At 27.4% G+C, this 144,179-nt stretch overlaps 8 protein-coding genes across 9 annotated transcripts in view; 3 read left to right on the top strand and 5 right to left on the bottom strand.

Annotated features, from left to right (window-relative positions):
- Positions 1 to 7,341, bottom strand: part of LOC100202185 (SWI/SNF-related matrix-associated actin-dependent regulator of chromatin subfamily E member 1) — a 57,682-nt gene extending 50,341 nt beyond the window's left edge. The window contains exons 1-3 of the mRNA XM_065809877.1: positions 7,224 to 7,341; positions 7,059 to 7,094; positions 99 to 173 (exon numbers count right to left, since the gene is read on the bottom strand). Of these exons, the coding sequence (XP_065665949.1) occupies positions 99 to 173; positions 7,059 to 7,094; positions 7,224 to 7,226 (114 nt within the window). The 5' untranslated portion in view covers positions 7,227 to 7,341. The remainder of the gene's footprint in view (positions 1 to 98; positions 174 to 7,058; positions 7,095 to 7,223) is intronic.
- Positions 7,342 to 11,064: 3,723 nt separating this feature from the next.
- On the bottom strand, positions 11,065 to 12,426 carry LOC105843989 (retinol dehydrogenase 13). Its single transcript, XM_065809876.1, has one exon. The coding sequence runs from the start codon at positions 12,358 to 12,360 to the stop codon at positions 11,146 to 11,148; it is 1,215 nt and encodes a 404-aa protein (XP_065665948.1). The 5' UTR covers positions 12,361 to 12,426; the 3' UTR covers positions 11,065 to 11,145.
- Positions 12,427 to 23,764: 11,338 nt separating this feature from the next.
- Positions 23,765 to 77,249, bottom strand: LOC100205449 (box C/D snoRNA protein 1). Of its 2 annotated transcripts, XM_065809873.1 has the most exons (10): positions 77,014 to 77,249; positions 76,855 to 76,926; positions 52,441 to 52,547; positions 52,140 to 52,228; positions 51,048 to 51,151; positions 39,224 to 39,289; positions 35,660 to 35,740; positions 34,848 to 34,934; positions 34,564 to 34,694; positions 23,765 to 23,987 (listed from the first exon to the last, which is right to left on the bottom strand). In XM_065809873.1, exons 1-10 carry the CDS (start codon positions 77,175 to 77,177, stop codon positions 23,842 to 23,844), a joined length of 1,047 nt encoding a protein of 348 aa, XP_065665945.1. In that variant the 5' UTR covers positions 77,178 to 77,249; the 3' UTR covers positions 23,765 to 23,841. The 2 variants fall into 2 exon arrangements, with proteins under 2 accessions (XP_065665945.1, XP_065665946.1); XM_065809874.1 differs by lacking the exon at positions 35,660 to 35,740.
- Positions 77,250 to 77,447: 198 nt separating this feature from the next.
- Positions 77,448 to 78,575, bottom strand: LOC100197055 (uncharacterized). Its single transcript, XM_065809875.1, has one exon. The coding sequence runs from the start codon at positions 78,510 to 78,512 to the stop codon at positions 77,541 to 77,543; it is 972 nt and encodes a 323-aa protein (XP_065665947.1). The 5' UTR covers positions 78,513 to 78,575; the 3' UTR covers positions 77,448 to 77,540.
- Positions 78,576 to 86,499: 7,924 nt separating this feature from the next.
- LOC136086800 (general transcription factor II-I repeat domain-containing protein 2-like) lies at positions 86,500 to 87,859 on the top strand. Its single transcript, XM_065809290.1, has 3 exons — positions 86,500 to 86,591; positions 86,799 to 87,089; positions 87,340 to 87,859. The coding sequence occupies exons 1-3, from the start codon at positions 86,500 to 86,502 to the stop codon at positions 87,857 to 87,859; spliced, it is 903 nt and encodes a 300-aa protein (XP_065665362.1).
- Positions 87,860 to 95,329: 7,470 nt separating this feature from the next.
- LOC100200586 (tubulin alpha chain) lies at positions 95,330 to 100,338 on the bottom strand. Its single transcript, XM_065809872.1, has 4 exons — positions 100,207 to 100,338; positions 96,985 to 97,201; positions 96,428 to 96,668; positions 95,330 to 96,302 (listed from the first exon to the last, which is right to left on the bottom strand). The coding sequence occupies exons 1-4, from the start codon at positions 100,207 to 100,209 to the stop codon at positions 95,414 to 95,416; spliced, it is 1,350 nt and encodes a 449-aa protein (XP_065665944.1). The 5' UTR covers positions 100,210 to 100,338; the 3' UTR covers positions 95,330 to 95,413.
- Positions 100,339 to 108,473: 8,135 nt separating this feature from the next.
- LOC100208960 (E3 ubiquitin-protein ligase rnf146) lies at positions 108,474 to 124,619 on the top strand. The gene is made up of 3 exons (XM_065809871.1): positions 108,474 to 108,498; positions 123,545 to 123,738; positions 123,893 to 124,619. The coding sequence occupies exons 2-3, from the start codon at positions 123,550 to 123,552 to the stop codon at positions 124,418 to 124,420; spliced, it is 717 nt and encodes a 238-aa protein (XP_065665943.1). The 5' UTR covers positions 108,474 to 108,498; positions 123,545 to 123,549; the 3' UTR covers positions 124,421 to 124,619.
- A 2,520-nt stretch (positions 124,620 to 127,139) lies between these two features.
- LOC100214814 (MATH and LRR domain-containing protein PFE0570w) lies at positions 127,140 to 141,981 on the top strand. The gene is made up of 8 exons (XM_065809870.1): positions 127,140 to 128,761; positions 129,281 to 132,792; positions 133,191 to 134,841; positions 134,979 to 135,104; positions 135,202 to 135,394; positions 140,604 to 140,866; positions 141,310 to 141,487; positions 141,601 to 141,981. Exons 1-8 carry the CDS (start codon positions 127,514 to 127,516, stop codon positions 141,822 to 141,824), a joined length of 7,395 nt encoding a protein of 2,464 aa, XP_065665942.1. The 5' UTR covers positions 127,140 to 127,513; the 3' UTR covers positions 141,825 to 141,981.
- Positions 141,982 to 144,179: the final 2,198 nt, after the last annotated feature.

The following is a 144,179-nucleotide window of genomic DNA, read 5'->3' as shown; positions in this document are numbered from 1 at the left end:
AATACCAAATAGTTATTGATAATAATTTATGGTGATTTTTTACAATAATATTTTCAAATTATATGCAGTAAAAATCATTTTTTTAAAAATAAATTTACCTTTCTGCTATACCTCATGTACGCAGGTAATGGTTTATCAGGCTGTTTAGGAGGCTTCGGAATTTTGATCTCATTCTAAGAATTATTTCTATAACTATTTGAAACAGTTTTAACTATATTATTATCTTCTAAGTATCATTTTAACAATTGAATCAGCGTTTTTATAAAGGGCTGATTTGCTCAAAACCTGTTTTTGAGAAAACTAAAAAAACCTTTATATCTTTTAATATTAAATATACAGAATTTGTGAAATATATTTTAAAAAAATATATGCAAGAGTAACATCTTAGTACATTTTGATGATTCTTATAAAATTTTGTTTGTAATTAATGTATGAAATTTTGAAAAATTCGCCTTTTTAAAAAAAAAATCAAATATTTAAGGAAGGAAAACAAACTAAAACTCCATAAGAACTACAACTATTTACTTTAAAACAATGTTTTAACATCCCAATAATAAATACAATACATACATACATACATACATATATATATATATATATATATATATATATATATATATATATATATATATATATATATATATATATATATATATATATATATATATATATATATATATATATATATATTAGGGTGGTGCTAAAAACAACTTATTTAAAAAATGACAGCTGACAACCCCTAAATGTGTTTTATATAATAAAATAATACTGGATTTAAAAAATTTTTGAATCAAAAATATTTTTACGGGTGCCACAAGACATACATCAAACAGGTTCCTAATATTATAAAAAAAAAAGTTTTTTAAAAGTATGTCATGTTGGGTCTCAAAAGACGCAAAATTTTATAAAAATTTCAAAAATAACAATTATTTAAAAAAAAAATTGTTATTTTATAGTTTATTGCAAAAAAAATGACCTTTTAAACTAAAAATGAAAAAAGTTTTTTTTTTTTTAATTATAATTTCAAAAAAATCTTAAATAATAGTTTTTTTTATAAAATAATTGTTATTTTTAGAATTTTTATAAAATTTTGCTTCTTTTGAGACCCAACATGATATACTTTTGAAAAACTTTTTTTTTATAATATTAGGAACCTGTTTGATGTATAAGGGCCTTGTGGCACCCGTAAAAATATTTTTTATTCAAAAATATTTTAAATCCAGTATTATTTTATTATATAAAACACATTTAGGGGTTGTCAGCTGACATTTTAAAAATAAGTTGTTTTTACCACCACCCTAATATATATATATATATATATATATATATATATATATATATATATATATATATATATGTATATATATATATATATATATATATATATATATATATATATATATATATATATGTATATATATATATATATATATATATATATATATACATATATATATATATATATATATATATATATATATATATATATATATATATATATATATATATATATAAACAACTTTAAAAAGTATTCTACACAATAGAACATTGAGCATGTTCTTAAAAGAACAGAGCAATTTTATATTAGTAGAAAATCACTTAACAGTTTCTCCTAAAAAACTATAAAAATAAATGAGTTCAAATAATATTTACATTAACTACCCTTTTTAAAAAAACATTTAAAAAAATAGCATAAGTAATCATTTCTAAAGAATTCTTTTTATAATAGTGTCAGCAAATTCCACAAATGTGTGAAAATTTACAGTAGTTAAGACATTTGCAACTTCCTGTAATTTAATTTTTGGTATAAATTGAAGTTTTATTAATTTGATCATCCATTTCTGATGAATCTTTGTTGATGAAACACAGTGTTAAATGGAAAAAAAAAAAAAAAAAATTTTTGTTAAGTGATTTTCTACTATAATATATATATATATATATATATATATATATATATATATATATAATATATATATATATATATATATATATATAACGCAAATTTATTTGACCAGAATGTTTTAAAAACATTCTGAATGTTTTTAACAATATAAACAATGTTTTTATTTTTTTTAATAAAATGTTTTTATTTTCAATTTTTTTAATAAAATGTTTTTATTTTTTTTTACTGTAAATCATGCGCAGAGTGTTGCTACATCAACGATCTTATAGCCTGACTCGCAAGGGAGTGCTGCTACATCGACTGACAAATAGCCTGACCCGCAAGGGAGTGCTGCTACATCTACTATCTTTTAGCCTGACCCGCAAGGGAGTGTTGCTACATCGACTGAGGGTTTGGTTGGGGCAGGCAGTCTATCAATTAATAAAAAAAAATAATTCGGGTCTTGCATTTTAATTTTTACTTTTTGTCAACAAAATATGGAAAAAACTTTCGGACAACATCTACGGGTTGTATATATATATATATATATACATATATATATATATATATATATATATATATATATATATATATATATATATATATATATATATATGTATATATATATGTATGTATTGTATTTATTACTATATATATATATATAATATATATATATACATATATATATATATATATATATATATATATATATATATATATATATATATATATATATATATATATATGTATATATATATGTATGTATTGTATTTATTACTATATATATATATATATATATATATATATATATATATATATATATATATATATATATATATATATATATCAGGGTGTTAGCTAGCCCAATGGTGCCGCGTATAACGCAGAATTCCCAATGGGCTTAAAATTCCCAAAAGTCAACGACCTTTTTTTTTTTTGAGTGTTTTTTGAGTTTTTTAGGACCTTTTCTACAAAATTCCCAACATTTTCTAAAACAACAACAATAAAAATTCCCAATACGGCAAAAACGCGGTATAAAATTTATTTCTGGCTAACACCCTATATATATATATATATATATATATATATATATATATATATATATATATATATATATATATATACATACATGCATATAGTAATAAATACATATATATATATATACATATAGTAATAAATAAAATACATATATATATATATATATATATATATATATATATATATATATATATATACATACATATAGTAATAAATACATATATATATATACATATAGTAATAAATAAAATACATATATATATATATATATATATATATATATATATATATATATATATATATATATATATTTATATATATATATATATATATATATATGAATTAATAGCTAAAATAGTTATCAGTATTAAGTCTCAGCATATTATTCTAGTTCCTCCTCAAAGTCACTATCAGGGAGATTCTCACATTCATTAGTTGGCCAGGAGTACAGCTCATTATAAAACTCATTGAATTCATCAGGAATGAATTCTTTTAATTTGTTAAAGTCCTCCACCTTCACTTTTTTCAGTGTAACTTTGCCACTTGGATAAGCTAAACTATCCACCTGTGGTACAGTGCTCATATGTTTGGACATAAAAAAAGTATGACAGACCAAATTATCAATATTGGTGAATGCCTTAATGTAGCCTTTTTTATCATGCTTATGTAAAAATGAAACAAGTTACTAATTGAAAAGTGAACCTTCTTTTCTTTTGGGGTATTTTTACCCTTGGTTTTTGAAGAAATGCAAGACTTTTTGTAATGATTTGGGTTCCAAGCTTTAAAATCAAAAAATTCAGTTGCATCTACAATTTCTTTTACCGTAAACTTTTGTGATCTGGAGTTGCTAATAATAAGCTCGGTGAATTGATGCATGTGATAAAGACAGTCATGTGTTTTTAAAACATTTAAAATTATGAAATTATTGAAGTCCCTATCGCAAGGGATTTTGGCAAGCTTATCATCTTCATATAGTCATTTTTCACTAATACTTAAGTCAGATAAAAGTGCACTGCAACATATCCACCTATGTTATACTCTCAAGAACTATATAGGCCTAGGCTTACCATAACAAGATTTAACTACTCAGTGTATGTTAACTATCTGAAAAAATAAATAATAATAAAACTCAGGCAACAGCATATCAAACTACTATGCAAAAAAGGTTTAATATGCAAAACCTATAAATTATTTACTTTAAAGTCATTTTACTCATAATACCTGTATATAACAGGTATACCCATATCTAAGTACTATAGCTGGTTTAGACTTAGCGCTAGGTTTTAGAGTTAAAATATTTTGAAGTATGTTATTCTATAAATTTTAGACATATAAACATATAATATATTTAAATTATTTTAAACTTATGCTTTCATGAAATTTGTTTGTTTCAAAATTTTATAGTATAGTATATTTTATAATTTTAGTATAATTTCATGTAAACATAAGACTTATGTAAACACTAAACTTATGATAAGTTTAAAATGGCTTAAATATACTATATGTAAATGTATATATATATATATATATATATATATATATATATATATATATATATATATATATATATATATATATATATATATATATATATATATATATATATATATATATATATATATATATATATATATATATATATATATATATATATATACAGTGTGTGTATATATATATATACATATACATACATATATATATATATATATTATATATATATATATATATAATATATATATATATATATATATATATATATATATTATATATATATATATATATATATATATTATTGGATGTTTGAAACTTACCTGCAAGTAAACTTGGGGTACTTTAGTGGAACTTCATTTCCTTTATTGTTTATGTATGACTGTCCCATTAAATGTGCTTGTTTTATTTTGTTATGTTTGTATGCACAAGGATAACTTTCTTTCCTCTTTCTAGGACTTGGAATTACGAGTTCCATTAAAAATTTTATAATAATAACAACATACAAGAAACTATTTATATTTTCCACCTATTGCGCCTAAAAATACGAATCAGCTGGAGAGTGATTTTTTTAAAAAGGGCGTATTTGAAGCAAATTCGCCTTTTTAAAAAAAATCAAAAACTTTCAGGTGGCTTTATTTGTGTAAGAAGATAAACACATTTTTTACATAAACTGATGAAGCTCATAGATCATAGAACACAAAACACACAAAAAGTGAATTTCAAAAAAAATGTCAAATCAGCACTTTTAAAAAACACTGATTCAGTTATTGTCATTACAACATTTACCATTTTCATTACAATATAACAAAAAGGGGTGCTTAGTTTATTACTTTCTTTAAAAAATGTTATCAGAGCTTAATATGTTTGTTTAACAAGATATGGCAAAAAAAATAAATGCATAATGTTTACTACTAAAAGTTTTATGCATAAGAAAACATCAAGTAAAAAATACGTGTTTTTTCTTCAAAATATTTCATTTTTATAATACAAAAAAAATGTGCAAAAACATATATACATACATCCTTACATACATACATACATAAATAAATACTGTTGTGAATGACAACTCCCATGCGTCTAGAAAACAATTAGCGGTTATCTTTGAATATTAAATTTAATGAATTTATAACGATGTTATGCAACAAAAAAAACAAAAAAAAACAATTAAGAAATTATTCGATGAAAATCCTAAAAAGTGACAACCATGTAAATAAATTTTAAAACTAATTTGTCAAACGTTATTACTTTTTATATATAGCTGTCAGGCTAGCTTAATCTATAGAGCGACTTGGTCGCTTTATCGGACTCATATTTTAATTTTAATTGATTTTATTTTATTTATTTATCGTATAATCAGAATCCATTTTGAACTTATTTGAATTTTTAAAAGTATTGATATGAATAGCATAAAATAAATAACAATGATTTTAAACAACAAAAGGTATGAGTTTCGCGAAAACCATTTGCACAAAAACTCACATTACATAACTCAATTGTTGTTATGTTGCATAATAGAAAGTACTGGTTTCTATTATTATTTTTACAGTGAACTTTTGCTTTTTATTAAATCAATAAATAAACAAAAACAACAGATAATTAGTTTTCACTGTAAACATTTATTATTTTAACAACTATTACGAACTATAGGGCAACAACTATTCATATGCCAAGGAGCACAGTAGCCACAAATGCGGCACTGCTTATTTTATGCATGAAAACTCTAAATAAAGTATTGTGTAGCAAAAAAATCATTCATCAGAACATAAAAGTTTTATTTTCTTGCTTAAAAGACTTTTATGCTTAAAAAAATAGGCATGCATGACACTAACAATAATATTATTAAACTTTGAAACCATTGATAGGTTTGTTAAGAAAATATTGTTTTGTTATGTTGTTTAATCTGCAATGTATTTTTAATTATAACTTAAATTATAATACAGATTTGAATCAAATATAGATAGTACTTGAAACTCTAAACAATAAACTACAAAGTTGTAAGAATAAACTCTTTATGCGGTCTTGACAATACACGCTATAAGTATTAAGAGGAAAATGTGCATCATAACAGTATTTTTTAGATAATAATAAAATTTGTCTCTCTAAGGGTTACCAAGAGGTTCGAAAAAGCTTGATATTAGCCAGCCTCCAAACTATTGAACTAATTTTTTATATAAAGAGTTACAATATTTTCATTTTGAGATAATCAATGTTTAAGTTTTAAACAGTTATAGTTTATAAACTATTTATCAATCTACTTTTGGTAAAAAAAAAAAATGAAAGAAAGATGGACTAGTATTATTTTTGTAGTACATAGAGAGATCGACATAAGTTAAATAAAATTATGAAAAAAGTGCAAATAACAAAAAAATGGACTAGTACAATTCTTCTCACCTCAAAATAATATAAATGAAATACTACTGTATTTATATGTATTTTGCACATACTAATATATAAAAACATACAATAATATTAAAGTAATATATGTATATAACATCCACATAACAATTTGCAGCCATTTTTTTATAATTAGTTTTTTTTTGCAATGCATATAGCATTTTTTAATACTAATTAAAGTGTTAAGGCCTTTATGAAAAATGTTTGAAAATATAATTGCTCATAAAAATATATTTAAAGAAATGTTTCATACTGGCATAAATGTAACAGCTTTTTCTTTCATACGACTCTAGAAAACAAAAAAGCAATTTATTGGTATGAAAACATATTTGCAATAAATACCTTTGTTTAGTGTCTAAAACTACTCTATTTTTTTTTAATACAGATTGAAAATACAATATTATTATATATTTTATACCATTTACAAATTTTATTCCAGTATGGTGCTAATTTTTCTTGACGCTTTCGTTTGAGCTTTTATTTATTTCATACCTTAAATGATAAGAGATTTAGTTATATATAATTTTAACTATTTATTTTTGTTATTTAGTTTTTTATTGTTCTTTTAATATCATAAAATTCATATATATATATATATACATATATATATATATATATATATATATATATATATATATATATATATATATATATATATATATATATATATATATATATATATATATATATATATATGTAAATTATGTTAGTGTATTTTACAAATAGAGTGCTCAATGTTCTTAAAGAACAGAGCAATAATTAATTAGTAAAAAACACTTATCTAACTTTTATCTATAAAAGTTAGATAAGTGTTTTTTACTAATTAATTTATATATATATATATATATATATATATATATATATATATATATATATATATATATATATATATATATATATATATATCCAACTAATCTAACTAATCCATTTATTTAACCATAAAATATGAAAATTTACAATAATATTTATAAACTCACATAAATAAGGTTAGGTGTCACTCATATAGTTAAAAACTAGTCAATGGAGTGACACCTGAAAAAAAAAACATGTAAAATAAAATAGTATATATATATATATATATATATATATATATATATATATATATATATTATATATATATATATAATATATATATATATATATATATATATATATATATTATATATATATATATATATATATATATATATATATATATATATATATATATAATATATATATATATATATATATATTATATATATATATATATATATATTATATATATATATATAATATATATATATATATATATATATATTTATATATATATATATATATATATATATATATATATATATATATATATATATATATATATATATATATATATATAAACTAAATCTTTAATAACTTTATTTACTTTTCTAGTTTATGACCTTTAAAAGTAAATTACGATAGCCGCCAAATCGTTACGGTACTTAATCTTAAATAACGGTTATAGATGCAGTAGCGATATTTCATCTCCGATTTGATTTTTTGTTTGTTTTTATGTTTGTTTGTTTGTTTTTTGTTTTATTGCTTTGGTTTTAGTTACGGTAGAAAATGATAGAAGAAAAAAGAATGAAAAAAAATTATAACCTCATATGCTTTCTCATAAGATTTGAAAAAAAATGACGTTGATTTTTGGATTAATTGTGCACAATTTATGAAAACTTGCTTGCTGAACAATACCTTATTTTGGATTTTCATAATTTTGAGAGAAAACTTTTTTGTGTCAACAGAAAAGTCAAGTAAACTCACTAGTGATAGGTTTAACGATTTGAATAATATTTTTCAACTACATCAACATGAAAATGAATCTCTTTACAGAGAATGCATGTTGACATGTACTAACTAAAAACAAAGCTTTGTTGTGTGGGAAAACCTGCAACTTCTATTTCAGAAAGAGCAAAATTGGTGGTATAATTAAACGAAAATTAAACTAAAGGTCTTATAGCAGTCATTGTAACGTTATTGAAACGAGGGTACCTTTTTTGTGGAACAAACTAGCATTTCGGTGTTTTAGATCATTGGAATTATTTGCTAGAATTTGAGGCTCAGTTTAACCCATTTTTATAAAATGACATTGCAACATATGCAGATAAAGAAAATTGATCTTACTAATTAAAAATAATCTCGTGATTAGTTGTTGATTAATATAATGGGAGAAAAAAAGCATTCTCACATTAAAAAAGTTATTTTATTTATTTAATTGTAGAGGTCAGTCATTTGACAATGCGTATTGAGGAGCAATTTTTTAAATAGTTTTAGATCAAAAAGTTTTTCAGTTAAAATAAATTGATCTCAAAACTGCCACTTTGATGTTCTTATAGTTGAAAAATATGTTAGATAAAATTTGAAAACAAAGCAAAATCAATCATGCTAGGTATTGATTACGTTACAACGTGTTTTCTTCTTCAAAGAAAAATTTCTAACGAAGAGTATATCCGCAAGTAATGTTACTTGTTTGAGATAATTTTTGTATTAACGGTCTTATAGTAGATATTGATAGGTTAAAGAGAAGGATTAAGAAGCAAAAGAGAAAGAGAGGGATTAACGAGCAAATTGAAACATTGCTTAGAGGTTGCTGAGGTATTTTCTTTTTTTTTGGCTAACTTTGAACTTTTGGAAAATTGCTGTCGAAAAGAAGTTTCTAATTTGGTTGATTTTTATTCTGAAGGCTTCAGACTTCAGAATAAAAATCGTGATATTGCTTATAATATCACGATTTTTTGCTTATATATTCCCAGCTAGCACACATACATTGATAAAACGTTAGAACAATGTTGTGCGTTGCGTTAGCCCAACATCGACCGCCAACGTTGTTTTTATAGCATTTTGGTTACAAATGCGACGTCGCCAACAACCAAAAAACAACGTTGGTTCAATGTTGTATTTTAAGTCGGTATTGGGTAATGTTTTACTTTGATTCAACGTTGTACTTTACGTTGGCACAACGTTGTATTTTACGTTGGCAAAGCGTTGTATTTTACGTTGGTAAAACGTTGTATTTTACGTTGGTAAAACGTTGTATTTTAAGTTGATTCAACGTTATATTTTACGTTTCCTCAACTTTATATTTACCTTTTATCGGAACCGAATTTATTTTTTTTCATGTTATGCATATACATTTAAACATAAAATATCATGTATTTATACGCGTGTATAATCGTATATATATGTATAGATGCATTTATATATACGAATTTCCATCATAAACTCCAACTATGTGCTCATTAACACCAACTTGTCTAACTGAAACGCAAGTGCAATTATTACCAATTGTCACTCTTATTTTAAATGCAGTATCTGAAGACACTTCTATTCTAAGTGCAAAAAAAAGCGTGAGCATTAGTTTAGTTTTAGGTTTGAATTAAGTGAAGACATTTTTATAATCACTATCTTCTTAGACCCTTGATTTAAATCGCTATCTTCTTAGACCCTTGATTTAAATCAGCTATGTTTACTTCGACAAATTGTGGAATCATACTTAATGGTATCTGAAAAAAAGCGCGATTTAAGTATTTCTATGATTCACAATAAAATTCAACTCGAGGAAACAAACCTTTTATCTGATGCAAATGGAATTTTAGATAAAACGTTTGAACATGTTTTTCAAAATTGTATCCTTCCTAAGAGAAAAACTTTAGATTAGCAATTAAAGTTTGAAATTACTGCGTACACTGAAGAGAAAACATTAGAATGTTCAGATTGTCCTATTCTCTACTGAAAGAATAAATGTAATATTTTTCCTTTATTATTCAAAGTTGCACTTAATCTTCTGTACAAGCAACAAACTTGTTATCAGAAAGAGTTAACACTGCGGGAGCATGTGTAATTGATAATAAACGCAATAGCCTTTCCTAGCAAAACGTGGAGCGGTTAAATTGGACTAAAAGTAACAAAAAGTTCTTATATATAGTATATAAGATTATTCAAATAACATTTTAATTCTGTAGTTGTATATAGTAAAAATATAACGATAAAAAAATACTTAAATTCGGATTTCTTTAAACTAGTGATTTGATTCGCGAATCAAGTGCTGCTTCTTTTCGAAATTCGATTAGAAACTGACATAACCAAAATTATTATTTATAATTATTATTATTAATATCTTAATAATTAAACTGTACATTAAGAGTGTAAAAAATATAAAAGATATTAATGTAAGCGCATTCGTTTGGATGGAATTTTGTAAACTGTCACTTATGGTGGAACAGTAAAAAAAAAAGTCACAGTTGAATGGATATAACAACACATTTTACACATTACATCTATTAATTCAAGTATTATAATTTATTTAACTATTTCTTTTTTATTTATAAAAAATTAGCTATTTTTTCAGGCGTTATTAACCTCTCGCTTTCATCCCATAACTTTTTTACTATGGTTTTATCATACTCTGGAACTACCGCCTCAGTGCATTCTTCTAGTAACTTTCCTGAAACTCCTTCTAAATTTTTTTCCAAACAACCATATAGTATTGTTTCTACAGCTTCGGATGGTGTCTTCCAGAATACGTAAGCATATAGTTCGGATAAAATGCGTAATATGCGCCAATTGTATGGGAAAATGTTCCTTCGCAACGACGTGGAAACTTTACCTGGGTTAACAGCGTTTACAGTTACAACTTTTTCGTTTAAATAAGCTGCCAACTCCTGAGTAAATAATAATAAAGCAAGCTTGGTGTTATTGTATGCAGTAATAGGTGAAAACTTGTTATTTGATTGCAAATCAGTCAAGATAAAATTGGCTCTTTTATAACTATCGCAAACAACATTTATAATTCTACCTTGGGCACTTAATCTAATTTTTTGTAACAATATCTTTGTTAACAAAAAATGAGACAAATAGTTTATTTGCCAAGTTGTTTCATTTTTATCAATTGTCTCTTGTCTTTTATTCCCAGAAACTATTGCTGCGTTGTTGACAAGTATATCGATGCATGGAAAGTCTTCGCAAATATCTTTTGAAAATTCACGTACCGACGCTAATGAAGCAAGATCTAATTTCCTAGCTTCAATGTACTGTTGACCTGTATAATCTCTCAACTGTTTTGCAATTTTCAAACCCTTTTTTAAATTAGAACAGCCTATTATTATTTTTGCGCCCTTTGATGCTAGACGAAATGCCGTTTCGTAACCGATTCCATTTGTGGCTCCAGTAATTACTACAACTTTACCTTTAAGATTACCCTTAGACTTGCAAACAACACATGTGCGATTCAATTTGATAAATGCAATAAGAATACCGAGAACTAATAACAAGCTCATGCAATATAAGACAGTGTGTGTATCTTCTATTCCACGTGTTATAACTTCATACAAGAAGTCGTCATTATTAGGTGCACAACGTTTACAACTTTTTCTGCACAATTTTTTAACTTCGGATTTGCCACAATCACCTTTTTCGAGCCATTCTTGACAACGGCGATCTTGATCAAAACACCGTGGTTTTTTTGCTATAACAAATGTTACTTGTACAAACATTGCTAAAAAGGCAGTACATAAAACCTTTCTAAAAAAATCGCCCATTTAAAGAGTTGTAAAAACTTTTCAAAGCTTTACCAGATAAAAATCTTTACGTCTTATTCTCGCTTTTTTAGTTTTTAAATTGTAAATTATTTATTTTTCTGAAGCTCGCTAATAAATAATTCTATAGTCATTCATCTTAAACTTTTTTTATTGGACATTTTGTGTTTCTTATTTTTAATTTCATTTGTGGTAAAACGATTCTATATGTAAACTCATTGATAGGTTGAGACTTTAAATTTGCAAACGGAGTTCTATAATTATTGCGCCAACTGAAATGCGCAATCAATTGTTTAAGAGTTTAATACCTATTTTTAGTTTTTTTTTTTTTAATAAATACGCTTTTAAATACAGAAGAGTAAACCTTTTTTTTTTTTTTAACTTTTCTTAACTAATTTAATATTCATCGACAAATTTTAAATTTCATAAAAATTCTTTTTGCGTTAAAAACGTGTAAAGTTTGAATCCCCCTTTGAGAGGATTTCAAACTTTTCACGCTTGAGGGGGTCGCAAATTTTTTGTGTTTATAATTTTTGAACGCTAAGAGATTATTTTATAAATTTTAAAATTTATAGATTTCAACAAGTTAATAATTTTTATTAACTTGTTGCTCTCACGTTTAGGGCATGGCCATTGCAAAGTTTTGAGCGTTTTTGTTCCCTGGTTCCAATTATCTCAATTTTTTTGCAAAGCATCCTTATTTGACATAAGTATAAACATATAAATGGTTAGAGTTTGCTACATTTTTTGGAGCTAAAACACCAAAAAATGCTAGATCACCCCTGAAATAAGTGCCATAATTTAACTGATTTAATAGATGACTTTCCGTGCAACATCACATCTTTTTGTAAACAACATGCGCGTGCATACTTATAGGCAGAAAACATTAGAACTTTATAAGAATACATTCATAAATTTATTATAACACACAAACAAGAGTTAATTGCATTTCTTTTTGTTAAATTTTAAGTTGCTCTTCTGCAAATTTTAAATTCAAATTGCTCTCGTAAAACGACAACAACATAATTCTTATAAGCTTTTTAAATTTTGCTTTTTGAAACTTAGTAAATAACATCAGTTAAATATATTATATTTTAAAATTGCTAATTGTAACCATAAGTAGGGACAAATTAAAAGAAATGTTAGGAAAGTTTACAGCATATTCAAAAGACCTAGTTTCGTAAAAATTATGCTATTATGAAAAATTTAAGTAATTAAAAAAATAAGACAAAATACAAGTTAAAACAAAATTACCCTCCTTTAAATACATTTAAATTTTTAATCTGTAAAAAATGCTTCTCTATAGATTACTTTAAGAAAAAGCAGATTGCTGGACATCCTGCAAAATTCAGAGGGTTAAATAAATTTTGCAAAAGTCAAAGAATTTTGATTGATTTCATCGGAAAATCAAATAATTTTTAAAAGAGTCAGGGAAAGTTCAAAGAAAATAAACATGAAAATTTGCTGGCCACCTTGATAATATACATTTACATTAATTAACTACACCCATATTAAACGAATAAATGCATTATTATATTACCCATAGTAATTTCTAATAAATTGATTGATCCACACAGTCATATAAATAATGGGAAACATTTTATACATCAAATTCCTCTATTCATATACTAGTAATAACAGTTTTGCCACAATACTATATAAACAATTTCTATTTTTTTTTGTTGCTATAATTGTAAACAATTAAAAAATTGTAATTTTAATTCTTAAAAAAAATTTTAATCTTCAAATTTAAGCTTTAATTAAAGAAGGTCTTATAAGTTCATTTTATTGTCTACACTTTTAATATCGCGCAGATAGCATCTTTAACATTGAATCCTCTACGTAGTGAATTAATAGTAGGAAATTAAAATTCAAGCTGGTATAGAAGACTTTGTTCAGCAAATTAAAAAATATGGTAGATACAGACAAATTATTTTACATTAAAGAACACAATAGTTATCAAATAACAAAAGATTTTTATTTATACCAGTTACAAATTTAATGGTATCAATATGTTTATAACTGAACCAAGTTTGCTATAAGGTCATAATTTTTTTCCTGCAATAAAAACTTCAGTACAATCAATAATACAAACAGTTTTTAAACTTTTTTTCAAAAACATTTTTGTAGGTTATTCTTTATTGCTCCAAAATTTGGCTAAAATTTAGATTAGCAACTCTAGAAGAAAATTGGTATTATTATTTTTAAGATACTACACTATTGCAGGTCTAATGCAGAAAAACAGTATCTTTATTTGATGGACTTTGTTTTAGCTTTTAAACACAATACTAAGATAGTCCTCCAACAACAATCCCAAGTGAACTAAGTTTTAATTCTTTTGTAGAGAGGCATTACCATTATTTAATATAAGACTGAAAAAAATTCTTTTATTCTTTGTTCGATTTTGGTATGAAATACGTGAACTTTGCTTAGGTAAAGCTTAGTCTTTCAATTTCAATAATTCAATTAAGTTTTGTGCTTTATTAATTGAAAGTAAAACTTTTAAAATTCTGCTTTATAAATATTGTGTTGATAATATTCAGAAATAGTAGACTTTAGGTGGTTTGGTGTCATAATGTATTTTCTCAGTATAGTTATCAAGATCCATATTGCAGATAATAGTATTGATACTCAAATGAATGTCGTTTTTTACATAAAGCTTCATAGGATACTTTCTTTTTTAGATTGAACTAGAAATTGGAATTATAAAATCAGATGGATTAGGCTAATTCATAAGCTTTATCCAGTTTCTACTTCTTCTACTTTTAATAGCGATTCCAGGGCGCAACAAAAAACATTTGATTTTTGATAAAAAAAAAACACGTAATTTTCATGAACTTTACTCTTTTATTTCTTTTTTTATAATAAAGCTTGAAGTTTTTTGCATCAACTTCTTTCCAAGAAGCTGAAGTTTTTTGAAGATTTTTAAAGTTTCTTGAAGTTTTTTGCATCAATTTCTTTCATTTTTTCTTTAGAAAGTACAATGTTTAATATGGCTTCTTTTCTATATTATTTATGTCTTAAAACCGTTCTTAATAAAAAAAATTTGCTGCGGGACACGCTTTTTCAAAACAAGTTTTTGAAGGTAAGACTTCCAAAGTACCAAAACACATCAAATTTGTTTGAAAATTTACATATAGATTATAAAAAGGATAAGGAATCTAATGGAATGGGGACCCTTTTTAACATTTATACATAGTTTTTAAGTTCTCAGCGTTTAAAAACTTTAGGGTTGGTTTATTTAAAAAAAAAATTTTTTCTAAAAAGGTTCCCTGCGAAAAAAACAAATATAGCCTTTCTACTATTCAAGTATTTATTTTTGTTTTCTTAAAAAATAGTGCTTAGGAATTTTGTTTAGAAACTATTTATATGTCTTTATTCCTTTGCCTATCGTTTGTTTTGATTTTTGCGCTTGATTTTTGATGTTTTTTTATATTATTTCGGTGCCATTTTGCGCCAAATTCATTTTACCCCAAATTTTCCATTCTTAAAGACAAGGTTTTTGTTGAAAAAATCATCAGTTTTTCCAGCACAAAAAAATGAAATAACTTTGGATCCAATTAACTACTAAAGTTGAAAGACACCTCATTTTTTAAGTAATGTTAAGCTCTACGCAGTGTTAAAAAATGGGTTCTAACCTTGACTTTCTGACCCGAGAAAACCCTTTTGTGGAATGATAGCCTACACTATGGGGATCACTTGGATATAAGTATTAAAATCAGATTACAACGTCCTGGCAAGTTATTGATGTTTAAATTTTCTGAATTTATTGATTACACACACATTCGAAATGACAGCTTGTTTTGCATTTTTACAGTAAGATATAATTTTAAATTCAAGTAAACAAACATACTGTAGCATAAAGAGCATTATGTTTTATGAAAACATAAAAAAAAGTTGAAAAATTAAAAGATATCAAGAAGATAAGCTTCCTTTATTTCCAAACAAATATAATATTTTTTTATTCTTCTGTTTTTCTGTTTAACTTTTCATAAAAATTATTTTCAACTGTGAAAATAAAACAGTTTTTGAATTTCGGGAAAATTTCGGGAAAATAAAAATTTCGGGAAAAGGCATGATTTATTTACTTTATTCACGAGAGCAAAACTGCGCACATCTAATTTTACAAAAAAATGCCGAATACAGCAAAAAACCGCCGAGACTGCAGGAAAACTGTCTGTTTTCTTTGCTTCAGTAAATGTCAGAGGGAACTGACACCTTTCCTAAAAGAAAAATGCCAAACAATACTCAATGAGAGGATCGATTTTAGTAATGACAAAGTTCCACTTGGAATTTGTGAAAAGTGTCGTTCTTGTTTAAGAAGAAAGGATTCTGAAGAACACATCAATCTCCCATCACTTTACAATTTTGAGACTATAAAAATTCGACCTCAAACTAGAGACACACAATGTGACTGTTTGATTTGTATTTTGGAAAACTGAGAAATAATGGTCAACACAAAACTCAGCTTTTGCAGAGCTCAGCACAAAATACTCCATCTTCAACTGTCCAAAAACGATGCTCTGACTGTTTTTCAATTATTGGAAGAGGATTACCTCATCATTGCACAAAGGGCACTTTGCGAAATAACCTTGTTGCTGTTGCAACCAAGGATCCTGTTGCATCTGAACGAGTTGCTGCTGTTGTTGTTTCAAGTAAGGATTCTTCTCCACATGACACTGTTCGATTGAGTCAACCACAAGGTGGAAGAATGCTTCCAATAATGCCAGGTAAAAGTTTAACTTTCATGAAAAGATATTTTAGAAGTTTCGAAATTAAACAATATCTGCATTTATTTTAGGTTCCTCATCAGCTAGAAAACTATTTCCTCCAAACCCATCAATTAGTATAAAAGAACTTGTTCAAGTTCAGGCAAACACAGGGCTTTCAAACAATGGCATCAAGAGACTAGCTGCTACAATTAATCAGTCAACTTCACAACATATTGTTGAGAAAAACTATGCTGTAAAATTTGATGCAGTTAGTAAGCAGCTTTCTCACCATTTCACGAGTTCATTGATTAAAGATCATGCTGGATGTGGAAGGACTGTCATTCATTGCAAGGACTTCAAAGAGCTTAAAAATGAACTCATTTCTATGAGAAGCACATCAAACAATCATATTGTGAAAGTTGGAATTGACGGTGGGGGAGGTTTCCTGAATGTAAGCCTTGGAATTATTGAATTAAATCGTGAACCTAACACTCCCCGAGCAAAACTCAAATGCAAAAACAAGTTTTTCAAGGACACTGGAGTTAAGCGGCAACTTATTATTGCTGTCTCTGAGGACCTGCAAGAAAACTACTCAAATGTGTTTCAAATTTTCGAATTGATCAATATGAGAGACCAAGATTTTGTTTTGTCCTGTGACCTAAAACTGGCAAATATAATTTGTGGTCTCCAAGCACACTCAAGTGCACAGCCCTGCACCTGGTGTGAGTAAAGTGCAAAGGACCTTTTAAATCAAGGAAAATTAAGAACTTTCCAATCTCTTGATCAGAATGTCTCACTTTTCAATGCAGCAGGATCAAACATCAAAAGAGCTCGTGATTACATGAATGTTGTTCATTCTCCTGTATTTGATCTTGCTGGTGGCACATTAGTTTTGGACTTCATACCGCCAATGGAGTTGCATCTCCTTATTGGTGTTTTCAATCATCTCTTTGCTGCCCTACTAAAAGTTTTCCCTCAAAGAACTCTTTGGACTGATTCACTGCACATTAAACAACAGCCTTATTATGGAGGGCATTTTGCAGGAAATGAGTGCAGGAAGCTGCTAAAAAATATTGATCTTCTTCAATCTATTGTCGAGAAACACTCATGCTATGCTGCAATACCATTAGTTGATGTATTTCAAAAATTCAATGCAGTAGTGTCTGCCTGTTTTGGATGCGTTCTTGATCCATGTTATGTACAAAAAAATTGAAGCTTTCAGAGTGGCTTATGTGGCACTGCAAAATGTTTCTGTAACACCCAAGGTTCATGCTGTATTTTTTCATGTGAAAGATTTCATTGACAAACACGGCCAAGCTCTCGGACTTTACTCAGAACAAGCAGCAGAGGCAATGCATCACAACTTTCAAGTGCATTGGCAAAGGTACAAACGACCTAACCATCATCCTGAATACAGTAAAAAGTTGCAATGCTGCCTTGTGGACTTTAATAGTAAACATTGCTTGTGAATAGAGCCATTTTAGAGTGATTTTTTCTTGTATTAGAATATTTATTTTAAGGCATAATTTTCATTTTAGATACACGATAAACTCTCAGAATATGTCTTTTTGTTTCCCTAGTTCATATTTATTGGAATAACCTATATTTTGTACTATATTCTGTCGGTTTTTGACAGAAAACTCGAAAATTATGGTTTATGTCGGTTAAAACTGAAATTTGGCTTCTAAAAAAAAAAAAAAATCTTGTTGGTAAAATTTGTTTTTTTCATTTTCACCCCCCCCCCCCACGTCTTTGTCGTTCGGTACGGCCCTGTCAATAACTTGCCAGGACGTTGTAATCTGATTTTAATACTTATATCCAAGTGATCCCCATAGTGTAGGCTATCATTCCACAAAAGGGTTTTCTCGGGTCAGAAAGTCAAGGTTAGAACCCATTTTATAACACTGTGTCTATACAACTATGTTTATTATATATTGAAAAAAACTGATTTTCCAAAAAAAAACTCTATAAACTTTAAATTCACATTACGTATCTTTTTGAGTAACAACCTACACAAAAACTTGTTTAAAAATTTTAATTCTTGTTAAAAAATAAAACAATAAATTTAAATCTCAAATAAATTTAATTCTCAAATAAATGTCTAAACAGAGCATACAAATCTCACAATGTTTTTACTGGAAAATTTCCAAATATTAGCTTTTTCTACAAGTATGCGCGCGCATCTTTTTTTAAAAACGAGAATGTAAACATTCGCAAGTCATCTATATTTTTGTAAATAAGTAAAAAATATTTATGTAAATAACTAAAAAGATTTTATGTAAATAAAAAAAAAATATTTATGTAAATAGGTAAAAAAGTTGAAAAATATTTTAAAGCATAATTTTTAAACAATAGATTGTTAGAAAAAAATTACGAATTTTAACATGAAAAAAGAGAAATGTGCAGAGATGTTTTTTTGCAAATTTTTATAAAATAAATTTGTATATAAAAAAAACTAAACAATTTGAGCTTTATTTAAATCTATAAAAATTTACATTCTGAACATTATGAGAAATCATAAATATATACAGAAGGAACAATGATTTTTTTTTCAGAAACTGTAAACAGAAAATCAGCCAATTAAAAGAAAGTTAAAGCACTTTAAAAAGGTGTTTACGAAGGTAGCACGAAAAAATCCACCGAGAAAAATTCCCTCCGGAAAAATAAAGCCCAAACGCTTTTTTTTTAGGGCAAAAAAATTACAATATATCAATATTTTTTTAAATTTTTTTTCTTCTTTTATATTAATTTTCCTCCCCTAGACCGAGAAGGCCACTGCAGTCGATAAAGCTATAATAATTGTGATTACAACCTCCTCGTAATTCAATAACTCCAGAACACGAACCTTGACGAACAAGGCCGCTGCACAGAGAAATAAGTTGAGCGCGGTACTACCAGGGACGTGGTGGGATCGAACTCCGTGCTTATGAGGCAAGTGCTTTACCATTACACCACTACCGCATACATCGACTGATAGGTAGAAAGCATACCAGGAGTGTTCATAAATTGACTGGCAAATAAGTAGAACACACAAGAAGTGCGCATACATTCACTGATAAATAGGTAGAAAACATACAAGGAGTGTACATACAGTGGCGAGCAAAATAATAGGTGCGAACCAAAAAATTAACAAATACGAGAATATCTTTGAAACAAATAAAATAAAAATTTGAATTTTTATTAGAACTTTTAGATCTTTAAAACAAATATAATAAAAATTTGAATTTTTATTAGAACTTTTATTTTATTACATAAATAAACAGAAATTAATAAAAATTAAGTTACTAAATATATATATAATATATTTTAATTTATAAAAAATAAATTCCACACCGAGCAAAATAATAGGTGTAAAATAAAAAATGAAGATGGCAGTCAATAGGGTTGCAAATTATTAATATTTTGTTGCATACCCTTTATTTTTTAATACTTCCGTGCATCTTGACGGCATTGAATCCACTAGTTTTCTGCAAACTTCTACAGGAATGCTGTACCAAAACTCCTGGAGCATCATCCACAGTTCATTTCTATTTTTTGGATTTTGTCCAAAAATTTTCAATAGGATTTAGATCCGGGGACTTAGGTGGCCATTCTAAAACTTTTACATTATTAGTCGTAAACCACTCTTTCGCAGCTTTGGATGTGTGTTTTGGGTCGCAGTCCTGTTGGAAATGCCAAATTATCGGCATATTTTCTTCGGCAAATGGCAACATGACATTATTTAGTATGTCTACGTATGTATATTGGGTCATAATATCTTTGATCCAAAAAAGTGGCCCCACACAGTACCAGGAAAAGCAACCCCACGCCATTATGTTTCCTCCGCCGTGTTTCACTGTTTTCCCAGTGAAAGTTCTTGTTTTGATGGTCTTCTTACATACTGTTTTCCATCAGAATTAAATAAATTAATCTTAGTTTCATCACTCCACAAAATATTACGCCATTTTTTGGTCATATCTGGTCCCCGCCAAGCAATATGATTTTTTGCAAAAATCTTTCTTTTCATAATGTTCTTTTTACCAAGTATTGGTACTTTCCTCGGAGTTCGAGCTGGCAACTTACTTTCTAAAAGCCTTCTTCTAACTGTCCAAACACTAAATTTTCATTAATTTCATTTAAAATTTTTGTTGCTGACTTGAATGGGTCTTTTTTTGAAATAATTGTAATGTGATCATCCGTACGCTGACACGTTTTGCGTGGTCTTCCTCTATTCTCACGTGATTTTTCTGGTTTTAAAGCATTTGTAACCTTATTTTGAGAACATCCCATCGTAACTGAAATTTCCTTGTAAGTTTTTCCTTGTTTTCTTAAATTTCTAATAAGTTTTCTTGCTATCGCTGTGCAATGTTTTCCTCGTCCCATTCATCTAATTCAATACAAATATGATGTTATTATTTTATATAAGTTGCATAAATATTGACCTTACCTTTATATCAACAACAAATAAAAATAATAAAATGTTTTTAATCCTACAGCAAACAGGTTAAAATAAACACACACCTATTATTTTGCTCCACCAAATTTGTAGGTTAAATATATAAATAGGGTATTCCCCTCATAAATTTGTAAGAATTGGAAATATACTGCTCTCTGTTATAATAAAATAAGCATAGTTTGTGTAGCAATCAGTTCCTAGATGCCACTTTATAAGATATACTGTAAAATGTCAATTTAAGTGAAATTTATTAATTACACCTATTATTTTGCTCGCCACTGTACATTGACTGACAAATAGATTTTTTCTTGAAGGACTATTTCGAGGGAGTTTTTCTTAGAATCATTTACGATGTAAAAGACGAGCTTTTTGAAAGCAAAGTATAGGGCTACTAATAAGATAATCGGCTGAAGTAACTGAAGTAACGAGGAAAAGTTATAACTGATAATACCAAACTTAAATCGAGAATTGATGTAAAAACAGCTGTTACAGCTGCCACTTTTGCAAATTCTGGTTGTGGTCAAATTAGCAATACTCGGGGCTGAAACATGTGCAGCTGCACTTGAGTCACAAAAACTTTTAACAAAAGTATCAAAGTAATCAAAAAAATTAAAAATATATAAAAAAAACCCGAGGTATTTTATTTACAGTTTTTTTAACAAAAATTTAGTAATTTAAAATGTTTTTTTTCTCACGTTTTTTAACGACTATTTTATGTGTGTATATATATATATATATATATATATATATATATATATATACATATATATATACATATATATATATACATACACACACACACACATATATATACATATATATAAAATATATATTAAACTATGCAGTTTATAGTTCAAAGTCCAACACATCTTCATACTTTTGATAACATGATCGTTTAAAAAAATAGGTACACCGATGTATGTAAATATTGCGATGCATTTTCGATTGAAAAGGATAAGAAAGGTTTTATATCAGGCTTGTAAAACCGCTAACCACTTGCAAAATTTTTTAGAAAAGTAAAAAGATAAATATTATATTACTACTATACAATGGCGTATTACGAGTTTTTGGGGTCTGGGGCTATTATAAAGCAGGAGGCTCTTTTCCATGTCATTAATCAATGATTTACTTAGAATTTTTTCTAAAAATTTATTTCTTTTGATTTAGGGCCTCCAAAACTTTGGGGCCAGGGGCTATAGCTACCATTGCCCCTTCCCTTTAATCCAACATTGCAACTACGGTACAACTGAATAAGCGCAAACTGGCATAAGTGCGAATTAGTTGCAAAAACGGGTATAAGTGCGCCGAAGAAATTAGCAAACGTTGGCATAAATGCGCTAACTTGTTAACTTTGGCATAAGTGCGAAATGCCAATTCGCACTTACGTTAATATTTGCAATTTTATTCGGCGCACTTATTCCAGTTTTTAACTGCTTCGTACTTACGCAAATGTTTGAATATTTATTCGGCGCACCTATGCCGATTTGCACGTATTCCAGTTTTTGCAACTGCTTCGCACTTATTCAGCCTCTCGCGCTACTACTATACACTAAAATTTACTAAGATTACATACAAACAATTCAGAAAAAATTTTCATAATTGTTGTTAGTAATTTGTATAAATTTTTGAAACGTTTTAAAAGCCAATAGTAGTTAGGTTCCAATCTAGCTAAAATAACTGGCTTGACGGCTCCAATTTTTCATATAATACTTTGTTTAAAGATTTATAAATAGAAATATATACACATGTATGTATGTATGTATGTATGTATGTATGTATGTATGTATGTATGTATGTATGTATGTATGTATGTATGTATGTATGTATGAATGTATGTATAATGTATGTATAATGTATGTATAAAACTTTGTTTAAAGATTTATAAATAGAAATATATATATACATGTATGCATGTATGTATGTATGTATGTATGTATGTATGTATGTATGTATGTATATATATATATATATATATATATACACACACACACATATATATATATACATACATACATGAATATATATGGATATATATATATATATATATATATATATATATATATATATATATATATATATATATATATATGTATATATATATATATATATATATATATATATATATATATATATATATATATATATATATGGATATATATATATATATATATATATGGATATATATATATATATATATACAATTATATAAATATAATAAATAATTATATAAATATCAATTATTCATTTACTTCATTCAATCTGAAACTAACTATTAGGCTTTTTTATCAAAATAAAAAATACTAACAATAATAAAAAAATGAATAAAAAAAAACTTTATTACAAAATATTTTCACTTTTAAGAAATAGTTTATTAGAGTTCATATCTCGAAGAACATCCTCCAGAGTTTTCTTAGAAATTTCTTCGTCACTCGATGAATCGCTGGACGACTCATCTGATTCTTTTTTCACGTTTAACAAATTATCTAAATATTTAATTTGTAAATATAAACACTTTCCTTTTTTTATTGTAAAAATAAAATTCAAATTTACTTATAAATATTAAAAAAAAAATTAATAGTTGGAAATAATTTATTTTTTATTAAACCTCAAATATATATATATATATAAATATATATATATATATATATATATATAAATATATATATATATATATATATATATATATATATATATATATATATATATACATATATACACACACACATATATATATGTATATATACATATATATATATATATATATATATATATACATATATATATATATACATATATATATATACATATATATATATATACATATATATATATATATATACATATATCTATATATATATATATATATATACATATATATATATATATATATATATATATATATATATATATATATATATATATATATATATATATATATATAAATTGGAGATTTAATATGAGATGCTAAATTATATATAATATATATTTGAACAAATAAAACTTTGTATTGAAACTTAAGGTTTGATACCTATCGGCAATCATCAGCAAATCATCTAGTTTTTAAAAACCAAGAAAAAACTGTTAAAAGTACAAAAAAACATTAGCAACGATTTCTGATGTCAAAACAAAACATCGCCTAATCACGCGCAGGGAGCACGAAATGAGGGGGGGGGATGTCCCTCTACCCCAAAGCTGTGGATTTGAGTCGGCACATTTTGAACTTTAAATGGCAAATATCAAACACCGAGGACCTTTTTGGTTACAAGAGAGACCTCTTCGGGATAACCCTGAATACCTGTGTCAAATTGGGTAAGAAGTATTTGTTTCTATGCTAAATAAATAGTTAATAATACTGAAGAAAAATTATATGAGAAATATTTTTTTCAAAAAATAAAATCATTTTTATTTAAATAAAAATTAAGCATAAAAAATAGGAGCCAATTTTTTTTTACTTGTCTTGTCACACCCTGTAAATATCCATGGCTAACATCACCCGAAAGGACCGAACAAATCCTTTTAGATGGGCATTATATAGACCTAGTGTGGACATTTAGAGCTGTTTTTGAAATCTTTTAACTACGTCCGAGCCATTTTTTTCATTTTTAAGTTATATAGTGAAAATAACCAAAATCCAAGATTTTCCAAAAAAATAAACAGCTCAAAATCAACACTTACAATGCAAAGCTTGTTAAATGTTCAGTTGAACACAGGACTATCCAACACGGGAATGCGACAACTTGCCTCAACACTTAACAAAGCAACAGAAACTCGACTAGTTGAGCCATTTTTCCAGCAAAAGTTTGCTGCTGTAGGAAAATCGTTGAATGATTTCTTTCAACTATCAGTTGTCAACATTTCAGCAGAAAAAGGAAAAGCTGAAGAGAAGAGAACAATCATTCACTGCAAAAATCTTGAGGACTTAACCAACAAGGTGTTGTTGTCAAGGGAATACGGCTCCAATCATTTTGTCAAGCTTGGCATTGATGGAGGAGGATCATTCTTGAAAATGAGCTTAGCAGTTATCAAGGTAACTGATGAAGATGATGAAACAAGAAGTCCTCAACAAAAAAGTCTTCGCTTGCTGACAAACTCATCTGCCCGAGACACAGGTGTCAAACGGCAGCTCATAGTTGCCATCGCTGAAAATATTTCTGAAACATATGAGAACGTCAAATTGATGATGAACATCATTCAATTAAATGATGTTTCTTTCTGCATTTCATGCGATCTCAAGATGGCCAACATCATTTGCGGAATTCAATCCCATTCAAGCAAACACCCTTGTTGCTGGTGCAACATTGATTCTGACAATCTCTCAGAATGTGGAACATCCAGAAGTTTCGGATCAATCAAGGAGAGATTTGAAGCCTATGTTGCAGCTGGATCGGATACAAAATCAGCAAAAAATTTTGACAATGTAATCCATCCACCACTGATTAAAATGGATGACTCAACACTCATTTTGGATGTGATTCCACCAATGGAACTCCATCTTCTTCTTGGAATTGTCAATCATCTTTTCAAGAATCTTTCTGATTTATGGCCTGGTGCCAAAGAATGGCCAACTTTGCTGCACATTCAGCTCCAGCCATACCATGGCGGACACAACCGAAGCAATGCATTCCAGGTTCAAGGTTCACTGGGAGCGGTACAAGCGCATCCCAACTCATCCAGAATATGGAAAACAACTCTTCAATTGCGTTGTTGACTATAACAGCAAGCATCTGTAACAAACAACACCTACAAACTCAACTTTTTCAGAAATATATGTTTTGGACTAAAAAAAATTAGAAATTGTAAATTTTAGAATTTTTTGAGAAATTTAAAAACTGTTTTTGGATTATGCATTTTGTGAAGAAAGCTTTTAATTCTAGTCTCAAATTTGCAATATGTAAGAATCTGTTTATTTTTTATCATAAATATTGTCCAGACCAAGCAAGTTGTGAAAATATACTTTATGGAATTTTACACTTTGTGGTTATTTTACCATAGAACGTTAAAATGAGAAAAATGGCTCTGACAAACTTTTGGATGTTTGAAATGACTTAAAATTATTTTATTATGATCTCTATATACCTACAACTTAAAAAAATCACTGTAATTTATGATTTTGAGCTGTTTATTTTTTTGGAAAATCTTGGATTTTGGTTATTTTCACTATATAACTTAAAAATGAAAAAAATGGCTTGGACGTAAAAAAAAGATTTCAAAAACAGCTCTAAATGTTCACACTAGGTCTATATAATGCCCATCTAAAAGGATTTGTTCGGTCCTTTCGGGTGATGTTAGCCATGGATATTTACAGGGTGTGTTGTATATACTTGTCTTGTATGGTGCTTTCAAATCCCGATTATAAAATTTTAGAAAATAATATACGTTCGTAAAAAAAAAATTTCTTTTACTTTATAGAAAACAATCAAATTTGGTGTCACACTTGAAAGAATTTGAACACATTTTGGACAAATTTGAACTTTCTTGATAAAATAATCTAAAACTCAAAACCTTTGAACTGACAGCAAAACTGAATCAATTGACACTATTAGTAATGCACAGTTGTAACTTTATTTTTTTAACAATTTAGATGCCTGTTTAAAAATTAACTTTTGTTTGATTATTTGTAGAGATTTGGTTCTTAAATACTATTACAATAATTGAGTCAATAGTAAGTGCAACATATAAATCTGACTTAGACAATTACCGTTAAAATTGTTCTATTGAAAGGAGTACTAAAATTTTGAATTTCTATTAGTCCAAACTCCTTTGCTTTGTATTAATGCACACAAAAAATTTTCTCTTCAGTCCTGATTAAACTGAGTTGTCAAACAAAATTTCCAATTTTAATATAATATAAAAAATTTTCACGCAGTATATACAGTCAAATCAGAAGAAACTTGATAGCTAAATATTTAAAAATATTGTGTTGCAAGTTTTAATTGCATAGCTAATATTGATTCTGAATATAATCCTGAAACAACAACCATTCAATTTAGGAGCAAATTGCACAGCATAAACCTTGACAGAACTAAAGAATTTTTGCAGATGCTTCCATGGGATTATTTTATCTTCCAAAAAAATATCATAAAAATATTGCATTCAAGTATTTTTAATTTTTTTTAGATGCAAATACCATTTATGCTACTGTAGTTCAGGGGTGGATCCAACATTTTTTGGTCTTTGAGATAGCTAACTTCCAGACATGGAGAAAACTCCAAACATATATATACTTAAACATATATTTATACTTATGTCAAATAGGATGCTTTGCAAAAAACTGCAATGATTGAAGCCTGAAAACAAAAAAGCTCAACCAAGCGTTAACTATCAAGACTCCACCAAGCATTAACTATCACAAAAAGTGCAAGTTTAAACCTAAACTGCTCGTCTCGCTGTTTCTGACAAAGGTATTTCCAATCCATTTTTCATCCTCAGTGGCCTTGCAGTCAGCAAAGCCATCTATAAAATGGATTATATTAGGGGAAGATTAGTACTGTTCATCAATGCTCATCATGCCGATGGTAATTATGTATATTAGCTGGACCTGGCCTCATCGCCTTATGCAAAAACCGTGACTGCCTGCTATGATATGGTCAAAAAGGTTGATAGACTGCCAGTCGTACTAGAGTGTCGCCCAATTGAAGACTTTTAGGCTATTTCGAAAGGCAAAGTGTATGAGGGTAACCGGCAAGCAAAGACATGAAGCAACTACAAACCAGTATAGAGTTTTGTCTGAAAAAATCGACCTTAACCATATATTTTTACTTTCTGGGTCAACTCATCTTAGAGTTGGCAGAATCCAAAGAAACAGACTGGTTGAAGACAAACTTAATTAAAATAATCAACTAAAAACTCTGTTTAATGATATTTCTATTTATCTCTACATAAAAAACTATGGGAGTAGTTGCCCTTGAAAGTAAGTCCAGATTTTTAGTAACCAACCGTTATATAAATATATATACTGTGTACACAGTATTTATTTTTATGGCAGCACTTTGACGCAAGCTTGGTTCCTTTATTGAGCCAATTTAATGGTAACGTAATAATGTGGTATTTTTCTGTCATAATATATATATATATATATATATATATATATATATATATATATATATATATATATATATATATATATATATATATATATATATATAAATTATATAATATATAACATTTAAATTATTAGAGAAAATATAAAAACCACCATAAAACTTAAGAATACTAACATTGTTAGAATTTTAAGGATCCACTTGGCTCTTGTTTTTAAATATTGTTCTACCTACTTTTTTATACTTATATATAAATAAAAGATAAAAAAATACGTTCAATTTTGAGTCCTGGAGAATGCAAATGCAAAATATAAAATTATTTGAAGCCATCGATGAACATTTTACTAATTACAAAACTTAGGTTTGAATGATCGAGACCTTTTGATCGAGAGTATTTCATTTCTAAACCTTTATTTTTGCATTCCCATACAAATTTTGAAAGTTGAATGGAGTTGAATGAAGTTGAATGAAGATGAATGAGTTGAATGAAGTTGAATGAAGTTGAATGAAGTTGAATGAAATTGAATGAGTTGAATGAAGTTGAATGAGTTGAATGAAGTTGAATGAAGTTGAAATTTTGAAAGTTCAATGGAGTCAAGGTGAACTTAAATAAAAGTTTCATAAACAAGTGAACTTTCATAAACAAAAGAATTTTTATGGTTATACCACCTGTCTTTGAAAGTTTTTTCAGTAAGCTTAATTAGTTTTTTTACAACTATTACTGCAGGCATTTTTCAAAACGCCTTAATATGCTTATTACATATTTCGAGAAAAACGCAATTAAAAAAAATTATTAGGAGAAACTCTTAGTAATATGTTTTTTGAAACTAATAATTTCTATGAATTTTTTCAGAACTCTTTCAAAATATGTATTCAATAACGTTTGTAGACATCTAAACTAGCTTATTTTGTAAAAAAGACAAAATTGATTTTTTTTTACCTTATAGCGCTTTAAAAAACGGCATACATTTTTGAATTTGACTAAAACTTGATTTAGGCGAAGCATGGGAGTAATTTATATTTTTGAAATAAACTGTAATAAAAATAATAAAGTAATTTATATTTGCTTCCTATTTTTTAATATCATATTATTTAAATAATAATGAAGGAGAAGAGTTGCTCTGAAAATGGGACAATCTTTTCCCAGACCCCAATTATTTAGGGATTGCCTTAAATACTTGCCATATGCAAAAAAAGTCATTACAATCATATTTACAATGTGATTGTAGAGATATTTAGATTTTGGAGCTTCACAACTTAATTTTGCCCCAGGGCCCGGAGCCAGGTTGGTATGACCCTGTATGAAATTATTTATGAAAATCACAAGCATTGAGTAAACAAAAGAAAAAAAAAATTAATAAATTACATAATCAAAAGTTTAATTAGGTATAAATAACAGTAACATGCTTTAAATAAAACTTTAAGAGAGTAAACAAAAAACTAGGTAGTAGTTATAATAGTACATACTTTTGTTATTAAATGAACAAACAAAAATTAAAAATTAAATAATAATAAGTTAAACCAAATGAAAAGTAGGAAGTTCATAGTCCATTAAACCGACTATTCGATTTCTCATAGTCAACTAATTTGTATTTCGACTAGTCAACTTTTAGTTTTTTAAGTCAAAGTCGATGACAACAATAAGCCTAATGTAATAATGCCTTATTCTTTTTTATGAGTTTTTACATTGCAAATATAAATAAGTTTTTTTGTAAGGCATTTTCCATTGAGTGGGTATTGGGTAATTTGTTGGCAATTGCATAATTGATTGGTATATTTATAAGAATTAAATAGTATATTTTTATTATGAGAAGTAATAATACTCTTGATGTTTGGAAAGCAGCTATAACTAACCTTTAAGTTGTTCCAGTTAAAAAGTTTGTGAAATTTGTGACCTTTAGGAAAACATTTATCGATTGTACTCAAAAATGTTTTCGCTATGCTTATTCTGACGTTGAGTGAATAAGGGAGGAAGGGGGATAAAAACCAGAGCTCTATCAAAAGCTTCTTTGCTTGAAGATATATTACTGATGCGATTCAAGATCATTTTAAGCATCAACTTAATGATGTTTGGTAGACAAAAATAACAGATTGCAAATTAAAAAAAAAATTGGCCTGAAAATTTTTAATTATGCAATAAAGATATTAACTTAGTAATTTATTAATTAAAAAACAACTCCTACATCCATCAGATTGCTCAGAAAGCTAAAGAATAGCTAGGAAATGCCATTAGTTGGAAATCATCATCCAAGATAGGAACAGACTATATAAGTTTATATGAACTAAGTTCTTTCTATCAGGGTAACAAAGTACCAAGCTTCTTCCGTCATCAAACCCCTGTTTGTCAAGAATATAACAAACAGGATAAATTTATTGATGTTTCAACTAACTCATAAGAAACAAATTTAATAAGTTTAAAGAAAGTTAATTTTAACAGAGGAGAGAGAAAGTGCCAACAACATTGCACCTTTTGTGGCAATGTTTTACATTTTTTGGTTTCTGAAGTCATCAAAGCATCATCTAATTACCTTAAAGCTATTTAAATAGCCAGAGAAGAAGATGAAATATAAAGCAAAAGTCTCAAAAATTATCTTCTTAGACATATGTAATACTTGGCTAAAAATGTTGTTATTGTATCACTTGCAGGTCCAGGCTTAACTAATGGTGAGAAATTCCTAATGATATAGTAACTTATCCAGAGGAAATTTCTTACTTTGAAATAAACCAATCTAAGATCATAGATAACATACTCATTAAAAAAAACACTTACTTACATGTAAGTAAGTGTTTTTTTTAATGAGTATGCTATCTATTGGGATGTAACAGCAGGATGTAACAGGGATGTATATTTTTTCACACTTGATCCTAGTACACAGTTTTGGATTCCTGACAAAACTTGTAGATCTTTATCCCAGCTTCAAGTTATTTTAAAGATTTTGTTTCAAATATTTAGTAATATTTATAAACGCATATTTATGCAACTATGCATAAATATGCATAAACATGCATACTAAGTGCATAAACAATTGCTCTGAAAGAAATATTTGTCTTGTTCATGATTTCCTAACAGACACTCATATTGAAAGTCAAAGACAAAACATCATGGTGCTTGTTAAAGAGAACAGAAAAAGTTTGAACTTGAAAATTAAAATTTGAACAACATAAGTCTTCAGTAAAAATTATTTTGGATGAAGTGGAAAATTTTTTTAATCTTAAATCAAGCAAAAAATATTTTAAAATGAAAAATATTTTTACTTCAGATGATGTTTTATTATTTCAAAATTAGACATTTTGAAGAAAAATAAAACTCTACACCTAACCAGGAATGCAAAGTCTCAAAAAGGACTCCGAATTTAAAAGTCACAAAAAGATTCTTGGTTTTTGATATTTAGCACTAAAAATATAAAAAAGCTTATCGACTACTAATGTAAAAAAAAAAAAAAAGAGAAGACTTTTAGGTTAGAGGAACAAATAATTTTTGAACCCAAAGTCCTTAGGTGTAATGGTAGCAATGACTCCATATATAAAATAAAAACAATAAGTTCTAAGTTGATAAATCTCATTAATTTTTTTCTAATAGTAGATCATAGTAAACCAACATGGTTATAGCTTCTGGACGCCAGAGACCAAGAATTGAAAAAAAAAAAAAGTCGGAGTTTGTTTGTGACTTTGCATCCCTGCACCTAAACTTGGCATTTTTTTTAAAGGTATATAGCCAGAATATATTTTGAACCATTTGATTATGTGAAAAAGTTGTATTTTTGCAACACCCTATTATACAGTAAAATCTCTGCAACTCAAACCTCCAGGGGACCTTATGGTTAGACTAAATGAATGTTCGACTTAAGTGAAGTAAAACCTGTTTTACAGAGATTTTACAATTGTAATTGTTCTTGCTTTCAAGAGAATCTAGAATGTCAGGAATATGTATGTATAAATATGCTCTCCCATTTTCATGTTTTCCTGACTCATACAACCTTCAACTTCTGTCAACTGTTTCCTTGCTCTATAACTCTATTCTTTTTTTTCTAATAACTCCAAACTTAATAGTGGTTGCTTGCAGCTTTGTTGGGAGTGAATCAGAATAATAAAATATGTATATATATATATATCTGTATATGTATAACTATATGTATATATCCCTCAAAATTAGGGGTCAGTATTCAACAATGCTGACCTGTATGTGTCTGAGGTTGACAATTTTTTGTTGACTTCAGAGTTATAAAACTTAATTTCATTTGCTATTTCAAATAAATTAAAAACAGCAAAACAAACTTTTTATTTAAATTATTATAAATAATAATAAACTTTAAAAAGTACACCTTTTCTGCAGAAAAAGAGCTTATAAGAGATTTATATAATGGTTTTTTCTCTCTCCAAAACTCATATCTTTGATAGCTCGGTGGTTTAACACGCTGTCAACAATGTTCTTTTCGTAGGGTTAGCCTCCCATAAGCTTAATCAATTTTTAATTTTTTTTAATCTTATATATTTATAGCCAAATCATATATATAACAAATATAACTTCTAACTGTTAAAATAAAATTTTAAAGTTTTCTCATATTATACAAGATCGTTCATTATACAGCCTGCTAACTTGACTTATGCTAAAGACATTTACAATTACAAACGTTTGTACATAACACTATACAAATGGCAAAACTAAGAAGATGATGATTTCTATTTATTATTTGCATAATTATTTGCTCATAATGCTATTTATTATTTGTTCATAATGTTCATCCCTATTAACTTCGTCATCCAAAAAATATCTAACTTTTAACTGGATCAATATTTAGGCTTTAAGCAGTCCAATCCAACAATTTTATTTCACTTCTTTTTATTTTTTAAACATCTTTGCTTCCAACAAGGCTGGAAGCACTAATTAAAGTTAGAAGTTACTGAAAGAGAAAACATGAAAATTGTAAAGCAAGATAACGATAGATGGACGACTTAAAGGATTGCAAATTATATGAATCAGGATAGCAAGATGAAGGAAGCGAATTCCAAAGAGCTGATGTTTGAGGAAAAAAACTAGACAAATAAGAGTTTTTGGAGCACTTAGGAACAGTCACAGAAAAAGGATGAGACTTAATTGAATGACAAGTAACTTTCTTTGAAAGATGCTTTAACAACCCTACTGGTATGTTTCAGATAATTATCTTGTTGAAAGACAAAATAATCCAGTAATCCAAATTTATTGTCAAGGGCATGAAGATTTTTTTGTGAATTATTTTAAACACCAAGCTCCTGGTAATATTTTTTCACAAAAGTTACCAGCATAACTGAAATGGCCACAAAACAAATGTAAAAAAAAACAATAAACGAAAAAAACAAACCTTATATTGGTTTTAAAGTTTATTTGCAAAAGGATTTAATTTTCATTCGATCTTTTGAAATTCTTTAATTTGAATTTACTTTTTATTGAATTTACAGATCATTCCAAATTCAATTCCAAATTTAAGTGGCTTTGAAAAGCACAAAGTTTTTACAAAGTCAACGCATTTAATTTTATATTTTTTTAAAAATGGCAACTCTTTTTCTAATATGCATAAAAGCATGCAGAGATATTGTATTTTTTATTTATAAATTCTTGTTTAGTTTCTATAATTACTGAAACAAGTTGGAGCCCTCAGAGAATATTTCAAACCACCCAGTCAATATATAAATGAAAGTGCACAAACCTGCTCGCAGCTTTTTAAATTCTTTAATGTTTAACTTTAAAATTAATTTTAAATTAAATTTATAATTTAAAAAAAAAAAAAAAATCAATATTAAGTGTCAAATAATGAAAATAAGAGATAAAAATAAAGAAAAGAAAAAACAAAAATAAAGAAAAAACCTTAGAAGAAACTAAATATACAGAAATATATAAAACAATGATGAAATATTCCATAAAAACAATTTAAAAAGTCATTAATAAATAGAAACATATTCAAATATATATATATATAACTTGTCTTCCCCCTTATTTTCTTTTTTAAATACTAAATGGTAAAATATGCCTTAGTTTTTGTACCTTGCGTAAACAACTGATTTCGAATGCGACCAGCATTAGATGACAAAACAACCTTGTATTCAGGATACTCCAGAATAGACATGTTTTTTAAAGATTCTTTTACAGTACTATCTATATTTACTTCAGTGAACCTATGAAATGAAAATTTCAGTGAATACATGAAATAAAAACTTCAGTGAAAAATAGTGTATTTGGGTGTGCAGTGGGATAGGCATAAGGTGCAGTGGGTGTAAGGTTATTCAAGTCAACTTAACAAAAAAAATCATTAAAAAAAAAACAACAACCTTTTATTGTCTTGACCTTGCTCGAGCTCATGTTTGAAGAATAACAAAATTTTTTTATCCAACTGACAGTTAGTGTACTCAAAAAACCTAAACGTTTTAAATAGTATTAAAGATTAAATAGTAAATATTAAACTTCAACACATAATTTGATGAACACTGAAAATGAACGCATGAAATTGGTGTGCAAAATGTAACTAAAATTAAATTTTTCTTCTATAAAACACATTTTACAAAACCAAAACGATCAAAAATTTAAACGATCTTATAAATCTTACTGAAGCTTGCTCATAACTATAACAAGACTCTAAAATCTCCTTAGTCTTTGTGACCTTTTTTAATTGTTTAATATTTACCTCACCAAAGCCAAGGGAGGGAGAGGTTAATATAGTTAAGAGGATTATTATTGAAATATCTATTTTTTTTATTACTTCTTTCTTAACCTTTCAACTCCAAATCACAAACCTTAACAAAATTTCTGAGCAGAAAGACCTCAAGTACTGCACATCCATGTGGCATGGTGGGTTTGAACTCTGAATCCCTTTTTAGCTACCTTTAAACTTGTTAACAATATTGATTTTTCTAATATATCTACTGTTATACAGAAAGAAATCTCTTTTTACTAATTGGATAACTTATGGCACTCATGTAACTTGATTGGCTGCTTCAACGAAAAAGGAGATGACCTGACATTTTATATAAATAACTACTTTTAATAAGTTAATTAAAAATTATACATTTTTGCATTACAAAAAAATTTAAAAATAATAACATAATTATACAAAGGATATAAAAATTTAGTAATTATACTTTACTTTAGTTTATTTTCAGGTAAGACTCTTTCTTTATCTATAAAAGGTGATAAAATATCTTTAAAAGTTTCTTTCTCTGAATGTCTAAAATTAAAAAAAAAATTTTCACCTTTATTAATAATAACTTTTTTTATCTTTCAATCACATATGTCTGTTGCCAAGCAACAAAAATTAAAGCTTTATTTTAGAATAATATTTCTGTATTTCTATAAACTAATATCTTTTAAATTCATTATATAGAAAGAAAAATGAAACTATTAGTTAAGAAAACCAAAAAATCCATTAACACTAAGCTAAGCGAGTATCATGAAAAAAATTTCTCTTAACTGAAGTGCCTTTCATGATTTGCAGCAATGTCTTGATCGGCAGCATGATGAAAAACTACAGGGTTCCCAATATAATTTTAAAAGTTTTTCCCTACATTTTCTCTGAGTAAGGAATGTTCTTCCCTGAGTACAGTGGAACAGAATTTACTTTAAATACACAAAATTAATAACTAATTAAATATTAGGTAAATACAAATATTTACAAAATATGGCATAAGTAATAATATGAGGCTTCTTATGAGATTTATAATATCTCTTATGAAAGTGATATTTGATTGCTATGGATACTTAATGTTGCATAGCAACAACTTATTTTCGGTAGTAGTAGATGTTTTATGTGTGCTATATAGACTATAATTAGTTTGAGCATTAATATGAGATTTGTGCTTTTTATGAGGGGATATTTTTTATTAGGATGCTATAAATTTTTATGGACACCTATTTTTATGGACACCTAATTTTGCATAGCAGCAACCTATTTTAATACTTGCAGATTTTTTATGAGTGCTATATTCACTAAGTTTGGCAAGAGTTCCAATACGAAGTTGCACTTTATATAAAAATATTAATTTTTTTTATTTAGTTGCTATGGATACCTATATTGTTTAACAACTAGATACTTTTGAATAAATTTTTATCCAATTTTGAATTGTCTTATTTTAATTAACAATTAAATATTAAAGTAATTAATTTCAGGTAAAGATTTATGTAATTAATATTAAAGTTAAAAAATAGTGCATGAAAACATTGACATTTTGAAACACATCAACAATTTATAAAACATACATGCATAAAACAAGAAACCATATTTTGTGCCAATTGACACATTTAAATAATAAGATTAAACTTTTATGATATGTCTATTCTTATGTTAGTTTATTACAGCTTAAAATAACATTGGAATTCATAACTGTGGCTAAGTATTACTTTTTAAATATTAATTTGTAATAAAATGACAATCAATACTGTTGTTACACAAAAATACTTAAAAAAAAAATGTGTAACAATGTGAACAAAAAATTGTCATTTTATTACAATTTAATTGTTGTTCCAGAAGGATAATTAAAAATTTAATTAATATTTTCCATATTTAAATTTTATATATATATATGTATATATATACATATACATATATATATACACACACACACATATATATATATATATATATATATATATATATATATATATATATATATATATATATATATATATATATATATATATATATATATATATATATATATGTATGTGTGTGTGTATATATACATATATCACTTAAAATTCACAAAATAGAAATTTTTCAATAAAATAGTTTCAATAAGACACTTAGTTTGTGGTGGCATATCCATTTGGCTTTAAAACAGCATCACAGCGACAAGGCATTGAATCTACTAAATGAATGAGAACATCTTGAGGAATATCATACCAACATTCTTCAATCAAAGCATATAAATGGTCTTTGTTGGTTGTTTTTCTATCAACTATTTGCCGGTCAATGTACTCCCAAAGATGCTCAATAGGATTGAGATCTGTGCTCTGTGAAGGCCATTCAAGAACTTTGATTTTTTGTGATTTAAAATATTCCTTAACAAATCTGGGACAATGATTTGGATCATTATTTTGTTGTAAGATCCATTTGCAAGTCATTTTATACTTTGCGTGTGGAGCATAAGATTCTTTATGATGATCAATTTGTTTCTCCACGCAGCGGCCTTGTTAGTCAAGGTTCGTATTTTGGAGATATAGAGTTGAGAGAGGGTTATAACCACAATTAAGTAGCCTTCTTGTCTGTAGTGGCCTTCACAGCCTTAAAGAGGTGAATCAACAAAAAAAAAAAACTCTCTAGTTATAATATGTTCTATATGATGAATGGGACCCACATTGTCACAATTAAACACCCCCAAACCATAACATTTCCTCCTCCATGTTTAACAGTGGGTAACTGATATTTTAGATTAAATCTGTCTCCTATTGGGCGGCCGACTTACCTAATTCTGCTACTATTGAATAGCATAAATTTTAATTCATCAGAAAAAAGGTCTTTTAAACAATCATTAACTGACCAACTAATATGATCTTTTGCAAATTTTATTCTGGTTTTTAAAATTCTTGCAGATATCAGTGGTTTCTTAACTGGATGACAGCCATACAAATTAATTTATCATAATCAATGTTTAGTTCTATCGACGCTACAGTTTGTGGCATGAAACTAATGCATAAATGAATTAATTTCGACAGGAGTCTTACAAGGATTATTCTTAAAAAACTTACTAATAATCTATGAGTCTTTTCAGTTGAAACTTTAGGTCTTCCAAAGCGAGGTTTGTTTTCAATAGTTTTGCGCAGATGTAACCTTTTATCAGAAAAACAAGAGAAATGTGTAAAGCCAAGATTCATTGATATTAGTAATGCATTAAAAGATTTAGCTAGTTCAGGGTTGATACCTTGGTTGGGGATAGGAAAAGTACACTTAATACTTTATCAAATTGTTGCTCTCACATTTTGGGCGGGAAGAGGAGTAGAAAATATAAATCTTTTATTCTTAAGCATCATAAGACAACAGACACTTTCAGAAAAAAAAATCATCAAAGAAAATCATTTGACTGTGACAAAAGAGCCTAGAGGTCGCTACCTTACTCATTATACACCAGAGCCTTAGTCAGAAATATCTAAACCAGTCAAACAATGTGCTATTGGACTATTCAGTTTGATTCTGAAGTAGCAGTTCTTAAATTTAGTAGATTGTCTCACAGTTGATGGCTTACTTGTGGAATGAGATGCTTGCTTCTACATGAGTAAGCATAATCTTAGAATGCAGAGATCTTAAAACTGTTTGCAACTTCAGTGACACATTTACCCTCCCATGTTCTTATGCAACCTCAAAGCACTTATTGATTGCAAAAAAGAGGTTATTATTGAAAAAGAGGTTATTACTGAATCAGTTTTCACTGCAATCTAGTATTTTGTCCAACTCAACACATTAATAGTTTTTACCTTGGAGTAAAACACAGTAGGGGTTTTGGTACATACATAGAGTTTTGTTTAAAGTTCTGCAAGAAGTTTATGATATGAAGGTTTGTCATACGGATTATGGTATGAAGGTTTGTGAAACCAAAAACGAAACATAAATTACATAAATTTACAACTGGTATAAAATAACTTATCACTAAATATAAAAAGAAGCAACAAAAAAAACGAAAAAAAAAAAAGAAGCAAAAAAAGCAAAAAGAAAACTCACCTAACTATGACGGTTTCATATATTTCTTCAAATACAAATTTTATTGTCCAGTGCAAAGCATCCTCTCTAAAAAATAATCGAGGAAAGCCAAGTAAAGTGTTTTATATAACATAACAAACAATTTAACAATAAAGTGTTTCTAAGATGACAGCTATTAGTTTCTAAATTTTTTTGGTGACCTCAAACATTTTATTGTAACCAAGAATAGCCACCGAAAAAAAAAAAAAAAAAAACTATTAGAAATAACTGCTTCAGATTTGAATCATATAAAGTCATAAATGTATTTAAAAACTGTATCATAAATAAATTAAAAAGCCATACTTTATAAAAACAAATTATAAAAAACATTATTTTCAAATTTATTTAGAGATAAAGAATCAGAAGCTTTTAGACAGGGAAAAAAAAATCCACAAATATTATTTGATTTTCTTGCTAACAAAATTTCCTGATTTTCTTGAACTATTCAGAAGATTAACTTATCTTTAAACCTGAATAATGAAAATAATTTTACCTTGTAAATATTATTTGTATAATCAACCCTTCAATTGTATTAAACTAATCTAGCCGATTAAAGTAAGAAAACTAATTGAGATAGAACAAACCATCCTTAAAAAACAATAAAGATCTGCTCTGTCTTTTAAACTGAACAATATGTTGCTTTAAAGTCTCACAAATAAGCATATTTTAGAATAAGGGATTAACATTAAAAATCAACTAATATAGCTAACCTGATATATCTAATCTAGTAATCTTTTGAGCAACAAAGGTAAGATAAATTGAACAACAAAGGTAAAATCTTTCAAACACAAAGATAAACAAGAACACAGTGCAAAATAAGCAGCATCTAAAATGCAAGACCAATTGACCAGAGATAATATCAATAAAATGGCATCTTAAATAATTGACCAGAGAATGGCAATACGATGGCATCTAATATAATTGGTCAGATAATATCAATAAAATGGCATCTTAAATAATTGACCAGAGAATGGCAATAGGATGGCATCTAAAATAATTGCCTAAAGAATGGTAATAGAATGAATTTAAAATAATTGGCCAGAGAACAGCAATAGAATTGTATCTAAAATGAGTGGCCAGAAAACGACAATAGAATGGCATCTAAAATAATTGGCCAGAAAATGGCAATAGAGAAAATCAAAATATCTATTCAATCAAGAGTTGGTCTAAAGAATAACATTTACAACAAATATTTTCCGAAAAAAATAGGTAAAAATACATTTTTTATTTGGAAGATAAAGCAGGTAAAAGTAGGTTGCAGAAATGGTATGAATACCAAACATATGTATGCCAATGCTCATGTGAAATAAGGATATTTGCCTCCAAAAGATGCTTCAAAAAAAATCTTTTCACATTAGTATGAACATGCAAAAAAAATTTTATTGTATGTTCATACTAATTGTCCCTACATAACAAATATTGAAAATCAATTATAATGATTGTTTATGGAAAATGTGAATTTGCAGTTCTTCTTATGAAAGATGAGAGTAAGTGAAGCAGTCATGGAAGTAGAACAAGAGCATAGGACATAAGATATAGGACGTAAGACATAGGATGTAAGGCATAGGACATAAGACATAGGACATAAGATATAGGTCATCATTAATTGATAGTTGATACTGATAATATTTTATAGTTACAAAAATTGTAAAACTAGTATTTTACAATACTAAAAGTACTTTTGTTTATTTACTTTGAAACTTTTTATAGAGTTGATAAATAAATATAAAAAATTATCACTGCTTTGCTGTAAAAGTCACCCTCAGGTGCCCTTCAAGTGTCTTAACCAAAAGACTAAAAATATAGTCCAAAAAAATGACAGTAACAGCCGAAGAATATTGTGATAAACAATGTTGATAAATGGTGATAAACAATTGTCTCAGATGATTTTCATTGTGCATGGATATGCACAGAAACAACAGAATATATTCATTTTTCTATGATTAAATATGACAAACAAATTACAGGATGAGCTGAAGCACTGGAACATTATATCACAAAAAGTATGTGCTGCTATTTTATGTGCAGTTGTGTTCCTGGTGAATGGTTACAATCAATAATAGTATGGAGTTCAAATAAACATGATAAAGAGGTTATAAAGAAATTAGCTACCCAATTGAACATACAGGTTTTGTTATGATTAAAAGTCTAGAAGTTGGCTGCACAGTACAACTAACGGAACCTCTTCCTAAAACAAAGAAAAAACAGAACTACTTGAGATAACGCCCAGCCTGCAAAAATGAACATAATGACTAGAGATTAACAGTTACAGTAGTGGCAGGAATTATCATTCCTGGATGGAGATGTGAAACGCCTCCAACAGCTATAAGTTTTTGTCAAGTGCAGTTTTTTTCTGTAGTGTATTTCAATGATATTTTATGAAGCTGTTTTATAATGATAAATTTTTATGATAATGTTTTACAATGATATTTTACAATGATGAATTTTTATGATGTTTTACAATGATGATGTTTTACAATGAAGAATTTTTAAGATGCTGTTTGACAACGATGCTTTTACTATATTTTTTTATGATGCTATTTTATAATTATGAATTTTTATGATGTTGTTTTACAATGATAAATTTTTATGTTGTTGTTTTGCTTATTATTTTACCAGATGTTTATTTTTACTGCTGTTTGCAAATTTTCTGTTTCGCTACTTATAACTGTTGATTTTCAAGTATTTCTTCAAAAGACCATTTTGCTTTCCTGCTGTTTTGATGCTGTATCTAAGTTTGAGAATGGGCTTTTTCCTTTCTCATAAGTAATGTTACAAAGATAACACCTGTAACCACTAAAGTGTGTAACATCAAAATGTTAGAAACGAATCAAACAAACTATTTTTAATCAAATGAAGTGTTTGATTAGAAGAAGCGTGAAAAGCTTAAACAGACAAACACGATTACAAGCAATTAGACCAAGACGTGTCAAACAATGTTCTAAAAATTGGTAATTGGTTTTAAGTGAAGAGGTATAAGGTATTAAGTGAAGATTTGAGAAGGTGTAGAAACAAAAGAGAAACCATATAGGCTTAAGTATTGAGTAAGAATTGAATAAGTTAAATATTATATAACCAATATTTATGAATATACAATCAAAAATAGTAACAGTTATGTTAATTGGATAATACATATATTATTAAAGATTATGTTGTAATAACCTAGAAGTAGTTGTTGGATATATTTACCAGAAGTTAATGCATGTGGTTATTATTACCAATTGTTAATCTAACGGAATGGTAAAGATTTAGGATACATTTATAGGAAAAGGAACCATGCATGTAACAGTATATGTATACAAATATAAAAACATACTTAGATCAGCACTTCAACATCATGCTGATTTAGAGGTCATCCATAAATTAAGTCACACAATTTTTAAAGATTTTTGACCTCCTCCCCCCTCATCACAACATCCTAACTCTTTAATAACAATTCCCATTTGAGTCATTGCAAAATTACTAACTCTCTCCCCCTCTCCCTTGCTAGAAGGTGATGTAATTTATGTTCAATTTCTTAGGTAGCTGTGACGGTTGTGAATGCTTTAATGGATTCATTCAATGAGTACATATTATGCATACAAGAAGTAATTGTTGGTAGCTGATAAATCTCTGTTGGCTGCACTTTTGTACAGTCATATACTTTGCCTATAAATAGTCCTGTAGTAACCATTGGTAGGAGGAGCATGCTTAATAAAAGAATTGGAAACATTATCTTCCATAATTTGGTTATATTGAGAAATGGTCTTTGTTACAATTTTCGGGTCGTCTTTTATTTTTTTGTTTCTTTGGGTAAATCATTGTTATTGCAGAGACTTTGCAAACTTTGTGTCCTCTAGATATTTTTGTATTATTTGTTTTTCAAATGTTTTCTTTAGGTTCCCACATATTTTGAAATGATGGGTTACCTTGCAATTTAACCAAGTGGATTTTGCCTTTCCTTCTTCTTTTATTAACTATTTTTTTTATTCTAAATACGTCTGTATTATCAATTCAGCTTTCAGAAGAGCTGTCATCTACTTTATCTGTTTCTGTGTCTTCAGTTATAAATGGCACTTGTTTCTGACTATTATTCTCTGGAGTAAATTCTTTAATTGTTACTATGGCTTTATTGTAGACATCAGTGTCTAAAATTACCTCTGTACTGGGTTTTTCTTTGAAACTAAAACATTGTTTAAGACGAGACACATAAATTGGAGTAGTAAGTTCTTTATTGCTCACACTTTCCACTTTGAAATTAACAGATGACGTTTTCTCAACTAACCAGAATGGGCCATGCTAAGAGCTTACAAGTTTTCTAACTAAACCTTTTTTCGTGACAGGCATGTATATCCACACTTTATTTCTAACCTGAAAAAGATATTCTTTAGTCGATTGATCGTAGTGCAACTTTATTTTGGTTTAGTCTTTGTAAATATTTTTTTTCACAAGATTCTGCGCTAACCATAGATTTGATAGAAGTCATTGAATAAGCAACTCAGTAAGAAGTTTAGAAAGGTCATTTTTAGATAGCAGAGTAGTGTCACACAGTAGTAGAGGATCTCTGCTGTATGTTAATCTAAACAACGCTTCTCCAGTGTTAGTGGATACACTGCTATTTTATGAGTATTCTGGTGCAGGAAGGTGAACATCCCAATCACGTTGATTGAATGCTACATATATGAAAAGACTCTGTGCTAGGACTCCATTAATACATTTCACAAAGCCATCAAGGACATAAATAGAGATTGCAATACCAGAAGTCTTTCTCAATCCCGGAATTCCAGGATTCAAAAACATCAGTCGCGGGATTCAGGGATTGATCCCGGTATTAAAAAACAGTATAACATCTACATAGTATTAAATAGAATAAAAATAGTACATTTTTAACCAAAAATACATTGATTAAATGAAGGCATTTTAAATTACATTGTTTCATGTATGAGAGAAAAACATCTTAATTTAACATGTTAATTAATGTTAATTAATTGTTAGAAATTTTAGAATTAACTTATGTTAGAAGTATGTTATGTTTTATGTGCTTTAAAACGCAACTTAAGAAAGCACAACGCATTTAAAGTTTCATTGTTCAAACTTTTTGGTTTCAAGGTCATTAGAAATAAATAAGCTTTTTCTAAATAATTGCCAAGTGTGCCACCATTTTCAAGTAGTGTCATTTCTTATTGAATTTTTGATAACAATGTCTTATGTCTAACTGGTTGCATCAGTGTTTGTCTTTCTATAATAACACAATCAAGTTTCTCTTCAATACTTAAAGACTCAGGTACCATTTCATGTTCTTTAATCAAATTCAACATATCAGAATCAACTTACGCTCTTACTAGAAGTTTTTTTCTTTAAATTTCAAAAGTTTTTGAAATTTAAAGAAAGTTTTTGAAATTTAAGTCCACTCATATCAGTTCGGCGTTCATGCATACGAACCATTAAATCTGCACATAATTTCTTTGCTTCTGTTTTGTTGATACTGATATTTAGACAATCACCTACCAAGATGTTGTTCTTGGTAGGTCATCTACTAAGAACAACATCTTAGTAGGTCACCTACCAAGATTTTGTTCTAATAATCTTTCTTTTTATAAAGTACATCATTTACAGTCAATTTACATCAGAAGAAAGTCAAAAGAAAAACAAAACTAAACCCAATCTTATTTTTTTGCTGCACTAAATGATTATGAATTGTGTATATTGACATTGGTAGGTTTCTCAATACCATAGCAGTTGAAGAACAAATTACATTAAATAAAAGTCTTCCAGACCCCGTTAGGCGAGTATAAGTACCATGAAGTGTTTTATCTTCCTTTTCATAAATAAAAAAATATTCAATTAATGGTTTAGATTTCTTTTTTGGTGATTTATCTGATGCACTTTCTTAGGTAAAATTAGGTTGGGTTGGACTTTCGACCTGCACATTATGCACCGACAACATGTGTATATGAACCCCTTTTGTTGAACAACCTCTGATTTTTAAAATCTTCTTGCAACTTGGCAAATTAAACATTGCCTGGCTTTCCTCATCCTGTAAAAAATATCTCTAAACAGCTTACTTTTAAGTGTAAAATCCAAATGTGATGCTTGAGACGCATAAACTGTTGTTGTTTTTATAAATATTTTCATTACGCTTTATTTTGTTCAATCTTATAGGGAGCCCTGGGATTAATATTAGACAATCCCGGGATTTTGGGATTATAAAAAAGGCTAGGATTCCGGGATTTCAGGATCCTGGGATTGCAATCGCTAGACATAAGCTAATGCTTTACCACTTGCATCTGAATATACAATGAAAGGTTTCCCATACTCCAAGAAAGCTGAAATAGGTGATGCCGTAAGACATTGTTTGAGTTATTTGAAACTATTCTGTTGCTCAATTTGCAATAATTTAAATAAACTATTTAATGCCAAAACAATGTTTGCAAATCCTTTGATGATTTTTTAATAATTTCTGGATCCTGGTTTAACACCATCCAAGTTAACATAATGTCCCAAAAATTTTACTTTATTTGTGCAGAAGGTACACTTCAATATATTTAATTTTAATCCAGCTTGTCTTATAGCTTTGATTATCATTTGTTTATGATTAAGGTGTTCTTTATACATTTTTCTTTATACGTTATTAAGATACCGTCTAAGTAGAGCATGCAGTTTTTGTTGGAAGGTCATAAAGTATGTAGTTTATCATTCGCAGAAATATTGAAAGTGCATTATTTTGAGAAACCAAAGGACTTTAAATTTATATAATTTTGTTGTGAGAAATAAACGCAGTTTTCTCTTGAGATTCGTTATCAAATTGCACCTGATAATATCGACTTAACAGATCCAATGAAGAAAAATATTTTGCACCATGTAAACATGTCAAGGCTTTCATCAATTAAAGATAGTGGTTAAGTATCCTTTTTTAACGTTATTTAGCTTACGGTAATCAATATATACTCTGAAAGTTCAAATTGGTTCAATGACATGATTTGTTAGTATCTCCTCAATATGCTTGACCAATGTCCATTGAGATTTTTTAAGATGGTAAGCTCTTTGTTTAATTGGCAGAGCATCATCAGTGTCAATATAGTGGTGCACTACATCAGTATGTTCAATTTTGTTGTAACCTTGACCAAAAACATCTTTGTTATTCTTTAGTAAGGTCAATGGTTGGAGACGTTATTCTGGATCCAACATGGCAGCATTAGTCTTTGCATCTAATAAATTTATCAACTTTATTTTAGAGCTCATAATGATATACTGTCATTATGAGCTCTACAGCAGTCTTACTTTTTGTAAAAGTGGTGTATCTGTAGTATACAAGTTAGGTTGGAGTATTCTACTTATAGTTGTTGGGCAGTGGCTGAGACAGTACAGCTTTATCTGGTTTAAGATGCTTATCGGATTGCCACGTCAGATTCACTTGTTGTCGTGTTTTACTATCGGACTTGTCATTCTTGAGTAGGTAGATAAGTGAATTATTTTTCAACAAAGTTTCATGACAGCCACCTTCTTGTTTTCAAGTTCATTAATTTGTGTATTAAGGAGAATTGACGTAATTGCAAATTTGTTGTAATAAGTGACAGAGAAGTCATATTACATATGACTTGGGTGCCACTTATGCGAAGGTTGCTTACTATTGGTCATAAAAGTGTAACTCGGGTGGAGCTGTTATCAATTCTACATAAGGATTTATTTTTCAATTTGTTAGTCAGGCAGCTGCTACCATAGATTGTCTGGAGGGGTTCAAAAGTGCATCAAGCTTGGCTTCGAGTCGGGAGACAGCAGTTTTGTGTCTTGTAGCTTAACAAACACTACTGCAGCTTAATAGTTGACAGGTGACTTATTGTAGTATCTTTTAGTTATACTTATTGTAGGACTTTTAGTTGTATCTGATGTAGTATAGATAGTATAGTACAGTTGACTAATAATTTTAGCAGCTGAAGTGATTTAGATGTCAAAACAATTAGTTAATCGGTTTGACTGGAATGGCAGGAAAATTATGACCATTATATTAAAGAGTTGAAACAGTTGACGCAATGCATTTAAATTTAAACAGGTTGTTTAAATTTAAATGCATTGCGTAATTTAGGTTTCAAACCTTTGATAAACAAATTTAGCATAGTTTCTCCATCTATACTAAGCTGTTGACTCAGCTTATCTAAAGTGTTAATATACAGTATCTGACAAAACATGGTGGACAAACTCAAATTTAGAACATAAGTTGATCAAAAACTAAAAAAAAACTAGTAAAATAATTGAACATATTATTTTTTATGTAGTTTATTATGTTGTTAACAAAATTTAAAACTTTTGAATCATACTAAAAATCACTAAAAAAGTATTATAACACATTTTCCTTAACAAACTACATTTTTCTTTGGACAAAACAAGGTGGACATTTAAAAAATCGACTGAAAATTCAAAAAATAACTTATTATTTTTCGAAAAACTTCAAAAATTAACTTAATATTTGGTAGGACCTCCTTTACTTTTAATTACTGCTTTCATTCATTTAGGCATAGACTCAATTAATGAGTCAACAATTCTCATATCAATCTCTTGCCAGGCCTTCTTGATTTGTTCAAATAATTCCTCAGTGGTCTTCACATTTGCACACTCAATCTTATTGTCAATTATTTCCTAAAATTTTTAGATGGGATTCAAGTCAGGGCTTTGTGCAGGCCACTCCATTATGGTGATATTCTTGTCCTTGAACCATTGTTTTATAATTTTTGACGTATGCTTGGATCATTGTCCTGTTAAAAAAAAACATTTTAGAGGCATCTCCTATTCAGCATGTGGTAACATTACATCTTCCATTATATCTTTGTAAACAAAACGGTTCATAATCCCATTAATTTTGTGAATAGAAATAGTTCTTAGTGCTGAGAAACATCCCCAAACCATAGCAGACATTCCATGCTTAACACTCTTATTGGTATATTTAGTATTGAATCTGGTGTTCTTTGGTCTCCAGACTCACTTCTTGCCGTCGCTTCCAAAAAGGTTATATTTTGATTCATCACTAAAAAGTATGTTTTTCCACTGGTCTACAGTCCAATTTTGGTATGCATTGGCAAACGCAAGTTTTAGCTTTCTATTTTTAAAAGAAGTTAGTGGTTTCTTGTCGGGCATTCGAGAAAACAACTTTGCTTCATTAGCTCTTCGTCGCACAGTGCGATTAGAGATTTGTAGTTCAAGTTATTTGGTTAATTTTGTGGATGATAAAAATGGATCTTTTTTAAGCTTTTTAACAATTATTCGATCTAGTCTTTCTGATGTTTTTCTTGATCATCCGCCCCGATGGTTTGTTTTATAGCAGTCATGAGATCCAAATGATTTGACAGTTTTGCTCACAGTCAATTTAGCTATATTATATTTTCTACAAATTTCAGCTTGACATTTTCCACTTTTAAAATCTTTTATAATATTTTCACGTAGAACACACTTCCTAATTTGTCGTAAGCCATTTTAAGATGCAATATACACCAAATTATTAGTAAATTGAATAAAGACAATTAAATCTTATAAAAAAAGCATCATTTTGATTTGTCCACCTTGTTTTGTCCAATGAAAAATGTAGTTTGTTGAGAAAAATGTGTTATGAATTTTTTTTGTGATTTTTAGTATGATTCAAACGTTTTAAATTTTGTTAAGAACATAATAAACTATTTAAAAATTAATATGTACAATTGTTTTACTAGTTTTTTTTAGTTTTTGATCAACTTTTGTGCTAAATTTGAGTTTGTCCACCATGTTTTGTCCGATACTGTAGGAGGTACAATCAGTATCTTTCGTTAGGCTAAATAATTCCATCTTTCGGTCAGTCAGTCAATAATATCTTTTGTCTCCATACCTTTAAATGGTTTAGGCTGCGACTCCAAAATAGGTTTTGTTGCTAAGCGATACATGATTTATGCCGAAGACATTTTGTACCTTTTGTTGGGGAGAGGCTGTTATCTTGTTTGAATAGATTGGTATCAGACAGCTCTAATGAGTCATCGGAATCAGAGGCCCTGTTATTGAGAGAGGTGTGAGAATTGGCTGTATTACTACAATGAGTTGATTCAGTAAACAAATATATTTTCCTCAAGCATAAATGGCTCATAAGTAAACAACAAAGTTAATACAGTTACAGTTTGTGGAATTTACTTGAATCCGGGCAGTGTGTCTAAATGTTACACGCTTGGTTACTATTCCTTTAAATGTATCCTAAATCTTTACTGTTCCGTTAGATTAACAACTGGTAAAAAAACCTCATGCATTAACTTTATCCAACAATTACCACTAGGTAATTACAATTATTCTCTAATACAGAGATTATCTAGGTCTTACTTGAAAAATCCGGAAAACATTTAAAAAAAAAATAAATCCAAAATAATCCGGAATTTATTTCATTCATATTTGTCTTAATTTAACTTTAAAGTAATGGCTTCCTTTTTTTTTTTTGTGTGTGAAACTTTTCCTTTTTTTTTATGAGTAATTACTTAAAAGGTTTAAAAACATATATATTGCAAAAATATTTATTTAAAATTGTATTTATGGAAGACTTTTTGGATATCCGGAAAAACTAAAAGTCGAAAAAAATCTCCGGAATTCCGGATATGTCCTGAAAAAGATAATTCCTGCTAATAATAAAAGTATTATCCAATCAACATAACTATTATTATTTTCGTTCATAAATTCATAAATGTTGGTTATATAATATTTAACTTATTCAAATCTTATTCAATACTTAAGCCTATATAGTTTCTCTATTGTTTCTCCACCTTCTCACCTCTTAACTTAATACCTAATACCTCCTCACTTAATACCAATTACCACTTTTTATATATTACATACACTTTATATATTATAGAAGATTGTTTGACATGTCTTGGTCTAATTAATTGTAATCATGTCTGTTTAAGCATTTGATACTTTATCTAATCAAATGCTTCATTTGACTAAAAATAATTCCCTTGATTCGGTTTAATTTAATACAGAACAGCCTATTTATTTTGAACAACCATATCATTTTTCCTCGACTACTAATCAGAAGTATTCAGGCTAATAATAAATATTAATTATAAGCAATTCTTATTCGTGCTAATGAATAAGAATTTAATTGAATAAGAACTTGGCCTTATTTTTGTGATGCTTTGCATCATCAAACCTTCCTTAGCCCAAGTATAGAAAATAAGTTCTTTTACTTTCTATACTTGGGCTAATTTTAAACTTTAATTACTTATTTAAATACAAAATAAATTTATCTATTGTTGCTGTTTGTTCTGTTTGTTAAATTGTTTCTGATAGGAGGAAAATTATAATAGCCTTTTATACGAAAAACTCTTGCATCATTCTTCTTGCATCTCAACATTCTTAATCTCATTATTTTGATCCTTAAAGACCTTTTTTTTTTATTCTAATTTTTAGAACATTTAATCGTTAATAGTTTCTGTCAAAATCAATCAAAATTCAAGTCTATGCAGTATTTTACAAAGAAAATATCTAAAAAAAAATGCTTTAACTATCTCCTCAAACTGCTCAAAGATTTGCTTATAAAATACTAAATTAAAAAGTATTTAATAGCTATAAATAAAGTCCTTGCATACATTTAGATTAGGACTAACAAACTTATCTAATCTGGTAACCTTATAAAATAATTATAAAATAAAAAAATTAAAAAATTAATAATAATTTTTTAAAATTAAAGCTTTTAAAATTATTATGATTATATAGCATCTCAACAATAACTTCAACTGAGAAATTTCAGTGGCTGCTCTGAAAAAATTTACATTTAATTAATTTAAAAATCAAAAAAACTATTTAGATAACTATTAGATAAACTTACTTGACATTATAAAAAGTCTTATTCTCTTTCCATCGTTGCATCCCTTTTGCCATGCGAAATAATTTACAATCTCTATTTTTAACAGCTTTTTGTAATAAATGCAGCTGCAAAAAACAAAGCAATATTACTTTTGTGTTAGTAAAACAACTTTTAAATTATTTTTTTTATCAAAATATTAATAAAGCATTATAATTATATTTTAATATGATACAAATCAGACAAAAAGTTTTAAAAATTACTCAGGAGGTAATTTTTATTTCTACATTCTATAAATATTTTTCAACAATCTATGAATACTCTTGAGTCCTTACTACAAGGGAAGGGGGGATGTTTATTAATTTTTGAAAATTTTTCCACCTACCCTAATCTTATTAAAACCCTACCCCGACTCCCTCATTTTTACATATTTACTTGTTATCAACAAAAAATTTCAAAATTAAAAAATTTTTTTTTTAGTTTTGAAATTTTTTGTGAAAATTGCCATTAAAAATTAGAAAATAATTATTTCAGTCATCGATAAAAACAAAAACTTTCAGTGCAAATAGGCTTTAAAAATTGTTAACTTAGTAAATCTCGATTTATCGAAAATGAGCTTTTGGTTTTGTTCTCACACGAGTATAAAGCATATATTAGCATATTAAATACTATTGAAATTATTATAAAAGATTAGACAATGCAAATTTGACAGCAAGCAACACTAGAGTTAAATAGTTTTAAGAGTGTTTTGTTAAAAATATTAGTTTGGATTTATAAATTAAGATTTTTTATAAAAAATGTTTGGAAGTTTTCACAAACTGACTGAGATAAATATAGCTTAGAAGAAAAAATTGCTTTAGGCATTGCGTTTTTTGCTCTTTTGTGTTCAATAGCTTCTGAGATAATAGAATTCTTTTATTCAGTTTTAATATTTGATTAAAGATGAAAAAAAAGAATCCTCACCCCATCCTTTTATTAAACCCCTCCGTCCCCCTTCCCCCCCTCTTGTTTATTAGATAGAGAATAAAATTCCCACCCCATTTTTTATTCCCACTCCCCTTGTATTAAAGACTCAAGAGTACCTTTTAACATGTTAATTATACTTTCAGCAATTACCTTTTTAGATATTCTGCGGTTTGGTTTCGACTTGGAATCTCGATGTGCATTGTCTACTAAACGCTTTACATCTTCCAAAAACCTTAAGTCTTTGAACAGAAACAATTATTTACTGAAGAGGTCAGTGGAGTGTGACCCGTGGTAAAAAACAAACAAACAAAATTACTGTCATTAGTAAAAGCTATATAAATATTTAGACTATTCTTCAAAGGAATAAAAATTTATTTAATCATAAGCTTGCAACAGGCAACAAAAAGACTCATATTATTAGCAAAAAATATTAATAGAAAAACATACAGACCATTAAGTAGGTGCATGTCATTAAAATCAGAGCGAGCAACATATTTCACTTTTTCTCTCTCCCCTGAACAGTTTTTGATATTTTTATGCTTTTTTGAACAAAACAAACTAAAATAAGATTTATAAAAAAATTATAAATTTAACAAAATATAAAAAACTTCTTAGACTTTTAAATGAGTTAACTCCTAATATTTATCAAATTTCTGATGAGTTTTGACTGTAAAGCATAAATACAATGTCTGTGTATATATATAAATTTTTACATTTACTTGATAATGAGGTTATCAATATATCAGGTTATCATAAAAATAAATATAACTTAAGCAAATAGAGTTAAATCCATGAAAACAATTTCATATATATATATATATATATATATATATATATATATATATATATATATATATATATATATATATATATATATATATATAAATATAAACAATTTTAAAATGCATTCTACAAAATAGAGTGCGCAACGTTCTTAAATGAACGGAGCAATTATAAAGTAGTAGAAAATCACTTAACAAAAATTTTTTTAATGTAATTATTATTTGAGCTCACTTATTTTTATAGTTTTTAAGAAGAAACTTATTTTCATGCCTGCATTTAAAAATCAATACTGGTTTTTTGTTTAATAAACTTCTTTGGTTCGCATGTGTAATTATATCAAATTTTTTGTGTAGGGATAGTATGCATATTTATGGAAATAGTGTTAAATGCAGTTGCTGTTTAAACGATGGACCGTTTCAGTATAAAGTCATTAATATTTTCATCTTTTAATTCCCATATGTATTTTGACAGCATGGTGTCTTTTGAAAACTTTTTATTTTTAAAGGATTGCTTATGATTGGCAAAACGTTTTTCCATTAAAAAAATAAATATAATTAGTAAAATTTGTTTCATGTAACAGTAATTTTTATAGTAGTGTCTTCTTAGTATTAAGTTTTCTCATATTTAAGTATTCTATTTATATTTATATTTATTAACTATTTATATTATATATTTATTTAATAATAGTATTATTAGCTCTAGTGTGCAATTTAAATAGTTGCACATAAGAGTTAATAATATTATTATTAACTAACTAACATCCGCATTTTTTAAAGAGATTTTAATGGGCAAATGTACAATCATTTTTCTTATTTAAAGTTGTTAAGTTGAAAGTTTGATGTTCTTATTCTATCATTATTTAAAATTATAAAGTGTAACTAAAAACATTTGTTATTATTATTTTTCCCATTCAATCTTTTTATTTATTTTTGTCGCAGTTTTTATCGATTTTTGCGAAGTCATTGCAATAAATGAATTATTTTTAAATAAGTTTAAAAATATCAAGTGCGTGTTTGCAAATTTATTTTAGGTTTATGTTGTTTATCTAACACAAGTAATTGTTATAGTAGCATTTCATAGTACTAAGTATTCCATTAAAATTTTTTAATATTTTATAAAAATTAGTAGAAATACAAGCTCATTAATTTTCAAGCATTAAAGTGTTTTTGTATTTATAAAGTTCATTAAAGAACTATTACTAAGATAAAAATTTAACAAAGAAAAATAAAAATTTTGACAAAAAAACAACAACTGACTGTTATTCTGCGTGTTAGCCTGTAGAATTTATTGCACAAGTTCAATTTCATATTTTCCAGCTATTTTATTTTAAATATAATATATTTTGCACAACTTAAGTCTACAATTATTTTTTTTGCCATAATATAAGTTCTTTATATCTAATTGTTAATTATTAAGAAATAATTCTACAAAATTTTATAATTAATTTACAACTACTTGTACTTATCCCACAAGAGATTTGTTTTAAAACACCACAGATGTTGCATAGCATAAATTATTTTAGCTCCAATACTTTTCAAACATTTTAATTTTTATACTTTCGTGCCATTGCATTTAATTTATACTTTTATGCCATTGCATTTAATATTGTGAAATTGCATTTAAGAAAGTCATTATTTTTAAAACTTTAATTCTCCTGAGTCAAAAATATTTTTAAAAATTTTTTAGCAAAAACATTTGCTAAAAAATTAATCGTTTTTGTACTAAAAAGTGGAGAGTAAACTGTTTAATTTTAGTAGTTCATTAAAGGTCAGGTCTGCACAAGATTGGTTTAAAAACCGCCAATCTTTAGTTTACTGAACCATTAAATTTAAGTTTTCCCCTTTTTAGTACAAAAAAGATGACACTTTATAGCAAATGTTTTTGTTGAATTTTATTTTCTACTTTTAGTCTTTACAATGAGTTACAGTATTTAACAATGTGAACTATTGTTATGTTGTAGCCAGAGTTGTTAGTTCTTGGTCTTGGCCTCGGCCTTGCCTTAAGGCCAAAAATAAACCACCTTAATTGCCTTAAGGCTAAAAACTTATTGTGTTGAACTTTCGGAATGTCGAGCAAACTCAAAACTAATATGACCTAAGTCAGTTGTGGATAATTCAATAATGTAAGATGTTAATTATTTAATTATTTTATAACCTCTTCATGCTTTTAATTTAAATGCGCTTTTGTAAAAGGGTTTAGGTCAATTATTTCTGAAGTTTAGGTTTTGTAACTTTAAATTAAATTGTGAAAACAGCTTGAGGATCGTGTATAAGGTCAGAGAAATCAAACAAAAAGTTGGCACACCCACTATAATTGCTAATTATGTAACAGACTGACCATAATCCGCACTACGGGTTGCTTTCTGCTAGTAAGAACATTATTTGTTCAAGTCCTGGGGAGTACTTGAACAAATAATGTTCTTAAACCCCCAACATAATTATCCGCACCTCAAAAGAAGAGAGTTATTACATACACAACACTACGCGAATATATCAATGACATAACAAATAATCAAATTTTTTACAAGTTACTTGATGAAAAGTTCTGGTTAAGTGAAAAGATTATAAAAATGCTGCAATGTTAATAAGTATAAGTTGCTATAGTTTAATTTAAAATAAAGTTTCAATGAATCTTATTCTATATCCTTTTAATGTTACTAAGTTTATATTTGAATGTATAGCTACTAACAGTGTTTGTATCACAACCTTCAGTTCTATATTAAATAACAGCAATGGCTCCTATACCATAGAAGGTTGGTAGACCTAGTAAAAGTCTGGGAAATAATAAATCTATTGAAGCAGAAAAGACAATACTCAGATCAGGAAAAAAAACGTTTATTAGATCCAATACATATTCCAGCTATTGTTAAAAAAAGAAGATGTTTTATTTGTTTAAATCATTGGATTGTCAGTTTTTCCTTAGAAAATTTTAAAGTAGGAAAGCTACCATTGAGTGGAGCTGTATTGCAAAAATATCTTTTTGAGAGAGAAAAGGATCCTAGAAAAGAAGCAAGGCTAATTGAAAACCATCAAATTAGTGGCATCATTAAAAAATTTTGGTTGCTTGTATTCCAACAAAGTCTAGCAGGAAGGACTGCGTTGATTTGATTATCCATTTAGTAACAGAATATAAGACACTGGAATAAGTTCCTGAAAATAGAAAACAAGAAAGAAAAGTAAAGCAAAAAACTACATCTTTTACATTAAAATTGGACAGTTTGTTTAATATATCTGTTTAATATTCTCATTGCTGAAACACTCTGGTTACAATAAGTGGCTTATTAACTGGGAATTTACAAAAAGCCAAGGATAGTTTACTTAAGTGGGCTAAATGGCTGGAGTAGATGAAATCCTTACTGAAAAAGAGCAACAACGTTACATTAAACTACAGCATTACGATAGACAAGAAAAATAATTATTTCATATTAAGAAACAGTAACTCATAATACTTGAACTTTACTCAACCATTACTGCTGATAATTAAGTCAACAAGGGCACCTAATTTTATTCAGATGTTACATGTTACAGAAGATGAACAAGATATAAATCAAATGATTTCACTGAAATTTAAAAAAAGTTTTTTTTCTCTTTCACTGAGATTTCAGTGAAAGAGAAAAAAAACCATCATTGCAAATCTGCGATAACACAGAAAATTTCGAAAAAAAAAACTCTTAAAAAAAATGTATACAGTTGCCAATGGATCTGGTATAAGTGAAAGGCAACAGCTACTTATTTTAAGAAAGATTTAACAGTAGATGAAGCAACTTTAAATATTACACTTTCTAAAACATCAGTTCATAAAGCAAGATCAGCTAAACCAATTGAGGAAGCTAAATTAATTAAAGAAACTTGGTCAAAGTAAATTGGTAGTTCTCTACTCTGACTTGGAATCAGACATCATATTCTAGAGTTCTTTATAAAAGTAAAATCCAAAGCTATTGGTGGTCCAAACAAATCACTAAGAGTTCAGCTGTTTGAAAGATTCAAAGAATAATTTCATAACCTTAATAAGAATATAAAAGAATTTGGAGTATGGGACTGGTCTCATGATCAAAATAGTTATATTATTTCAAATAAAGGGAGGGGGGGGGGAGGAAGGTTTAAAGCATAAATTTGCATACAAGGGAGGGAAGGAATCCTAAACCAGTAGTTTTACTGTGTAGGTACTTTATGGTATTTATGCCCCCTTTAAGGTATTTATGCCCCCAAACTTAAAGCTTTATTTAAGTAGCCTTTAGTAAAAAAAGACCTAGATTTATACTCAGTGAAAAAAGTCTAAATAAAACTTTAACCAAAAACAAAGCAAAATTGCTAGAAACTTGTCAAAAAATTATTACCCAGCACACATTTTGTAGCGGACCTATATAGGCATTTTGAGCAGTTTATTGGAGTTTTGATTATCTTTTACTTAGTGGACCATTAGTGACATCCGCTTTAAGTGACCAGTCGATAACTTTCCAAAATGTTATATAGTGGCTAGTCATCTATCCAGTTGTGACAAGTGACAATGGTCTACTAAGAAATTGGTGAGCAAAACTCCAGTGGACCGCTCAAAATGTCTGTATACAGGTCCACTATATAATTCTGCTATAAAATATTTGCTGGGTAAAGTTAAAAATATCTAAAGAAAAACATAAGAAAGGGTTTGCTATCATTATAAACGTAGTCACTTAAAAAAATCGTACAAAAGTATTCATAATTCTTATATGTTTTTGTAAAATTTGAGAAACATTTTTACAAACTTTAAAAACCTTTATATATGTACAAAAAAAACTTAATAGAGAAGAAAAGTTTAAAGATAAAAGTTATGAAACAACTTTATTATATTTTGTAAATAACTTTTTTTTTTTTTTCTGAAATGAATAAATTCATGCCCTCATCTTGGTTGCTAATATTGCAGAAAAGTAATTGATATCTGGGTAATACCTGGGTAATACCCATATAAATTTATTATTACTAATTACCCAGGTATATTTTTTCTGCTGGGTAATAGAAACACTACTTGATGCCTAGAATGGTACAGAATGAATAGTTGCCTTAGGTATCTTTAATTGTGCAATAACCATTTGTTCAGACTTGCTGTCTTCTAATAAAAGTTGTACTTATGCATGTTTAACTTGTAATGTTGCGAGCCATACCCAGCCATATCCATAAATAATGATTGAATAATAATTAAGTTTTTAACTAATATAGAGCATTTAAGATGTTTTTCTAGTGGTTGATAACTATGCAATTACCCACACAATGTGTGATTATTTAATGTTATCAAAATGCAAACTTTGCATTGCAAAATTTAATAAGTGGTAGGACTGGTTGAAATAAACACACCATATACACTGTGTGTATATATTCATATATGAATGCAGCATTAGATACACATTGCTTATGCCTTACTGAAATAAGCAACAGTTTCAATCCATACATTGACTATCTTATAGCCTGCTGCCGCAAAGGAGTGCTGCTACATCAACTGAGGGTTTAGCATGGGGCAGCAATCTTTTCATTCATTATTCTTTGTTTGTTTCTTCTTGTTTTGAAAAATTAATGAGTACATTTTTACATTAAGAGCGCAAAATAGATATTAGGAAATTGTACCCTTACATATGGATTGAGTATAGTATATGTGTGTGTGTGTATATATATATATATATATATATATATATATATATATATAAACATATATATATATGTGTGTGTATATATATATATATGTTTTAAATAAAAAATGCTTAATGCATTAGCTTAACGCGATATTTGACGCCATAGAATTCTTTTTTTTTTTTTTTTTTAAAGACATTAACTTTTTTAAATTACCGCAAAACGAGTTAAATGTTATTTAACCCTTTGAGCGTGTGATAAAATTTAAACGCTGTACGGTGAAATTAAACTAAAAAAGAAAAAAAAATCAAAAAACAACTATTTTGAGTTTTAGTTTATTTTTTGTAGTTTTTAAAAGAATTTAAGAAATGCAATGTATTTAATTTAAAACTGTTGTATGATAATTAGAAAAGCATCCAAGGCACAGTCCAACACAACATGACTGACACTGCCAACTGGTGTGGACACAGGTTTGGTGCCCAGCGACACATTTAACTTTTTTTCCTGAACCAATTTTGACAAGGTTATGACCATATAAAGGATTGTTAATCACTGTGTGTTGAGGAAGTGGATATGGTACAAATATGCTTCTAGCCACTTCAATCTCCCTAAATGTTCGTCTTTTCGTTACTATTTTTACTGGTTGATACCCTCCAGCTAAACTTTCCACAATTGCTATCATAAAACTTATTCTAGACATGGGCTTACGTTCATTAGTGTTAAGCTTATACAATAGGTAGCTGTTTAAAATAGCCGTGCCAAATAAAGAAAAGACAACTTTTGGAGTCCACTTTATTGTCTTACGCACTGACAGGTACACGTAGAGCTGTGCATCTCCCAAATCTACCCCTCCCATGGTTCGATTATAAAGGGCAACAACATTTGGCTTCATAACTAAATTACCTCTTCTGTTACGCAATTCAGTAAAACCTGCTTTGGCAACAGTAGACAGTAATACAGGTTTTTTTTTACCATCCTGGTATGCAACACATAACAAAGGACCTTTCCTATATTCGCAAACTTCTTTATTTTTTAATTTTGTTTTAAGGCAGATTTCTGGCAGACCTTTTCTGTTTACTCTCACTGTGCCTGTTGCAGTGGTTTGATGTAGATATGGATCCAATAGCAGTTGTGGAGAAGTATAATAGTTATCTATACCTAAGTGATAACCTTGATGGAGGAGGTTGGTTTGACGCAAAAGACAAAAAACCAAGCTGTAAGTCATACCATGGGCAACAGCTGCTTCATCTGGATCTTTTCCTCCTTTGTAAATTTTAAACAGAGACAAATAACCATTGGTGCTGTCTGAAACACGCCATAATTTTATTCCAAACCGAGAATGACGCTTGTTTGGCATATATTGGCGGAGATATGGTGTCTTTCCCTTGTTACCAATCATGTATAGAAATATCTCTCATCTATAGAAATATCTTTTTGAGGAATATGAAAATACAGAAATTTTTTGTTAAAATGTTCAATTTAATACTGAACTTTATAAGTCTTATTTAGTTGTTGTTGATTAAGGATAGAGATATCAGTAAAGTGAATAAACATAATAAAAGTTGAAAACGGTCACGATTGAAGTGAGTAACAAACCAGGAAGTGGAAGAACAAGGATATAATATCCCAATATAGTTTAATACTAGCTTTCTTGATGAGACCCATATTAATAACAACACCGAGGAATGCCTTTTTTTCTGAAAGATTTGTTTTTCCTTGCTTTATCCATACATGACCTATCGACAATGGATGGGATCTTAAATGCTGTTGGTTATTTTGTATCCATGCATCAGCATACTGGTTTGTATAAGTCACTAAATTTTCGATAAATTCTGTTGTGAAAAATAAGTCAACATAGTCAATGGGCTTTGACTCTGGTGAAATAGTATGTTTGGGTCCTGGTACACCAGTAAAAGGAAAAATATTTGGACCATTATCATCTCCTACAACAGGAAACCACAAATCTAAAACCTCATCAACACCAGCATCATCATCAGAACCGGAGTCTACATAAAAAATAAAAACTTCAAATGCTTAGATTTAGTGATATATTTAAATTAAATAATATTGTATACAACTTTTCAATTAAAAATATTGTGCCTTCATCGAATAAACTATCATCACTGCTACTTAAATATTCTTCGCTTGTACAACTTTCTTCTGTAAAACTTTCTTCTTCTGTAAAACTTTCTTCGCTGTCACTCATCTTCAGTACGAAATATACACAAACAATATACCAAAAGATAGAAAAAAATGCGCTCTATTCAATGGTACCATTTTTAATTTATGAACATCGGTATTTTTTCAGAAAAAGTCATAGTTTTGAAGAACACTTTCAAAGCCACGATCGTGGCTCTACGTGCTCTGACGGTATAGCCACGATCATGGCTCCCCGTGCTCTAAAGGTTAAAGGCTTTTTTATTATTACTATAAAAGAATGTTTATTTTCTTTTATTTTTAATATCAAATAATTAAATTTAATATTGCATTTTTAAAAATATTTGATATTAACAAATTTCTTTCTTTTCTCGACATTGACATAAATGAATTAAAATATGTTAAATTTTTGAGTTTTTAAAATGATTATTTCTTAAATTTCTAATTGCGGCTTTGCAACTACAAATGATTTTTTATTTAAAAAAAAATTATTAAGTAACAAATAAAAAAATAACATTAATTTATTTACTTTATTTATTTAAAGTTTATTAGTTTATTATTTTGTTATTAAAATTAAATTGCTGAATATATCATTTATTATAAAATATTCGCTGTGATTTAACTTACGCTTTGTGCAAACTTTTAATGTAGCCGTTTATTTAAAATTTAACTTTTAGTAAAAAAAAAAAATGTTAAGGAAGGAAAACCGAAAAAACAATTGCGATAAAAATAAGCTGATTTTTTTTTAAGAACAAATAAAATTGAAAAATTGAAAAATATTTATTAACCTTTTAAAATAGATTTGACAGTTAAGTTAAACCCAAGCATTAACTTTAATTTTAATAAACTTAAATATATTTTTTAAATCTAAATTAAATTATATACTTCTTTTATCAGAATAAAATTATATAATTAATATATTTAATTAGTTTTAAATTAAATCATATTTTTTATCACAATTAAATTATGTTTTTATGTTCTTTGCTTCAAGCTTAAAATTACAATAAAATAAAAACAAAATAAAATTAAAATTTTAATTTTATTTGAGTTTTTTTCATTAGTAAATATTTACTAATGAAAAAATTTATTATTTAAATAGTGTTTATACCAAACAAAATTGTCATTCAAACTTTTGTAACAAATATTTTTTACAGAAACGTCATTCAGAAGTTAATGTGACTTTTTTTTTTAAATTAATTACTTCATTTATCTTACTGCTCATGGTATAATTTTAAAGTTAAAAAATGATAAAAAGCCACTTAAGCGCAATCGCTTACGTAAAAATCACTCTAGTAGTAGAAAATCACCTAAAATTTTTTTTCATTTTACACTGAAACACATTTCATTAATAAAGACTCATCAGAAATTTCTGCATTTCTAATGAGTCTTTATTGATGAAACAGTGTAAAACAAAAAAAAATTTTGTTAAGTGATTTTCAACTGCTTTATAATTGCTCTGTTCTTTTAAGAACATTGAGCACTCTATTTTTTATTACCTTATTTTGTAGAATACATTTTAAAATTGTTTATATATATATATATATATATATCAGATATCGACAGGTAAGGCGTGCGATCGCACTCTATTCCTGACCACGCTCGCTATTATTTTTTTTGAAAGCTTGACCATGAGTTTTTAGTTATTTGAAAATGCGCTGAAAAAATCTGACAAAAGAAAGAAAATTATAAACAAGCTAAACTATAAAAAACGAAAGAAATCTTTAAACAAATATAAAAAAAACAAACAAAAATACTCAACTAGTCAAACCCGAAGAAAACTAAAAGTTTATTAGAAAGTTATTCTTAATTATGTTTATATTTACGTTAAGGTTGTATAAATTTAAAACTTTAATCTTTTCTAATGTTTTTTACATCTGTTAATTAAAAGCAAACTTTAGTACAAATTATAGGCCTAAACTAAACAAATTGTAAAGCAATAAAATTTTAAGTATTTTAATTTACTTAATTAAGACTTTTCAAAGATAATATTTAATTGCATTCAAACATAGTAATAAAATACAAACTTTTAAATAAAATATAATTTTTTAATAATATTCTTTGTTAATTAATGTATAATGCTTTTTATTAATAACAATCGTTAAAATTTGTAAATTTTATAAGAAGTGCTAGGGTAGTAAAGAAACATTTAATTAGAAAGTTTACAAAACAGCAAAAAAAAAAGACTTTGGAATGTTTTCGATGATATTAACTTGATGCATTTTTTATAAAAAGTTTATTGAAACACATTGATAGTCATCCTTGTTTATAACTTAAGATTACAAATTATTTAAAAAAAAATTGTTGTCGTCATTGTTTATAAAATTAGGAATACAAATTGTTTTAGAAAAATTACATTCATCGTTGAAACAAAAATACTTTTGAAATAAATAAAAGTTTTATTTGATATTCTTTGATAATTTACTCAATAGCATTTTAAAACTTTATTTAAAAGCATTTAGCGTTGTGTAAAAACATTTCAAAAAAGAAAGTTTACTCTCTAATGAAATGTTTTTACACAATGCATAACAACAACAAAAAAATAACTTTGCAATGTTTTCTACTATTAAATTTATGGTTTCATCAAAAAGTTTATTGAAACAATCATTTTCGCTGTTGTTTATAAAATTAACCATACAAGTTGTTTTAAAACCATTTACATTGTAAAAAATGCACTTGTTAACTATATTTATCTTTCAATAATTCAAATAAAAAATTTTTTTATAGTATACAATCGTTAAAAGCAATTTCTCGCTTTATTACCTTATACTTTATTTTGCGAGTTTTTGAAACGTTTTATTAAATCTAAAAAGCCGTGGTTAAGTTGTCGCAAAAAAGAAATAAATGCGTGGTCAGGAATAGACAGGGTGTTAGCCAGCCTGATGGCGCCACGTATAACGCGGTTTCCCAAATGGTTTAAAATTCCCAAAGGTTTTTAAGATCATGGTAAAAAAAAAAATTAAATGAGTCTCAGACTTAAAATGTTGCGCTAGAGTAGTAAAAAACACAATTAGTATGTGCGACAAGGAAATGAATTAAGTTAATCAATTAAGAATTAAGATTGATTTTTTAATGTGAAAAAAAAAGTGAGGTCATTAACAAGCAAGATCATTCATTCAAAAGTTGAAATGTTTTTAATTTTTAATTGATGTCAGTTATTCTACAGTTAAAATTGTTCAATACGTTTAATAAATTATTTTATTAATTTATTTTTGTTATTCAAAAACTCTTTATTTACATTCTTGCTTTTTATCTTAAGTTAGGAAAGTTACAAATAAAATTTGCATATTAATAAATATTGTAATATAAAATAAGTTAATAACGTTTTTATATTAAAAGATTTATTAATAAATTCGGTAAAATAAATTAGATGGTAAAGTAAACCGAAAAAAACAACAAAAAAAAATCAAAAATAAAACTTGCAATGAAACGTATTGTATATGTTATATTTGCGTAAAACATACAAGAAGATAGTTAAATATTATTATAATATTATTAATTATTAAAGAATGTTTACAATAATTAATAATTCGCTTGTCCAAATTCGTATAAGATTTTAAATAAATACGATTTTGAGGTAAAATGAACATCATAGATTAAAAACTTTTAACGTTTATTGGTGCTTTTTATTGATTGCAAGTTCTTTTTTGGTCGGAATTCTTGCATTTTTTGTAAAAATTGATAAAAAATATTGTATTTTGACAACTATATAAAGCTAATAGGTCAGAAACGATTAGAACTAGGATATATAGTAAATTAAGGCACTTTTTTAAAAGATTTTAACTAAATTCATGCTAACGCCGATGAGCGAAAGTGATCTAAAGGCTCCAAAATGGTATTCTTTGTATTCGCAATTAGGGGTAGTAAAAAGGATTAGAAAATTATATAAAAAAGGGAAAAATTCTTCATATATTAAAAAAACCTGAAGCGAAAAAAAATATAAAATCTAAAGCTTTTGTTTGGACATAATACGCCTAAAAAGTTATGCCAATTTCAAATAAATAAATTCGAATAATTTGTAAATCGCCTTAACTACACCGAGTATTTAAATAAAAGTAGCATTATATTTGACGGAAATTAGCAAGCCAACTAAATTTTTCAATAAATGGTTATTAAAATTTCGGAAACTTTAATTTAACTTTCATTTAAAAGCTATCAATTCAAATAAGTTTTTCACTATTTGAATTTATCTTATGATAAAAATTGTAATATAAAATATGATGAACAATAATACGATTACCTATATAAGAAAGTTAAAATTTTTTTAACTATTTTAAAATTTTATTTTTAAAATACTAAGTATTTTAAATCTGAAATATTCGAAATCTTTCCATATAATTAGGGTTGTCAAACGTCTGGATTTTACAAAAATTACAAATTACGGAATTTGTAAACCTGTAATAATTTATTTTTTAGTGTTTTCCTTCGTAAAAGCTGTAAAATTCTGGAAAAATTCGACTGTCATTAAAAAGTTGTTTTAGCAAGTTAAAAAGTTACAAGAGGATCTTGGAAATCGTCAAAAATGTTTTGTTAAAATTAAATACTATTTAGCATTTTTTTTACATTTATAATTTAAAAATGAAAATAAAAATAAAAGAAGACAATATATGTAACAAATCTTTTAAACCTTTTAAAACTGTATTTAAAAGGGATTTACGCAATTAAAATGATCAAAGTTTCAATAAATAAATTTATTAACTCATTCATTAAAACTGCAAACAATTGTCTTTTGTTCTAGTTTTCTCTCAACAGTATTAAACAAAGGAGAGAAGCAATTTAAAAATGAAAACTGACAAAAATTGCTCAAAATGAAACAAGTTGAATAATTATAATTAATTATTTATAAAATATAAAAATATTCCTGAAAAATAAAACAGACAAATATTCCTATGAATAACCTATCAAAAATAGAAAATTTTTATTGAAACTTAATTGTATCTAAAAAATTGTATCTACTTTTTGTCAGAATGTAATGACCTTTTTTTTTTTTAGACGCACCTAAATTCCCAATTTCGCTAAAACACTGTATGAATTTTTTTCTGGCTAACACCCTGATAGACTGCGATTGCACCCCTTTCCAGTCCACATCTAATATAGATATATATATACAGTATGCAAAAAAAATAATTGTACACTTGAAAAAAAATCCTAATTTTTAAGATTGCATCAGAAAAATGAGTTTTCCGTTAAATTATTTGGAATTTTTTTTTTATATTTTATTAAGTAATGTTTTAAGAATTTATTTCTGCATTGGTGAACCAACTGTCTTTCAAACCTATTGAATTTTACACATCTAATGATGCATAAAATTGACTGCAAAAAAAAATAATCGTACACTAATAAAATAGGTCATTATTTTAAAGTAAATCAGGCAAACTGAACAATCAAACTAGTAAGTAAAGTTGAAAGTAGTAATTTTTTAAATACACTTTCATCCTAGAAATAAAATAAAATATATTTACATAGTTGCTAGTGTGGCTGGTAGAGGACGAAAACGCAAGACCACTAGTGCAATTGATCGCAATATCATCATTAATGTGAAAAAAAATAGATTTGTTTTAGCAGTTAAATTAGCTTTAAAAGTTCAAGAAGATCACAACATCACAGTGACTCCTCGAACAATCCAAAATCGTATTAAAGAACATGGATACCGAGGTAGAGTAGTTCGAAAAAAACCTTTTTTAACTGCAAAACAAATGAAACATCGATTGGAATTTGCAAAGAAGTACGAAAAAATGCCGATATCATATTGGAAAAATATTTTGTGGTCAGATGAGTCAAAATACAACCTTGTTTCATCGGATGGAGTCCAGAAGGTGTGGCGAAAAAAAGGAGAAGCTTATAAATTGAGTTGTTTGCAAGGTAGTGTAAAGCATGAAGGAGGAAATGTGATAGTTTGGGGTAGTATGAGTTGGAAAGGAGTGGGGAAATTGACATTTATTGATGATAAAATGGATGCTTCAATGTATTGTGAAATTCTCAAAGCCAACTTGCGACCATCTGCTAAAAAATTGAGAATGGGAAACGATTTCATACTCCAGCAGGATAACGATCCAAAGCATACCGCTTAGAAAACAAAAGTATACTTTGACACAAATAGCATCAATATTTTGGAATGGTCATCTCAAAGTCTGGACTTAAATCCAATAGAAAATTTGTGGTACATTTTGGACAGAAAAATTGGCGATCGAGCATTTACACGCAAAGAGGACTTGAAAGTAGCTATATTGAGCGCATGGGGTAATATAACGACAGAAGTGACCCAAAATTTAGTCAACTCAATGCCAAATCGTCTAGCTGAGGTCATCAAGGCCAAAGGAGGCCCCACTCGATACTAATCTCCACGAAGTTTGATGAATTTGACATTATTTTTGAACTGTAAGGTTATTTTTTTTGCACTCTATTTTATGAATCATTAAATCCATTGTGTAAAATTCAATAGGTTTGAAAGACAATTCATTAACCAATGCAGAAATAAATTCTTAAAACATTACTTATCAAGATATAAAAAAAAAAAAAAAAAATATTTGAACGGAAAACTCATTTTTTTGATGCAATTTTAAAAATTATGATGATTTTTTTTTAAGTGTACGATTATTTTTTTTGCTTTCTGTATATATATATATATATATATATATATATATATATATATATATATATATATATATATATATATATATATATATATATATATATATATATATATATATATAGGCCTTGGTGGAAAACGAAAGCTCTAGCTCTTGCTCTTGTCTACACTCCCCTAAAACAGTTTACGGGAGCAATTTACAGCTCTCAGAAAGTATAATTTTTTCTCTCAAAGTATAATTATCATTGTGACTAAAATGAGAAACACAAAGTCATTTAAAAAAAAAATTGAACTATTTGATAAATATAGAACTATTACACTCTAAATTATATTGATAAAATACAAAATTATATAACTAATAAAAAATTAAATTATTACACTCTAAATTATTGAATAATAATTTTTATGGATAGCTAGTATGAAAACTCAAAGATAACGCTTATCTAAAGAATTTTTTCATGCCGCAATAAATGATGCTTATTATGTATATACTCTTGAAACATTAACGTTACAAACATATGCTTGGAATAAGTATAAAACCAAATTTTGTATTTCATAATCAATTTTAATGAATAAACAGATAGCTTGTGCAAAAACCAAAAGTTCTTGTAAGAATGTATTTAGAGGAACAGCTCGCATGGCTCTCCATGTTCATTTTAGGAGAACTTTTCTCTGCTCTTGCACTTAATTCTGCCAAGGCCTGTATATATATCAGGCTTTCTCAGGAGACGCGTGCGGTCTCACGCCTTGAATGACCACGCATATATATATATATATTTTGTTGATAACTTGGCCATAATTTTTTTGCATATATTAAAAATGACGCATTTTAAAAACGCACTAAAAAAACCAAACTAATTTGTCATATTATTTTATTTTTCTTATTAATAGTTTATCATTATAATTATAAAAAATAAAAACAATATATATATATATATATATATATATATATATATATATATATATTGTTTTTATTAATGAGAAAATAAAAACATAAAAGTAATATATATATATATATATATATATATATATATATATATATATATTTATATATATATATATATATATATATATATATATATATATATATATATATATATATATATATATATATATATATATATGGGCAATTCCATTTTTAACTTATGTTACACGCAAAACAACTTTATCAAATATTTGCCTAGTTAACTTTAAATTAAACTTTTAGCTATTTTGTATGAAAGTTGTTAGTCTAATGAATAAAACAAGCTGAAAAGTTTTGAGTCTGGCCAAAAGAGGGCGAACTTATTGCTGAAAATGCTACTTAACTTACGTTACACGGAAAACAAGGTAAAAAAATTGATTCAAGTTTTAGGTCTGACTTTTGCGTATCAGTAAAGTGGTTTGTATTAGTAACTTTGACAAGATGTCGAGAATTCTATACCAATTTTAAAAATATATAAAAATTTATCAGAGGTGACCGGCTAAGGAAAATAAACTTGTTTTTTTAATACTGTATATTTAACTTATGTTACATCACTTACATTACCAAGCAATTATTATCGTGGATTTTTTATATTCTATTATTAAGAGTTAGAATTACGTAACAAAAGAATTGCAAAAGTATTGAACTAATTCATTAAAAAAAGTTAACAAAAAATATATTTTAATTTGGTGGCACTCTTCCAGAGTGATTTTTCATAACATTCATGAAAGTTATCAAATTGAAAACAGTTTTTGCGCAAGACCAAGAGCAACTTTAAAAAATTATTTTAGTGTTACAAATTTATTAATACTTAATTGAGTCATTTAAATTGGTTTGTCAAAGTTTTCTTACGTTTATGTGTATTGCCTTATTTTGATTTATGTGTATTGCCTTAGGTTGATTTTTTAAATGCTGCAAAGTATTTTAAGGCTGCAAAGTATTTACATTAAAATCTTTTAAAATCTTTTTGAGGTAAAAAATGTTATCACTGTTTAGGAGGAAGAGGGGTATATGTGATTGTTTGTGACATGAGGGAAAGGGTTAAGAATTGATAAAAATAGGATGATGTGTTTATGGATGACCCCCAAACAAACAATTTGTTTTACTAAAACAAAAATAAAAAGTTTTTAACTGATTTTTTTTATATTAGGAGAATAGCAAATAAATCTTTTTTTTTTAAATATCTTAATAAAAATATTTATATAATTCTTATTTTTATTTATTTATTTACATTTATATGTCAACCAAAATAAGAATACATAATTAAAAAATGATATAAATAAGTTTAATTAACATTAAAAGAAAATAAAAGATTTTTTTAAAATTCTCCTAATATAAAAATTTAAAACTTTGTCAAACCAACGCTACGAAATAATAATTACTTAATGACGTAATTCACTTTGTAAACAAAAACTTTACAAAAAAACACCAGAACTTTAGTAAATGCATGTAGCTTTAACTTACGCTACACAAATTTAAAATAAAAATGTTTTTAACTAAGCATTGTTATTTAAAACTTTAAATACAAAAACATAATATTTAATATGTGCCACAGCATAAAAACAACTTCAAAAAAAAGTCCATTTGAATATTTAAGGGGCCCAAATATTATGCGGCCTAGGGCTATAAGACTCTTCCACTTCATCCACAACTGATTTCTATTATATTGTTAAACGGTTATCAAGTTTATGTATTCCTATATATGTGTATATATATATATATATATATATATATATATATATATATATATATATATATATATATATATATATATATATACATTTTCATAAATTTAGACGCACTAATTTTTTACATATATGTATGAAAATACTTAAAGTAAAAGTGCTACCGCTATTTTTGATATATAATTTAATAGAGGAAGCGAAACTCTATTATAGAGTATCTTAATTTTTTTTACAGGATGTTTATTACTCATTCTATACCAATTAACAAAAAAAAGTTAATTGATAAGCTTGGTTTTATTTTATTCATAAATCTAGACGCACAATCAAAAAAGTCTTGTTAATTGATAGTTAATTAATAGTTTTTTTCCCATATTCCTTATTAATAGGCCTAAAATAATTGATTTTGTCAAAAAACCTTATATAAATATGACTTACCAGGAATTAGTTAATCATTATTCAATAAATAAACAAAAGTTAAGTTAGTTTTGCACTAAAAAGACACGAAAAATGGGCAAAAGGCTTATCACTCAAGGTGAAAGATGGCAAACTATTGCTCACATCAAAGAAAGAACTAAAAGTAATAGAGAAATCGCCATGTTAATTGGAGTTTCTGAGAAATGCATTTGGACAACGAAGTAAAACTTTCTTCACACTGGTGGTGCCAGCAAGAAAACGAGGCCAGGTAGACCCTTGTCAACCACCAGAAAGAACGATAGTGCCCTTTTTAGAGCTGTCAGAGCTAATCCAAGAATTAGTTACAAAGAATTGACCACAGAATTCAATACAACACGAAATACAGAAGCAATGTGCAAAAATTGTTGAGTCTATGCCTAGAAGAGTTCTTAATTGTATTAAAGCAAAAGGCGGATACACAAAATATTGATTGGTTCATATATTACGCCTCCTAATGTATTGTGCGTCTAAATTTATGAATAATTTTTTTTGTCTTATTTTTTTAATACCATGTAGTTGTACCTAATTATTACTTAGTATTTGTATTTTTTTTTTGTAAATTTTTTTTAAATTTTGTATTCTGTATGTATTTATCTAATAATTAGAAAAAAAAACTAAACCAAAATCTTTTTTCCTCATTGTTTTATCGTTAAAAAACTAAAAATTTATATTCTCAAATATAAGTGCGTCTAAATTTATGAAAACCACTGTGTATATATATATATATATATATATATATAGATATATATATATATATATATATATATATATATATATATATATATATATATATATATATATATATATATATATATATATATATATATATATATATACATGGTCTACCGGAAAGTTATATTCATTTTCTGAACAAATTAAAATGAAAAATTTTGATATCACCTATAAACTTTATTGAATAATATAATCACCATTACTTTCAATGACATCTTGCCAGCGAGAATCTAATTTGTATAATCCATTTTTGAAAAACGTTTTATTCTTTGATTTAAAATATTGAACCAGAGCTTGTTTAATACCTTTTTCATTTTCAATTTTTTGCCATTCAAGAAATTTTGTAAGGACAAAAACAAGTGATAGTCAGAGGGTGCTAAGTCTATGAAATATGGTAGATGCGACATAAAAAGCTCATAATGTATTGGACCTTGAATATCCCACCATATACACAATATTCTCTTATTTAGAGTCAAATGTGGTTTAGATTTGGAAGGGCTAGGTTTTCAGGGTTCACATTATGCCCTTTTTCTTAAGAATTTTTTGTAAGTAATCCATTACTTATTCCCAGTTATTATCCTGTTCAGGAATGGCTCAGTTCTGTTCCGAGCAAATAAAGATGTGCTTATGACAACTTGATCATCCAAATTCTTCTGACTCAATTCATGTGGCACCCACCTTGAATATTCCCATACTAATCCTATCTTTCGAATATGGTCCAAAATAGTTTGTTGAGCTGATTTAAGTGTTTCTGCAATCTCAGATGTTGTAAAAAAAGGATCTTGTTCCGACATGTTCTTTATAATGTTGCCGCCAATAAAAGATCGATGTCCAGAACGTGACTGATCAGAAAGGTCAAAATCACAGGTTTGAAAATTTTGGAATCATCTCCTACATATCCTATCAGAAACAGTACCTTCATCAAACACTTTAAATACATTTCTGTATGCTTCTGTAGCATTTCTTCCTTGTTGAAATTTGTATAAAATACTATGAAGTAAATTATGTTTACAAATTGGCATTACAAATTATGTTTACAAATTGGCATTAATGTTATTATTCCATTCTGAGGCCTTTCATTATTGTTTGCATACTTTTTATTTTTTAATGTATTTTTTGTTTTATTTATTTTATGTTTGGTGATATATTTTTTGTTTATCTTAATTCATATTAGTATTTATATAACAATTTATTTTTTATTATTATTGTTAGTACTGTTTAGGTGCATTGTCTGTCTTATTTTAAATATTCCTCTATTAATCTTTATTTTTGTCTTGACAACTGTCAAAATATGCTGTGTTTAAAAAATAATTCTCCTTTATTCTAATGAACTTCATTTCTTCCCAAAAATGAATGTTTTTATTTAAAAAAAAAAAAAAAAAAACATTCAGAATGTTTTTATTTTTAAAAATAAAATAAAAACATTCAGAATGTTTTTATTTTTAAAAATAAAATAAAAACATTCAGAATGTTTTTAAAAACACTGTGGTCTTTAAATTTGCGTTTTTGTGTTTTTTTAAAAAAACATTAAATTTAGTTAGTTCTCTTAATTAAATTTATGCGATACGTTATAATCTAACCTTGATTTTGTCAGTCTAAATACCTTAAACAAGCGAAGAGCTGTTTTTTACTACCAACTGTATATCTAAGCCCTTTACTATAGGCATATATGTATGTATGTATGTATGTATGTATGTATGTATGTATGTATGTATGTATGTATGTATGTATGTATGTATGTATATATATATATATATATATATATATATATATATATATATATATATATATGTATGTATGTATGCACATATATATATACATATATATATATATATATATATATATATATATATATATATATATATATATATATATATATATATATATATATATACATATATATATATAGGCTTGGTATATATATATATATAAAGGCTTGGTCGGGAAAGGCGTGCAATCGCACCCTAATCTTGACCACGCATATAATATTTATTTGCGACAACTTGCCCACGGCTTTACAGATGTTTTGAGAACATTCAAATTTAAGTATTTTTACTATGTTAGTCCACATAACAATAAATTTTCAAAATACACGCTAAAAGATTAACTTCGTAACTTTAATCTTTACTAATTAAATGATTGGATATTGGCGAATGCTATTAAAAGATTCGCTAATACAAATTTGTTTTATATAAAAATGTTTGTATATAAGCAAATGTTTTAAAGCACTCGCTAATATAAAAACATTCAATTAGTAAACATTATAGTTATGAAGTTAATTTTTTAGCGTGTTTTTATAAAAATAATTGTTATGCGGACAAACATGGAAACATACTCAAACATGGATGTTCTCAAAACATCTTGGTGCGGAAGGATAAAATAAAGTATATTCGTGAACATTAAAAACCGCAAAATCTATGAACAAAGAAATTCTATTGCTTCAAAAAATACGCTAACTTAGTGAAATAAAGGTCCAGAATATTCCGAAGAATCTTTTTTTTTAATTTGTATTAATTGAGTTTTGATAAGTTTTTGTTGATATTTCTAGTGTAAATTGTTGAGTATATGTTATCAAACGAATTTTATTTTAATACTTACTGTTGGAGCCACACACACACAGATATTTCAAAGATTTAATAAAATGGCAGCGTATAAACTTTTTAATAACATATTTTGATCTGATTGAAGCCCACTCACTAAACATAATCAGTGGTAAAGCAGTTCCACGTCCTCCTTGTAATTTATTTTTACCTTTTGAATTTAATCATAAAAAAATGCTTTCATATAGTTTGACGTATTAAAAATTTGATTTTGGTTAGTAAAATAAAAAATAAAAATATAATTCATTTGGAATGTAATTTGTTTGGATACTGATCATTATAGACCGCTGATTCAGGGATCTAGCACATTGCAGAACTGTTTTTAACATTTTTTAAGATACTGCTAAAATAAAACAACGTTCTAACATTGTCATAGTGTTTAATGATTTAATTGTTTCTTTTGTCGTCGTACTACGAAGAATTGTATGTAATATGTAAAAACAAAACTCAGGCTAACTACGCAAAGTGTGAAATGGTTAAAAAAAGATTGACTTTTTTATTTATTGAATAATTCAACAAACATTTATTTATTAGAATCTTGTTGAAATAAATCAGAAGTACACAAATAAAAGAAATTATACTAAACTCTTTGATAAATTGAATAACATTTGTTTCTTTATTAAACAATTATTAATAGTAAGTTTTTACTTTATATAAAAGAGTGTCGCTTAATTATAATTTAAACATAAAAGACGAAGTTTATTAATTATTCTAAACTTAATTTATAACAATTTAATCAGGCAGCTTTTATTTTTTGTAATTGTCTCTCATCGGTCCAATTAAACTTTCAATTAAATTATTTTTTGAAATGTTCTCAAAACATCTAAAGAGCTGTGACCAAGTTGTCACAAATAAATATTTTATGCGTGGTCATAAAATATTCATTTGCGACAATTTCATATGTAGCAAGAGATAAAAGATAGTCTTGATGAACAAGTTTGTTAATATAATATTTTGAATCCATTATAACTAAAGTACTACCTTTGTCAGCTTTTTTAATAACTATGTCTTTCATTAGTTGCAGTTCTTTAATCACTTTTCTTTCTTGTTTTGTAATGTTATCAACATATTGAACTCTAATAGGTTTGATTGATTTAATTTGTGAAACAATATCGATATTTGAGATGTCAAGTGTTGTGTAGACAATAAAGATATTTGAGAAGATGTTAAATATTTGGTAGATAGGTTGATGACTTTAGGATACAACCTAAGGTCATAAAGATATTTGAGAAGATATCAAGTGTTTGATAGATAGGTTGATGACCTTAGGATACAACATAAGGTCATCAACCTATCTACCAAACACCTGACATCTTCTCAAATATCGATATTGTTTCACAAATTGAATCAATTAAAAGCGATTAAAGAACTGCAACTAATGAAAGACATAGTTATTAAAAAAGCTGACCAAGGTAATACTTTAGTTATAATGGATTCAACATATTATATTAACAAATTTGTTCATCAAGACCATCTTTTATCTCTTACTACATATGAAAAAATAAGTTCGGAATCTGATAAAATAGTTTTTTGAAATCTATTTAATTTGTTAAATAAACATAAATGCCTTACAACAAATGAGATAAAATATATCACAAACTTTAAATGGAAATCAAGTAATTTCTATGTAATTCCAAAAATTCACAAATGTCAAGAAATTATTGACATGGTAAAAGAGTCAGACTCTTTATTTATTGAAATGAAACCACCAAATAATCTCAAAGGTAGACCAATTGTTACTGGAATAAATTCACCTACATCTCATTTGAGCCAGTTTCTCCATATAATTTTTTCTCCTATTGTAAAGAAACAAATATCTTTTATTAAAGATGACTGGGATTTCCTCAGAAAAATTTTAAGAGAACTTGAATAAGAAAGTCATATAATGACATGTAACATTGTTAACCTCTATACAAGCATTCTACATTATCTTGGATTAGAAGCCTTAAAATTTTGGATAAATAAATATAAAGCCTTGATAGATAAAAGATTTACACCTGAATTCATAATATATATATGTTATATATGTTTCTATAAGGAATGTTTATTTTCTTTTATTTATTTTTTTTAATATTAAATAATCAAATTTAATATTGCATTTTTTAAAATGTTTGATATTAACAAATTTCTTTTTTTTTTCAACATTTGCATAAATGAATTAAAATATTTTAAATTTTTGGATTTTTAAAATGATTATTTCTTAAATTTCTTATTGCGGCTTTGCAACTACAAATGATTTTCATTAAAAAAAAACTAGTAAAAGAAATAAAAAAATTGTGTTAATTTATTTACTTCATTTATAAAAAGTTTATTAGTTTATTATTAAGACTATATCGTTGTATATATCGTTTATTAAAAAATAATCGCTGTGATTTAGCTTGCGTTATAAAAAAAAAGTTTAACTTAAGTTTTGTGTGAATTTTTGATCCAGCCATTTATTTAAAATTTAACTTTGAGTAAAAAAAAAAATGCTGCGATAAAAATAAGCTGATTTTTTTTTTAAGAACAAATAAAATTTAAATATCGAACAATATTTAGTAATATTTTTAAATAGATTTGACAGTTAAGTTAAACCCAAGCATTAACTTTGACTTTAATAAACTTAAAAATTTAATTAAAATTAAATTATTTATTTTCTTATCAGAATAAAATTATATTTTTATTAAATTAGTAGTTTTAAATTAAATCAGAATTAAATTATGTTTTTATGATCTTTGCTTTAAGCTTAAAAAATCAATCATTACAATAAAATAAAAACAAAATAAAAATAAACTTTTAATTTATTTAATTTTATTTGAGTTTTTTTCATTAGTAAATAGCCCTTATTTCAAACATAACTGTCATTTAAACTTTTGTAACAAATATTTTTACATAAATGTTATTCAAAAGTTAATGTGAGTTTTTTTTAAATTAATTACTTCTTTTATCTTACTGCTTATAGTATTATTTTATCATTTTTTATCATTTTTATAAAATGATAAAAAATGTCAGTTAACCAAAATAGCTTACTGATTTCGTAAAATTGCTTAAGGTGTATATAAATCGCTCTACGCATTACGCTTTTGAACAAGGCCTGTATATATATATATATATATATATATATATATATATATATATATATATATATATATATATATATATATAATATATATATATATATATATATATATATATATATATATATATATATATATATATATATATATATATATATATATATATATATATATATATATATATATATATATATATATATATATATATATATAGGGTTTCATGCAACTGCACAAAGACAAAAAAATATATACCAGCATGTTTTCATTTTACACGCGGGACATGTGTATTTTGAGTCTTGTTTTAAACAAACTTCACATTGCACTCTGAAAATATAATAAAAAAATTATTTTATTGAAACTTATTTAACAGATAAATTTAAAAAAATAAAAAGATAAACTTAATATTTTTACTTTTTTGAATTTGTATTTTGTATTTGAATTTCTCCTTTAAAATTCTCACTTTCCAGATTAACCACTGTTATACTTTCTTCGACACATTTCTTTTTTATAACAGGATCTTCACCTGTTAAATCAATGGTATCAATCAATCGTATTTTATGCTTTACAGCTGCCATTTAACTATTTTTCTATGAACAACATTTTTATTATTTTTATATTTTATATAACTTTTAAGTTTGTTTTTATAATCTTTTTTTTTAGAGTTCATTTTCTATATAACTATAAATTATATTTCATTTAATATTTATGTTTTATTTTAATGTTTAATGTCCATGATTACACATTTGTGTGGTTTAGAAAGATTTCCATAATGACATTTTTTTATTTAAATATGACTTGTGGAAAAGTTGAAGTCGTAAAAGTCAAAAAAAAAAAAAATGAAACCATTAAAAATTATATTATAATATTTATTGATAAGATCATAAATATCATTAACGAGGAATCTAAACTAATAAAATACAATTAAAAAAATAGTTATTTTAAAAGTCATCTTTGTTTTTCTTCTTTTTTAACTGTTTTCGCTTAGTCCATTTATTTCTTTTATTTTGATTTTTTTTACTTGGTAATTTATCTGTTGATTTAAGCAGATTACTTTGAGAATTTAAACACTTTTTGCCTAATCTCAGAGTTTTTTCCCAATCTTTTTTGTATTTTTGAAACAACTTCATAGCAGCTTGAGCATCCTCAATGGATGAGTGCTCTCCATCTTGGATATTTTCATTCAATAACTGTGCAGCAAGCTTTCGAAGAGCTGGTCTTTTAGTTTTCAATGCAACTTGAAAAAATTTGTACTTAGAAGTATCACGTATAAATTTTCTAGGATGACTAAGCATCAAAACTTTTAAATCATTTTGAAGTGCATGACCAACCAATACACGTCCCTTAATAATGTCTGCAACCTCTTTTTGAACGGTTTCATAATCAGGGGCATTTTTCAAATTTTCTGGACGAACTCCACTGAACTCAGTACGATAATCAACAACAGACTCAGTAGTACGAACAAATTTATCATACAAACACTCCCCTAATGAGTTTACTATAGAAACTCTAGCCAACACACTTTCTTTACCATCTAGTCCCACACCAACCATTTCACAATCAAGTGCTATATGTCGAGTAATATTGTCTGAAAACTTGGTTACAGGTTTTGTAGTGCCTTTTGAAGCTGTAGTGTCTTTTGAAACGTTATTACTTTTGATTGATAATAATAATGGATCAACATCATCAAACCAGATTTCACTTTCACCCTTCTTTGATTCAAAATGTTCATTTTTATTAACTAACTTGTTTTTTGAAAACTTATCTTTGAGGTGTTTTGTTTCTTTTCTGTAACTTTTGGTTAGATTCGTTTTCTGAGATTTTAAAAATATTTCCCAATTTGTGTAAGGATTTTGTGATTTTGTGGTCAGTTCTTTAGTTTTATTTGCTAAGTTTTTTTTTTTTTTTTTCATTCTTAATTTCTGAATTTTTGCACTCAATAGTTTTTCCCATTTTTTTTTTTTTTTATATAGCTGTAAAAATAAAATACTAATGTATACAATATATGGCAAATATTTTATTTAGTATTGATAAAAAATCTAATAACAAATTTAAGAAACTGAAATTGCTAAATAGAGAAAAATGTTAACCTATTTTAAAAATTCTATTTGGTTCTTTAAGTTTATTTTATACAGTTATTTATAAAAGATTTATTTTAAAAACCTCAGGCCATGACTGTCTGTTGGATTTATTATATATTAATCTGTTATAGTTTGACATTTTATTTCTAAAGCTGCCTTATTTTTACAATAGTCTTTTGGTATATTAAATAATTAGCTTTTATATTCAATGAAAACCAAAACTGATTCCAAGCAAAATTAACAACAACAACAACAACAACAACAACAACAACAACAACAAATTCAAAAATGCATTTAAAAAAATTAAATAATTATCAGTTTATAAATAATTATAAAATAAATGCAAATTATTGTACAGAAAACATTTATAATTAATTGTTACCACCTGTTGACAACCTATTATTGTCCCAACCCTCCCCATACCACCACATTCCACCTAGCTTCTCATACCACCTTGTAATTATTTACCTTACCTTCTTTATCAGTAACATTTTGCAAAGAAAACATCAAAACATTAACTGTTATTTGTTTTTCACAACTTAGGAATTAGGAATCAAATCAAGAACTTAGATTCCCATGAAAAGATAAAAATTCCTATAAAGATTAAACTGAAGCTATAAAAGTAATACTAAAACATTATGAACTTTATCAATTTGCAGATGCTCTCTTTTTAAAAAACTTTTTAAATATTAAGCAGATAAAAGTAATGTACTCCTGAAGTATATATTTTGAGTTTTGAAACATAAATTAACTAGAAAAAGGATATATAAATATACACACACACACACACACACACACACACACACACACACACACACACACACACACGCACATATATAATGAAAACTTATTGATAAAAATAGAAAATTAAAGGGTTACTCCATATGAAATCATTTAGTTTTTTGAAAATGCACTGAGCACTACCTCGCAGATTTTATTAAAAAAAAATTTAATCCTGAAAATTTGATTGGCTAAACCCTTCAAAAAATATGATTGAATCTATATTGCCTTAAGTTCAAATGTCGGGTTAATTAACAGGACTGAGACAACTAGAAGGCCATGCTCTATCTATGAATGAGTCAAATTCTCTTTTAACTTAAATCATGCTAAAAGAAAACTAAAATATTAAACATAAAAAGCCATCTTCATCACCTAATTGCTTTAATATATCTCTTACAAATATTCATGGTCTACAAAGCAACCTTCCATCGGTTGAACATTACCTGTTGCAAAATTCAGCAGACTTGCTTGCTCTTAGTGAGAGTAATTTAAATTCCGCTATTCCTTCTTCAAATCTAGGTGTTGATGGGTACTATCCTTTGATTCACAAAGATTCTAATAATTGCATGCTTTTATTGGGGGTATACATACTCATTAATTCCCCTATTTGTTGTGAAATCAGGTTTGAATCATTTGACCATTATTTTATGTGCTTCTGCTAAGCACCTCATCACTTTATCATCTTTCTATTTGTTCTTTATCGTTCTCCTTCTTCCCAAGACTGAACTATTTTAGATATTTTTCTGATTGAATTGACCATGCCTTTTCTCTTTACCCCTCTACCAATATTGCTGTTATTGTTGATTTTAATGCTCATCACACTGAATGGCTTGGCTCTAATGCCACTGACTCTGCTCGCACTAAACCCTATAAAGCTGACTGGGATTCTTTTCATGATTTTCTTTGTGACGGTCCTTGGGCTGACATCTTTTCCCTCTCAGCTGAAAAATGCGCCTCCTATGTAACCTCTTGGATTCAGGCAGGAATGGAAGCTTTTACTCTTACTCGTCAGTTCCAAGTCAGACCTCATTCTACTCCATGGTTTTCATCTTCTTGTGCAGCTGCTTTACCTAGTCATAAACATTTTTTTATTTCTTTTTCAAAAGAATGACTCTCTTAAGAACAATCGGCTATTTATTATTGCAAAAAATTGATGTAAAAAGATGTTGTCTGATACTAAGCTTAATTATTCTCAGTCCATTAAACCCTTTATATTATCTCAAATGTTAGGCTCTAGAAACTTTGACAAATTTTTAACAGCGTCATTAATAAGGGTAGGTCTAACATATCATATCTCATTCATGGGATTGATCTTATTACCTCTCCCAATGATAAGGCAGAACTATTTGCAAAGATATTTTTAAAAGAAGTTTTTGCATATATATGCATTTATAAATATCATTATGATCAACATGATCATCATCGTCATCATCATCATCATCATCATCATCATCATCATCATCATCATCATCATCATCATCATCATCATCATCATCATCATCATCATCATCATCATCATCATCATCATTACCATCATTATTGTCATCATCATCATCTCTATCATCATCATCAGCAGCAGCAGGCTTTAGCCTTCCTCTTTTATGCTGTTTCTCTAATCATGGTTAATGCTCAAACAAGCTATCATCTCTATTACAATATATAGATTATATAGTGTATTAGATGGAGGTCGCTAGAGCTATTGCTCTTGTCATATCTAAAGCTTTCAACAAAGTTTGGCATGCTGGTCAACTCCATAAGCTTGCTTCATATGGTGTATCTGGGAAAGTTTTTAAGATTATCGAATCATTTCTTTCTAACTGCTTAATTAAAGTCATTCTTGAAGGCCAACACTCTTTTTCATTTCCAGTAACTTTTGGGGTACCTTAAGTGTTATCCTTGGTTCTTTATTGTTTCTTATCTACATTAATGATATTCCTGACAACCTTACATCTACAGTGGCTCTATTTGTTGATGACTCAATTTTATACTCTTGTTTTGACAAAAAGATTACTTTTTTGCATTGCTTAAAATCTTGAATCTGATCTCAGTTCTGTAACAGATTGGGGCGTGCAGTGGCTTATGAATTTTAACTACAACAAAACTCAATTATTTACTGCAAACAATAATTGCAATGGTTTCGACATTCCTATATTAAGGAATGGTAATCCTCTCATTGAGTATTATTAATGGTAATCCTCTCACCTATTCTTTTTGTCTTCTTGGATTATTGTTCACTGATGACTTTTTATAAAAACCATATATAAAATCAATTGCTAAATTAGCAGTAGCTTCTCTTTATTGTGCTTATCATTTTCTCTCTCATGATTCTATTCTTTACCTCTACAGATCTCTTACTCACCCTTGTATGGAACACTGTTGTCATATTTGGGCTGGTTTTTCTAATGATTCTCTTTCTCTTATAAACAAGGTCCAAAAACACATTGTAAACATAGTTGGGAGTGCTTTATATGGCAAGCTTGAGCCTCTCACTTTGTTGTGACTTTTTATGATTGATATGATATGAGTTGCATCTTTTTCTCTTTTCTACAAATACTATCATGGTCACTGGTCAAAGGAGCTATCATCTCTAAATCCATTAACTAAAACTCATTCTTGCTTGACTCATCATTCAAAGTCTCATTCTTTACTGTATTTGTCCCTGCATGGTCTTAAAACTTCGATTTATCTAGTTTTTTTCTTTTCATACAACCTACATTTTTTCAAGTCATCTGTCAACCATTTCCTTGCTCTATAACTCTATTCTTCTAGTAACTCTCAACTTAAAAGTGGTTGCTTGCAGCTTAGTTGAAATTGAACCAGAATTTAAAAAAAAAAGAAAAAAAAAAAATTGAAAAATTGGAGTATCTGGAGCTTAATGTTAATTATTTTGCCTTTTGATAGACCATAACTTTGATCACCTGAAAATTTGTATACTAATAGTTTTTTACTCAATTAATTTGTTTATGCAGTTTTTTTTGACTGACTTTAAACAATTTTTGTGTTCCTCAAATTTGCTAATTAACACATTATTAAGAAAAGTTATGGAAACTTTAATGTGCTGCAGTTTAATATCTACTGATAGGCAGTACCAATATCTTGTTATTTTTGTGTACTTAGAGTAACCACCGGTAGTCAAAATCAAATTTATGTGTTAAAAGTTAGTGTAATGCTTGCAGCAGCCTGTTAAATTTTTTTGTTGTTAAAAAATTTAATTAATTGCATTCACTTTGCAGACATCTTATGACATAATTTTAGCCTTTTGAGTATGATGCATTTTAGTTTAGAAGACCTTAAAAATAATGCAAGTTATAATATATATATATAAAAAGTTATATAAATATATATAAAAAAGTTAAAATAAAAAGTAAAACAATGCTGAAAAATTATACACACATTAGTGATGTACCGATAGCACTTTTCTGGCTAATGCCAGTACCGATGCCGATTGATGGGAAAATGCCAATACCGATGAATTAACTAATTATTAAAATTTTGAAAATATAAAGCCATACAACTTTAAATCGTGTAATCTTTTTCATGGAACCAGTTACGATAAACAAATAATTGGACCCAAATCAGAGCCAAACCACTATTTTAAAAGATATGTTGTTTAGATATCTAAATTATTTTAGATAATTAAGTTGTTTTTAAAATTATTTTATTTTATGATGTCTGATCCCCACCCTGTCCCTAGTAGTAACTAAAAAATCTCTTACTTGTCCCTGTATGGAATAGACTTCTAGACAAGGTCAAAAAACACATTGTAAATATAGTTGATCCTGGTGTATCTGCTAAGCTTGAGCCTCTTTACTATTGTTGTAAAATTGCACCTCTTTCTCTTTTCTACAAGTACTACCATAGCTGCTGCTCAAAGGAGCTTTCCTCTCTAGTTCCATCGAACAAAACCCATTCTCGCTTGACTCGTCATTCATCAAAGTCTCATTCTTTTGCTGTACCTTTCCCTGCATGCTCCAAAAACTTTTATTTGACTAGCTTTTTCCCCACACTTCAATCCTTTGGAACTCTCTTCCATCTTCATGTTTTCCTGACTCAAAAAACCTACAACTTTTCAAGTTTTCTGTCAACCGTTTCCTTGCTCTTTAATTCTATTCTTTTTTTCTAGTAACTCTTAACTTAATAGTGGTTCCTTGCAGCCTTGTTGGGAGTGAATCAAAGTAATAAAAAAACAATGCTTAAATAGGTTACTTTTAAGTATAAAAATAGAACAATACAAAATAAAATTATTCTAAAAGCAACATTATGGTAATAAAAGTATAAGTAAAGTAAGATGGGGTAGTTTCTCTATTTTTTCAATTTAAATAACTTAAGCACAAAAAATGAAAATTGAATTTTTTTTTTTTTTTTATTGTTAATAACATTTTTATAAACTTTAATTTTTTTTTTTTTTAATAATTAGAATAGAAAAAATGGGGTGGCAAAATAAACAAAATAAAATCTAATTTGGGGGAATTTTGCCACCTATGTTATTTACAACATAAATTTTTTATTTTAAATAGTAAATCTTAAAAACACATATGCAATCAATTAAATAAAAGAAATCTAATATTCAATAAGCGGGGGCATGGCCATCAATACCGAGACGTGTTGGGGCATGTCCCCAACCCGCCTTTTTTACCTCTTTTTTTTCTTTTTTTTTTAAATGTACTGATAATTGATCGATTTAATTCATTTGAATTAATTATAAGAGCATTATATAAATGATTATAAGGATTATAATTACCAAAACAAGAGGAAAGGAAATAATATAATGATAATGATTCCAATTGTGCAAAAAGTGGCTAATTAGGCTGATGCCAATTAATCGGTACATCACTAATACATATGAAACACAAGTTTTTTAATCTCTGACTTATATATCGTCATAATATTGTCATAATCATTATTAGCAAGATTGTAGTTATTTGACATTTGTCAAAAGCTGATATAATTGTGCATCAGTAGTCCATTTTTAATTAAATTCATTTCTAAGCATGATTTTCACTCTAACATCTTGGTTTTTATTACAAATCTCAAGCATAAATCTTATGTACTATTCATCATTGTAAAAGCATGCATTTTATTTACCAGGTTTAAAATGTGAAGGATCTTTTTGTACCAAGTAACGAATATCATAAACAGGATTACTAGATATTCTCCGTAAAAAATATTTCTCTCTACTTGGTATGTAGTAAAGAAGTGAGGCTCAGCATTTATATTTTGAACTTCAAGGTGCTACATTAAGTATAATAGATATTTGTTATTTTTGTACAGTGACACAGCACAGTCACTGAATTATTCCTTTTATTAATTGTTGGTAGTTTGATTTTGACCATATGGAGTAACTTTGTGAGAAAACAAAAAATGATGTTTCTTCATGGCTGGTCTGAAATTAAACAATAGTATTCACATTTGAGTTGATACCTTTAATCTTTGTAATAAGCAAGGGGTGTAAAGTAATAATAAAATAGATGTAAGATAGCTCAATTGTCCAGTAAAATCCTTGTATAGAAACTTGCAAAAGATAATATATGTCCTTTGCAAAAATCCATATGAATAAGACAGGTGTGTTGATCTAGTGTTATTTATATCTCTTATAAGTAGGAAGATTGTGCTTCTTTGATAAATTGGTGGAGACAAAGACCATACAAAGTTTCACTTAGAGTTTTGAGAAACTCAATAATAATTGCTTGGACTGAGACAAGTGCAGTTTGGTCAGTTGATACCCATTGTTTGTATGCGATCTGTTTGTCAAAATCATTCTTTTCAAACATATTTTTCAAATTTATTTATATATATATATATATTTATATATACATATATACACATATATACATTTATATACATATATACATACATATATACATATATACACATATATACATTTATATACATATATACATATATATATATATACATATATACATATATATATATATACATATATATATATATATATATATATATATATATATATATATATATATATATATATTTATATATACATATATACACATATATACATATATATACATATATACACATATATACATATATACATATATATATATATATATATATATATATATATATATATATATATATATATATATATATAAATTTGAAGACTTCGGGCAGTTGGAACATAAATAAAACATGCAGCTTTGACTATCTATATTGCCAACACATACTTTCATTAAATATTTGTAATATATTAAATGGCCCTTAAGTAAAGTAGCGCACATCAACCTAGCATTTTGATGATAAGAACATACAAAAACTGAGTGACTTTTACTACTGTCAACTGTAATGCAACACTGAATCAATTTTTGTGTTTAGGGCAGGCATGTCAAAGTGGCGACCCACAGGCCACATGCGGCCCCCAAAACATTTAATGGCAGTCCCCAACATTTTTATCACTTTATTACATATGGCAGACTGCAGACATGCATTTCAAAAATGTTTTATTAAAAACAATGATAAAAAAATCACAAATAGTTTTCAGAACTCCTTTATTTAAAAAGGACATGAATACTAAATTAATTTTCTAACTTTTTACTAAAATTGAAACTCTGAAATTAAAACCATAAAAAATTATTAAAAAATTATGACGATATATTTTAATTTTAACAATTGATATGAGAAAATAAGGCGGGTGAATATAAAAAAGCAATTGCTTTAACTCAGCGTTTTTGGAGTAATTGTTCAGCTTCACGTGAATAAAGATTTAAGCAAAATCTCTTAAATTTTTATTAATGTAAAGCTGAGCAATTTACTCTAAAATCGCTGAGTAATTGCTTAGCTTTATGTGAACAAAAATTTGATCAAAATTGGTCAAATTTTTATTATCGTAAAGCTGAACAATTACTCTAAAAACGCTGAGAAAAAGCAATTGCTTTTTTTTATTCACCCGACCTAATAGATCAGTGGTTATCTTGTTGTTGTTGTTTAACATTGAACTATTTTTGTTTTTTGTTATTGTCACTAAAATCAAAATGTCTCATTCAAAACCAAGTGCAAGAACAAAACGTAAAAATTGAAGATGAAAAAAATTTTCAATCAAAATGGGAAGTGCGATACTTTTTTACAAATATTAATGAAAGTATTATCTGATTTGTCAACAAAAAGCCAAAAGTGTGCCGAAAGAATTCAATATCAAGAGGCACTATAAAACTCATCAGGAAAAATTTGAAATTTATCAAAAAGGTAAAAAGAAAGACAAATTAAATTAACTAAAAGCCAAACTAAAAAAGCAACAAAATATTTTTCCGTGAACAAATCAAATGAGCTCGTAGTTAAAGCAAGTTATAATTTGGCACATTTAAATGCATCTCATTCCAGACCTTTCACTGAAGGTGAATTTATCAAAAACGGCCTAATTGAAATTGCAAAGATTCTTTGCCCTGAAAAAAAAAAAGATTTTAACAATATAAGCTTTTCAAGAAATACAGTTGATGAGCATGTAAATGACATAGCAACAGATTTGAAAAGTCAGTTTACAAAAATCTGCAAGGATGTTCAGACCTTTTCAATTGCTGTTGATGAAAGTACAGATGTCAAAGATGTTGCTCAGTTGTCTGTTTTTATCAGAGGTTGCAATTTCAAATATGAAATTACAGAAGAACTTCTGGAGTTAATTCCAATGCATGGTGCAGACATTTTTTTTGGAGATTGAAACAATACTAGACAAGTATAAACTTCCTATTACTAAACTTGTGTCTATAGTTACTGATGGTGCACCCGCTATGATTGGTTCGAAGAAGGGTCTTGTTGGTGAATTAAATGAGAAAATTGGCACAAAAAAGGTTAACAACTTTCATAATATCATTCACCAAGAAATATTATGCTGAAAAACAATTGATCTGGATTATGTGATTAAAAGAATAGCATCTGTTGTCAACTTTATAAGAGCAAGAGGACTAAATCATTGTCAGTTTGCTTCATTGTTGAATGAAAACAACAGTGAATATGAGGATTTACCATATTACACTGAAGTTCCATGGTTATCATGTCACAAAGTACTCAAAGTATTCAATCATCTGAAAACTAAAATATTTCAATTTTTGGAAACAAAAGAGCAAGATATTTCAGATATAAAAATTACCAAGTTTCTTCAAGATTTACCTTTTCTAGTTGATATCACAAAACAACTGAATGATCTGAACATTGTTTTGCAAGGAAAGAACAAATTGATCACCACAATGTTTGATAATGTTAGAGTTTTTCAAACCAAGCTTTTACTCTGGGAACGCCAAATTGAACAAGAAAATTTGGTACATTTTGAGACTTGCAAGTCTATGAACCTGCAAGACCCAAATTTTATGTTCAGCAGCTACTCAAAAAATATAAACAATATAAAACAAGATTTTGAAGTTAGGTTTCAAGATTTCAAAAAATGTTAACCAAAGTTTGCTTTGTTCACCTCACCATTCAACTTTGATATTGAAAAAGTGGAAGAAGATCTGCAAATGGAATTAATTGAACTTCAGTGTGATTCTGTTCTCAAACAACAACTTACTGATGTTGGTGTACCCAAGTTTTACTATTTTTCCACCACATCAATTTCCCAAGATGATTCAATTTGCTTGTTAAATATGTGCAATGTTTGGCAATACTTATCTTTGTGAGCAACTTTTTCCACACATAAAATGAAATAAAACCCTAGAGGGTCCAGGCTTGATGAACATTTGTCTTTAATAATAAAAGTGGTAGCTAGCCAAGACATAAAATCAGACCTTATTAAACCTTTAGCGAATAAAAGATGTCAAATTTCTGGAAAATCCAAAATTTTATAATGTTTGTTATTATTATTACAAAATACTCCTTGCTCATTTTTACTGTGCTCTTATTGTGTGAAATAAATAATACAAAACTAAACTTCTGTATTTTTTTAAATAATATTGCAGTGATTTGATAGATTTTAAATATAATTACAATCTTGTTTACTTCACATCAAACTTTAGCAAAACGACAGTTTGGGTTGAAGAGTTACACTTCATTCATCAGAAAAAAAGTATTAGCTTGAGCGGCCCTCATAACATTTCCTTAGGCTAAAGAGGCCCCCATACCGAAGTTGAGTTTGACATGCCTGGTTTAGGGTATAACTTCTTAAACTCCAGATGAAGAACATTTAAATGAACTAATATTAAGAGTTTTTGTTCATGAACTTTTGCATTATCTATACACACAAAATAAACTCTTTTTTTCCAGGACATATTCTTGTGAACTCTTCAGGTTCATAAATTTCAATAAATTTCTATTTAACAATATCTTTAAAAGGTTACCTTTTTTTAGCCTCAGCTTTAACAAGTATCTTTTTTTCATTTTTTAACTTTAGGTCTTTCTTTACAAGATATTCTTAAACTGAAAATGTTTTGCAAGTTTTTTCCATTTACTATCATGAGTTAATTAGAGTAAATGAACTTTTTCTTACTTCAAATTTATTTTTACTTTTTTTTTTTTTTGCATCTAAAAGGTTTAATTCATTATACTTTATGCACTTTTGCTCTTTTTTCAATACTTTTTGGGTTTATATCCAATGCTGATGCTACTAGGTTTGTCATATTTGTACCCAGTTTTTTAACTTTTGCTATCCACATCTTAATTGGTTGCATTTACTTACATTTTTGAGTGGAGATATTCCAAATAAAGATACAGTCTTAAAATTTAAAAATTTATAACAACTCTTAATGCAATTAAAGTATTTTACACTCAAATTTTACACTCATGTGTAAACTAAATCATTATAATTATATTATATGCATAAAATTAAATACATATATCAAAATCATATAAAATAAATTAAGTTCAGACACCAATAATATCTCTTAAAGGAAAACTGACTATATTCAACAGGGTAAGTTAAAAATATACACCTAAGTTATAGGTTTATAATTATGTCATAAGATAGAGAATAGGTCTTTAAATTTTATTTTAGTGATTGCCTATATATAGAACCTCTACAGTAAAAAGCTTCAAAACTTGTTTTAACTGTTTATGCTATTTTTTATGCCTGCAAAGTGAATGTAATTTATCATATTTTTCAAAAAAAGTGATATTTTAACAGACTGCTACAAGTGTTGAACTAACTTTTAATGCATAACATTGATTTTTACAACAGGTGGTTACCAGAAGTAAATACAAGTAACAAAAAATTGGCACAGCCTATCTGTAGGTATTGAACTGTAGCACATTAAAGTTTCAAAATTTTTTTCTTATAATAAGATTTTTAACTATGACTATAAGGTACAATAACTCAAAAACTGTTTAGAATCAGTAAAATACATTATTTAATATTATGATTTTTAACTATGTCTAACAGTCAAAAATATTTTCTGTTATTATGATTTTTAACTATGACTGTAAGGTACAATAACTCAAAAACTGTTTAAAGCCAGTCAAAAACACCTGCAAAAATAAATTATTTGGGTAAAAAACTACTACTGTACAAAATTTCAGGTGATCACATATTTTATTTAAATAGTTATGGTTTGTCAAAAATCGAAAAAATTTACTGAAAGATCTAGATACTCAAAATTTTCCAATTTTGGTCAACATTAAATCAATCATAACTTTTAATCGGTCTGGCCAATCAAGCTGAAATTTTCAGCGTTGGGTTTTTTCATAAAATCTGTGGGTGATCAAAATTTGAAGCAAATCTGAGGTGGTATTCTGGGGACCATTAGGTGATATGATATGGAATGATTCTAAAATAAAAGTAAAAAAAAAATTATTGTAACTACTTTTATTAGATAAAAAGTATGAAACCAACCAACGACAAAAACAAACAACAAAAATAATAAGCAATAACAATATAACAATAAAAAATGCTCCACCAAAATAAAAAGATTAGCATTAGTAGGATGGAATTATAGATAATATACAGAATAATGCAACATATAGAACTCAAGCAAAGCTGAGAAAAAAATCATGTACTATTAATATCTTTAGGGGAAACCACATTTATTTTTTTTTTAATTTACATCATATTTTATTTACTTTCTTGTTATTGCAGACTGAAAAAATTTAAGAAAACAAGTACTAGTAGTACTTGTTTTTTTAAAATTAAAAACTAGTAGTACTTGAAGTACTTAATCTTTATTAAAATTCTAAAATTGTCAAATGAATTTGTAAATTACCTATATAACAATTATAATGGAGTAGCTTTAAATTAAATATTATTTTATTAGCAAACTTTTAATGACTGTCAACATGCAAACAACAGCTCTACTCATTTTTTGCTATGAACTTCAAACAAAACTTTTTGCTTTGAACTTTAAGCATGAATAAAATTATAATTGAAAAACAAAGACTCCTATGTAAAAATAATATAACCAAATACAAATTTTACGAATAAGTATTAAAATTCTAATTACAAAATTCAATTTTTGAGTACACGAGGTTGACAGGTCGGATAGTTAACACTTTAATTCCGACAAAATATACCCGACAAGATCTTCTAAGCCGAAAATAGCTTCAATACTTCCTACTGCGAACGTAATTCCTACTATATATAAGGACTATATATAAGCTCCTATATATACTATATATAAATTCCGACTATATATAAGAACTTGTTGTACATTTTTAAAAGCCGACGTTTAACTCGCTATTCTCTTCAATTTTCAACGAATTTTTTCTTATGAATGAATTTTAAATCAGGTTCAAAACTAAGACGGTGACACGCTGAAATAAGCTGTCATATTAGCATTTGAGTTGGCACATTTAGCAAGTTTTGAACTATAGTTAGGAAATTGCAAATATTGAGGACCTTTTTTTTTTTTCTTTCTGTCTCTACTTGGCAAAAAATACATTCAACACTCCCCCATGAGAGACCACTTCGGGATGGCCCTGCGTCTAGGACACTAAACAATCTAAAGTTTGAGTTTGCTAAGTTTACTTTGGCTTACAATTACCGTTAAAAAAAAAAAAGAAAACATTTAGTATTATTGCAATGGTTTGGTTAATTAAAAATATATTTACACTATACATGTTACTGAAAGCAAGCATTAAGAAAGAAATTTACTTTCCTGCTAGTTTATAATTTTTTTTTGGCGAGATTTCATTTTCTGTGGATACAAAAAGTTCGTTGGTTCTTAAAAACATCATACGGACTTGCGACGTCTATAAAGAGTTGTTTTGACGTCCTACTGACGTCTGTGCTAGCTAGATTAAAGCAAAATGGTTTATTGATCATGCAAAGTCAATGCTCTCAGCAAGCTAACATTCAAAAAAAGTTAATTTCAATCCATAAAGACACTGTTTTGTCATTGTTGTTCACAGATTATTTTTGATTTTTAGTCTACTAAAAATATTCTCATCATAAGCAGATGTAAAAGGAACAGTCAAGGGGATTTCGCAGAGAATTGTCTTTCATTTGTAGTTCAGTCGTCATTGCTTGAGATATTGATTCCAATACATCTTTGAAAATAGGGCATTTTTAACACATAAAAACAAATTTAAATTAATTTAAATCCAGAATGTTAAAAGCAGTGAAATTATAACATTTGTTTTTCTCATTTAAAAAAAAGTTGTTTACCGTTTGAAAAGTCTTGGTCAACAGGTACCCTCTAAAAAATAATATTTTAGGGATGTCAGTTGACCTGCTTAGAGAACGCGGGGGGTAGCTCGCCCCTTGGTCCCATTCTTCCCACGCCCAATGCTGAATCCGCTACTGAAACGCATTCCGTTACTTTATTCAAAAATATTAGTTAAAAAAATATTTTTATATGCTATAAGTTAAATTTTCAATATTAATAACTACGTGAAGTTACTAACTACTACTTTTAAATTTTTGGTCAGTTCAAAAAGTTTAATTTTATAGCATATTTACAAACTATTTTAGTGCATGTTTATAAACAAGCAACGCTAATACAGTCGAACAATCGAACTTTTTGTTTTAATATCGAATATTGCAACTAAATGCTGTGAATTTTAATATCGTTTTTAATACGTTTTAATATCGTATTAATATCTTACTATTTTAATATCGTTTTAATATCGTATTAATATCATATAAATACGTTTTAATATTGTATTAATATTTAAATATCGTAATAAATCGTATAAATACGTTTTAATTTCGTGTACTGCAACTAAATGCTGTGAATGAATTGATATTTATTTGTTATAAATTATTATTCCATGGTTAAATAAAATTTCATTTTTTATTATATTATTATTCTAACTAGCTTGGTTAATTTTAACTAAAACTTTTTTGATTCCATTTTCCAGTTAGAAAGATGCAAAATGAGCGCGAAATTATCTTATTTATTTACCTTATTTTTATTACCTTATTTCTCATTACCTTATTTATTATTACCTAATTTAATATTAAATATTTATTCGTCCTTGGCTAACGCGTTCAGGTTCTTATTATTTTGGAAAAACACCACTGCTGTTAAGTTTCTTGTGTTTCAAAGTCACATGTTTATTGATGCTAGTATCAATATTAATATTTTCAAATGACGCTTTTTAACTGGTTCTACATTGAATTTTGAGCGCGTCAACGAAATGGTTTTAATCTTCTCTAAACCTCATAAACTCAAGCACATTAGTTACTTAATTTAAAATATATTTTTTTGTATTTGCTAAAGTGTCAATTTTTCCAAGGAGTGGTGCATTAGGTATACGAGGAAAGCATTTCTGTCCAGAGGCTGTAATGTCTTTCGTAAACTAAATGCACCACATTCTTGGTTTAAAAAATTCTACATTTTGTAAATCCAGAAACTAAATACTGACAAAAAAAATTAATTTTTATTTTGTCCACATACTTCTAAACATAGTTTGTTTTCGTAAATGAGGAAAACCTGTTTTGGTGACTAACTTTTTTTTCATTCATATAACATTGATCTCATTTTTCAGGTCAGATCAGGTTATCCTACTACTACGGGTAACGTGTAAGCCAGTACAACCTGATTCATATCCTGTTGCCTTGTATAATACGCTTTTTTAGGAAAAAGGCTAGGAGAAGCCAACTCCGAATTAACACCCTTCTCTCATGTCTTAGGGCTCTTGGTGTAGTAAAGACTGGAACTGGTGTCTCGATAAAAATTCTCATTCTAAGCAGACGTTAAATGCTGGCCAAATACTGAAGGCCTCCTAGGCAAAGACTAAAAGGGTAAACAGATTCTATCAGTTGACAAGCCTCGCACCCCTTTTACATCTATGAGGCTGGCGTAGATGTATTTATAATTAATTTTTCCCAGTTTAGGATGTTGAATACTGGATCTTCTTGACTCACTGTATGTAATTTAATTGTGTCTGTTTTTACAACTAGGCAACTCATTCTATTATCTTCTAATGAGGGTACAGCTCTTAATTTGATTTCTCAAGGTACAAAAACTCATTGTAAACATAGATTGGTCTGCTCTTGCAGTTAACTTCCAACCATTATCACATTGTCGTAATATTGCTCTAAAGAGCTTGCTTCTCTTGTGCCAACTACTAAAATTTATTGGCGTGTTACTCGTCCTTCAGTTAGTCTTTTACTGTGGCTGTTCCTAAGTGCTCCAAAAATTCTTATTTGTCTAGTTTTTTTACTAGAACATCAGTTCTTTGGAGTTCGCTTCCTTCATTTTGTTTTCCTGATTCATATAATTTGCAATCTTTTAAGTCGTCTGTTAATCGTTATTTTGCTGTATAAACTTCACCTTTTCTCATCCAGTAACTTTGCAACTTTAATTGTGTTTGGTTGCAGCCTTGTTGGAAGTGAGCGGCTCACATAAATGAGTTGAATTTTTTGGAAGACATATAAAAGTATTATTATTTTTAAGTAATTAGTTTATAACTCTTTTAGTTAAATGATTAGCTAGGCAATCATCTATGATTATAAAATTAGAAAGATGCTCGTATAGGGCAAAAAAAGCTCATTAAAATAAAGTGCGAAAATGTCACCAAAAGCAAGCATGAAATCAACCAGATTTTGTCTTGTTATATATAAAATCTTTTAACCCACTTTAGGCAAATTCATAAATACTAAAATTTGTAAACTGCATGAGAAGGCGGAATATTGACATGGCATGACTTGCATATTGTTTTTAACAACTAGTAGAGCTTACTTAAACTTAAGACTATTTTTTCTTTATTTGTTTTATTTATTTACATAAGGCTTTTTTTAATAATTTGATTTTTTTGAAACTATTTTCCACTATTCATAAAATTTTTTGCTTTTGTATAACCCTAATATTAGTATCACAATAAAAACACTGAGTAATGATCTTCAAAACGCGAGGAAGGGCATTCGCTTTTAAAAAATGGCTCTAGTTCTTTCATAAAGCCAAATTTAAATAAAAAAATTAATAAATTATTCCAATCACGTCCTACTATAGATCCTTGTTCTAATCTGTTCTGATGCATATTAATTAAAAATCAAATAATCAAGAAAAATTCCCAATAAACAATCACATTAGATCATATTATTATTATTAAAAACTCCCAATAAACAATCACATTAGATCATATTATATTAACTATGATGTTTATCTTACTTAAGCAACGTATTTATTTAAAATCTTGTTGAAATCTGGACAAGCGATCACAACTTTTAGGAGATTTAAAAAAAAAAAAAAGATTCTTTGGTCTGGGTTTTTTCGCTGCAAACATTTCTATTTTATGTTACGCCAAAATTTAAAAAATTAAATCATTTTATTTTTTTTTGTCTTTTCAAAATTCAGAGAGGCTATTATGTCTTCTTGGGGCACAAAAGTTAATATATATATATATATATATATATATATAAATATATATATATATATATATATATATATATATATATATATATATATATATATATTTAGTTATAAGAAATAGATTTATCTTATAAATATTCTTAATGAGTATGGTTTAAAAAAATAGATTTGTAAACCTCCTGATTTTTGTAAAATCTTATAACTTTTGTTTTTTTAATCGTTTTAATATCGGTTATCATTTAATTAATAATTAACAATTGATAAAAGTTAGTAATTCTGCTCTGCATCTTCTTCATTGTCGGGTTGTGTTTCAAGACCAACTTCTTCATAATCTTTTTCTAAGGCTGCCATATCTTCTCTTGCTTCTGAAAACTCCCCTTCTTCCATACCTTCTCCTACATACCAGTGTACAAATGCTCGTTTAGCATACATCATATCAAACTTTTTATCCAAACGCGCCCATGCTTCTGCCATTGCAGTTGTGTTGCTCAACATACACACTGCACGGTTTACGCTTGCAAGATCACCAGTTGGTACTACTGTTGGAGGTTGATAATTTATGCCTACTTTAAACCCTGTCGGACACCAATCAACAAACTGTATGGTACGCTTTGTTTTGATAGCAGCAATGGCAGCATTAACATCTTTAGGCACAACGTCTCCTCTATACAAAAGACACACAGCCATATATTTTCCATTTCTAGGATCACACTTTACCATTTGATTGGCAGGCTCAAAACAAGCATTAGTGATCTCAGAAACTGAGATCTGCTCGTGGTGAGCTTTTTCAACTGATAGAACCGGTGCGTATGTTGCCATTGGAAAATGGATTCGAGGATATGGCACAAGATTTGTTTGAAATTCGGTTAGATCAACATTAAGTGAACCATCAAAACGAAGTGAAGCAGTAATAGATGACACCACTTGGCTTATAAGTCGATTGAGATTAGTATAGCTTGGTCTTTCAATATTCAGGTTTCTCTTACAAATATCATAGATGGCTTCATTGTCAACCATAAATGCACAATCAGTATGCTCAAGAGTAGTATGAGTGGTTAAAATAGAGTTGTATGGTTCAACAACAGCTGTACTTACTTGTGGCGCTGGATAAACTGCAAACTCCAGCTTAGATTTTTTTCCAAATTCAACTGACAACCTAAATCAATGTTTTAAAATCGAATATTTGAAAACTTAAAACTTTATTTTTTAAGTATGTTTAGATAAGCTTGCTCAAATTGTTGTACTTTGTATTGAAATTTATTTAAAAAACGTAAAACAAACCTTTCCATCAAGAGAGAAGTAAACCCTGAGCCTGTTCCCCCTCCAAATGAATGAAAAACAAAGAACCCTTGCAGACCAGTACATTGATCAGCAAGTTTTCGAACGCGGTTCAAAACACCTTCTAAAAGATTTTTTCCTACTGTATAGTGGCCTCTAGCATAGTTATTTGCAGCATCTTCTTTTCCAGTTATTAACTGCTCTGGATGGAACAATTGACGGTATGTTCCAGTCCGCACTTCATCTATAAAGTTTTAATCAGATAACTCAGATAAAGTTAATGTTTTTTAGTAATAATATATAACTACGTTTATTTTTTTTTATTATAATATATTATAAATATAATTAGTAGAATATAGAAGTAATTAGAAAAAAATAATAGAGAAGATTTATAAAATAACTTTTAAAAATTATATTTTAAAAAACTTTCTTAAAAAACGCTCAATAACAACCTTTTTAAGTTAAGTTAATAAAAACACCAATCACATTATTACAGATTATACTTTAAATACTTTATTAAGGTAACTTTTCAAAACTTGACTTTTTAAAAAAATACCTACCAATTACAGTGGGTTCAAGGTCACAAAATATTGCTCTTGGTACATGTTTGCCAGCACCAGTATCTTGGAAGAAAGTGGAAAAGGAATCGTCTTCGGATTCTTCTTCATTTATCATTCTTCCATCTGGACTAATTTTATGTTCAAGGCAGTATAGTTCCCAACATGCATTGCCGATTTGTGAACCGGCTTGCCCAACATGAATTGATATACATTCTCTCTATAAAAATATTTAAAAAGTGATATTTTTTTAAAAATTATTTACTAAATTAATGTATACAGAAATTGAATCATGAATATATCTTTTTATCTAACAAATTGAAGTCAATTAAAAATGAACATATAGCATAGGTTTAAAAAAAAACCAACACCATACTCCAATCTTTATCGTTTAGCGCGAAACGATAATATTTAAAGTTTTAGACAAATTTATTTGTAAAAGACATGATAGGATTTCATTGAAATAGGATGACGTCATACTACAATTTTTATTTACTATTAATTACAATTTTTGTGAAATTGATTACAAAATTTTATTACAAAAATTTATTACAATTTTTGTATTAGGATTATGTCGTATTACAATTTTTTTTACAATTGATTACAATTTTTGTGAAAATCGAATTTTTTTTATTATTTTATTTACAATTAATAGAATCTAATTTGATGTTCTTTTTGGAAATACATATATAATAAATTTTACTCCTTTAAGTTTCAGGAAATAGCTGTATATATGAACTAGTATAACCGTTTTATCAAAATCTGCAACCGTTTTTTTATCTTTTTTTTTTTTTAACATACGACACAGGCAGTCATATCAACTACCATTTACACTGTATTTTCCCGCAGTTATACCTTTGAAACATGTTACTGCTAGCAAAAACAGCTCATTTGATCTTTTTTGCCAAGACAATAAATGTATTAGGGAAGATGGAAACAACGGCATGTTGGTTGGAAGAGAGCTGGATTTGGAAGCGCAATTAACAACATTAATAACAATTAATAACAAAGATTATTTTTATATTACTTTTGCTTAAACACTTTTTTTGCTTTTATGTAATGTTTTTCATTCAATCATTTCATATTTATTTGTTATATATTTTTTAGCTTCGCGATGTTTAGAAGAAATGCATTAATCTGCTTTGAGTGTCAACAATTGAATAATAATAAAAAAACCCAATCAAGTTATCAAAATGATTTTTTAAAAGAGTTAGCTTTGCTTTTTAACATATTGCAGACCAATTATAACATATTCCAGATCAGATTGATTTTTAACATATTGCAGATCAGATTGCTTTTTAACATATTGCAGATCAGATTGCTTTTTAACATATTGCGGATCAGATTGCAAGAAACAAGACGCTAAGAACTCCAGCTAAAGAAAACTTCAGCTAAGATATCTTGGAGAGTTGGAAGAAAACTTAAATTTCCTTAAGAATAACAAAGACTACTTAAAAAAAAATTCAAAAAAATGTTTTTTATGTAGAACTTTAATGTTGTATTTATCATATTGATTATTTTTAAATTGAAAAAATGTTTGCAATATATAATCAGATGTCAATTTTTTCTAACCCCAGACAAAAGGAGAGGCAGAAGCGTTAAAATAAATATACGTTACGAAATTAGCTGAGTTTTTTTCATAGAGTGAAAACACCGCATCCTAGTTGATGTGCTTATTTTTAAGTTTGACATAATTTTTTGTAACCCTGTTCAATCGTTCAAGGTAATCAAAAATTTTTCTTTAAAAATAATTTCATTATTAAGGTTATTTTATTTGAAAGCCAATTAACTCCTTAACTAAGTTAAGACCAATAGTTTTCGCGCAGTTTTTTTATTTTTTTTATTTCTAGGCTCTAATGAAATAGTTGCAAGTTAATGTTACTTTTTTTTAGTTTCTTTTATTATTATTTTTTTTTATTTTCGTATATATATTTCAAAAAAGTATTTAGAGGTTTGATCCAAAAATTAACAAATTATGTTAAAGTATTAAAAAAAAAGTTAAAAAGTAAAAATTAGGTTAATTTAAAGGTTTGTGGTTGGTTGATTTTTGTAATTTTTTGAATTTTCATTATCTCTAATAAAAAAAATTTTAAAAGGTGTTTATAAACTACCTACAGCAAAAGATCTCTAGCACGCCCCTACATTAAACCCACGGTAATTTATTTTGTTCTTACACTTTTGAAATTCAAAATAGCTATGATGTATATTAAATTGAAGCTAGATTAACGTAAAAAGTCAAAATGTAAAGTAAAAAAAAATTTGACATTTTACGTTAATCTAGCTTTAATTTAACATACATCCATAACTATTTTAAATTCCAAAAATGTAAAAACAAAATAAACTACCGAGCGTTTAATTTAGGTTTAATAACACCGAACGTTTAATTTAGGCTTTTTTTTTTTTAAGTGCTCCAAGAAGCCCTTATGGTCTCGTCACAGAGCACCGCTCTGTGACAAGACCATAAGGGCTTGCCACAGAGCGGTGAACTTGCGAAGTTCATGCCTCCTTCCTTACCGTGACGCGAAAATATGTCTAGAGCTCGTTTTGAACCTGGATCTCCTGGTTCAATAGCAAGCACTCTAACCACTGAGCCACGGCCACACGATTTAATAACACCGAGCGTTTAATTTAGGCTTAATAACACCGAGCGTTTAATTTAGGTTTAATAACACCGAGCGTTTAATTTAGGTAACACCAAAATCAATAATTATAGTTTGGATAAATAGTGAACACGTTTTTTATTAACAAAAATTTTTTTTTTTTTCGAACAAAATGGCTGTCTCTCAAGGTTACAAAAACTTATCAGAAGTATTTGTATGTCAAATTTTCCGCATATGAAGTTAATAGTGGTATCAGATTTTATAAACATTTGATGCACTGTAAACTAATAGGTTTTTGCATTATGATTTGGCCATAGTTAAGTTATATTAATGTATTAATTGGCCACAATTTAAAATATTGTTTTATCTTAAAAGAATTATTTGTACAGACTATTTTTTTGATGGCAAAATTAAATTCTGCTATTGCATTATGTAAATTAGCCATTTTAACTTACTTTAAAAAAATTTCAAGTCTCAAAACTTGCAACTTTCAAAAACCGAGTTGTTGTTTTTAAATCTAATTTCATAATTTTTTAAATATATTTAAGAAAAAAACCCTTTTAAAATAAAGGAAACTTTTTTTTACTAGTCAACTAAAATTGAATCATATAAAAAGCGAACTTACCATTTTTTAAAAATTTTTTGGCGAACTGGAAGTAAAGCAACGTACTTGGCAAGTCACACCTTTGGAATAAGCTTTATTTTTAAAGCAATATTTCGAAGTGAGAGATATGAATAATTTATTATGAAAATTATCAGTATTTACTTATTTATCAGAACACCTTATGGAAAGCATTATAATTTCTTTTTTTATAACATTTCACTAAATTTCATTGTGATTTTTTCAGAAAGCTCCAATTGAGAAGTTCTCCCTAAATCTAAACCAAACCTATTGTAGAATTCGAAAGCACTGTAAAAAAATAAACTAAACAGCTAATCTATCCTATTTAATTTTTAATTGAAAATTACTATAAAACTTTTTAAATATTGTTTTTGGAAAACAAAAGCTGTTTTATGATTGGAAGTACAATAGAAAATTTTTTCCCAAACTACCAAACCTCTTTCCATCCTACCAAATAAATAAAAATATATATATTTATTATTAAGATTTCTTAGAATATTTACTTTTTTTTTTTTATAACTTCTTTTTCATTTTAAATAATCTTGCAAGAATATGTTACCTAAAAGAAGTAACTATATTTACTCTTTTGCTAATAAAAATTTTTAGATTTCCAAACATTGTTCGGAAAATTTGTTAACAGATGGTGCTGAAATAAAAGACGGGGGTGTTTTACGAACAGTTTAATTGAATTTAGAACATGCTGTTTCTCACAAACCCTAATAAGTGTAATGTTTTTAATTGTAATATAAATACCATGGCATATACAACCAAATGTAATCCCGATATTTAAAATGAACAAGTCAAATAATAATTCATGCTAGAAAATTTCTGCTTTTTTTACTTATTTTATAAGAAAGTAAAATTTTATAAGTAAACTGGGCATAGTTTAGTGCTTCCAAATATATAAAAAAAACTTAATGTTAAAAAAATAATTCTCTTCCAATTTTCTTGTAAAGAATATTTAAAACTACAATAATTTTTGAAAACTGTTTTTGGATTTCATTTAGTAACTACCAAGTTGGTAGTTATTTGATAAATCTGAGCATGTTGCTTTTTGGCGAGACACGCACCTTGTAGCAGCTTTCGTGACTAAGATAAAACTTTACGACACAAAAATAGGTTTTGTCTCGATATTTAATCATATATTCAATTTCCAGGACTATAAATTTAATATTAAAATCATTAAACACCAAGAAATCAAGCAGAATAAAAAATCAAGATTAGTATTTAAACGAGACAGAATGTTCAAATAACAAAGAAAGAACAACGACATGTTTTTTTTTTAATGAAAAAGTTGTTTGTAACACGAATAAAAAACTTCTAACAAAAAAAAAAGTTTACTTTCTATCTTTCTTCAGCTAAAAATAGCAATAACTATTTAGTTTTCGTTTAACTTAATCTTTCACCGTGATAACTGTATAACTATTTGTAACAGTACAACTGACATAAAACTATTTCTATTTCTCCTCGCAAAAAACTCTCCACTTTTTTTTGTTTGTAGTACTCTTCAGTAGTTAAATCTTTGATTTAACTTTTTTTTATGCCAATTATATTAATTATTTTAAAATAATAAGTCAGGAGCATGAAGAAAGTATAAATTTATACAATAAAAAAAAAGAAATTTATATGAAACCGCAATCATTTAATAAAACCTATAAAAGATGTACTTCCGTAATATATATACTAGTTTACGATATCAAAAAATTTTTATAGTCGAAATATATTAAAAATTAGGATGAAACGCCGTTGGGAGTTAATTATTTTTAACAGTTATACAATGTTTTTATACATTGTTTATACAATCTTCAGTCAAAATATATTTAAAATCTAAAGTTCAAAATATTTAGTTTGAAAATAAATAATATCGAAAAGTTAAAGTTTTCAACAAATGTGTAATGTACCTTTTTTTGTTTGAATCTCAAATAAATTTAATAATTTTTTAATAGACTCTCTTTTTAAATAGAGTATTGAACGATATTTATTCGCCATTAGGATTTTAGTTTAACCATTTTAACGTATTTATATATTAAATTATATTAAGTTTATATATTAAATTTATGATTCGATAAAGTATATATAAAATGTTTGTTTATTAAAATTTTCATATTGTTAATGTGCACATAAAAATAAAGTGCTGATAATTACTTTTTAAATGGTAGTTAATATTTGTTATTTTATATATGCAATTATTAATTTGATAATTAATTTTATTATTGATTTTACATATTGATTGCTCGAGAAAATGGTTAAATGCGCAGATTGTAGATTGTAAATGATATTAAAATTGCTCACATTCATCAAACTTGAATCTTGTAGACAAATGTTTCTTCAAAGGTTGATTTTTTAAAGATTAACAACTTAGTCAATCTTTAAAAGTATGCTAGTCTTATTCTAAAAACCCTTGGTTCTAATTTACATTACAATTTTTTAGTAAAACCCTCTAGAACCCTTAACAAAATTAAAATTATATAAAAAAGTTTTTTTAAACTCTTTGCAACAACAATTTCTCTTAAAATAAACCCAATAAAATTTTATTTACCTTATTGAGTCACTTATTCAGTATAATTTATATAAATACAGTGTACATGTAGCTTTTTACAAGATATTTATATAAAGCTAAATGATGTAATGCAAACCACTTTGTAAAAGGCTAAATGATATTATTACATACCACTTATCACAGTTTTAGCCAGCTTTTTGTTTTGGAGTAGCTGTATTTTTTATTATCTCTTTATTTACTTTTTGAATTATTTTAAGTCTGTGAGTAATCAATCAAGCCAATTTTCCAGTGAAAGTCTTTGAGAGAACAATTAAGCCAATTTTCTAGTGAAAAGATTGCCGACTGTTTTTTTGAACTGTGTTCATAAAGCAAAACACAAAACGGAAAGGAATTGCAAAGTAACCTTGTGTGGATGTGTTTTCCTTTTTTTCACTCGAGATGGCCTTAAATAAAATTTAATTAGGTTTTTAATTACAATATTTTTCTAACATTTTTAAATGTTCTTTCAAGTATAGATTAAAAATAAGCCCTTGTAACCCCTTGATGGCATTACTTTTTTGATTATCATACTGTTCAACTGTAGTAAAAATAAGACAATTAAGTATATTTTTTCTATTAAAAACTTTTTCAACAATTAATAAAAAAAAAAAAATTCTTCATCAAAATTTAACAATATATAAACTTAGTATCTGAACAAAGTTTAGATACTAAGTTTCTAAGAACTTGTAGTCAGAACCATGTAAAATGTATAATATATAATATATATATATATATATATATATATATATATATATATATATATATATATATATATATGTATATATATATATATATATATATATATATATATGTATATATAGTTAGTTAGTGAGTTAGTTAGTAATAAAACTGCGTGAATCTTATCCACAAGCTAAGACGTAGCAACGTTCAGTTATAGCAGTCCAGTACTTATTTTTTTTTTTTAAATCAATATTTTCTTAGTGTTGGTAAACCATTCATCAAGACTTGCTTTGATCTTGTTTAAGCTCTTGGCATCTACAACAATATCCTGAAGTTTGTTCCAAATTTGGCACACTCTGTTTGAGAAGAAAAGTATTCTTGAGCTAACCGATGCACGAAAGTTATTTATTTCGCGAGGGGTGAAACATTGCATCCTAGTTCTATATTTGTGACCTCTAGTTGAGGAACATGGGCAATCTAATTCAACATTTGACTTAAAGACTGGTTTGACATTAAGATTGACATACTCTAAATGGTTCAATATCTTATATAAGTGAGGTATTTTCGCGGCCCTATGTTGAACTCGTTCAAGCATTGAAATTTCAGCTAGAATTGGCGGACTCCTTGCTGGAGCCGCAAATTCAAGATGAGTTCGAAAATAGGTTGCATACAAAATTTTCCACATATTACAATCTCTACTTTCCAAAGATATTTTTTAACAAACCTAGTATTTTTGAAGCTTTGTTAACACATATTTATGATTGATGTTTCCATTTCATATCCGGTTGTACAAAAATACCTGGATCTCTCATTACACTGTTTGAGAGGTCATAATTCATTTCATTTACATTTAATGTGTATGGTTTAACAATTTCTCGAAGAACATTTTGATTGCCAAATCTCATCACCTTACATTTTTTGAAATTAAGCTCCATACGCCTATCGTTGCACAAGGTTGTTACACAATGTTGTCAAGATCAGTTTGTATTTCTGAGTGTTTATCAAGGGAATCTTGTATTGCTATTAATTTGCTATCGTCAGCATACATTTTAAATGTATTTTGCACAACTTCTGGCAAGTCGTTTATGAATAGCAGAAATAAAACGGGACCCAGAACTGAACCCTGAGAAACGCCGCTGGTAACAGATACCCATTCTGAAAATGTATTACCAATAGTAACACTTTGTTTCCTATTTGTAAGGAAGCTTTTAACCCGATTATATATTTGTCTTGTTATACCATAAGCTTTAATCTTTTTCAATAACGTTTTGTGTTCTACTTTATCAAAAGCTTTTGAGAAGTCAAGATATATTACGAATAACGGTTTACCCTTTGCAGCTTCGAATGTAATGGTGTCAATTGTCTCAATCAAATTTGTATTGCATGATTTGTTTGGAACAAAACCAGTTTGCCTTTCAGAAAAAAGACTATTTAAAACTAAATGTTCCAGAATTATGTCTCGAATAAGCTTTTCGAACATTTTACAAATCACAGACGTCAAGGATGTTGGTCTATAGTTTTCAGGTTCAAATTTTGATCCCCCTTTATAAATAGGTGATATATTTGCAACAGACCAATGGTAAGGGACACAACCAGTGTCAAAACTCAATTTGAAAATATAGATAATCGGATCAACAAAACCTATGTATGTATGTTTTAAAACAAACAGTATGAAGTATGTTTTAAAACAAACGAACCAATTTCATCAAAACCCATCGCTTTTGACTCACCAATACTTTCTAACATTTTTAGTAATTTTTCATTAGTAATCATATCAGAAAATACACCGTCATCACACTGATTTTCACATCTTTGCAAACATAACAACTCCTTTCAATATGAAAGTAAAGCTAATACTACACAACTTTCTAAATATATCTAGAAAATGAAAAAAAAGGGATTTCAAATCCTATTCTTATGTGGAAGATTATTAATAGGCCGTAACCATTTAAACCTGGAGGAAAGTTATGTAACCTTGGTTTAACCAAAAAATACCATATCATTACGTCATCTTGAAACTATTGAATAAACGAAATGAATTAATATCAAAATGTTGCCACAAAATACGCTAATTTATAGTGTTAACTGTAAATTAGTGTTCACTGTAAACTTGTGTACACAAAATACACAATTCACCGTTTTAAACAGCCTCCCTAATTTACTTCCGTTGAAAACGAAAGTAAATTAGGGAGGCTGTTTAAAACTGATAAGAAATTTAATAATTTAATGTGGCGCTAAAAAAATCGGACTCTTGGATTTCAATATGTCGTAACTTCATAGCTAGATAGATTAAAACAGTGTAAGAAGAAAACTTTCCTCTTAGGTTGCCTGACCTTATCATAAATAAAAAATTAATTAAAAAACAAACCAGTATAAAATTCTTAGGAATTTTTGTTGATGAGAGTTTATCCTGGCTTCCTTAAATAAGATATATTTTCGATCTAAGATCACCAATATAATTGGTATGATGTATCGAGTTCGTTCATACGAACGGATAAGTAAAGCTAAGTCTTAAACTAATATATTTTGGATTAATTTATTGCTTCATCAGTTATGCAAATATATCATGGGCAAGTACGTAACCATCTAAACTTGAAAAAAAAATTTATAGCTTACGAAAACATGCGTATAGAATCATTTACTCTAAAAATAAGCGTGAACACGCTGAACCTAGAATGAATGATTTGAAAGTGATGGGTATTTTTGAAATAAATATCTATCAACATTTACTTTTTAAGTATCAATTCAACAATAATCTCTCACCTGAAACTTTTTAACAACTTTGAAGTAAATAGAAATGAAAACTATTATCTAAAAGCAAATATAGGTAACATTTAAAAACTGCTTCAAAGCTTTATTAAATATACTCAATATAGTATTGCATATCGAGGTCCAAATATATGGAATATTTATCAAAAAGGATTTAAATGTATGGCAAAGTCATTAAGTTCATTTAAGTTTCTAATTAAAAAAAGAGTTTTTTAAAGTTTGAGATTCATTTGTACTTGAGTAAATCTGAAGTTGTTTTATTTTATTTTTTGCAGTTTTTTTATCTTTATTTTATTTACTGATTAGCGCAGCAGTTTTACTTTATATTCTATTGAAAGTACATAGAGGGCTCTATAAAAAGATTGCAAAAAGCGTATTGTCATCTTATCTTTTTTGAGCCCTTGTCTGTTTAGTTCTTTATTTTATAAAAATCATTGCCAATAGAAAAGTTTATATTTTATATTGTATATACAAAAATGATGCTTGTTGACAAGATTTTTCTGTCTTCTTCCTTCTACGGACATATATATGTATATTGACTATTTTTGTTAAACAGCAAAATAAAGGAAAAAAAAAAGACTAATATTTTCAAAAAGTTAAAAAGTTTTATGATTTAAACATAAAAATTGCTCCCCCCCCCCTAATTTATTAGAGTCTGGATCCAATAAATTAAAAAATAGCCCCTCCTTTCTTCCTTCCTGGGTGGTCTGAATCCACCGAATCAAAAAACCTAGAAATTACCCCACTTCCTTTACTAGATGGTCTGGATCCACCCCTGCATTTATATATATATATATATATATATATATATATATATATATATATATATATATATATATATATATATATATTATGCATTTTTAAATACACTTTTTAAAAACTATTAACAATATACAATCAGCATAAACAAAGAAGATAATTTTACATCTCCAAAATATTTATATATTATCAGTAGAAAGAATCAAAATTAGGAAGAACAAATATGTTCCATATATAAGGTGCTCAATTTAGAGGTACATCCCCAGACAATATTTGCATTGTTTGTATAGCCATGAATAAATGAGAAGTAGAGTTTTACATAGTAAGTTATATGAAAGTATTTCACATTTCTGGAAAATTTCAAGTCATTTCCATTTTCGGTTTATTTTTAATAGTTAAAGAGTGTCCATATATTAAATACAATGGCGTCGCTAGGGGGTGTAGTCCAAACTTTCTTCTTTTCTTTTTTTTTTAGAAATTTTTAGATAAAGAGGGCTTTTTTAGTAACATCCTCCACCTGTAAGTCTAGCGGGACGACACCAAAAATTTACGGCCCTGGGTGACACATACCTCAGCGTCGGCACATACATATGTAAATGCAATAATTACCTTACGCAATCTCATGTTTATTTACGCGTTATTTTCATTTTTATAAGTAATACTTTATAAATTATAAGATTATATATAAAATTTATATATTTGAATATAAAGTAAAGTATTATACATTTAAAAACTTGTTTCACTCAACTTGTTTCTCCGCGCAGCGGCATTGTTCGTCAAGGTTCGTGTTTCGGAGTTAGAGAGTTGAGAGAGGGTTGTAACGACTATTAAGTAGCCTCCTCTTCAAATAAAACAAAAACTTACTGAGAAATAAAATAAAATTGTGGACTGTTTTAATTAAGGTCGAGTTTGTTATTCATTGAATTAAAACTAATAAAAATCTTATGTGATGTAATCATAAATGTCATAAAAGTTATACGTGGTTTGTATTTCTTATATTCCATCATCCAGAATATTTAACGCGTAAAATTATGGCATTGCGTAAGGTAATTGCGTTCGTAAAAGTATGGCAATGCGTTTTGTAACTAGCCAATTTAATAATATAAACATTATTCGCAATTTATATAATTGAAGCTCAGAAAAAGCAGGCGGTATGTAATTGTGGTAGGTTTTTTTCTAACTTAGAAACCTTTTTTAACTAATTTAAACCAAAAACTGAAAGTACCAAAAAATATAAGGTTTTTTGAAACTTCCTATTTTTACGTATTTTTCTTTCTAAACTTTGAAATCACAGAATATATTTTTATAATGTAAACATTCGATTCCATTTTGTTTTAAAAATGGTTTAAGTATAAATACTATAATATAGTATTTATACTTAAATCATTTTTAATATAGTCTATATTAAATGAAAATTAAAATGTTTTTATTAAAGTGCACGCTTTTTTATCTTATGCATTAATTACTGGCTGTCATAAGTTTGTTATCAAAAAACATAGTTGTTAGATTTGTTGCATAAAACAAAAGATTCAGTTTTAAAAAAAGAGGTAAAATTTTAAATCCAGTTACATGTGTGTGTGTGTGTGTGTGTGTGTGTGTGTGTGTGTGTGTGTGTGTGTGTGTGTGTGTGTGTGTGTGTGTGTGTGTGTGTGTGTGTGTGTGTGTGTGTGTGTTATATATGTTTTTATATATATATATATGTATATATATATATATATATATATATATATATATATATATATATATATATAAACACATACACATTTTTTTAAATATTTTTTCAAAAAACTGTCTGGTTAAAGTTAGCTTGTTAAAACTTATACTGTTCAAATTATATTAGGATAAAATGTTTTAGGAAAACATATGTTTATACATTTCTTTATTTATAAATATTTTTTTGCAAAGTAAGAAGTTCAATCTATCACATCCTTGGTATTACAATGCTCATTTTGTTTCTCCATGCAGTATCCTTGTTGATGGTTTAAAGCTATAGGGTTTTATACTCTAAGGTCTGAAGCCTTGAAACAAATTGAATAACAAATGGATTTTTGTGTTTAAAGGATTGAGAAAACTTTGTAACAAAAAATAAAAACACTTGGTCTTTTGGAAATAAATAGAGGAATTAATAAAAAGTCCCTTTTTATTAATTTTAAAAGGACTATTGTAGTTTTCTTGCATGAAGCACAACAATCAATTAATCAAACTTTTTTAACTTGTCATTAGACAAACTTCTTTTTTATATTTGGAGTATTATTTTTTTTTAAGTAAAAAAGTTTATTGTGTATTAGTAATTAATTTCACAGAAAGTATTATTTAATTTTTTTAGTTGATAAAAATTATTGTCTGTTTTATAAAGTTGTTTCCATATACTTTTCAGTGAAGTTCTAAGTGAAGTTACAAAGACATTAAAAATGTGCCTCTCTTTACATTTAGAATTTTAATCTTTCTTTTAGAATTTAAAAAAAAAAAAAATTAAAAAGAATTTTAAAAGAAAATTTAAAAAGAAGATTTACTGCGTTTACATTTTATACAAAGTACTATGAAAAAACATAAAAAATAACTTATTATTTTTAATTAATTATACTTATTTTACAATTATTGGCTTTATTTTAAAGTTGCTCCTTTTTTGATGCTCTTTGTTATAAGAAAAAAAGTTATTCAAAGCAATTTTTTCATACACGCATAGCGCGCATACCTTTGCAAAATATAAAAAGAAATTTTGCAATTCTATGTTTCTACAAACACAAAGAAAAAAAAAGTGCTTTAGCTGATAAATTGTTAAATACAAATTTTAATATCTTGTTATTTATTATTTATATTACAAAATGCACTCTTAAAAATATTACTTTAATATAATAGTTGTAAATATATACAGAAAAGAATAGACCACGTTGTTTATATTTTTTATTCGTTACTCTGACTTTTACATTTTTAATGAGCTACTTTTTACTTTTACTTGAGTAAAGTTTTTGACTGGTAACGTTTAGTTGTACTTGAGTAAACTTTTTGACTGGTAACGTTTAGTTGTACTTGAGTAAACTTTTTGACTGGTAACGTTTAGTTGTACTTGAGTAAAGTTTTTGACTGGTAACGTTTAGTTGTACTTGAGTAAACTTTTTGACTGGTAACGTTTAGTTGTACTTGAGTAAACTTTTTGACTGGTAACGTTTAGTTGTACTTGAGTAAACTTTTTGACTGGTAACGTTTAGTTGTACTTGAGTAAACTTTTTGACTGGTAACGTTTAGTTGTACTTGAGTAAACTTTTTGACTGGTAACGTTTAGTTGTACTTGAGTAAACTTTTTGACTGGTAACGTTTAGTTGTACTTGAGTAAACTTTTTGACTGGTAACGTTTAGTTGTACTTGAGTAAAGTTTTTGACTGGTAACGTTTAGTTGTACTTGAGTAAACTTTTTGACTGGTAACGTTTAGTTGTACTTGAGTAAACTTTTTGACTGGTAACGTTTAGTTGTACTTGAGTAAACTTTTTGACTGGTAACGTTTAGTTGTACTTGAGTAAACTTTTTGACTGGTAACGTTTAGTTGTACTTGAGTAAACTTTTTGACTGGTAACGTTTAGTTGTACTTGAGTAAACTTTTTGACTGGTAACGTTTAGTTGTACTTGAGTAAAATTTCACTATAGTAACAGTATTTTTACTAGAGTACAAAATTTAGTTACTTTTTCCACCTCAGGTTAAGTTTAACAACAAAAAATCAATTAAAAAATTTTTCTTTTAAATTAGTTTGTAAAACTCAACAATTTTGCTTTATTTTTCATAGTTTAAAATAACTCATATTTTTCTCTAAGTTTCTGCCTGCATTTTAAGGGTACTTACAAAGCATACAAAAATTTTTTCTTTATGCAATTTACAATTAGAAGTCCGAATTCCTACTTTGCAATTTACAATTAGAAGTCCGATTCCTACTTTGCTTAACAGCTGGGTAGAAAATTGCAACTTTATCTTGCATCATCTTTTTTTTTTTTTTGCAACTTAATTTTAAATCATTTTCTTATAACCTCCAAGTTTATCTTACAAAGCTTATAAACATGAATTTGACATGCAAGCTGTAATAAAATAAAGATCTCTGTTTGACAGAACCCAATGTTTGCACCAGAATGATCTCTAGTATCAGTTGCAGTTGTGTTAAATCATATATTACATAAGTTTTTATATTCATTTTTTTAGATTAAAAAGATTTAAATAAAAGAAACAAATATTTTTTATGGCATTTTAAATTTATACTTTAAATGAGTTCATTTACATTTAACAAAATTTAAGAACTATTTGAAGCGAGAGGTTCGGAGTTCGATCCCCACCATGTCCCTGGTAGTACCGCGCTCAACTTGCTGTCAACAAATTGCAAAAGTTACAAAAAAATAAAAGTTTTGCTAGATAAAAATAGTTTTGCTAGAAATCGTTGAACAATCATAAAATTTTGCAAGATATAGTATATAGTATGGTTAATGCCATAAAATAGAGAAACAAAAATTAAGTTGCTATCAATAAGAGAAAGATGCAGTTATAAAAAAATTAAAAGATGAAAAAAAATAATATATTAAAACAAAAAGATAGAAGATGAAAGTTTTTTTAGCCTTTTAGAAAAATAAAGTCTAATGCTAATCCCCTTTTTGTTTTATCTGCTATTGCATCACATTCGGAATGTTTATCTGCTATTGCATCACATTTAGAATAAGTTCGACTGCACTGAGTGTAGAATTTGCTTCTCAACAATTCCAGAAGGATTGAGTGCAGTACATGTTGAGTGCGAACCTTGAACCTAATGTTTGTGAGTTAGGTGCGGATGGAACCTTGAACCTATTGTTTGTGAGCTGAGTCTTATAGTCTACTATCTTACTAGTCTACTATTGCTACTACCATTTTTGACAAATAATATAAATTACTATTGACTAAAAGTAAAAACCCCAATTACCCAGATTAACATGGATAGATTGTTATCATTATGTTTAGAAATTTTATGTAAAGGCAAAAAATAATAAAAAACAAATTAATATAGACAAAGTATATTTTGTTTCACACTTTATTAAAGCTCAATTAATACAGGCTGTGGTCAGAAGTTGTGGTATTTAAATAAAAAAGCTGGTGTTTTTTGCTGTGCTAATGGGCATTCCATATGACTTCATTACACAAAAAAGTTTCATTACCCATTTGCATCAGAACTGTTTTATTTTTACATCATTTGCATTCCATATTAAATAAATGATAACTGGGAGAGTTTTAGCTAAAAGTACTCATGGGTTGTTGCGGTATCATCAGTTAAAATAATGATTCAGTGTTTTCTGAAGAAAACGCTAAATCAGCAGGTTATCTGAGGAGACAACAAAGCAACTTTTGACATTTTGGGAATTTCCCTAAAATTTTGAAATAGACCCAAATAGACTTTTGGTCAAATTTAAAAATACTAATCTAAAGACTTGATAGTCTCAAGAAATGCATTGTTTATCCAATTTATTCAAAATTATTGACTTGTAAATTATTGATTTTTGGAGCTAAAATGTAGGCTATCACCCAAAATTCCTGGCAAAAATGTTGATTGTATATCCTTACTTTATCTTGCAATATCTGATCTCTGTAATATTTGATCAAAGTAAGCACTCGTAAATAACATTTTTCCGATTTTTGAAAGACTTAAATTTGGTAACATAGGAGATGTTTTTTAAAACAATTTTTGAATATGGATAAATGTGATATTAGGTAAACTTTCAACATTGATTGTCAAAAAATTGAATTTTCTACAAAACAAGGTTTTATTCAACTCAAAGATCTTTCTAGTGATCAGCAAGAAAAAATAATGTAGTAAGTAAATTTAAAAGAAAAATTTATATAAATGATCCATTTCAGAAAAATTGAATATATGACTGCACCAGACACTTATATGTCCAAATATTAGATAAATGTCTTGCCTTAATTAAATGAAAGTAAAGAATGTGTTTTTTTATTTTATATTTAATAAATATCTGACCTTAGTTTAATGTAAATAAAAAACTTTTTTTTAGCGCATCACAAAAATATTTTTGGTTTTAAATGTTTTTGGGACAACTGGTGCAATTGTCCTAAACTTTTTTATTAAAGTCAGTTGATTATAAGAAAACATTTCTCCTGTTTGAACAAATTTTTTTTTTTAGTTTCGATATATTTTTGGATTATGTTACTATTTTTGGATTATGTTACTAGCTACTCATCAAATTGTTATTGTAATAATAATAAAATGTTTTAACTATGTATGATTATGAGTACAATTGCATCGGCTGCCAAGTGAAAAAAGTTGCTACAAGTCTTTCAAAAAGCCTTACCATTTTCATAACTTGAGTATAAAAATCGTATGAAAAGCAATAAAGCAAAAAGAAAATTGATTCAGGTCTAGTCATAGTATTTAGCTAGTCTGGAAACGCATGCCGTTGTCTATAAATTTTGTAAAATAACTTGAACTTTATGAGGTCACCGAACTGAGAATGCACTAAATATTTTTTAAATGACATTTTATGGTGCAGACTAATAAATTGAATGAATTCGATGTTGTGGAAACAGGCCTTAATTTTATTTCAAATATTCGGTTACCTAATTTATTCTATCCTAACCAAAGTGAGGAAAGTATATTTATGTGTTTATTTTGCAAGAGACAATGTATGCTGAAAGGTATACATTGTCTCTTGCACCGATATATAAGATAGGGCCGTATATATACATGTATAATAATATGACACATGTCCCTAATAAACAAGCTATATATATAAATGTCAAGAAATCAAATTAATTCATAAATCTTGATAATCGAGTGGTATTTTATTCTTTATTCTTTGTCCACGACTTGATAATCGAATTCTTTGATCTTCTTTTGTATTTTCAACTAAATTGTTCTCTTTAATTATTTTATTATTCTCACTCTCCAATTCCAATGACGTTGTACCACTATTGCATTCTTCAAACGAAAGAGTTATCCCAAGTCCGGCCTGGAGCAGATATAACGTAAACTTTTCTAAGTTGAATTTGATTTGGACAAAGGATATGTCCATTGTGATTTAATTTAACTTCATATGATCTAGGGGTGACGCATTTCATTATTTTACCTTTAAGACTCCATTCACGAGTTACTTTGTTTTGAATTGCAACAGTTTCAGATCAAAACTGGGTAAATTATCTCTCAGTTGATGCCCATGTAATAGTTCCGCTGGAGATAAACCACATTTTATTTGAGTATTATGTAAAATTAAGATACCTTAATAAATGTCCTCATTTGACATATAATATTTCTATATCAACATTTTTAGTGATTTTACAGTTGCCTCTGATAAACCATTTGATTAAGCATAGTGTGATCAACTTGTTATGTGCTTAAATTGCCACTGAGAGAATTGAAGAAACACTTTTGACCTATATTCTGCCATTATCTGACACTACCTTTCAGGGGTACCATTTCTAGAAAAATATTCTTTGCATGCTTCTATAACATTTGCTTATCCAGTACTTGAAAGCAGAAACACCTCATTCCACAAGCTATAATAATCGACAGTATTTAAATAGTTTTTGATAGCCCGCTGAAACAAATCAGTTCCTAGTTTTCGCCATGGCCGTGTTGGGACATCAGGAGTTAGCAGAGATTCTTTCAGTTTTGATGGGAGATATTTCATACATGCCTCACACTTTTGAATTAATTGTTTGATTTGTATATTTAAACCTGGCCAAAAAACACTCTGGCGTGCACGATGTTTGCATTTCTCCATTCCCAAGTGACCTTCATGCAATTTTGAAAGAATTTCTTTTCGCATACTAACTGGGACTATTATTCTATTTTGATATAATAATAGTCCATCAGTTTTAACTATTTCATCTTTAAAATCCCAATAAGGTTGGAGATTTGCCGGACAGTATTTTTTGGAATTTAGCTATCCAGAAATGATGCTTTCTTGCAATTGGTTTAAAAGTTCATCTTCTGCAGTTTTTTGCTAAATTTCTTCTAAGCAACTCTCTGTAGCAGGCATACTTTTTATTATTGAATTAACATACACATTTAGATCATTTTCTGCAATCTCATCTTCTTTTGTAGGATTAGATACAGGTGCATGAGACATTGCATCTGCATCAATAATAAACTTGCCCGCAACATGCTCTGCAGTAAATGAAAATCCTAATAACTTTATTCTTAAACATTGAATCCTTGGAGACATATCAATAAGTGAATGATAATTTAATATTGGAATTAATGGTTTGTGATCTGTTTTAAATATAAAATATGGCAAGCCATACAAATATTTTGACATGCGTGTGCACCCCCATGTTACTGCTAACATTTCCGTTTCGATTGGATAATAATTTTTTCAGTTGTTGTAAGAAATCTAGATGCCCAATCAATTGGTTTGTATATACCATTATGATTCTGGTAAACTATTACACTCAGTCCATTTAGTAAACTTCCATCTGTTCTTACTTTAACAGGTTTTTAAACATCGTAGTGTGCCAAAATGGGTGGATTGGTTTAACTATTTTTTACCTCATTGAATGCTCTTGTATGATTTTCAGTCCAAAGCCATGCTGATCTTGAACTCAAAAGATCTCGCAAGGGTTCAGCTACTTTAGGCAGTGATGGATTGAATTTTGATAATTGCTGGACCATGCTTAGAAAATTATGTAAAGACGTAATATTTGTTGGTTTTGGAAAATTTTTTATTGCTTTAACTTTTTTGGTCAATGGCTTTACTCCCTCTGCTGAAATTTTATGACCTAAAAACTCCACTTCTGTTTGATCAAATAAACATTTCTCTACATTAAGGGTAACTCCTTTTTCAGCAAATCTATTTAGCAATGCTACAAGGTTTTCGTTATATTTCATTTCTGTATTTCAAAAAACTAAAAAATCATCCATACTTTTAACCACTCCTTTTAAACCATCAATAACTTGATCCATTTTTTTACTAAAAATTTCAGGGAGTGATGTTAACCCAAATGGACCCCTCATTGGGTAGAACCGCCCAAAAGGTGTCGTAAATGTACATTTTAACTGACTTTCAATATCCATTGGTAACTGCCAATATCCTGAGTTAGCGTTTAATTTTTCCATATATTTACATCTACTTTCAAGTTGGGCCAATGTATCGTCTACACTTGGCAGTTCATAGAATTCACGCTTGGTGTCTTTGTTTAATTGTGTTAAATCAATACAGGTACGAAGTAGTCCATTTAGTTTTTTCACAACTACTATTGGATGACACCAGTCTGTAGGTTGATCTACTATTTTGATAACACCCATCTCTTTCATACGCTCAAGCTTCAACAGTTCTAGTAGTGGGAACGCTACTGGTCGTGGTGCTCCAATGTGGTATGGTGTTGTATTTTCTTGTGTTGTTATATGTACTGGGTCATCTTTATTAGTCCCTAACCCTTTGAATACTGAAGGGAACTGTTCTATAATGTTACTTTTTGATTTTGAAATCATAGCACACGTAAATCATTCGGGAATGTCTACTTAAACTAGGTTAAATTTCTGTAAAGCAGGTCTTCCTAATAAAGCAATTTGCACATTATCATAAACATATATAGTTACTAATTCTCTGTTCTGATCGTTTATAGAGAATGATTTTTGAAAGTATCCAAGACAATTGAGTTGCTTACAATCAGGACCTATTAGTCGTTTATTAGTAGTGTATAAATGTTCAATTTTAATTCCAAACTTTTAAATGGTTAGTTCCTATAACTGTGACCTCAGAGCCTGTGTCAATTTTAAATGTTATTTTTCCATATTTTACTTTTAATTGAATTTCCCAAGGTCTGTCTGCACAATCTGCTCCAACTCTTCCTAAAAACAATGCACCTAGATGCTGCATACTTGACAAATTTTTACTATCGTACTGTTACTCAACATATCTATCAGGAATATTTGGTTTTGCTTTTAGGCAAACTGAACTATTTGAGAAGTGATTCATAATGCCACAGTCTCTGCACTTTTTACCCAATGCTGGACATGATCCCTGAATAAAAGGATGTTTTTTTAAACAGAATTTACATACCAATGAATTAAATTTAAAATCTCTATTATTACTGTTCTGTGTGGGTGAATTAAATTTGTTTTTACTGTACAATTGTTTTCCAATATGATCTACACTATCTTGTGCTTTTTCTGAAGAACAACAAATTTCTACTGCTTTATTAAGTGTTAAAGTTTTTTCAGAAAGTAATTTCTCACATACTTTATCACACCGTATTCCATATACAATTTTATCTCTTTTAATAGACTGGCAAAACAATCTTTAGTATTACAAAAGTTGCAATTTTTACTTAATAATTTTACTTTGGTTAAGAAATTATCAAAGCATTCACCATCTTCTTGAAAATGTTTTAAGTATTTATGTCTTTCTAAAGTCTCATTTATAATAGCTTTAGCAAACACTTCCATTTTTTCCAATATAATAGCTGTATCTGTTTTTTCATTTTCGGTTAGGTTTAATGATTCGTAAATGTTTCATGTTTCTGAAGAAAATATATATCTTAACATTGCAGCTTGATATGCTGGTGGTTTTATTTCTAAATCTGACAAAACATAATCATGCCATTTCTTAATCCTTGAGCAAAATGCAGCAAATCTATCTACAGTTAAATCTAACATTAGAGGAAAAACACCTTCCTTACAACTTTCTGTCATTTTTTAATTTATTTTTAAGTAACGATTCAAAAGATTAAACAAGATAATCTTTAAACAAAAAACAATTAGTTTCCACAAGTTTTTTTACATACTCATAGTGCCATGTTGTGTTCATAATATATTCAACCTTAAGACCGGCACCGATATATAAGATAGGGCCGTATATATATATATATATATATATATATATATATATATATATATATATATATATATATATATATATATATATATATATATATATATATATATATATATATACATGTATAATAATATGACACAGTCACCTCATTGCCAAACACAAGGAGGAGGTTACTGATAAACAATTTAGTAAAGAATAAAAGAACACAAAGATTATTCTTTATCCTATTAGATTTTAAAATTATTTAATTCAGATTGCAGAAAAGCTTGATTCTACAAAATATCTTCTGAAACAACAAGTTCTTTTTAAAACCTTAGCTAAAATTGTGCTTTTCTTTAAAGTCTTGAAGTAGCGAATCTTGTCTTTGTTTATCTGACTGGTACCTCTTTTATCAATGATATTATAACGTTTAAGCATGTTAGTTCCTATAACTGTCCCACTACATTGCTAAATCCCACTACATTGCTAAACAAAATATTTTGTTTTGACTTAGTAGATATGTTTTTGGTACCTCTTATTCTACAATTAGTTTTAGTTTTAATATGTAGGTTAAATCATTATATTTCAACCAATTTGAAGAAAACTTTGTGGGTCACCATCTCTGATTTTCCTCATTTTTACATATTGTTATATGCATTACGTAGATAAGTTAAATTTTAAATTTCAGACTTCCAAGTACAATGGTTAAGAAATTATAGCCTTAGAAACATGACACAGTGGCCCCCCGCGATTTACAAATGTTCAAAACAGCTGTATAACTTTTTTCTCATTTTCAACAAGTGTCTTTTTTTCTAGTACTATTTTCTAGTTCTCTTTCTAATTTTTTCTAGAACTATTTTCTGGATAGTTTTCTCTTTAAAAAAGTGGTTTTTATTAACTTGTATTAAATTAGAGAAAAAGTATGACCTCAACTTTGGAAAAAATCCTAAAATTGCTAAAATATGCCAAAATGAAGCTAACTGCAGCATTTTTCTATTCATCCACAAGACTTTACAGATAACTTTTTTTATTAGCTACTACTGTCTGCAATTAATGGGCAAAATATAGGCAGCTTGTTGCAGTTTAGAACTCAAATATATCTAAAAGCAAAATGTCCATTCGCCTAAAAAGTCCAATTTTCAACCATTTTGAGATGCTTATAAATTTTTTTAACACTTTGTTTTGATCTAAGATAAACAACATAAGACCATTAGATCCAACTATTTGAAAATACAAACATTATAACTTGTCAAATTCAAACCAAAAATGCCAGCATTTTAAAATACCCTATTTTTCAATTGTTGGCGGTTGAATGTGTTACTAGAAACCAGTGCCCCTTTAATCTGCCTACTGGACTATGTGAAGGGCGCAACTAATTATAATTCATTTCTTAATAAAAAGAAAGATATGGTTGGTTGCCCTCTCCTTGATCTGGTCTTTAAAGTAGATAGGGGCACACAGGGCGGATGCAGAAAATTATTTGGGTACATCTGATTTTTTTTTAAAAACCTCTAACCCCCATCCCCCTTTAAGAGTGGATGGGGAGGGATTGCAAAAATCAACCAATTAGCCCATATTACATATTTTATATATATATATATATATATATATATATATATATATACACATGCACACACAGAGTGTTAAATGAAAAATTTTTGTCAAGTGGTTTTCTACTTATTTATTATTGCACTGTTCTTTTAAGAACATTGAAACACTCTTTATTTTTTATATATATACAAACAATTTTAAAATACATTTTAAAATTGTTTGTATATATATGTGTGTGTGTATATATATATATACATATATATATATATATATATATATATATATATATATATATATATATATATATATATATATATATATATATATATATATATATATATATATATATATATAAGTTAATCTATTTAGAACCTTTCTGCATTTAATATATATAATCTTCACAAAATACGCAAGGTTTTCGCTGGGGTACTTTACTTTTAGATGGTTTAAAATTATACTTATTTATTATTTACAAATCTATTATTAAAAATTGTATTTTCAAATTACCATTATTAAAATAAATTACACATTGCAAAATTTTATATATATTGTAACAAATATATTATAAAATAACACAAACTTTAATAAAATATTTTTATATTACAATATGCAATTTTAAATTATATAAAGTAGTATTTATAGACTCATTCTTAATGCCACATGTTGTGAAAGAAAAGTAAATTTCAAAAGCTTCATTTTATTGAATCTTGCTGATAAATAAATGAAATTCGAAAAAAAATCAATTCAAAAAACTAAAAGCATTTGCCAATTTTTTTTCAGGCGTCAAAATGAATAATATGTCCACTCATATTCACATTAAGTTAATGGAAAAGTAGCAAGTAAATTTTTAATGTTTTCACAAGCAGGATAATTTATCAATTTTAACAACTTAGTAATATTAAGATGGATATCACCTTTTTAAATTTAACCAAAAAGCTTTGCATAAACAAAGCTCACAAGGTTAAAGCATGGTATATCAGTAAATCTGTTCCATAAAAGTCACTAAAAGATATGATGAAGCCCTTCTAGTGTCACAAAAAATTGAACTTCTAAAATCATTTTTGTAGGAACTAGCACAAAGTTCTTAAAAAGTATCCAAAACCGAAGTAAACTTTTTCCATCCAAGTGTTCTGCAAAGACGTTTTAATTATTCTTTTAACAGCCAACAGAACACTACTTTCAATATGCTCCCCTAAAATTTGTTGTCTGTTAGGTAAAAGTTTAAAAAGTATGATACCTCATTCAAGTGTGCCAAAAGATACTTATTGCACTTTGTACGAGGCACAAATAGCTAAATTAAATCTGTGACTGTTGCAATGAGCATATGCAGCTTTTTCATTCAGATTTAAAATAAAAGATGACAAACCTTTAGTGTGACCATCGATTGCTCCAGCACCATCATATCAATGTCCTCTGCAATTTATGATATATAAAGAAGAATCTGAAATACTTTTTAACAAAATATTAATCCTTAACTAGTAACACCATTTATACTATCTAAAAAACTGATAAATTCTCTTATTTGAATCAACAAACCATATAATTAATAATAGTTGTTCTTTACTTTAACTGTCAGAAGCTTCATCAGCAAAAATAGAAAAAAGTTTAAAATTTTTTCTATTATTTTTTTATTAATAACTTCTCTAAAACACTTTTTTACCTGATGATATGGTGGTCTTAGAGATGTAAGAAGCATTTTTTTTTTTTTTTGATAAGAAAAAAGTTGATCTAAGTTGATCTTGAAGAATTTTATCACCAGCTTTAACATGAAAATGTTGCAAACACTTGATTTTTTATGAAAACTAAATACTTTACAAGAGTTGACAAGACTCGTATCTTTATAAGAAATTATATTTTTCTGTAATATTCCTTTCAAAGAGATTAATTTTGTTTTGTCATTTTGTTGCATGATGTTTTCAACTTTATGATTAAGTGACATTTTAGACTTACACTTCTAACATCTGACATTCAAATATCATAATAAACCTTATATATTTCAGTTTGTAAGTGTTGGGGTACGTCCAACTGTTTATTTATAAATAAAATCAATTACTTATATTTTAAATTTTTTTTTTTTTGCTAATTCACCTGCTCAAGGCTGAGAAGGCCACTAAAGACGAAGAGGCTACTTATTTGTGGTATAACCCTCTCTTAACTCTATAGCTCTGAAACATGAACCTTGACGAACAAGGCTGCTGTGCGGAGAAACGAGTTGAGCTCGTTACTACCAGAGTTGTGGTGAGGATCGAATTCGGAACCTCTCACTTATGAAGCAAGTGCTCTAACACTACACTACATCATTAATATTGAAAACTAAACTAAATAAAAGGATAAATTAAGGATAAAATAAAATAAACTAATGGATAAAATAAAATAAAGGATAAAATAAAATAAAGGATAAAATAAAATAAAGGATAAAATAAATAAAAGGATAAATAAAGAAAAAAAATAATGTTAGGTCCATTGTTTTATTTTGTTATGTATTAGTTATTAAAACATATTTCACCTCCTGATTATCGCAAAACAAAGGATTATGAGTACGATTTTACTTAAAATGTACTTTGGATCCAAAAATTGTTATAAGTAAAGAAAGTAGTTCTATGTAGGTGATCAGTGGCCTGCGTGTGGTCTGGATCCTCAACCACCACCACTATCTAAGGTGGGGGTGAAGGAAGGTGAAGGGGTAGGTTTGAGGTGGCACCAATCAAGGAAGGGAGGGGGAAACTTTTAGTAATTTAATTAACTTTTGTTAATGTAATAACCATAACATTGTATATTAGCTGGAAAATCTGGCACACATAGTCAATGTTAGTTACTATTGAAATTCGAATCTTACAGTAAAAGCTTGAAAAAATGCAATTAAGACTAATGGGTTTAACTGTATATTCATCAGAAAATGAATCATAAATCATTTAAGGTTGAGGAGGTCATAATTTTTCTCTGATTTAATACAAGTTAATAAAAACCGCTTTATTAAAGAAAAAACTATCCAGAAAATAGTTCTAGAAAAAATGAGACACTTTTTGAAAGTGAGAAAAAAGTTATACAGCTCTAAAGTAGTCGGTTTGACCATTTGTAAATTGAGGGGGACCACAGTGTCATGTTTCTAAGGCTATAGTTTCTGAACCGTTATACTTGGAAGTCTGAAATTTCAAATTTAATCTACATAATGCACATAACAATATGTAAAAATCAGAAAAATCAGAGATGGTGACCTACAGACCATTGGTTGAAATATAGTGATTTGATCCATGCCTAAGTTGTATCATGTGCAGTGTTTATTGTATTTGCTTGCTGTTAAATCTGCATGCTGTTTAACACTTTATATACAAGTTCGTAGATTTTATATTGCAAAAGATAAGCTGAAAGCTTTCAAGATTTAATAAAGTCAAACTGTTTCTAGTCGCTAGTTTTTTGTTTTTTTTTTGTTTTATTTATACTTTTTTTTTTATATTTTGGTGTTTCTGCCACTAGTTTTTTTTTTTTTTTCTCATTTTATTTTAGTTTCTTTTTTTTTTTTGTTTTTTTTCTATAGATTTTTTTATACATTTTCCTGATGTTTTTGTGACTTTTTCTTTTTATTATGTTTGTTTTTTGGTGTCATTTTTTGATGTTTCTGATGTCATCTTTTTTAGTCACATATTTATAAAAAATTTAATCAATCGTTTTATAATTTTTACCCTCAAACAAGAATTTTAATTTTGAATATCTATTGCTAACTTGGTTTATTTTATTATTATTGCTAACTTGGTATATTTTATTATTATTGCTAGCTTGGTATATTTTATTATTATTGCTAACTTGGTTTATTTATTATTCATTTCACTCTTTTTATATGATTTATAGTTGTTTTTAATTTATCTTATAAAATATAGATAAAAAGCAATAAAATAATAATAAAATAATGATGAATAATTCTGAATATTAAATTTTAAAGTTAAAAACATTTTTGAATGCCTAGAAACTAAAAATAAATATCACATAATAATCTGTGATAGTTACAGTTTTTTGGTAAAATAAAAATATTCATTTTTTGCATATAAGATTTCACCCTTCATCATTAATAAACATGAAGATTTATTTATCAATTAATGACCATTCATTGATGGTTAATTAAAACCATGAAAGAATGGCCATAATTTGATCGTAACATAATTTTAAAAAAATTTTGAAACATTTATTTTTGATTTTAAAATATAATTTAAATGTAGTTAGCTATTTTATGTTTTAAATAAAAATTTTTTTTTACGCTTTTAATAATATTTCAGATAGAATGACTTATTGTTGGGTAGATAGCAATCCTGATTGTGCAGTTTGTTTACAACAATGTTTGCAACCAGTTCAACTACCTTGTAAACATATTTTCTGCTTTTTGTGCCTAAAAGGCTTTGCTTACAGGAGCAAAAAGTGTGCTTTGTGTCGAAGTGTAATAGAATTAGAATACTTCAACAACCCTATTATTGTGAGTTTTTTGTGTTGTTATTTTTTTACATTAATGCCTCCTTCAACTTTTACTAAATTATGTGTTTCTTAAATTTTTTCGACTTTTTACAATTAACTCTTTAGCCTTAACTATTTTGCACTTAAAAATTTCACATTTATGTGTTTACTTATAGATTAAAGTTCGAGAAAAAGAGGATGTCAGCTCTAGTACGTCTAATAAAGTTAGTGTAAGTTTGTCAACACCATCAATTGCATATAATTGGTTTTATGAAGGGCGCAATGGTTGGTGGCAATATGATGAGCGTGCATCATTAATTCTAGAGAAAGCATTTTCTAACAGCAAAAAAAATTGTGAGATACTAATAGCTGGTTTTCTTTATGTTGTAGACTTTGAACGAATGGTTCAATATCGCAAAGATAACTTAGCTCGATTGCGCAAAGTTAAGCGAGACTCCGACAGTGCTGATCTTAAAGGAGTAGCAGGAATAAAGCTCCAGAAAGAAATCGAAAACAAACCTGATTCAAAAAATGTCATAAACAAAAAGGAACTTTTAACAAATACTTCTGACAATGAGCTTAATATTCAAGAGACTTTAGCTACAGAAAGACCCTTTATAAATCTTGCATCAGATTTATCCCAGAATAGTAGCGGTGTAAATGAAGTGTTATATGGTATTCAGCAAGTTACTTTAAAAGATTAACTTAAAATACAAAATGTTGAAACATTTCAATTGCCAGAAAAGATGAAATTAGTGTTACAATACCAATTTATCAAAAAAAGATTTTTTTACTAAGCGGAGAATATATCTATTTATTATAAAATTATTTTTTGTTTGTCTTGTTTATTTTTTAAAAATTTTAAATTTGTGATTGTTAAAAATAAAAATTTCTTTAAGTTAAGTTAATGTTTTTTTTCTCCAATTGTTTAGTTTTGTTTGCTAACACAGTTTTACTATGGACTTAAATCATATTTTTCTATGTTATGGACTTATATCATATTTTACTATGATAGGATATCAATCTACGTTTGATGTTAATTTTTTCACATTAAAATGGTTTTTAAGCACAAAATAGTCACTTAATAGGATTTTTGCAGTAGCGTAGGCAGGATTTTTTGATGTTACAGATATGACACTTTCAGACATTGCGCTAACTCCATTTTTTTGAAAAATATTAATATCGTCTAAAAAAATCTATATCAACCCATATGAAATGCGGTAGTTAATCAACCCATATGAAATGCGTTTGTTGTGAATTGTGGTAGAGCGCTCGCTTCATAAGCGAGAGGTTCCGAGTTCGATCCCCACCACGCCCCTGTTAGTACCGCACTCAACTTGTTTCGTCGAAGTTCGTGTTTTGGAGTTATAGAGTTGAGAGAGGGTTATTACTACAATTAAGTAGTCTCCTCGTCTGAAGAGGCCTTCTCGGCCTTGGGGAGGTGGTGGGGATTTGGGCCATCTCGACCTAGGGACGGGAGTTGAATTAACAATAAAAAAAAAATTGACTCAAACATAAATTATGCTTATGAGTTTTTTTTTTTTTTTTTCAACATTTGTAGTACATTTAATTTCATCGACAGGTTTTACTTTTCATATAATAATTTTTTAAAGTTCAAAAATTATGAACATGAGACGTTTTCACCCTCCCCAAAATAAGGAAGGTGTATATTTTACATGTTCATAACTTTGAAAGTTAAAAGGTTTTGATGAAATTTAAAATCTGTCGATGAAATTAAAGTTTTAGAATATTACAGCAAAACAATTTTAACATCTCATTGCTCTCATATTATGTGGCATTTTCGTTCCCAGGCTCTAATCGTCGCGAATATTTTTAAACCATTCTAATTTGATATAAATATACTTTACATAATATAACATACTTGATATAAACATACTTTAACGTTTGCACGATGTATGAAAGTGTTATAACTGAAGCATAAAAACATTTTGCCGATGGAACTATTTATTAGACTAGATTTAACCGCTGCTATCATAGTGAAATATATAGTTGCGTTCAGGGTTACACAGAGAGGTATGTGGAAGTTTCTCCTAGGCTTCACATTAAAAATAGAGCATTCAAAGTCAAAAATGTCAGAATAAAGTGTCATTTTGCGACTTAATCACTAAATCTCGCTCTATGACAACTACCGCCAAGTATACGATACTGTTTGAAATGATTACAATTATTCGATGAGTTGTCAGTCAATCTAAAAGCTTATAATATATAACCAATGTTTAAAATTGAAGTTTATACAAAATACATAGGTATGCAATATAATAACACCAAATGTATTCGCATTGTAGTAATTTTAAATATAATATGAAATTTCGATATACTTTTTTAAATACATACTTTTATTTATGCCGTCATTTTAAAGGAACATTTATTCCGTTTTATTAATTTTATTGTATTTTGTTTAATTAATTTCTAAGGTTTTGGGGTTTCCTTTTTATGTTTTTTTTTTCTTTTTTATATTTTTTTTAGGGTTTCTTTTTTATGTTTTTTTTAGGGTTTCTTTTTTATGTTTTTTTTTAGGGTTTCTATTTTATGTTTTTTTTTAGGGTTTCTTTTTTATGTTTTTTTTAGGGTTTCTTTTTTATGTTTTTTTTTAGGGTTTCTTTTTTATATTTTTATTTTTTATTTTTTATTTTTTTAATTTTTTATTTTTTATGTTTTTTTTTAGGGTTTCTTTTTTATGTTTTTCTTTTTTCTTTTTTCTTTTTTATGTTTTTTTTTTCTTTTTTCTTTTTTATGTTTTTTTTTAGGGTTTCTTTTTTATGTTTTTTTTTTTCTTTTTTCTTTTTTATATTTTTTTTAGGGTTTCTTTTTTATGTTTTTCTTTTTCTTTTTTCTTTTTTATGTTTTTTTTTTTTTTTTGTTTTTTATGTTTTTTTTTAGGGTTTCTTTTTTATGTTTTTCTTTTTTCTTTTTTCTTTTTTATGTTTTTTTTTTCTTTTTTCTTTTTTATGTTTTTTTTAGGGTTTCTTTTTTATGTTTTTTTTTTCTTTTTTCTTTTTTATATTTTTTTTAGGGTTTCTTTTTTATGTTTTTCTTTTTCTTTTTTCTTTTTTATTTTTTTTTTTTATTTTTTCTTTTTTATGTTTTTTTTTAGGGTTTCTTTTTTATGTTTTTCTTTTTTTTTTTTTTATGTTTTACGCAGGCAAAGTATAACAATCATTATAACAAAAAAAAATTTCAAAATCAAAAAATTTTTTTTTAATTTTTTAAACATTATTTGAGTTTGTGAAAACTTGTAAACACTATAGAATTATAATTTATATTTATTGGATCTAAAAAGAAATAGAAAGGAAACAGAGAGTTTAAAATTGTGTGGAGTAAAATCGAGTTTTTATTGCGTACAATAATAATGCAAAAACACAGAGAAAAATTCTATTAAGTTATGCTTTAAATTTTTTATGAGAAGATATAAAAACGTAAATATGGAAAATCGTCGTAAAACTTTTTGTTTATAAGGAGTAAAGCTGGATAATTATTATTTATTTTTTGGCAATTTTAATTATATATCTTTATTTATGTTTGTTATTTATTTATCGCTCGTATATAACAGAGAATTAGAAATTTTACAGCATTCCTATGGGAAATTTTACAGCATTCCAATATAAAATGTAAAATCATTATAAAAGTTTTTAAACGTGCACAAAAGTGTTTCAGAATCATTGCTTTAGTTTTTTATGTTTATTTTTTCAATGTTGATTATTTAGTTGCTTCTTAGATTACCTAATTGTGATCATTAATAAATTGCATTGTTATTGTTGACAAAGATTTAAACTATAATGGGTTCCAAAGCTATAATAGAAGCTGATCGAATTCTTTACCTTGTTGATGTAACGTTATCTTATTCTGCTGAGCCAGTTTGTTATGAAAACAAGAAAAGTTCTTTTTATAATAATGTAAGTCTGATGAATCGATCCGAAAATCAGGTTATTAGTGACGAGGATTTGTTTTTTTCAAGTTGTCAAAGTGAGGATAAAAAAAAGAGTCACAGTAAAAAAGACTTCAATGTGACGCAACAACAGAATCATAATAGTCATGATTCTTTAGTTTTAGATAAAAAAACAATGGTCAATTATAAAATACCTCATATGTTTCATTACAATATACGGACTAAACAAATGTTTGAAAACAAACTACAAACCAAACATCCAGAATTAAAGAGAAAACAAAAAATAAACAAAGAAAGCAGTATAAACAGTATTATGAAAAAAAATAGTTGTATTGATAGAAATAAATATTTAAAAAATAATATGTTTAATTCTTTTGATTCACTAAAATTGTTTATGCTTGGAAACGAGGCAAATTTTTACAAAAATGTGATAAAGCGATGTCGAATTATTTTGCAAGAACCGATTACTTTAAAGGTTCGTCAACAAGTCCAAAAAATTTATTTAAACGCTCTAGAACTTTACGTCAAGTCAAGGAATAAACTGCCCTTATCAAGTAACGATACACGTGAAAGCGAGAAAAAAAAGAGATTTTCTGTGTGTGACGTAAAAATTATATGCAGCGTTAAAAAAATTGCCGAGAAATTAAAAGTCTATTGCACGTCGTCTATATTATCAAATATTCATTTTATGAACGTGAAAATGCTCTTGGAAAAAATAACTTTCTTTAAATTTAATTTGAAATCAAAAAAAAAAGTTCTTAAACAATACTTACTTGAATTCTCATCTCTACCGCCTACAATGGAATACTCGCTGCTACCACATGTTATTATTACAAAATGTTATTTGGACATTTTACATTCGTTGCGCCTTTTTCAGAAATGTGAATCATTATTAGCATATGAATTAAAGCAACGAAATTTGAAAGCATATACAATTATGAAGAATACTCTAATAACTAATCAAAGTTCATCATCAGATAATAATATTTATTCAAAAACCATGTCAAACATTTTGTTTTCTCGTTATTTGTCGAAAGATCTCCTAAATAATGAAAATATCCAACAAAAACGTGAGTTTTTTCTGCAAAATGATGACAAAACCAATAGTTCTCTGAAAACTTCTACTGCATCTGTTAGCGTAAGATTATTTTTTTAAAAGCTTTTTATTTAATGTCTGTGCTGGTGCACTGGTGTACGGGTTAAGCAAGAAGCTCAAAAAAGTTCTTTAAATTTTATTATAAATTTATAATTCTAATACCTCATTGTATGTTTGAAACTGGAGAGCGATATATACTTCTTTAAACTGAATTAAGTTTAATATTTTAAAGTATTTTCAGCGTGTAAGTTAACCGGTGTTACAGACTTTCCCAAAATTATTTGTATTTTAAGTATTTTTAGTGTGTTTTAATAAATAAAGTTTTAGCGATTTCACATTTCGCGCCCTCATTGATAACTACAGTATGTGTTTTAATTTTTATCGATAACTCTTCAAATTTGAATAAAAAACAAAACTGTTGAACTGGAGTTAAAATTTAGAATTCAATGTCATACCCGTACTAGAGTGCTACCGTCCATACCTATATAAAATGTTTTTATTTTTAAACAACATTAGTTAACTAATTTATATGATTGAGTATTAATTTGAGACTTTTTTTAGATACCTTTATTGTTAAAGCACTTAAAGAATGATATTGCAACACAAGTAAAATTATCTTCCAAGAAAATCCAAAAAAACTTTCGGATTACAGAGTGCAGCAATCAAAATGATTTGTGTAATGACAGAAAACTACTTAGTCCGATAAATGAAACTTTGAATGAAAAGAAAAACAATGAAATTGATAATATAAGAGATTGCATTAGGTTACACGGTGGGCAAAAGTATGACGTAGTTCCAAAGTTTTTTGTCAAAACAAAAGAAAACCATAAACAATCACCTGAAAAAAATGATACATTGTTAAAAGATGAAGATGTTGATTTAGTAATTAAAACAGGAATGTCAATTGATGAATACTCTGATAACCATATTGGATATCAGCAATCACAATGTAACTCCGACGTTTCACAATGTAACTTCGGCAAATATAATACGCTGTGTATTTCAAATGTTAAAACTAATAACAGTCGCCAAAGGTCAACCTATTTATCTGAAAGTCTTAAAAACGAAGAAACTTCTTTTTGCAACGCAAACCCTCCTATTTATTTAAAAAAAGAAAGTGCCAACCTTAGTACTAGTGCCAACCTTAATACTAGTGCCAATCTTAATAATACTAGTATTAATAATAATCACCAAAACTGCTTTAAAACAAATATTAAAAAGAAACCTACATTGGTAAGTGAGTCGATTGCAAGTAGTTTTAATAGCCAACTTCAATGCAAGCAAGATTCTGATATATTGAGTAATGAAAAATCATTTAACAATCAAGCCATTCTTTCTGAATTTTTAGAAAACGATAAAAATACTGAGATTGAAAATCTATCATATGAAGAAGAATCTTTTCGGCAAAGAGTTCTTCAAATTGATAATCTTCGAGAAAAATTGGAATCATTACAAAAAGAGGCAGATTTTAATGTTTATACTTATGATTCCACTGAAACTTATTCAAAAACAGATCGTGTTACCTTAAAATTACCTCTGAAATCTTTTATAGTCTTATGCAACTCTGTTCCGAGCCCCAATAACATTAATTTATATCTTCAAAGTAAGAAAGATGATCAAAATTTTGATAACAACTTAATTACCGATAGTTTAATTAATGAGTACAAAACCGAAAATAATACTGATAATAACAAAAGTATTATAACTAACATGAACAGAAAATTAAAAAAAAGAGAAAAATCAATAAACAACAGTATATCATCCAAAGAAAAAGATGAAGAAAAAGATGTAAGTTGTAAAGAAGAAAATTCTTTTTTTTTAAATAACAATCAAACAATAACAAACAAGAAAGATATTAAAACAAAAAGTTTTTCCATTAAAGATACCCAGAAAAAACAGGAAAAAACAAACAGTTTAGGTATTAATTCGGCAGAAATTTCACCCTTAATTTCAACTTTTGTTTCATCTTTTGTTTCATCCATTGTTTTGTCAGCCGCTTCGTCCGTCTTTTTCTGCAATAAAAACTGCCTGGATAATAAAGAAGATACAATAAACTTAAGAAATGAAAATGATGAAATATATAAGGAAGATTGGTTTCCGAAATCCCCTCAAAATCTATCTGGTCTTTATATTGAAAAAAAACAGGTTGACGAAATAAAATGCACTTTGTCAGAGATCACCAATAATGGTTTGTTAGAGTCATCAACATCAAAGGAATGCGAAATATTTTTAGATAAAAAACAACAACAACCTAAACAAGAGTTTAAAACTCAATCAAGTTTTTCTAGTATATCAGGCGAGGAATCATGCATAGAATTGCGAAGTGTGAAGAACTACGAATCGTGCAAAGAATTATGCGAAGAAAAAGTAAAACTTAATTTTAGTCAAAACGAAAATAGAGAAGAAAGTGACGACAATTTAAGTAAGAGTCAAAACAAAAATAAAGAAAAAAACAACAGCATTTTGAAGAAAAGTCTAAACAAAAAAAAAAAAGATTGTGACGATAATTTAAAAAGTGATAACTTTAAATTAAGGGAAGAAAAAGTAGAAATATCTAAATGTATAGAAGAAAACGGAAAGAAAAATACTTTAACTCAATTTGAAATTATCAATAAAAAACAAAGTATTGAACAAGAAAAAAATTTATTTCAATTTGAAAACGAAATAACAGAAACATTTTCTAATCGCGATGAATTTAATGCAGTTAAGCAAGATATTTTTAAAAATAAAGTATCAAATATTCTCAAAAAACTTCGAATTGTCAAAAAAGCAGCAACCAAGTGGAAAAAAAAAATTAAAAATAAAGTCAGCAGTGAAGAAACATTTTCATCTTCGTTTCAAGTTTCTAAATTTAGGTACGACAATAACACTCTAGTTCCAGATTCCTTGTTAAAGGTAACGCGTCCGCGTGTTATTGACAACACTATATTAAATAATGAATCGTACAAAAAAAGTGTTGATCTACTAAATAGTGAATCGTACAAAAAAGATGCAATAAATAGCGAATCATGCAAAGAAGATACACAAAATACAGATTTTTGTACAATAATATTTGATTCTATAGAATCAAATCTTAAATCATCAACGCTTAAAGAGTGGTCAAAAGAAATAGAATCGGGTTTAGGGATTTTTTCTTGCAAAACGAGTTCAAGTTTAATTGCGTACACAGACACTTATGCTAGCATAGAAAATACCAATTACACAGTGTCAAATAATGTAATTAACGATAATAACGTGTCAAATAACGTAATTCCTAATAAAAGTTTAGATGAAAGATTGCAAGAACATGCTCTAAAAAATTTTCTTGGAGACTTTGAAAATACTGATAATAAAACATGCGCCTTTGATGATATTAAAAAAGAAAACTTAGATCATACTATGCCAGAATTCATTCACCATAAAGAAACAAGTCTAAAAAAAACAAATTTAAGCAGACAAAATAGTTTTTCAAACTGCAATGATGCTTTTGTGGCAAAAAAGCAGTCAAATCAGTCATCCGGACTAAAAGACTCTTTAAAAAACTTGAAAACTACTACTAATGAAGTATTGTCGGATAAATACTTTAATTATGAAGCACCCTGGATGTCAAAACTTGATAATTTTATGGAAGATTCTAAGGATTCTCCTAAAATTATATCTTTTGAAAAGCCTTGGCAAATGTTTAATCAGGAATCTTTAAATAAGCCATGGCAGATTTTTAAGGATGATTATTTGGAGGGAGCTTGCAAGACCTTTAATGATGAAAGCGACGTTTTAAATGATGAGTTTAAAAATCCACAAAGAAATATAATAAACAAGTTAAATTCAAAGGAAAAAGAGATATCGGACCCTGCAACCCATAGTTACTTTTTAGAAAACATAAACTCTAAGTATGTACAAAATTTTGTGAAAAACGTAATTGCAAACTCTTTGAAACAGGCATTTGATAATGTACCCGATAATTCTTATTTAAATTCTTCAGAACAAGAATCGACAGGTTTTATTAACAATATTTTTGAATCGTATGTTACAAATAAAAATGCAACAATAGCAGCAACAACAACAACAGCAGCAACAACAACATCAACAACAAGGTAAATTGAAAGGTCATTTTTAAGTCAATACCATGGGCTATTTTTTTGTTGTTGTTAAATGTCTTTCAATGAGTTTTAAACGAGTTATGCAAAAATAAAAGTTTGATTTGCAGGTTATAAATATTTCAAAATAAACTCGTTTAAAACGTGTTTGTTTTCTAAAAAACGCGTTTTAAACAAAATTAAATTAATTTGCAGATTATAAAAGTTTAAAATTAACTCGTTTTAAACGTGTTCGTTTTTAAAAAAACGCGTTTTAAACAAAATTGTTTTTAAAACGTGTTTCAAACGTGTTAGGCTATAAATTCTTTAGCTGGTACAATTTTAAAACTCAAATTTTTTTTTAACTGAACAAAATTTTGTTTTAAACTTTTTAAATACAAAAATTTATTTCATAGCATCGATAAAATGGTGGGAATTGAACTATCTGCTACAGGTCAACACATCACAGAAAATGAAGACAAACCTCAACTAAATATTACGGAAAAAAACCAAGTGTTTGAAATTGAAAAATTTCTAAGGAAAGAAATTTTTGATCCAATTCTAAGAGCTGAAGCAAAAAGCAACAAGTCTGATGTATTTGTTCCATCAAGTCAAGGTAATCGAGTCGAAACCAAAAAGCCAAGATTATCAAGTAAAGATAATGGTAGCTTAAATGCTTCCGACGAGTCAGACACCATTGGTGCAGCATTGCAAAAGAATATACACTTTAAAGCAGCTGACATATGTAGCTCTTTAGACTCTAAAGCCGCTAGTGGTGAGATAGAAACTTGTCATGGTGATGTAAAAAAAATCGTTCTCATTGTCAAAAACAATCTTTACGAAAATCTTATTTTACCCGATTTTATTATTGCATCCAAACCTGAAAAAAAGATCTTTTCTGAACTTGATCAAGAAACGTCATCTTCACAAAAAACATTTGTTTTATTAAATAATGAAGAGGATTGTGATGACTTTAATCGTGACTTTAATGGCGTTAAAGATAAATCAAAATGTAAAGGTTTATTGATATATAAAGATTTATTGAAGCCAATTGATATTGAACCGATTAAAACTTTTTCAAAAACAAACAACATTGTTGGTTTATTAAAAGAAACTTTTAATGAAAATTTATCAAGCAACTTTGTTAATCACAAAACAAGTGAATTTGAAAAAAATTATCCAGCGCAAAATTCAATGACTAAAAAATCAATAATAATAGCAAACAACGATTATTTAAACTCTTATGATAATCTAGGTTATGACGTTGAAGAAAAAACAGTTTCACCTGCACCAAAATCTATGAAATCAGAAGATCTTTTTTGTACAAGCAGCTGTTTTCCAAACATAAACAGTTATCAAAAAAACTTTTTCGAAGTTCCTTTAACGTCAAATGATTCTCCAACGAGTAGCTTCCCGACATACAACTTTCTGACAAATGATTTGCCCATGAATGTTTTAGCAAAAAGAAACCCGCAAAATCGTGAGGAAGCTATTGAGTTTAGCCTATTGTTTACAGAAGAAACTGAAGTCAATGAGCTCAATGAACAAATTAACCTTGTAAAAAAACAGTTTCACACCGATTTTTCATCTAGTTTTAAAGTTAAGAATAAAAAAGTTGATGAAAATTTATCTTTGAATGCTAAGCTTGTTCGATCAGAAAGTTTAGAAAATGAATTCAAAAAAAGTCATGAAAATCAACGCAGAATTATGGAGAATCAAAAACCCACTCTTTCGGAAAAATTTTTAAATAGAAATGGATTTGAAGCATTAAAAAAAACGTTACATAATACATTGGAAGACAAAAAAGAAGTAAATAAAGGTTCTAATAATGAAAGCAATGAAAAGATATTAAAAACAAGTAACACTAAACAAAAATCCGAAGTAAAAAATAATAACAACTATTGTTTATCAAAAGTTTTTTCTCAAATAATCACTCCGTCTGATTCTTTAGAAAAGTTTTCAACTTGCGTGATAATAGACAACGGATCAGGATCAGTTAAATGCGGTCTTTCTAGTTTTGACTCTCCATTAGTTATTCCGTCACTTGTTGGAAGATCTAATTATACGGTACGAACCAAAAACCAATACATCATTTTTTTAGGAAAAAATTTATCTGAAACCAAATTTGACGCAACCACTCAAAAACTGGTTCTTGGAAATACTTAAAGTAGCGTCATTTTTTTAGGTATTTTATTTGTTTTTAGAAAGTTTTACCAGGTGATTTAAAATCAGAATGGATCGGAAACGATGCTCAGCTACATAGAGGAATATTAAAGCTATCGCATCCTATAGAGAGAGGAGTAATTAAAGACTGGATTGATATGGAAAAGGTAATTACCGCAAAATTTAAAAATAAAAGTAAAAAAATTAAACAAACAAAAAATGTTTTTATTATAACATAAATTTTTGTTTTGTTTATGTACTAAGGTTTGGGAGTATGCATTCAAAGTCGGTGGTATTTTTCCGGAAGAACACCCCATCTTTATTTGTAATGCACCAACCATATCTAAAAAACAACAAGAATGTATTATGGAATTAATGTTGGAAAAGTACCAATCGCCAGCTTTTTATATAGCGCCACAAGCTGTAATGTGTTTGTATGGTTGCGGAAGAATCTCAGGTAAGTAACAGATATTCGCTTAGTACATTCAATTACGTTAAATTATTAATGACATTACAACACTCTGTTGCTAATTGCATCTAGACCGTATGGTTAAAACCAAGTGTAGTTTCAATCCTAACTTTTTCAGTTCTAACTGCCTGTAGGTTGTTAATTCTCTGAGATTCTAATGAGTAGTTAATGGCTCTGCTGCTATCAATAAAATGATTTAAAACGTAGTCAAATTTAGTTGTCTTTTTTCACGTCCTAAACTTTCGAAGTGAAAATCTGCAATAATAAATTACAATAATAATAAAAAAAACATTCTAAACTATTTTAGTAATTTAATTTTGTGGGTACTTATAAAAATATTTTTTTGCTTCTTTGGTGGTCTTGTCTGCTTCTTTATGCTAGTTTCCATTATTACCATAGTAGCCATTATTTTCTGGAAAAAATCTTTTTCATGTTAGTTCTTTATAAAAATGTCGTGAAAGAATTCGGTAGAATTGAACACCCGACAAAAAAAAATTAAAGCAAAACATGTCTAAAAATGGTCTTTTAGACAAGGTTGAAAAAGAAAATATAATTGTTAAGTTATTTTTATTTTAAAAGTTTATTTTTGACTTTGCCTTCAATTTTCAAGTATTATGGTTTTGTGGAAAAGCAAAGTTTCAAAACATGATCTAAAAATGAAGCTTAAGAATTGAAATTTTCAATTATTCATTACAAATAAAAGAATAACCCATAGGTTTTTTATGATGACCTAAAGTTTTTGCGATTGACTTTTTTAAATAGCACCTTTGCTCAAATATTTTGGTTAAAATCCAAAAAACTTTCATTAAAATCTGAAGAAGCCTTTTAGGGAAATAATTAAACGGTCAAATAGAGAAAATTTATCATCAGAACAAGTGTGCAAAGTTTCAAATTCATTTTAAAATTGTAACTTGAAAAATTTGGTTTTTAATTTTCTAGTTTTGTTTACTTATTTTTGGGTTTATTTCTGCCATTATGAATAAATAATGAATATTTTAAAATCATAGTTAAAACCGTCTTTTTCATAGAATCTTTATTTTCGTTTTTTTTCTGTGGTTTCCCCTTAACACTTGCTATCTTCCGTTAGTTTTAAAAATTTCTTAAAGAGAGATACAAAGACTTGTACAATGACTTTGTAAAAGGTAAACTGATATGTCTATTTTTTAATTTGAATTGTAAAACGTTTATAAAGTGAAAAAATTAAATGTAATTTATTTTATCACTATCTAAACGTTTTACATATATAAAACTTTAATACATTTATATAAATAAATATGAATATATCTATATTTGTATACATTTATAAAAACAAGATAAAATTAAAGTAATGGCAGGACCAAGTAGAAGACTTATCATCAAGCCTCTTTGATTCGCAATTTTACAATAAATTTTCACGCGAGATGAAAATTTAATTTTAGTAATATGTTTCTAAATAAAGTTTCTAAACAAAAACAAACAAATATACATTACGATCTCTTAAATGAGTATAACAAATCTATTTGCATTATAATAAAATAATAAATTGTATTCATTATGGTGCCGAAACAGAGAAAGGGTAACCAATCAGAATTGGAAAATTGAATTAATTCTGATATATTAAATTTTGATGATAATCCTAGTAAATTATTTTAGTCAAGTAACAATTTCCATAAAATTTTTTCGTTTACAATTTTCAGTAAAAAAGTCAAGTCCATAAGATCTCAAGAGACAAGTAAAAATGCAGTTAAAACGATTGGCAGATAAATTTAAAAAAGAAATACCTATTATATGAAAAAGGGATTTTTAAAAGATTATTTTTGTTTAGGAAAATATATTTTTTCTTTAAACTTTTTGCGTAAATAATTTTAACTGAAGCAATACCTACAATTTTTCCTCAATAGATAATAAACTTCAATTAATAGAAGATTGCAGTTCAGCGCGCTTTTGTTCTTGAGATTTTATCATATTAATTTTGTTTTCGGTTGTTCAACTTTTGGTTGTTTATGCACTATTCTCAATTATTCTTTTATTCTTGTTTATTTTTTAATAAATGGTTAAAAAATAAATAATATTTAAATTATATAGCTGTTTTCTTATATAAATATTTGAAAATGATTTATTTTATTTTGCCGACCATTTTAAGGAATATTCTAGATTTAGGCTAGGTGAATAAAAAAAAGCAATTGCATTTACTCAGTGATTTTGGAATAATTGCTCAGCTTTACGTGAATAAAAATTTGAGCAAAATTGCTCAAATTTTATCTTACATAAAGCTGAGTAACTTACTCCAAAAACGCCGAGTTCAGCTTAACCTAAATAAAAATTTAATGAAAATTGGTCAAACTTTTATTTACTTAAAGCTGAGCAATTACTGAGTATAAGCAATTGCATGTTTTATTCACCCGGCCTTTTATCTCAAAAATCGAACTTCAGTTTATTTAAATGAAAACATAAAAAAAAATCATTTACAATTGATAAAATATTGAAATCAATATAATATTCATTTTTCCAATTATAATAATTTATTTTTTAAATTTAATTCAAAATTCTTTTATAAATAAATTCGAGTAATTATTTTAAGATTAACTATTTTGCCAGCACCATCAGTTGAATCTCCACTTATTTACATCCAAAATATTCTTTATTAGCATTTCTTTTATAATGTTGTAAAAACCCATCGCATTATGAGCAAAAATAGAACAAGACAAATTGTTACAATAACGTGCTAGATTTTTATTGCAATAATTGTGGGCCAAACTGTATATTTGTTCTGAAAAATGATCGTGATCAATAACCAAATATACTTCATAACTAAATAAAAATTTTTTATCTTGAATCAAATCTTTTAATGTTTTTTTATTTTCAAATTTGTTATTAAAATAAAACAACATACAATAAAACCACAATCTGGCTGAGAAAAGTTGTAATCTGGAGTTGAGATGTAAAAACGTTGGCAATGACATTGGGATGTTAAGGCTCTTAGTTTATATGTTTGTGAATATGCTATTTACACACCTTGCTTTGGTAATTCATTAAATTTTGTTAGCAAAAATGCTCTTGGTTGTTGTAATGTAGCAGTTGGTTTTTTTGATATTGTGCAACTGATCTGCACATTCTTAAGTGCCTCCACTCATCGATGGACAGTCCTGTCAAAATCGCTAGCCAAAGACAAGACATAACTGCCTAAAAATCAGAAACACCTTAGTCAGCACATGCTGATGCAAAAAGCGCTTTGCGGAAGGGTCACAAGAATATTCAATCTAGATACAATTGCAACTGATGAACGTGCAAAAGGTAAAACTTGACAGAGGCGCTTGGACTAGAAAAACGTAATAGTATATTGAAAAATACTCTTTTGACTGTCTTTTGGGACACGATACTGCAAAAATTCAATAAAACAAATCTTTACAAAGTGCTACTTTAGATTTGAATAAAGCTGTTGGTTTGTTGCGTTCATTATTTGAGTATGTTCATTCATTGAGATGTTCAACAAAATTAGATAAATTTGAGAAATATGAAAAAAGAAATTGTTCAAATGTCAAGCATATAAAAAGAAGTCAAAAGAGCTAGTAAAAGAATGCAACAGCTCGATGATAATACTTCTGAAGAAGTTTTCCTGCTTGCAAAAGATGAACTTGGAGTTAATGTGATGATTGCTATTATCAATCAATTAATAGCAGCATTGGCTCACAAATTTGCCGCATATTCAGATCTGGCTAGCAGATTTGGATTCGCGAACAATTTACAAACATTGACTCGTATAGAAGTGATAAAACATTGTGATATTTTATCACTTCTATACGAGTTTGTGATTGCGGCACATTACTCCAATAACATTGAAGTCAGCTTGGGAAAAGAAATTGTTCAATTTCGGTCTTAAGTAGTTACACAAATGAGTTCTAATGATGCAAAAGCAAGCAAAGAGTTGTTGATGTACCACATTTTGCTCAATGATGGTTTGGTAGAAACTTTTCCGAATAATTCAGTAGCTGTTAGAACTCATCTCAGCCTAATTGTACCGGAGAAAGAGCTTTAAAATAAAAACCTGTACTAGAATTAATCAAGAGCGGCTCGATGTGCTTTTTTTGATGTGTATTGAAAGTGAGGTGACCAGATATCTCTCACTTGATGGCATTGTCGAGCAACTTGTCAGACAAAAATCCAGTATACATCACTTTAATTTTGAAATACACGACTGAATTATTAAATGCTACATGCCTATCAAATTATTGCCTATCGAATTATTAAATTGAATTATTAAAATCGAATTATTAAATGCTGCATGCCTTTGAAATACACGACTGAATTATTAAATGCTACATGCCTATCACTTTTTCTTTAGTCAAAATGGCCCTTAAATTATTTGTGCCTTTGGCCCCAGATACCCTTAATCCGCCTCTGATGGCGAAGAATAAACCAATAGCTTATTTTCGACAAATCGAGATTTACGAGAGTTTTTTATAGGTCGACAAATTTTAAAGCTTGATTAAACTGTAAATTTTTTAATTTTTATCATTGACTGATATATATTTTGTATATTTTAAGGCCTGTTTACACTGATTTATTTTTTGTTTTGAGATAATTTTTTTGTTGATAACAAGTACAAGTTAATAAACAGGAATGATTTGGGGGAGGGGGGAGGGGTTTATAAGCTTAATGTGGATAGAAAAATTTTTCGAAAATTAATAAACGTCTCCTCCTGTGTATCTTATTTGCGAACAAGAGTATTTTTTCATAATTAGAACTATTTCTTAAAATTTGAATGATCTACATTTTCATTTTCCGATGTAAAGTTTTAAAACTCTCTCATTTACTTATAAGGCTTAATATTCTTTTGCTAATCATTTTGATAAAATCAACTACACGTTTTAAATTTTACGACTAAACATTATTTAATTATTTCTTATGAATTTCAAATGTGCAGTAATGATTAAAGAGTTTTTTCGTGCGCATGAAATGTTGAGCAACATTTTCATCTTAAAACTTGCTCTTTTTTTTATGTCTTTTCACAGGTTGATGATCATAATGCTAGTTATTAAAACCCTTGATAAAAATATTATCCTCTTAATGTAAAATATTATCCTCTGAAGCCCATATACGTTGCACATCGAGCAGTAAAACTTGTTACGTAATGTTCAACATTTCATGAGCAAAAAAATTTTTTTTAATAAGCATCTTATAATTATATATATATAATTTTTGTGCATAAATTTACAAGGAATTGTTTTGGATATCGGAGACCAAGTTGCGTACTCTGCTCCGGTTTACGAAGGACACGTAATTGGTCACTCCTCTCAATTCTTGGAACTTGGGGGTAGAGATGTTTCTACAATGCTTAAAACATTGTTGTCAGCTGAAGGAAAACTATTTACCTCATGTGCAGAGTTGGAAATTTGCAGGGAAATTAAAGAAGCACATTGCTTTGTAAAAAGAAAACAAACAAAAAGTTTTGAACGACTGTCAGGAGACATCAAATACCAAGTAAGTAATAATAAAAAAGGGAAAACCGGGCTACTTGCCCTGTCATTATCAAAAGGAAGCGGGGCTAGTTATAACACAGTTTTAAGAATATATTTTTTGATTTATTTAATGTTAACTTTAAAACTCTAAACTTCATTGGAACGTGTTATACAATTGAACAAACTTCTTTAAAAAGAGAAAGGCAAATTATTTGCTGCAAAAACTTAAGTTTATTTTTTAAAAAGAGTTCTTTGAAATTACCCAGGCTGAAAACGAGAAAGCATTTTTTTATTTGCTTTTTTAATATTAAAAAAAATTTTAATTTTAATTCTTTTTAATATTAAAAAAAAGTAAAATTTAAATATAAAAAATTATTTTTAATATTTAAAAAGAATTTTTTTTTATATTTAAAAATAATTTTTTTTTGATATTTAAAAAGAGTAACTTATTTGATTGCTTTTAAGCTTCCTGACGGTCGGTACATTAGTTTGGATTCCGAATGCCACAAAGCGCCTGAACTTCTTTTTAGACCAGATTTAATAGGTTTAGATTGCTCTGGAATTCACAGCTTGATCTCTAAAAGTATTTTAAAGACAGATAAAGACCTTAAAGAACTTCTATCAAGCAATATAATTCTTGCAGGTAATTTATTTAACATTGCTCGTTAAACTTAATTTAAGTTTATAAAAAGTTTTGGCTAATAAGTATTCTTCATTTTTGAAAATATTTAAAATTCTTACTATTTTATATTAAAGGCGGAACAACAAAGTTAGTTGGATTAGAACAAAGACTAATCGATGAGCTAACTTTAACAGAAAAGCTTCAGAATGTTAAAATATTAAAACCAGGGGATACGACAACATGCGCTTGGGAGGGCGCCAAAATAATATCATCACTGTCAACAATGAGTCAGATGTGGATAACTGCTGAAGAATACATGGATTACGGAAAAAACATCTTGCATACAAAATGCTTCTAAGAATTATTTCACGATTATTATATTAGAAGCATTTTAAACCAAATAGTTGAGTTTCTCTTCATAAATTGAATCATATCGTTATTAGTCAGTAGGATAGTAATAACAACATCCGAAAAAGTTGAAAAAAAGATTTGATATTTAAAATTGTAAATATAAAGTATAAAAAAGTTTTACATGATAATTTATAAATTTCTACAATAATCTTGATAAAACAATATTGTAAAATTATTATAAATTACACTGGTCAACAAAAAAATTATTTGAAAAAATGCTAAAGACTCTTAAAAAAATTTTAACAAAATGTTTTTCAGCAATAATACAAAAAGTACTTATTTTTATTACAAACAAATAACACCTTTAAAATCTCTATGAAAATACGTTCATGTCAACCTGCTATGTTAAATAAATAAGTGTGTCAACCAGGGTTGTTCAAAAGTATGTCAACCTAGGTTGACATACTTTTGAACAACTTTTTTTTTGACAATATTAGGGACTTTACCCCAAAATACTAAAGATCTGAACCCAAATATCTTTACAACTTGACGCGATGGTAAAGAATGAGTTGCACATTTGAAATCAAAATAAGAAATGCTACATAAAAAACAAATTGTTTTCTTTGCACCAGGAAAAAATTTTGTTTTTGTTGACCTGTGTTATTTATAAAAATGTTTTTTTGTAATAAAGTATTTTTTTTGTGAATAAATTACGTAACTTTTTGAATAAATTACGTCAAGTCATTTAATTTTTATTTTAACAGTTCAAAAGAAACTCTTGAAAATATTAGAATTTTCCAGTAAAAGCAACTGTTTAGATTTAATTTATAATTTTTTTAAAAAAATTTTACTTTATCTATGTGCTAAATTAAAAAAAAGAAAAAGAAAATAGCAAAAAACTAAAATGTTTAACGTAAATAAAAAGTTCCTCAAATTTCAAGATAGAACAGAAATATTTTAATATAAGATAAAAATTAAGAGACAGAAAAAAGTTGAAATATTTTAGATAAAGAAAACTACGATATTAAAAATTTGTTCCTTAAATAAAAATTGCTACAATTTTGAACAGCAAGATTAAAATAATTGACGCAAATCATTCTCATAAAAAACATTTAGTTTTATTTAATTTCTTCAAGTTTCAATTTTTCAAACTTTCTTTTTACATTTTTTTTTACTTTATTTTTTAATTGATTCTCAGTTCCATTCTAGCTTTATGATGGATTCTTTTCATTAATAATTTCTAAGACATGAACTTATTACTTAGTCTTTATATTACTTATATTATTTAATTCTTTAAACTTTTACTTCTTGCCTTCAACAACTTTTGATTCCTTTAATATATAAATAAAATTTAAATATATCTAGCTCTTTAATAGATTTAGAATAAAAGCTAAGTTTTGGTAAGTGTTAAACATTATTTATTGCATAATCTAGCACTAAATGCACGTGAAATGTCGACACAAATCAATTTATATCAAGTTTGAAAATTAATTCAATCTATTGCATTTCTAGTTCATATGTTGATTTCTAGTTTTTAAATCAAGCACAAAGCTACCTTTTCACAAAAAAAATCTTAGCACCCAAAAAGGTAAATAGCACAAGCTAAGTTAGAATCATGACATAAAAAAGTCTTTGACTAAACGTTATTTATAGAACATCTAAACTTGAAAGTTGAATGAAATTGACTTTCAAATGAAAAACAGGTGAATAATAAAACAGTGGTGTTAAATTCTTGATTTCATTATTTACTTAGGTTCACGCGGACTATTATTTAAAGACTTGTCAACAAAATAGCATATTTTTTTAAATCTCGGATGTACTCAGTTGCGGCCTTAAACAATCGTGAATGTCGACATAATTACCTTTGCTCTTTTCTTTTTGCGATTAAAAAATAAGAAGCAATGATGAAAAAGCTTTGATTTGGCCTACTTTAAAAGGTTGACTTCTTATCAACTAAACACTACATTTTATATAAGTTTATGATTTTAGCTCATAATTGTTATTGCTTGTTTACACTTATTTGTTCGTAACACTTATATATCAACCTTCATATCTATCATATTAAATTAACAGTTTTAAAGTTTTAGGTCAAATAAATATAAAATTAAATAAACTTATTGAAAGGATAAAATATTTCTGTTTTATCTTGAAACTTGAGGAACTTTTTATTTACGTTAAACATTTTAGCTTTTTGCTATTTTCTTTTTCTTTTTTTTTTAATTTAGCACATAGATATAGTAAAATTTAAAAAAAAAAAATTATAAATTAAATCTAAACTTATAATTTGGCGTGCACGTTTTAATAAAAACTGGTACAAACTACTTGTGTTATATTTTATGAAATCCTACCCAGTACTGATCTA

This window comes from Hydra vulgaris, chromosome 11 (assembly GCF_038396675.1).
Source record: "Hydra vulgaris chromosome 11, alternate assembly HydraT2T_AEP".
Classification (NCBI taxonomy): Eukaryota; Metazoa; Cnidaria; class Hydrozoa; order Anthoathecata; family Hydridae; genus Hydra; species Hydra vulgaris.
This window is presented reverse-complemented; position numbering and strand designations above follow the sequence as displayed.

Excerpts from the sequence above, each read along its gene's own strand:
- LOC136086800 (XM_065809290.1), top strand. The coding sequence starts at position 86,500 with ATGAAAAAAATTTTCAATCAAAATGGGAAGTGCGATACTTTTTTACAA. Across the intron at positions 86,592-86,798 it reads TTGTCAACAAAAAGCCAAAA|ACCTTTCACTGAAGGTGAAT; the intron begins GTGTGCCGAAAG and ends ATCTCATTCCAG. Across the intron at positions 87,090-87,339 it reads ATTACAGAAGAACTTCTGGA|AATAGCATCTGTTGTCAACT; the intron begins GTTAATTCCAAT and ends TGTGATTAAAAG.
- LOC100208960 (XM_065809871.1), top strand. The coding sequence starts at position 123,550 with ATGACTTATTGTTGGGTAGATAGCAATCCTGATTGTGCAGTTTGTTTA. Across the intron at positions 123,739-123,892 it reads ACTTCAACAACCCTATTATT|ATTAAAGTTCGAGAAAAAGA; the intron begins GTGAGTTTTTTG and ends GTTTACTTATAG.
- LOC100205449 (XM_065809873.1), bottom strand. The coding sequence starts at position 77,177 with ATGGCAGCTGTAAAGCATAAAATACGATTGATTGATACCATTGATTTA. Across the intron at positions 52,229-52,440 it reads TGACATGCACCTACTTAATG|ACTTAAGGTTTTTGGAAGAT; the intron begins GTCTGTATGTTT and ends TTCTGTTCAAAG. Across the intron at positions 51,152-52,139 it reads ACCGCAGAATATCTAAAAAG|CTGCATTTATTACAAAAAGC; the intron begins GTAATTGCTGAA and ends TGTTTTTTGCAG.
- LOC100214814 (XM_065809870.1), top strand. The coding sequence starts at position 127,514 with ATGGGTTCCAAAGCTATAATAGAAGCTGATCGAATTCTTTACCTTGTT. Across the intron at positions 128,762-129,280 it reads CTTCTACTGCATCTGTTAGC|ATACCTTTATTGTTAAAGCA; the intron begins GTAAGATTATTT and ends GACTTTTTTTAG. Across the intron at positions 141,488-141,600 it reads AAGCAATATAATTCTTGCAG|GCGGAACAACAAAGTTAGTT; the intron begins GTAATTTATTTA and ends TTTATATTAAAG.
- LOC100197055 (XM_065809875.1), bottom strand. The coding sequence starts at position 78,512 with ATGAAAAAAAAAAAAAAAAACTTAGCAAATAAAACTAAAGAACTGACC.
- LOC105843989 (XM_065809876.1), bottom strand. The coding sequence starts at position 12,360 with ATGGGCGATTTTTTTAGAAAGGTTTTATGTACTGCCTTTTTAGCAATG.
- LOC100200586 (XM_065809872.1), bottom strand. Across the intron at positions 96,669-96,984 it reads CCTTGAACCCACTGTAATTG|ATGAAGTGCGGACTGGAACA; the intron begins GTAGGTATTTTT and ends AAAACTTTATAG. Across the intron at positions 96,303-96,427 it reads ACTTCTCTCTTGATGGAAAG|GTTGTCAGTTGAATTTGGAA; the intron begins GTTTGTTTTACG and ends ACATTGATTTAG.